This window comes from Moschus berezovskii, chromosome 4, assembly GCF_049115385.1.
Source record: "Moschus berezovskii isolate FMDL1 chromosome 4, NW_MosBer_1.0, whole genome shotgun sequence".
Lineage (NCBI taxonomy): Eukaryota > Metazoa > Chordata > Mammalia > Artiodactyla > Moschidae > Moschus > Moschus berezovskii.
This window is the reverse complement of record NC_142463.1, coordinates 122,888,970-123,033,148: the sequence shown is the minus strand read 5'-3', so window position 1 is coordinate 123,033,148 and position 144,179 is coordinate 122,888,970. Positions and strand designations below refer to the sequence as shown.

Genomic DNA, 144,179 nt, shown 5'->3' with positions numbered 1-144,179 from the left:
GGTTAGGAATTGACATTCAATGGCAATATTACAAAAATCAAGTGACCTATACAGAAGGGCACCTGTGGGCAAAAAAGGCCAGATTTTTATTTTTAAATGAAAAGAATTTTAGATCTGCTTCAGCACACGCTTGGTGGTATCTTTAATGTGCTTGACCTCAAGGATGATGATAAAATAATTTTGGCCTTGAAAATCTCTAAAGCAGGTGTTAACAACTGTCCTACAGAGAGTACAGAGAAACAGTAGTCCCATGAATTATCTATTGGTCTTTTCTATCAGCATTAAAGTGTGTTACAGTATTTCTCAATAAAACAAACAAACAAACAAACGAACCACTCTTTACCTCATATCTTCCTCCATACACCATTTTTCACTCTTTTACCACAGCCCCCTTTGAGTTGTCTGTTCTCACTGTCTCCTTTGTCTCCACTTTCCTCTTAAACACCCTTCAACATTGTTTTCTCTCTTTCCCTAATTGTAGAACCTGTCAAGGTGATCAGTAAGGCCCACACTGCTATGATTAAGTCTCAGTCTTCTAATGAGCTTGTGTTCCTGGACTCTGATCGTCACAAGTGCTTTTCAGCACTTTTGCTTTTCCCTCAATCCCCCTTGTTGACATAAATTATTCATAACCTTATTGAGAGTTGTGTTTTATTCTGAAGGAATTTTTAGGACTTCAATCCCAGGAGGTAGCATCTCAAGTAACCCTGATAGAACTGCTCTGAGGAGGCGAGTGGGGAGTCAGGTTGTCCAGAACTTCTGCAACAAAGTGTAGGTAGTCTGAACATCAAAAGATCATCATTAATTAAAAAAAACACACACAGATATCCCAAGTTAAGGAGTTTAGCGCTTTCCTACGTATGGGAAGATGAAAGAATCTAGGCTCACTGAAATCATTCCTTCGATATGCACCTCAGCTATCTGGGGTTGTATCCTACATTTTCACATCCTGAGTTTCCTCATGTTAGAGGGCTGCAATCACTAATGACTAATAAGGCAGAAAACATTCCATTTGTCATCCTTAAGTGAGACAGGAAGACAGGGCTGGAGTTGGTTATTTCCCTCCTCCAGTTCTCTATCTGCATCTTACTGAATTATGAGACATTGTTATTACTATCCCCAAAGAGTCATGTGTCTCAGGATCCACCCCCATGTGGTATTCTTCCACATAAAGTCTGGACTGGCTATGGGGCTTGTGTTGACTGATCAGACATCAACAGTCTGAAGCAAGCATAAGTGTGATAAGCATCTGTGCTTTGATACTGTCACTCTTGGAACCCAGTTGCCAAGGAAACAAATCTGTGCTATCCTGCTGGAGAAGTGATGTGCAGGAGAATCAAGGTATGGCAGCCCAAACCGACCTCCAGCTCTGTTACCAAGGCCATTGGTAAATAGTCAGCTCCCAGCCATCCTGTTGTCTTGAGGCAGAAAGGTTGATGTCCCCCCCTTACCCAATCCATGGTAAAGCAATTGGAGATTCATTCTGTATAGACCAAAACTCCAAGACGAAAACATCAGGACAACTGAGGGAGAAGAACGGACCTTGCCCAGACCACATATTTCTCATTCCCGAAGTCAGGAGACCTCCCTGACCACACATGCACAGAAAGGCTCACTGGAGATCAAAGAGAGAGGTGATGTCAGGGGATGCTCTACCCATATACCTGTTTGATAAAATCCATCTTGGCTAAGAGATGCATTCACACACATGGAAGAATCATGACATAAACCAAATATGGATTGTGATCCAGGCAAATCAAAAAGTTTGGCCAAAGGAAAACTGAAAGAAACGCTCCACATGAATGATTTAAACTGCCATGAGGGCACAACTCAGGGACTCTCCCTCTGAGTCTGCCCGTGTGTCTATCCGCACACACTGTACTCTTTTTCCTCTTAATAAATATCTGCTTCATTATTTCCCATCTTTTTAGAAATTCTTTTTTGCACAGTCAAAAGAATCACAGCCCTTGTCACTGATGACTGTTCTAGTGGCTAGGATCTGGTGTTTTCACTATTGTGACCTGATCTTAATCTCTGCCTGGGAACCGAAGCCCCACTCCAAGCCACTGCAGGCTGAGGTCACCCAAGATCAGTGTGACTGCACCTGCTTAAGTGTCTCTAAGCAAGACAATTAGACGTGCTGCCTAGGAACGGTGTCAGCATCATGGTGGTGCAAGACAGTTCTCCTTTATATCCTCCCTTTTAAACAACAAAATGGGCTTCCCTGGTAGCTCAGATGTTAAAGAATCTACCTGCGGTGGGGGAGGCACAGGTTTGATCCCTGGGTCAGAAAGATGGCCTGGAGAAGGGAATGGCAGAATACTGACTGAATTCCAGTATTCTTACCTGAGAATTCCATGGACAGAGAAGACTTGTGGGCTATAGTCTATAGGGTAGCAAAGAGTCAGACACAACTGAGAGATTAACACTTTTACTTTCAAACAATGAAATATCGCATCCATGAACATAAGGGCCTCTGTGGGTGTTATGGGATCTAGCACCATATTGCCAAGGAATCTGGGAGGAGTCGTGCCCACCTGTGCATTCAATAGTAGGCAGACAGATCTTGGTATGGGCTGTGGAACTGGGGAGACAGCAAACCTACCCAGACCTCTCTCAGTACAGCCAGGAAAAACCCTTAATTGTATTGCCCTGGGTAGATATTCATGCATGAGAGAGAATTTGCAAAAGTACAGTTTTCCCAAGAAGAGATTCCTGCACACTATTCTAGAAAAAAAATGTTTGGTTGCTGTGAAGGTTAGGGTAAGAGAAACTTTCCCAGTTCTCCCTCTCCTCACAAGGAAACACTCTGCATGGGGGAGTGGGTAGGGAATGTGTGTGGGAGTTGGGGGGAGGGAAAGCTTATCCAACCAGGAGGTGAATTCTCCCTGGGGAAAAAGGATAGCTGTGAATATGAGTGCCTGGCTAACCTAGCTGTGCAGGAAGTGGCTGGAGCAACCCATTTCTCTCCAGTAACACCCAGAGAACTGAGGTGGGACCTCCATGGCTGAGGTGAGGGAGGAGATTGGGAAAGAAGCAAAGAAGGGACTTCATTCCTTCTGACTGCACTCAGTAGGAAGTCTACCTAAGCCTCTGGGAGTAACGAACCCGGGAATCAGTCTATCACACCCACGGGGCACTGCCAAGGCCTCAAGTGTTAAACCCACACCTTCCCCAACTCTGTACCGATTACTGGTGTGCTGTGCTGTGCTTAGTCGCTCAGTCGTGTCTGACTCTTTGCAACCCCATGGACTGTAGCCTGCCAGGCTCCTCTGTCCATAGGGATTCTCCAGGCAAGAGTACTTGAGTGGGATGCCATGCCCTCCTCCAGGGGATCTTTCCAACCCAGGTATCGAACCCAGGTCTCCCACATGGCAGGTGGATTCTTTACTGTCTGAGCCACCAGGGAAGCCCTTACTGGTATGTACTTCCACACAAAGCATTTATAGAGAACTCCAGATAGACTGGGGGCATTCAGAAAACAAGCCACTATCTGCGGGCAAGGAGAAACCACAAACTTGAATTTAGTGCCATCTTCTGGAAAATAGCAGGGAGGTTTCCACTAGCCAGCCTAGTGACTGGTAAGAACCAGAGAAGACAAAAAAGTTTAAGAATTCTGCCACAAGAAGGAGCAAGAAGAATGGAGCAGGTGTACCAACACAAAGATTAAATTTCAGATAATAACACTCAAATAAAATCGGAAATGAAGGAGGAAACAACTAATAATACAGAGATATAAAACATCATAATTACTTGCGAACACACTGGATAACCTAGAAGATAGGCATAAATTCCTAGAACGTACCAGGACTGAATCAGAAGGAAATAAGAATCTTAATAGACCAATAATGAATATAGAGATTGAATAGGTACTCAAAACCCTCCCAACACAGAAAATCCCAAGATAAGCTTGATTCACTGGTGAATTCTACCAAATATTTAAAGAATTAATACCAATCCTTCTCAAACTCTTCCAAAAAATTGAAAAGGAAGAAATACTTCTGTTAGGTAGGTAGAATAGGGAAAAGGAGTCCAAAATGGCAGTGGCCAAAAGACAAGGAAGGGAAAAGCCCGCGAAAATAGAACAAAGGAAGGGCCGAGGACCGGAGTGAGGACCTCAGGTAAATCAAACAACACTCCTGGCTAGCCCAATTTACATAGGGCAGGCCCAGGAGGAAAAAAAAAAAAAAAAGCATATAAAAAGAGGAGCCAAAGCTTAGCTCGCTCTCTCTCCCTCGCGCTGGGCCGCTCTTCTCTTTGCATCTTTGGATTGACGTGCCCTCATGCCTTGAAGATGGATTTTCCTGCTATCTTCTAAATAAAATAGAGCTGTAACACTGATTTGTCTAAGGGCTATAACATGGTCCATTTGAGACCTGAGAGCTATAACACGGTCTGTCCAAGACCCGAGAGCTGTGACACGCCAAGGTGGCTTTAATGTCCGTCACTCCAAATCTTTGTTGTGACGAGACAAAGAACCGAAGAACATACACATGCATGACATCTATGGTGCTGTGACTCGAGTTTAACCTGGCTGAAACAACCTCTGCGCGGAAGAGGCCAAACACAGCAGGAGCCCAACTCAGAAAAGCTCCCATGGTAGAAGCGGAATGCAAAGAAAACCCAGCGCAGGGGAAGGCCTATCATGCTGGAAACCGGGACAGCGAAAAACGAACTCAGCCGAAAGCTCACGCGGCCCAGTCTCAGATTCCAGAAGACCTCTGGTTAAGGTAGGAGATCCTCGCTCCTTTGGCTGGAGGGACATATGCCTCACAAAGTCTTAATTCCTTTACAGTCTCTCATTTCTTGTTTCCTTGAACCCTCCGTGAACAGGCGGACGGCAGTGGGTGCAACTGAGGGTCTTTGGAGAGGCTACTCTTTGGTATGTCCCAAAGGCACTATCTGCTGGGCCCCAGTAGCTGTTACCCAAGCCGGTGGGGGTTTGGCTGTCCTTACTCTTTGTGCCAAGGATCAGACCAATGAAAACTGTGAGCACTGGTCAGATATTTAGCAAATTTCCTGATTGGCTATGAAGGGGATTCCTTGGCACGTTTTCCCCACTGCTTTTCCCTCCTGCCCTTCAGCTCTCTTTCCTGGGACTTAAGCCCAACCAAAACCCAGGATGCCTGACTTCAGGACCTAATGAAGCTCAGGCTCTGATATCTCATTGCTAAAATTCAGTGAGAGACAAAGCAATAGTAAAAGGTAGACTCGTTAAAAGTCAGAGAGAAGTGCCGCACTCTTACAGGATACAGGCCAAGCAATGTGGCCTGGCTAGGTTTTGTGAGCGGGGTGAATTCATATGCTAATAAGAGGAAGGATCATCCCAGCCATTGGGGAACCACTCCTCCCTCTTTTGACAGTGCCTTAGAGCTGTCCTATCACCTCTGGGTGTGTCTGCTGGCTTATAGATTGGGGATTAAGGTTTATCTGAATTTGACTTGTCATATTGGACTCAATTGATTTTAATCTGTTTATGTTATGCCCTTGTGCTACCCTCCTATTTCATGCTCTTTTACTCAGCCCCATCCAGGCCCACAGTGTTGCCTCTACAATCTTCTGGAGGCACAATCAGAAAATAGCTGGCCTTGGAAGGGAAATGCTGTATAATATCCAACCCCTTAGTCCTACCCATTATTGGTCATACTGGAGACCTTGGGGACGCCCAAACTCCAGTCCGGGGGTCCCAGGAGGTCATCACGCTTTGACCTGCCTAGGGATCTGGTCCTCGAACTGTTGTCATGCCTCAACCTAGGGGTCCCAGGAGGTCGTCACGCCTGGACCTGCCCAGGGACCCAATTCTCGGGAGGCCGTCACGCCTCGACCTGCCCGGGGATTCGATCTCCAGGAGGCTGTCATGCCTCAGCTTGCTTGGGGATCTGCACCCTGACCCGGGGACGCCTGGCTCTCAGGTTATGACATTACTAGGTAGGATGAGCTTACATCATGATCTCTACTTCCATCCACAGTGGACAAACCAGCAATGAGTTAAGATTACAACCCCTTAATTCTACCCAGCACTGGTCATACTGGAGACCTTGGGGACACCCAAATTCCAATCTGGGGGTCCCAGGAGGTCATCAAGCCTTGACGTGCCTAGGGATCTGGTCCTTGAACGGTTGTCACACCTCAACTTGCTCGGGGATCCGCCAGCCCCAGGGGTCCCAGGAGGTCGTCACTCCTCGACCTGCCCAGGGACTCAATTCTCGGGAGGCTGTCATGCCTCAACCTGCCAGGGGATTCGATCTCTAGGAGGCTGTCACACCTCAGCCTGCCTGGGGATCTGCACTCTGACCCGGGGATGCCTGGCTTTCAGGTTGCAACAGTTCTGGGTAGGATAAGCTTCAGAAAGACTCACCCCTAAGGAAGTCCACCCATGGAAATCGAAGGAGGCCTATTAGCTTTTTTTTGTTGTTGTTCCTTTTCCTTTTCTCCCTGTCATGACTGTCTTTCAAATGGGAAATAACCAATCCACCTCCTGGCAGACGCCCTTGAGATGCATCCTTGATAACTGGAAGCTGTTTGACCCTCTAGCTCTAAGGAAAAGTCGCTTGAAATTCTTTTGTGCCACTGTGTGGCCACAATATCCACTGGGGGATGAGGAACTCTGGCCTGAGGATGGGACTTTAAATTACAATACCATCCTGCAATTAGAATTATTCTGCAAAAGACAAGGGAAATGGACAGAGAACCCCTATGTCCAAATTTTCTTCCGACTAAGAGATATGAAGGAACTCTGTCTTAAGTATGGGATTGCTGTATGCCCTAAAAGTGAGCCCACTAGGCAAATGGTGTTAGGCACAGGCAACCAAGAAAAGGAACCCCCCCCGTGAAGGCTCACCTTCCACAGCTCCTGAGTTGCCTGATGCTCCTTCCTTGTATCCAAACTTGCCCCCATATCCGGGAGCACCCCCTCCACAAAATCCAGCTCGAGTATGTCCCTTAGTTGAAACTGGAGGAGAATTCGGACCAACCCAGGTCCATAGCCCTTCTCCCTCTTAGAACAAAGACAGATCAAACAAGACCTGGGAAGCTATACAGATGACCCAGGCAAATATATAGATACATTCCAACATATCACCTTGGCCTTTGACTTGACGTGGAAGGACATCATGGTCATATTTAGTCAAACTTTATCTGACCCTGAACATCTGCTGCTGCTGCTAAGTCACTTCAGTCGTGTCCGACTCTGTGTGACCCCATAGACGGAAGCCCACCAGGCTCCCCCGTCCCTGGGATTCTCCAGGCAAGAACACCGGAGCGGGCTGCCATTTTCTTCTCCAGTGTGTGAAAGTGAAGTCGCTCAGTCGTGTCCGACCCTTAGCGACCCCACGGATTGCAGCCTACCAGGGTCCTCCATCCATGGGATTTTCTAGGCAAGAGTACTGGAGTGGCTTGCCATTGCCTTCTCTGAACATACTAGGGTCTTAAAGGAAGCCCGGAGGTATGCAACAGGGCCTCACGTGTCCAGTGATAAATACCCAGTTGGGGAAACTGCAGTCCCCTCCTCCGATCCTAATTGGAATTATAATGCTCCTGAGCACATCTGGGAAAGGGATCATTTTCTAATCTGTGTGAAGGCAGGACTAAAAGCAGCCCAACAAAAAGTAATTAGCTATGCCCGGGTCTCAGCAGTAACTCAGGAGCCCAATGAGAACCCCATTGCCTTTCTGGAAAGGCTAAAAGAGGCCCTCCAAAAGTTTACCAATCTGGACTTGATGCTTACGAGGGACAGGTGATTTTAAAGACAAATTCCTGTCCCAATGTGCATCAGATATCAGAATTAAGTTACAACAGCTACAGCAGCAGGACCCTGCTGCCTCTTTAGATGAGATGATCCAGACAGCCACTGACACCTTTTATAACAGAGAACAGGAGAAGGAGGCCAAGGCCCAGGAGAAGGAGAGAAGGAAAGAGACAAGGCATGCCCAGATGCTGGCCGCCCTCCAGAGAAGCCCTATGACAAACCCCGAGTCCTTGAAGGACAAGGCACAAGACAAATGCTTAATCTGTAGACAGGCGGGACATTGGGCCAAAGAGTGTCCAAACCGTGACAAATCTCCTAAAACGGCTTGCCACAAGTGCCATCAACTGGGACATTAGGCGGCACTCTGCCCTCGGGACCCAAGAGCCTCAAGGTCAAGCGCCAAGCATACCCTCACGATGGTTCAAGAGGACTGAAGCAGCCCGCTCCAGCCAGCCTGCCTGTCACAGATAACCATCACCGGGCTGGAGCCAAGGGTGCAACCGGATGTGGCAGGTAGGTCCAAGAATTTCTTGGTTGACACGGAGGCTACCTACTCTGTCTTGATCTCCTACTCTGGAGCCTTCTCCTCCCAAACCTGTACCATTTTGGGTGCTACAGGAAAAGCAACTACTAAAAGATTCACCCCAGCCCTTCTTTGTTGCTGGGATGGACAAATATTTTCCAACCAGTTTCAGGTGGTCCCTGAGTGTCCTACTCCCTTACTGGGAAGAGACATACTCACTAAACTGGGGACCACCCTCGTGATGGGAAGCTTTTCAGCCTCTAGAGCCCTGCAGCTCCTGGTTACTACTGAAGTGCCTATTACACCTTCTCCAATAGAGAGGGACCAAAAACTATGGGAGGACAAAATTAACCCCCAGGTGTAGGACCAGGGGATTCCTGGACGAGCCCACCAAGCTGAACCAGTCATCATCGTCCTCTGAGATCCCACTCAGTTTCCTAACCGGAAACAATATCCCTTCAAAAGAGAGGCTCTGGAGGGACTACAGCCTTTAATAAATAAATTCCTTGCTTGTGGGCTACTGGTCCCCACCCATTCGCCATGTAACACCCCAATCCTCTCAGTAAAGAAAAAGGATGGAACCTGGCGAATGGTTCAAAATCTCTGGATCATAAATGAAGCTGTTGTTCCCCACCATCCCACAGTACCTAATCCCTATGTAATCTTGGGAGAAATCCCACCCATGCCAAGTGGTTTACAGTCTTGGATCTCAAAGATGCATTTTTTTGCATACCATTGGCTAAAGAATCCCAATATCTTTTTGCCTTTGAGTGGGAGGCCCCAGGAGAAAAACACCAACAGATGACTTGGACAGTATTACCTCAGGGGTTCAGAGATAGCCCCCACCTGTTTGGACAGGCCCTTAGCCGGGATCTCCTAGATCTGAACTTGGGACCTAATGGGAATATATTACAATATGTCGATGACCTACTAATCTGCTTTCCGGATGAGGAAAATTCCCAACAACATGCAATTCACGTTATAAACTTTGGTAGAAAGGGGATATAAAGTCTCCCGTGCTAAGGCACAGATGGTTGAGACAAAGGTCACTTACCTGGGAGTTCAGATTACACACGGGTCCAGGAGTCTGCCCTCTGATCGGGTACAAGGAATCCTCCAGTTGCCCTCCCCCACAATTCGAAAACAATTGGGAGCTTTCCTGGGGCTAACTGGGTATTGTAGAATCTGGATACCCAACTATGGTCTAATTGCCCAGCCCTTATACGAAAGCTTAAAGGGACGGGATGATTCAATCCCACTGATGTGGGGAACTCCTCAAAAGAAGGCAGAAGCTACACTAAAACAGGCCCTAACTCAGGCACTTGCCTTGAGGTTGCCAGACCCAGAACAAACATTCCAACTTTATGTCCATGAAAGAGAGGGAATAGCCTTGGGAGTGTTAACTCAAAGGTTGGGATCTGAGCCCCAACCTCTAGCTTACTTATCCAAGAGGCTCGATCCAACTGCCCGGGGCTGGCCCCCCTGCCTTCATAATCTTGCAGCTATTGCAATCATGATAGAAGATGCTTTAAGACTCTCCTTTGGAGGCAAACTAACTATTTTTACCAGCTACCAAGTAAAACAACTCCTAAATGGGAGAGGCCGTTTATGGATGTCTGATCAAAGAATCCTCAGATATCAAGTAATGCTGATGGAAAATCCAGGTCTCACTATATCCCCTTGTGAGGTTCTTAACCCAGCCACCGTCCTACCTACCCCCAAGGACTCTCTCCCCTTTCACTCTTGTCTAGAAACTTTGGACCACTGGACAAAACCCCGAGAGGGATTGTCGGAAGATCCTCTGACCAATCCTGAGGAAATCTGGTACACTGATGGAAGCAGCTTTGTCTTGGATGGAAAAAGAAGAGCCAGGTATGCAGTAGTCTCCAATTTTGAGACCATAGAGGCTAAGCTTCTACCACCAGTTACTTCAGCCCAATTAGCTGAGCTCATAGCCCTGACCCGAGCTTTAGAAAAGGAAAAGGAAAAAGAGTAGCCATTTACACTGACTCCAAGTATGCCTTTCTGGTGCTACATGGGCATGCTGCTATTTGGAAAGAAAGGGGCCACTTGACCACCCAAGGGTCCCCAATCAAATATGGTGATCAAATTCTTAGACTCTTGGAGGCAGTCCATCTGCCCACTGAGGTTTCAGTCTCTCACTGTAAAGGACACCAAAAAGGGAGCACAGAAGTGGTACGAGGGAACCAAGCAGTGGATCAGGCAGCTAAGAGAGCAGCATTACAGAACAATGACCTAATAAAGGTTGCCACCCTAGTTCCCCAGACTAATTTGCCAAATAGTCCCTCATATACTGAAGGTGAGACTCTTAAAGCTAAGAGTGAGGGCTTTAAAGAAGATCATATCGGTTGGTTCCAAAAGGAGGGACTCCTTTTTCTGCCTGGAAACCTCCAATGGAAGTTGGTTAACTCCTTACATGCCACCAGTCATTTAGGGGAAAAGGCCCTCCAAAGATTACTAGAAAGGTCCTTCAGAGGAACAGGCTTCCAAACAACTATAAGGCAAGTGGTCTCCTCTTGTTCCACTTGTCAATTAAACAACCCCCAAGGAGCTCAAAGACCCCAGCTGGCCCAGCCCGTCCAATGATGTGGGGCCTACCCAGGAGAGGACTGGCAGATGGACTTCACCCAGATGCCAGTTTCTCAAGGGTATAAATACCTATTAGTCACGATACATACATTCACAGGATGGATTGAAGGCTTTCCCACCCGGACTGAGAAGGCTGAAGAGGTGGTTAAAAAAAACTGCTCCATGAAATCATTCCAAGATTTGGTCTGCCCAGGTCATTACAAAGTGACAATGGGACATCATTTACTTCTAAGGTCACCCAAGGGGTCTCTAAAACATTGGGCATTACTTATTATCTCCATTGTGCCTGGAGGCCTCAATCTTCAGGAAAAGTAGAAAGAGCCAACCAATTCTTAAAATCAGCGATAGAAAAGATAACCCAGGAGACCTCCCTGGGATGGAAGGAGGCTCTACCAATAGCCCTCCTCCACACCCGTATTGCCCCTAAGGAACAGGTTTGTCTTAGTCCTTATGAGATGGTATATGGGAGACCTTTTGTTTATGTCAATGGCCTCTTTCTAGATCCAGAGGTTCAGACCCTCCAGTCTTATACCATGGCCATTGGGCAATTCCAACAGGATATACACTTGTAGGGTATTAACCAGGACCCAAAAGATTCTCAGGAGTCACCACTATATGCTCCAGGGACTCAAGTCCTAATTAAAGTCTGGAAAGATGGGTCGCCAAAGGCTCAACTCCAACCCACATGGAAGGGCCCCTACCCTGTAATACTTTCTACCCCCACAGCAGTCAAGGTACCAGTACATGACTCCTGGACCCACTACTCACGAGTCAAGCCGTGGAAGAAAACAGAAGAGGACACTCAATACACCTGTGAGCCCCTGGGAGGTCTCAGATACCTGTTCAGAACCACAAATGAGTGTCATTCTAATAAACACCCCCAAAATCTGGTTTCTGGGGATAAGATTTCTCTAGATAGCGTTAAAGAGCCAACACAGCTTGACAGAGACTGTACTTCAAAACAGACAGGAGATAGGTCTTCTGATCCCTGACAAGGAGGGACTTGAGCCATCCTGGCGATGAGAATTTGAAATTGGCTAATGCCCCTACTCCCTGGAGAAGGAAACGGTAACCCACTCCAGTATTCTTGCCTGGAGAATTCCATGGACAGAGAAGCCTGGTAGGCTACAGTCCATGGGGTCGCATAGAGTCGGACACGACTGAGCGACTGAACGGAATGCCCCTACTAGTCCTTGTTACACCATACTGATGCTGCTTATGATTGTTCCATACAGTATAAATTGTCTAACCTGTTTTGTCTCTGCCCAAGTCAACAAACTACAACATGCAGTGCCAGTTTAACAAAGATGTAAAACTACAGCCAACCACGGAAAATACCACTCACCCTTAGATGGACACCGCTATGAGGACTCTGAGGCCTGAGACTAGCAAGAGGGGGAGGCCTAATACCCCTCGCCATCCCAGTTCAGCAGGAAGTAGCCAGAAAGACCTCGACGGCCCTATTCCCAAAGAATTGGGCCTCCTATCTCTTGAGGGTGGAATGTTAGGTAGGTAGAATAGGGAAAAGGAGTCCAAAATGGCAGTGGCCAAAAGACAAGGAAGGGAAAAGCCCGCGAAAATAGAACAAAGGAAGGGCCGAGGACCGGAGTGAGGACCTCAGGTAAATCAAACAACACTCCTGGCTAGCCCAATTTACATAGGACAGGCCCAGGAGGAAAAAAAAAGAGCATATAAAAAGAGGAGCCAAAGCTAGCTTGCTCTCGCTGTCCCTCGCACTGGGCCACTCTTCTCTTCCCATCTTTGGACTGATGTGCCCTCATGCCTTGAAGATGGATTTTCCTGCTCTCTTCTAAATAAAATAGAGCTGTAACACTTCCACACTCATTTTATGAAACCAGAATTATCCTGCTACCAAAATCAGATAAGGACTCTATATGAAATATATAGATCAATACCCCAATGCAAAATTCTCAACAAAATATTAGCAAGCTGTACTCAATAGCACATTAAAAGGATTACATACCATGATCAAGTAGGATTTATCCCTGGAATGCAAGGATGATTCAGCATAGGCAAATCAATAAATGGGATACACTATGTTAATAGAATGAAAGGTAATAATATGATTATCTCAATAGACGGGGAAAAAGCATTTGACAAAATACATGATTTCATGAATAAAACTTTAAAAAAATTGGGTATAGCAGGAACGTATCTCAACATAATTAAAGCTATAAATAATAACCTCACAGCTAACAGTATACTCAAAAGTGAAAAATTGAAAGCTTTCCCTCTAAGATCAGGAGGAAGAGAAGGATGCCCATTCTCACCCCTCTTATTTAACATAGTACAGAAAGTCTTAACTAGAGCAATTAGGCAAGACAAAGATTTTAAGAGGCATGCAAATAAGAAAGGAAGAAGTAAAACTGTCTTTGTTTACAGAAGATGTGATTTATATGTAGAAAATCCTAAAGACTCAACCAAAAACTGTTGAAACTAATGAATAAATTCAGGAAAGTTGCAGGATATAAAATTAACATTCAGAAATCAGTTACATTTCTATACACTAACAACAAAATATCTGAAAAAGAAATGAAGTAAACTATCTCATTCACAATTGCATCAGAAATAAAATACTTAGAAATAAGTTTAATCAAGGAGCTGAAAGATCTGTACAATGAAAACTACATGGCTTAATGGAAGAAACTGAAGAAGACACAAACAAATGGAAAGATATCCTGTGTTCATGGATCAGAATAATTAATATTGCTAAAATGTCTATACTACCTAAAATCATCTATAGATTCAATGTAATCTCTATCAAAATTCCAGTCATTTTCACTGTAATAGAAATCACAATCCTAAGCTTTGTATGGAACCAAAAAGAACTAGACTAGCCAAACGATTCATGAGAAAGAAGAACAAAGCCAGAGATATCACACTTCTTCATCTCAAAGTATACTACAAAGCTATAGTGATTAAAAAAATATTGTCATGGCCTGAAAATAGGCACTTGATGAATGGAAAACAATAGAGAGCCCGGAAATAAACCCTCATATATAATCAACTAATAGGAGACAAAGGAGCCAAAAATATTTAATGGAGAAAGGACAGTCTCTTCAATAAATGATATTGGAAACCCTGGATAACTACATTCAGAACAATGAAACTGGATCCCGATCTTACACCACTAAAAAAAAAATTGACTCAAAATGAATTAAAGACAAACATAAAACCTGATACTATAAAACCCCTAGAGGAAAACATAAAGAAGAAACTCCTTGATGTTTGATTGGGTAATAATTTTGGGGATATGATACCAAAACCACAAGTGAAAAAATCAAATGGAACTACATCACACTGGAAAAATGGCACAACAAAAGAAAAAAAGAAAATGAAAATCAACCTACAGAACAGGACAATATATTTGCAAATAATATGTTGAGTAAAGTGTTAATATCCATGATATATAAAGAATTCATACAATCCAATAACAACAACAAAACCCCAATCTGATTAATAATGAGAGAAACAATAGACATTTTAGAATGTCTATTCTATTTATGTGTAGAAGAATATGTCTATTCTATTTGTATGTATAGAAGAATACATACAAATGGCCAACAGGTACTTGAAAAGGTGCTCAGTATCACTAATCATCGGAGAAATGTAAATCAAAACTTTTACAGAGATATCACCTTACACCAATTAGAATGGCTAGCATCAAAAAGACAAAAAATAACAAATGCTAGCAATGGCAGAGAAGGCAATGGCACCACACTCCAGTACTCTTGCCTGGAAAATCCCATGGACGGAGGAGCCTGGTAGGCTTCAGTCCATGGGGTCACGAAAAGTCAGACATGACTGAGCAACTTCACTTTCACTTTTCACTTTCATGCATTGCAGAAGGAAATGGCAACCCACTCCAGTGTTCTTGCCTGGAGAATCCCAGGGACAGGGGAGCTGGTGGGCTGCTGTCTATGGGGTGGCACAGAGTCGGACACGACTGAAGTGATTTAGCAGCAGCAGCAGCAAGTACGTGGAGAAAAGGCAATCTTTGTGCACTGTTGATAGGAATAAGGTTGGCTTGGCCATTATGGAAAACATTATGGAAGTTACTTTAAAAAATTAGAACTACCACAGGATCCAACAATTCTATTTCTGGAAATATATTTAAAGGACATGAAAATAAAGGAGTTAGAAGTACACCCATGTTTGTTGTTGTTCAGTCATTAAATCATGTCTAACTCTTTGTGACCTCATGGACTGTAGAACACAAAACTCCTTCGTCCACTATCTCCTGGAATTTGCTCAAATTTATGTCCACTGAGTCGGTGATGCTACCCAACCATCTCATCCTCTGCCACCCCCTTCTCCCTTTGTCTTCAGTCTTTCCCAGCATCAGGGTCTTTTCCAGTGAGTCAGCTCTTCACATCAGGTGGCCAAATTATTGGAGCTTTGGCTCCAGCAACAGTTCTTCCAGTCAATATTCACATTTAATTTCCTTTTGGATTGATAGGGTTGATCTCCTATCAGTCCAAGGGACCCTCAAGAATATTCTCCAACACCACAGTTCAAAAGCATCAATTCTTCAGCACTCAGCTTTCTTTATGGTCTATGTCTCACATCCATACATGACTACTGGAAAAACCATAGCTTTGGTGATTGTAGCATTATTCACAATAGCCAAGATAAGGAAACAACCTAGCTGTCCATTAATGAATAAATGGATATACATTCAATGGAATCTTATAGAGCCATGAGAAAGAAGAAAATAATCTTGCCATTTCCAACAACATGGACGGGTAAGTCAGACAGAGAAAGAAACACTGCATAATACTGCTTATGTGGAATTTTAAAAAGCCCAGCTTATAGAAATAGAGACTAAACTGATGGTTTGAAGGTTACCAGGGACTAGGAAGTAGGGGAAAAGGGGAGATGTTGGTCAAAGAGTATAAACTTCTTTATATGATGAATACATTCTGAAAATCTAATGTACAACATGACTATAGTTAATAATACTGTATTATAAGGTAAGGTGCAGTGGCTGTGCTTTGCTGGAGCAGCCGTGAAGAGATACCCCATGACCAAGGTAAGAGAAACCCAAATAAGATGGTAGGTATTGTGAGAGGGCGTCAGAGGGCAGACACACTGAAATTGTAATCTCAGAAAACGAGTCGATCTGATCACACGGACCACAGCCTTGTCTAACTGAATGAAACTAAGCTATGCCGTGTGGGGCCACCCAAGACGGGAGGGTCATGGTGGAGAGGTCTGACAGAATGTGGTCCACTGGAGAAGGAAATGGCAAACCACTTCACTATATTTGCCTTGAGAACCCCATGAACAGTATGAAAAGGAAAAATAATAGGATACTGAATGAGGAACTCCCCAGGTTGGTAGGTGCCCAATGTGCTACTGGAGATCAGTGGAGAAATAACTCCAGAAAGAACGAAAGGATGGAGCCAAAGCAAACACAATACCCAGTTGTGGATGTGACTGGTGATAGAAGAAAAGTCCAATGCTGCAAAGAGCAATATTGCATAGGAACCTGGAATGTTAGGTCCATGAATCAAGGCAAATTGGAAGTGGTCAAACAGGAGATGGCAAGAGTGAACATAGACATTCTAGGAATCAGTGAATTAAAATGGACTGGAATGGGTGAATTTAACTCAGATGACCATCATATCTACTACTGTGGGCAGGAAGCCCTTAGAAGAAATGGAGTAGCCATCATGGTCAACAAAAGAGTCCGAAATGCTGTACTTGGATGCAATCTCAAAAATGACAGAATGATCTCTACTCGTTTCCAAGGCAAACCATTCAGTATTACAGTAATCTAAGCCTACACCCCAACCAGTAACACTGCAGAAGCCAAAGTTGAATGGTTCTTTGAAGACCTACAAGACCTTTTAGAATTAACACCCAAAAAAGGTGCCCTTTTCATTATAGGGGACTGGAATGCAAAAGTAGGGAGTCAAGAAACACCTGGAGTGATGAAAATTTGGCCTTGGAGCACGGAATGAAGCAGGGCAAAGGCTAATAGAATTTTGCCAAGAGAACGCACTGGTCATAGCAAACACCCTCTTCCAACAACACAAGAGAAGACTCTACACATGGACATCCCCAGATGGTCAACACTGAAATCAGATTGATTACATTCTTTGCAGCCAAAGATGGAGAAGTTCTATACAGTTAGCAAAAACAAGACCAGGAGCTGACTGTGGCTCAGATCATGAACTCCTTATTGCCAAATTCAGACTTAAATTGAAGAAAGTAGGGAAAACCACTAGACCATTCAGATATGACCTAAATCAAATCCCTTATGATTATACAGTGGAAGTGAGAAATAGATTTAAGGGACTAGATCTGATAGATAGAGTGCCTGATGAACTCTGGACGGAGGTTCGTGACATTGTACAGGAGATAGGGACGAAGACCATCCCCATGGAAAAGAAATGCAAAAAAGCAAAATGGCTGTCTGAGGAGGCCTTACAAATAGCTGTGAAAAGAAGAGAAGCGAAAAGCAAAGGAGAAAAGGAAAGATATAAGCATCTGAAAGCAGAGTTCCAAAGAATGGCAAGGAGAGATAAGAAAGCCTTCCTCAGCGATCATTGCAAAGAAATAGAGGAAAACAACAGAATAGGAAAGACTAGAGATCTCAAGAAAATTAGAGATACCAAGAAAACATTTCATGCAAAGATGGGCTCGATAAAGGACAGAAATGGTATGGACCTAACAGAAGCAGAAGCTATTAAGAAGAGGTTGCAAGAATACACAGAAGAAGTGTACAAAAAAGATTTTCACGACCAAGATAATCACGATGGTGTGATCACTGACCTAGAGCCAGACATCTTGGAATGTGAGGTCAACTGGGCCTTAGAAAGCATCACTATGAACAAAGCTAGTGGAGGTGATGGAATTCCAGTTGAGCTATTTCAAATCTTGAAAGATGATGCTGTGAAAGTGCTGCACTCAATATGCCAGCAAATGTGGAAAACTCAGCAGTGGCACAGGACTGGAAATGGTCAGTCTTCATTCCAATCCCAAAGAAAGGCAATGCCAAAGAATGCTGAAACTACCGCACAATTGCACTCATCTCACATGCTAGTAAAGTCATGTTCAAAATTCTCCAAGCCAGGCTTCAGCAATATGTGAACCATGAACTTCAAGAAGTTCAAGCAGGTTTTAGAAAAGGCAGAGGCACCAGAGATCAAATTGCCAACATCTGCTGGATCATGGAGAAAGCAAGGGAGTTCCAGAAAAACATCTATTTCTGCTTCATTGACTATGCCAAAGCCTTTGACTGTGTGGATCACAAGAAAATGTGGAATATTCTGAAAGAGATGGGAATACAAGACCACCTGACTTGTCTCTTGAGAAACCTGTACGCAGGTCAGGAAGCAACAGTTAGAAATGGACATGGAACAACAGACTGATTCCAAATAGGAAAAGGAGTACGTCAAGGTTGTATATTGTCACCCTGCTTATTTAACTTATATGCAGAGTACATCATGAGGAACGCTGGGCTGGAAGAAGCACAAGCTGGAATCAAGATTGCTGGGAGAAATATCAATAACCTCAGATATGCAGATGACAGTACCCTTATGGCAGAAAGTGAAGAGGAACTCAAAAGCCTCTTGATGAAAGTGAAAGAGGAGAGTGAATAAGTTGGCTTGAAGCTCAACATTCAGAAAACTAAGATCATGGCATCTGGTCCCATCACTTCATGGGAAATAGATGGGGAAAGAGTGGAAACAGTGTCAGACTTATTTTTTGGGGCTCCAAATTCACTGTGGATGCTGATTGCAGCCATGAAATTAAAAGACGCTTACTCCTTGGAAGGAAAGTTATGACCAACCTAGACAGCATATTAAAAAGCAGAGACATTACTTTGTCAACAAAGGTCTGTCTAGTCAATGCTATGGTTTTTCCAGTGGTCATGTATGGATGTGAGAGTTGGACTGTGAAGAAAGCTGATCGCCGAAGAATTGATGCTTTTGAACTGTGGTGTTGGAGAAGACTCTTGAGATTCTCTTGGACTGCAAGGATATCCAACCAGTCCATTCTAAAGGAGATCAGTCCTAGGTGTTCATTGGAAGGACTGATGCTGAAGCTGAAGCTCCAATACTTTGGCCACCTCATGCGACGAGTTGACTCACTGGAAAAGACTCTGATGCTGGGAGGGATTGCGGGTAGGAGGAGAAGGGGACGACAGGGAATGAGATGGCTGGATGGCATCATCGTCTCAATGGAGGTGGGTTTGAGTGAACTCCGGGATTGGTGATGGACAGGGAGGCCTGGTGTGCTGTGATTAATGGGGTCGCAAAGAGTCGGACACGACTGAGCGACTGAACTGAACTTAACTGTATTATATGGTGGAAAGTTATTAAGAGAGTAGATCTCATGTGTTTTCACTGCAAAAATAATGGTAATTATGTGCCATAATGCAGATGATAGCTAACAGTATGGTGGTAATAATTTTGCAATATAGAAGTGTGTAACACAAACACACTGTATGCTTTAAACTTACACAATATTTTATGTTAATTATTCCTCAATAAACCTAAGGTAAAAAATCCAAAATGCTACCTACCAAGCCCCGTCCAAATTACTTCCCCTCAGAATCATAAGCAGAAAATGATTAAGTCACTAAGTTTTGATGTGCTTCAGTGTATAATAAACTCGACTAATTAGCAGCATTTGACAAAGTTGTTCGTGATTATATATATATTATATATATATTTGAATTATGGTAAAGTATGCATACTGTTCATGGGGTTTTTAAGGCAAGAATACTGAAGTGGTTTGCCATTCCCTTCTCCAGTGGACCACATTCTGTCAGACCTCTCCACCATGACCTTCCCTTCTTGGGTGGCCCCACACGGCATGGCTTAGTTTCATTGAATTAGACAAGGCTGCCGTCCATGTGATCAGATTAGCTAGTTGTCTGTGATTGTGGTTTCATTCTGCCTGCCCTCTTTCAGCACCTACCATATTACTTGGGTTTCTCTTACCTTGGACGTGGGGTATCTCTTCACAGCTGCTCCAGCAAAGCGCAGCTGCTGCTCCTTACCTCTGGCGTGGGGTAGCTCCTCTTGGCCTCTCCAGCGCCATCGCAGCTGCCACTCCTGATAATCACGATGGTGTGATCACTCACCTAGAGCAAGACATCCTGGAATGTGAAGTCAAGTGGGCCTTAGGAAGCATCACTACAAACAAAGCTAGTGGAGGTGATGGAATTCGAGCTGCGATATTTCAAATCCTAAAAGATGATGCTCTGAAAGTACTGCACTTAATATGCCAGCAAATTTGGAAAACTCAGCAGTGGCCACAGCACTGGAAAACATCAGTTTTCATTCCAATCCCAAAGAAAGGCAATGCCAAAGAATGCTCAAACTACCGCACAATTGCACTTATCTCACACGCTAGTAAAGTCATGCTCAAAATTCTCCAAGCCAGGCGACAGCAATACTTGATCCATGAACTTCCAGGTGTTCAAGCTGTTTTTAGAAAAGGCGGAGGAACCAGAGATCAAATTGCCAACATCTGCTGGATCATCAAAAAAGCAAGAGAGTTCCAGAAAAACATCTATTTCTGCTTCATTGACTATGCCAAAGCCTTTGCCTCTGTGGATCACAATAAACTGTGGAAAATTCTGAAAGAGATGGGAATACCGCACCACCTGACTTGCCTCTTGAGAAAGCTATATACAGGTCAGGAAACAACAGTTAGAAATGGACATGGAACAACAGACTGGTTCCAAATAGGAAAAGGAATACGTCAAGGCTGTATATTGTCACCCTGCTTATTTAACTTATATGCAAGGTACATCATGAGAAACGCTGGGCTGGAGGATGCACAAGCTGGAATCAAGATTGCTGGGAGAAATATCAATAACCTGAGATATATATACAGATGACACCACCCTTATGGCAGAAAGTGAAGAAGAACTAAAGAGTCTCTTGATGAAAGTGAAAGAGGAGATTGAAAAAGTTGGCTCAACATTCAGAAAACTATGATTCAGAAGATCATGGCATCCGGTCCCATCAGTTCATGTTAAAAAGATGGGGAAACAGTGAAAACAGTGGCTGACTTTATTTTGGGGGTCTCCAAAATCACTGCAGATGGTGATTGCAGCCATGAAATTAAAAGATGCTTGCTCCTTGAAAGGAAAGTTATGACCAACTTAGATAGCATATTAAAAAGCAGAGACATTACTTTGTCAACAAAGGTCTGTCTAGTCAATGCTATGGTTTTTCCAGTGGTCATGTATGGATGTGAGAGTTGGACTGTGAAGAAAGCTGATCGCTGAAGAATTGATGCTTTTGAACTGTGCTGTTGGAGAAGACTCTTGAGAGTCCCTTGTACTGCAAGGAGATTCAACCAGTATATCCTAAAAGAGATCAGTCCTGAGTGTTCATTGGAAGGACTGATGTTGGAGCTGAAACTCCAATACTTTGGCCACCTGATGCGAAGAGTTGACTCACTGTAAAAGACCCTGATGCTGGGAAAGATTGAGGGCAGGAGGAGAAGGGGATGACAGAGGATGAGATGGTTTGATGGTTTCACCGACTCAATGAACATGAGTTTGGGTAATCTCCAGGAGTTGGTGATGGACAGGGAGGCCTGGCGTGCTGTGGTTCATGGGGTCGCAGAGTTGGACACAACTGAGCCACTGAAGTGAATTGAAAGCATACATAACATAAATTTACCATTTTAAGTGTATAAATCAGGAACATTAAAAGCATTTACATGTAAAAGCATCATTTCCAGAACTTTTTCATCATTCCAAGCAAAAATTCTGTAGTCATTAAAACATAAATTCCCATTTCCATTTTCCCTATTTGCTGATAACTTTATATCTCTATTGCCTAGATAAGTAAGTAGAATCATATAATAAATTTTTCCTTTTGTTCCTGGTTTATTTACTTAGTGTAAAGTCTTCAAGTTTCATTTATATTGTAGCATGTATCAGAGTTTCCTTGCTTTTTAGGAATGAATAATATTTCATTCTATAGATATGCCAAATTTTGCTATCCATTCATCAGTTGATGGACATTTGGATTGTCTCTATCTTTAGGCTATTGTGAAAAATGATGGTATAAAAACTGGTACACAAGTATCTATTTAAGTTCTTGTATGTCTTTCTTTTGAATTCCCTTTTTTTCAGGACGTTTTTCTCTTATTTCACTAACTGCTTCTTCTCATATTTCATTGCTGTTTTTATCTGCCACACCTTTGAACAACTGCATGCCTCAGAACTCATTTCTCAGATAACTCTTTCTGTACTCCTTTTCTTATTCAGACTGGCCCCTGGCTTTAAATACCCACATTTAAGATGAGACCCACATTTATGTTCCAGCTTGAAACATAGCTGCAACTCACATTCAGTTGTCTACCAGAAATCCTTATTTGTTTGTTTAATAGGCATCTTAAAATAAATTAGTCCAAACTTAAAATCCTGATATTATTCTCAAGTTATTCTACAGTTCTCATTTTGTTGAGTAACAGTTCCAGTCGAACAGTTTTTCTGGCAAGTTATTCTTGATTCCTGTCTTTTTTCTTTTAATTCATTTGGAAATCCTGTAGCCATTATCTTCAAAATATATCCAGCATCATTGCTCCTCCACCTGAAGTAAACCCCAGCATCTGTTACCTAGGTTACAGCTGATAACCTCTTCGTGGGTTGTCAGGCTTCCACTTTTGTCCTCTACAGTCTGTTCTCAATGTGGCACCTAGAATATTTTAAAAAGGCCTCAGGCCTCTGTTTGAATGTCACCATCTGAGTGAGACCTTCCATGACAGCCACTTAGAAAACCACTACCTCCCCCTCTACTTCTCGCATCTTCTGTCTCTTGTAGTCTGCTTTATTTTCTTCATCATACTTATCTGACCACCTTTATAGTAACTATTTATTGTCTGCCTTCCCACTGGAATAGATGCACAGTCTCGGTCTATTTTCTTAATTGCTGCATTGCTGACAGCCAAAATAGTCCCTGGCAAGTAGTCTGCACTCAGTCAATCACTGTTGAATGGATTAAGACACCACGAGCAACTGTGCCTCGTGATACACACAGTAGAATGTAGATCTGAAAAGCATACCCTCAGCTAACAGGACAAGCTGATCTTTGGAAAGCAGTTACTTGTTGTACACCTATTAGATTGTTTGTCCTAAAGGTAGTAAATATCATTTCAGTATAGAGTAATTTTTCTTTTCCTGGCAGTTGTTAGGAGTAAAGCTATTTGTATTTTGTAGCCACTTCTGGCTTGTGATACATGATCCGGAATTTTGTTTTACCATTTGTGATGCAATGGTAGAGAGTAGGGAAAGCAGAGGGATGTCAAAGAATAACTGTAAAAATTAAAAATATATATTTGTATAAAATATGGAATGAATAAACATCAAAGAATTATTAAATTCATTAACAAGTGAATCAGTGGTAAAGTTAGGCGTCAAGAAATTTTAGGCATGTCATGACTTTTAGATGCAAACCTGGTTACCATCATTCTGAGCGATAAAACCATAACTTTGTGGTTAACTTTTCCGTAGTAGAGATATTGTTTACAATTCTAACTGATGAAAATCTACAAGTTATCTAACTTCAAAGAGTCTTCATCCCAATCAACAGTAAGCAGCAAGTCAAACAAAGGTACATCTGCTAGAGAATTAAATACTTTTTGGGTAGGCCTGTGAGACAAATTTCCAGCATGACACTGAAAGGGCACATAGTTCTCCTTCTGCCTTATTTCCAAATTTTGGCTAATTTTTCTTAACAAACAGACTCAATCTTAAAGTGATTTCTAATTATTAATTTAGAATTTTTCAAAAGAAGAGTTTCCAATTATAAAAAATAATATGACTTTATTTTTCAATTTGCAAATCAGAACATCCAATATGACAAGTTGGCAAAAGAGGGTAGATCAACAGGGAGACAGCTTATTTGAAATCAAGACTTTCATACAATTGTGAATGATGCTCAGTGTAAGGATATAGACTTTTTGAATCTAATCATTAGTTCCTTTAAAACAATTTCTTGGTTAGTAAGTTTGGAGAGACTTCCCTGGTGGTCCAGTGGCTAAGACTCCACGCTCCCAACATAAGGGGCCTGGGTTTAATTCCTGGTCAGGAAACCATATCCCACATGTTGAAACTAAAAATCCTGCATGCCACAATGAAGATCGAAGATCTCAAGTGCCATAACTTAGACCCGACTCCGCCGAATAAATAATAATATATAAATATTTTAAAAAGAAGTTTTTGGTTTGGGATGGGATGTGTGCAATGTTTGGGGATTCATATAAGCAGTGAAATTAATATGCTGAGGAATTAGTTCTGCTAGACCCCACAAGGGGTTGTGGATCTGTGGCTGGCTGTGGTCCTTCCTTGGATGAGATTGTAGGGCCTGAGGTTGCACTCCAGAGATTGGAACTGTGTTCTCAGTTCTATCAACAAGTGTGTAAGAAACTCCTGCAGCCAAAAGAAGATTGGGAAAGATGAGGCGAGAATTAGATGATCTCTCACAGTCTGTGAATCACAGTAGGTGTTGTTAGTCTCATTTTCCTGAAAGGAAAACATGACTTAGAAATGTGAAGTAACAGATGCATGCAGTTAATGACAGGATGATTTCTAAAGTCGGTTATTTTTACTTTCTTTTATTAAAAATGGTACAACACTGCTTTCATCTGGGTCACTTGGCAGAGCAGATGGTCCATGAATTCTCCCTGTCTCTGGCCCTTGTGTTGCCATGTTAGGCGTGTTTGTACATGTAAAGCTCTAATCTGGCCCAAGATAAGCACTCAGTGCATGCTGCATCTTACCTTCATTACCTCTTCTGCATGCCCTTTGCATGCACTTTGTATCTTATTTAATCCTTGCAACAAATCCTGTGAAATTGGCATTGCAGGTATTATTGCTGTCTTACAGATGAGGAAAACGGAGGGCCAGTCCCCACCGCATACAGACATCGTGTCTGCAAACTCCCACCTTTGCAGACACTTGTTTTCCCACATGCTGCTTCCCTGCTCCAAGCCCCAGTGGTTACGGCGCGCTGATGGCTCCCTCTGCTGTTCATTCTGGGTAGGGCAGACTCCGCACAAATACTGGATGTCCCAGTGAAGGGTCACAAGGCCCCAAATTATCCCCAGAAAGAGATACTGTGGTAAAATTCCAATAATAAGCTAGGAAACAAGGCCTCAAAGACTTCATATGCCCCACTTATTTGTAGAATCACTAGGAAAGTATGTGAAGATCTTGGAAATTCAGGTCTGGTTATTAGAAGTAATATGAATCTTTTTTGTACAATATACATCATATATATATCTCATATTTTAAAGAACCTGGGCTTTAGAATCAGGCACATTTAGAGTCTAATCCTAACTCTACTACTGATCACTTTTTTTGACCTTGGGGAAATTACCCCACACTTCTTCTTGTCTCACTTTCTCCTTCTTTAAAAGTAAATGAGCCAGTATTGCCAACTTCTCCCATAATGGCCATCCAATGGAAAAATAATTTCTTAATGATAGAGTACCTTAATGGAAAACTGTATTCAACTTATAACATTTAAGTTTCATTATTTTATATATCTATTCTGGAATTTTGCTTCTCTCATCTTTTTAGATACATATAAATTATGGAAATTAATGAGCTTGCCCTTAAACATAGATGCCTACTAAATTCCATAGCCACCACGAGTAAAGGCAACTCTGCTACAAAAGAGGAAAATTCTCCATTCCTGGTGTACAGACTCAAACCAAACCAACTAAAGATCAAAAAAAAAAACTTTCTTTACCTCTTTTTCACTTGCTTCCCACATATAGCTTAAGGCAGAGCTGGGTGATTAGGGAAAGCTTCCTGGTACAGGTGGAATTTGACACTGACTTGAGTGTTGAGTTAAATAAGTAGAAACAAGGGAAGAAATTAATGAATATACCTCAACCTATCCTTCAAACCCTGGGGATTTTCAAAGATCAAAAGCCAGTGGCCCCAAAGGGGAAAATTGTGCAAAAGAGACCCCAAGTGTGTTTCAAGAGACGCCTAGACAAAGAGGTTGTTTGGTATGATAATTACATTTATAATGCATGGAGACTTCAGAACATTTACAATCTGTTGAAAACTTAAAGGTACTTATCGTTAAGTAGCAAAAATAGCTAAGCAATGATGTCACAAATCTGTGACCCATTATTGTGTCCATTAGAATGACTGGATTATTTAAAGAAACAGGTGAAAGCCGGTAGGTTGTACTGGAGCTCAGTGTCTTTCAGCATAGAGAAGAGAACAGCTGGTGGATAAACAATTGCTATCTTCAATGGATGAGTGCAGCAGATTCCTACCAGCTGCATGATGCCATTTTTTTTTCTTCAGAGAGGGAGACTTTAAAAAAGGCCAGAGCTACAGAACAAAAACATGTCTTCTGAGGGTTCTGAGCATTTTGTGACAGGGCTTTCTTGGGTCATGGTTTGCAAGACTTTTTGGGGTGAGCTCCTAGCAGGATGCTGATTGCTAACACCCAGTGTTTAGCCTATGGGCTGTATACTCTGGGGCTGTGTGTTCACCATGAGCAATAACAGCAACAGTGTCGCAGGATCACAGCACACCTTGTTTATTGCACCTTGTAGGGAGATACTGTGTCTTTTTTTTTTTTTTTTACAAATTCAAGTTTTGTGGTAATCTTGCGTTGTTAGATGTTGGTTAGCAATTCTGTTATAGTAACTATACTAAATATTATATGTTGGGGTCTTTTGTGGACCAGGGACCTGGTGGTCTGGCTTGTTGGGGTCCTTTGTGGACCGAGGACCTGGTGGTCCGGGGACGATGATAAGAGTGAAAGAGAGAAAGAGGCTGATACTCCCTAGTTTACACAGAAAACCAATAAAGTCCTTGGCACAGGACTTGCGTCTCCCACGAAGGCACTGGGTGCCCTCTCGAGGGGGAGTGAAGGCACAGGGCGCCTTCTCAAGAGAGTCTTAGAAGCCTGGGCAGGAGAGTGGTCAAGACGAGTCTCTACGCTCTAAGGAATCAGCCGAGGAGAGAGAAAGAGAGAGAGAGAGAAGGAAAGAAAGAAAGAAAAAGAGAGACACGGGGACCCAAGCTCTGATGGAGCAAAGGTACTTTAATGATTTCTCTGTGAGTATATAAAGGCTGTAGTACATGAAATTTCTTTCAACAATGATAAAGATCAGAAAACCAAACGTACAGTAAGTGTTATCAAGGGAACCAGGGGTTAATAATGGTCACAAGGTCAGGAGACAATCCATATCTCAAGGAAAAGGGGAAAGAGACTAAGCAGTTTTGTTGTAAAGAGAATGTTTACTAGAGGAGATCCAAGCCTGTCTCTCACAATGACCCTGGTTTCTGGGAGAAGCTTGCTCACTCTACTTGAAAAGAAACAAAGGACTTATGAGAAACAGAACGTAGGAGTCCTCCTGTTAAACACTCCCTGACAATTATATAGCATTAATATATTAAATTAAATATTATATTAAATATATTAATATTATATTAAATATTAACTGAGGTATGAACTTTGTTGTTTTAGACATAATGCTATTGCACACTTAATAGACTACAGTATAGTAAAAATGTAACTTTAATATTCACTGAGAAACCAAAAAATCATGTGAATTGCCTTATTGTGGTGGTCTGGAACTTGAACTCAACATATCGGAAGTATGCCTTAGGAGATAACAGCGGCAGACTGTTTCTCCCTTCTTTATTTTTTCTTGAGGTTCTTTTGACTCTTTCATGGGACTGCTTTCTTCTGTGTAATAGAAATACAGGACTTCTCTGGTGGTCCAGTGTTTAAGACTCTGCACTTTCACTGAAGGGGTAGTGGGTTCTATCCCTGGTTGGGGAACTAAGCTTCCACGTATAGCCAAAAGAAAAAAAAAATCTTAAGAGCATAGAAAATAAAAGGAGTAAAATAATCAGGACAGTGTGAATACGGAGTATTTATTAATTTTGCTTTTTAATATACTTAATTTAATTTCAAGTTTATATAGTTTAAATTTTTTTTTAGGTTGTGACTACTTTTTATTTTTTTTTATTGGAGGCTAATTACTTTACAATATTATATTGGTTGGTTTTGCCATACATTAACATGAATCCGCCCTGGGTGTACATGTGTTCCCCTTCTTGAACCCCCCTCCCACCTCCCTCCTCCCCTTATCCTCCCTCTAGGCCATCCCAGTGCACCAGCCCTGAGCATCCTGTATCATGCGTCGAACCTGGACTGATGATTCATTTCACATATGATAATATTCATGTTTCAATGCCATTCTCCAAATCATCCCACCCTCACCCTCTCCCACAGAGTCCCAAAGACTGTTCTATACACCTGTGTCTCTTTTGGTGAGGGACACCATGACCAAGTGGGCTCTATCCCAGGAATGCAAGGATTCTTCAATATCCACAAATCAATCAATGTAATACACCACATTAACAAACTGAAAAATAAAAATCATATGATTATCTCAATAGATGCAGAGAAATCCTTTGACAAAATTCAACATCCATTTATTATAAAAACCCTCCAGAAGGTGGGAATAGAAGGAACATACCTCAACATAATAAAAGCTATATATGACAAACCCACAGCAAATATTATCCTCAATGGTGAAAAACTGAAAGCATTTCCCCTAAAGTCAGGAACAAGACAAGGGTGCCCACTCTCAACACTACTACTCAACATAGTTCTGGAAGTTTTGGCCACAGCAATCAGAGCAGAAAAAGACATAAAAGGAATCCAAATTGTAAAAGAAGAAGTAAAATTTCACTGTTTGCTGATGACATGATCCTCTACACAGAAAACCCTAAAGACTCTACCAGAAAACTACTAGAGCTAATCAATGAATACAGTAAAGTTGCAGGATATAAAATCAACACACAGAAGTCCCTTGCATTCCTATACACTAATAATGAGAAAATAGAAAGAGAAATTAAGGAAACTATTCCATTCACTTTTGCAACAAAAAGAATAAAATACTTAGGAATATATCTACCTAAAGAAACAAAAGACCTATATATAGAAAACTAGAAAACACTGGTGAAAGTAATCAAAGAGGACACTCATAGATGGAGAAATATACCGTGTTCATGGATTGGAAGAATAAATATTGTGAAAATGAGTATACTACCCAAAGTAGTTTATACATTCAATGCAACCCCTATCAAGCTACCAACGATATTTTTCACAGAGCTAGAACAAATAATCTCACAATTTGTATGGAAATATAAGAAACCTGGAATAGCCAAAGCAACCTTGAGGAAGAAGAATGGAACTGGGGTAATCAACCTGCTTGACTTCAGTCTCTACTACAAAGCCACAGTCATCAAGACAGTATGGCACTGGCACAAAGACAGAAATAGAGATCAATGGAACACAACAGAAAGCCCAGAGATAAATCCACGCACCTATGGACACCTTATCTTCTACAAAGGAGGCAAGAATATAGAATGGAGAAAAGACAATCTCTTTAACAAGTGGTGCTGGGAAAACTGGTTAGCCACTTGTAAAAGAATGAAACTAGAAAACTTCCTAACACCATACACCAAAATAAACTCAAAATGGATTAGAGAGCTAAATGTAAGACCAGAAACTATAAAACTCCTAGAGGAGAACATAGGCAAAACACTCTCCGACATAATTTCAAGTTTATATAGTTTAACTGTTAATGTCTGTGTTTAACAACTGCTTACCAAAATTCCTAAATATTTAACAACTGCCTCTTGTGAGCTGGTATGAACCAGCTCCAGCACATCATTAGGGGACAACTCAATCAGGTGCTGGACACTTATGAAAAATGGATTTTGGAGTTGCCCAATGTGAATTGGTTTGCTAGGAAAGGAAAAAATATAACTTATTTAGTGGTTCAAAATTTTTAAAAAGTAAATTATGCAATTTAATTCCATTAAAATTGTTAGGTTAGTGATAATTTAAAGATATTTCTTAAAATCTATCATTGTCTTCATAGCTCCTTTCTCCCTGCCCTCCACTCCAACAAGGCTTTCTGGATAGGTTTTTTGAAAAACAGCTTTATTGAGATATACTTTATACATCCTAAAATTCACCCATTTTAAGTATACAAGGAAATGGATTTTCATAGCTCCTTTGACTGACTATTGTCAGAAGCTTCCCTCATCTTTTTCTCTCCTCGGTGAGAAAGCTAAGCAGAATGCCTCATTTATTTTCTGTCTTAAAGGTTACAACTTTGAAGTTTTGTCAAATGCTTTCTCTGTTGAGATAGTCATGTGATTTCCATCCTTCCTTCTGTTAATCTGGTGTATCGTGTGATATCGACCAGTGTTGATTGATTTTGAGATCCTGAAACTTACTTGCATCCCTAGAATAAATCCCACCTGATAGTGGTGTGCAATCCTTTTTACATGTCATTGAATTTAGTTTGTTAAATTTTGTTGAGAATTTTGCATCTATATTCATCAGAAATATTGGCCTATAATTTTCATTTTTTCATCGTGTCTTTGTCTTGTTTTGGTATCAGGGTAATGGTGACCTTGTAGAATGAATTTAGGGGTGTTCTCTCCTCTTCAGTTTTGTAGAACAGTTTGAGAAGAATCGGTATTAGCCCTTCTTCATATGTTTGGTAGAATTCCCTGTGAAGCAATCTGGTGCTGCACTTTTGTTTACTGGGGGAATTTTGATGACTAAATCAATCTCATTATTAATGATCAGTCTATTCAAATTGTTTATTTCTTCCTGATTCAGTCTTGGCAGGTTGTATGTTTCTAGAAGTTTGTCCATTTCATCTAGGCTGTCCAATTCGTTGGTGTATAACTGTAGTATTTTTTTTTATGATTTAAAAAATCTCTGTGGTATCAGTTGCAATTTCTTCTCTTTTATTTTTTATGTTGGTTAGTTGAGTCCTCTCTCTTTTTTCCTTGATAAGTCTAGCAGAAGGCTTATTGATTTTATCTTTTCAAAAAAACAGCTTTTGGTTTTGTTTATCTTTCCTACTTTTTGTCTCTTTTATTTATTTCCTCTCTGATCAAAGGCAACAACTTTGAAAATTATTTTACTACATAATCTTATATATAACAGTAACTTTCTTTTGGGAGCAAACAATTAAACAAATATTTTCAGCAAAGTGGATTCCTCCCACATTAGCCTCAAGCTAAAGGAAAAGAGCCTTTGATGGTGTAATGCCAGACAGCAGTCAGCAGTGAAGCTGTGTTGTTCTTAGTCTTCATGGAAGTCACACTCCTAATATAACAGCTAATATTTACTGGGTTTCAGGCCCCACTCTGTACTACTATCCCTCCAAGACAACTCATAATAAGGAGGCTAACTAAAGCATGAGTATAAGACACGGAACTAAAATTCACTATGGAATTATTATATTAATGCCTTCATATACATTAAAATCAAGACAATTATTATTGAATTCTTTATTTTTAGATGAGGCAACCGAGGCTCAGAGAGAGTGAGTAACTTGTCTGAGGTCCTACAGCTGGTTAGTTGTTGCCTTGGCTTGCATTGACACTGTGCAGGATCCCATGTTGGTATATCAGATACCCTGTAAGCCCATGAGAGGCACTGTGGACAGGAGAAGCAAATCCCATTCACAATAAGTTTTAGTTCAGTAAGGACAAATTGATATTCCTTCTATGATGAAAGAGGTCTGATGTAATCAACTCACCACCAAGTGGTTGAATGGTCTCTTCAAGTGTCAAAGCTCAATGTTATGCGCACTGAACTTTCACCAGTGGCAGGACCCTTAGGGAGAAGTATCCTATGCTTGGGGGCCTCTTCATAGCACTTACTCCTGACACCATAGCCATCAGGGACTCATTGCACAAGTACAGGGGTGGCTGAGAAAAGCACCTGATCAAGGTAAGTAGACCTTTGCCAGGTTGTTAAGGGACTCTTCTCTTTTGGGCATCAATGTGAGAAGCATAGATTTACACACTGTGCTCATGCCAATAGACCCACCCACATGCTTTCCTGTGTCTCCAGCCTTTCAATTTTGCTTCATGGGATGGATTTGATGGATTTGATCGTTGTAACTACATAGGAGTCCAAGTAGAACTCATCTCTCCCTCCATTCAAGGTAAATAAGCAAGTGCACTGCTCACAGTTGTGTCCACTGGGAACATTTCCCTTCACTGCTGCCTTCCAGATCACTCACTTTCAGCTTTCACTAACAAGGAGGTCATCCATCTCTGTTCCAGCCCTGAGATTTTCTTCCTCCATCAACTAATTGTAGGCTTCCTTAACCTCCAAAGCAAAGTGAAGGAGAGACATTCGTGAATCAGAAATAGGTGACACTGGGATAATGGCTACTTATTCATGCAACTTATTTGTGCTCACCTTACCTGCTCACTCCAGATTAGCTCCATCATTCGATGGCTTGCTTCAGTTCTCTGTTACTTTTATGACTCAGTGGATTTGGTAATTACTGGCTGATTAAGGGCAGCTTTTGTAGCTTATCTAGGACATACTGTTCTCTTGGCAGAAAGTAGTAACTCAAGAGATCAAACAGCCTTACACGTGCATTTAGAATTCCTGGTTGGTCATGATGTGTTACATGCATAGACTTATATCATATTGTCACCTAGCCAAGCATGACAGTGGGATGTGGAAATATACTTTACTCATGAAGTGGTAGGGCAAGGGAGGTGCTGTATACTGCTCTTACAGGAAAAGGAGCAGATAATTGGGAGTTTAAATATCATCTATCAGATTCTTGAAACCTTCTTTGACTGCTCCTGCCCATCACAATCCCTTATTTAGTCTTTCTGTGACATCTATAGTCTATGCTATTCACAATTTTCTCCTTAGTTGTGTAGAGGTTTTGTTCTTGTTTGGTTTAGGCTTATTTTCCTTCCTGGTAAGCTTGAAAATAGTAACCAGGAGTCACATTTCCTTTAAATCTTTCAGTGCATGCTGAGAGCATCTTAGTTCCTTAATATAACTAACTAAGATGCTTTCACCCGTATATGATAAAATCATTAGCCACATGAGTTTTTGTCTGGTAGCTTGAGGGTCCTTGAAGATGCACTCAGAAGACATTTTCCTATTATCATTTTACATATATGAAAAGCTACTTTTTAAAAGGTGGTTCAGAATAGACCAAGTTCAGAAAAGAAAAAGAAGGCTCAACAAATATTTGTTATGTGTACATATTAATAGGTACAAATTCTGATCATCATAGAAAAATGATTGATTTGAACTCAATTTTCAAAAAATTATTTGGTGACTTGGATATCAGGGGCATATTATCTTATTCCCTCATAATATTAATATGGAAAGTTAGTTTATATTTAACCACTAGGTAGTATCATTGTCATGTAGTTAGACATAATATATTCAGATTCTCTATTTGCCAAAGCAGTGGAGTCAGTATTACCAGCCAACTGTTAAGGAAAAAAGACAACTAGTTCATTAAGCCAAATATTTCCAGTCATCGGATCTGGGTTATTTTTTCTTCTGTAAAGTATATTAATGCAAGAACCTAGTTTGTCCCTGTAGTTATTAGACCTCAGATTATGTCATCCTGTAAACAATCTGCTACTAAATGGTAGTCTCTTGTTGGCTTCTGTTTTAGCCAAGATCTCCAAGCTCGGGAGATCCTGAGTTGCTCTGTGCACCCGTCTAACCACAAGGAGAGCTTCATGGGAAATGAGAGGCCTCTCTGAGCATCAAAGAGGGGTTAGTGCTTTGCTTGCCCACTGATTCAGCATTGTTCTACATAAAACTGTAATTTCTAAGGCTCAGACTGACATATATCTAAGCCTTATGTAATCAGTAATTTTACAATCAGAAGGACATGGATTTGGCTCCTAACTTCACTACCACTTGTTAGGTGCATGACTTCAAGTTGTAGCTTTCTATTTGTAAAATGTGTGCAATACCAATTTTACTACCCAGGGCTGCTGAAGGCCTAAGTGTGAATTGATGTCTATTTGTCCATATCCACATTCATATTCATATCTACTAATAATACTGCCTCACCATGATAGACACTCAGGAATTATTAATGCACTTCCCTTTACTCCTCATATCAAACTTTTTTATAGACAGGTTAGTCTTCTCACTGATCCCAAATATGTTTTTCTCATTCTCACCTTCAAATGGTGATGAAATAGGAGCAAATGGAAAAATGAATGTCCATTTTTCCATCTTCACTTATCAAAAGTTTATTCTTCCTTTGTGATTCACTTAAAGCACAGCTCTCTATCTGTCACAGTTATCACATCTTAATATTTTATGGTCTTGTTTTATTCTCCACTTTGGAATGTGTATTTTGATTTCCTAAGGAAATGATCTTTGACTGTGTGGATCAGAATAGACTGTGGAAAATATTTAAAGAGATGGGAATACCAGACCATCTTACCTGTCTCCTGATAAACCTGTATGCAGATCAAGAAGCAACAGTTATAACCTTACGTAGAACAACTGACTGGTTCAAAATTGGGAAAAGTGTACATCAAGGCTGTATACTGTCACCCTGATTATTTAATTTCTGTGCAGAGTGCATTATGGGAAATGCCAGGCTGGCTAAATCACAAGCTGGAATCAAGATCGCTGATAGAAATATCAACAACCTCAGATATTCAGATGATATCACGCTAATTGCAGAAAGTGAAGAGGAACTAAAGAGCCTCTTTATGAGGATGAAAGAGGAGAATGAAAAAGGTGGCTTAAAACTCAACATTCAAAATCTAAGATCAAGGGATCTGGTCCCATGCCTTCATGGCAAATATAAGGGGAAAAAGTGAACTGACAGGTTTTCTTTTCTTGGACTCCAAAATCATTGCAGTGGTGACTACAGGCATGAAATTAAGATTCTTGCTCCTTGGAAGAAAACCTATGACAAATCTAGGCAGCATATGAACAAGCAGAGACATCACTTTGTCAACAAAGGTCCATCTAGTCAAGGCTATGGTTTTTCCAGTAGTCACGTATGGATGTGAGAGTTGCACCATAAAGAAGGCTGACTGCTGAAACATTGATGCCTTCAAATTGTGGTGCTGGAGAAGACTTTTGAGAGTTCCTTGGACTGCAAGGAGATCAAACCAGTCAATTCAAAGGAAATCAACCCTTAATATTCATTGGAAGGACTGACACTGAAGCTCTAATACCTCAGCCACCTGATGCCAAGAGCCAACTCATTGGAAAATACCTTGATGGTGGGAAAGAATGGAGGCTAAAGGAGAAGGTGGCAGCAGAGGATGATATGGTTAGATAGCATCACTGACTCAATGAACATGAATTTGAACAAACTTTGAGAGATAGTGAAGGACAGGCAATCCAGGTGTGCTGCAATTCATGGGGTTTCAAGCAGTTGGACATGACTTAGCAACTGAACAACAACAAGGAAAGGATCAATTCCTTAGGACCAGAGCTATGTCTGGATTTCAGGTGTTGTTGTTGTCCAGTTGCCCAGAAATATATGGTCAGCATAAACAAGACCTGGAGCTGACTGTGGCTCAAATCATCAGCTTCTCATAGCCAAATTCAGACTTAAACTAAAGAAAACCAGGAAAAACACTGGACCAGCCAGGTATGACTTAAATCAAATTCTGTATGAATTCACAGAAGAGGTAACAAATAAATTCAGAGGACTAGATCTAGTTAACAGTGTGCCTGAAGAACTATGGACAGAGGTTCGTAATATTGTACAGGAGGACATGGTGAACAAAACCATCCCAAAGAAAAAGAAAAGCAAGAAGACAAAGTGGTTATCTGAGGAGTCTTTCCAAATAGTGTACTTCAGGTGTATCCCCTAGTGATCTAGCATAGTGTTAGGCAAGGTGGAAGCCTCAAAACACTTACCTTTGGAATTTGAACTGACAAAAGGGCTAATGGTTCTTCAAGGGTGACACATGGAAGGAGCATTCACCAGTGATTTGAAATTTAGAAGATTGTGCCAAGAGTTCAGTTTAGTTATTCTGAATTTGAATTATTCTTTACCCTGGGCTTTGGTGAATTTTTTCAAGGACCTTGAAGGATATATTCATTGAAGCAAGTAATACTGATAAATAGTTTATAGAGAATAAAATATCTCTCAGAATTGCATAGAATAACGTAGATCATCCAGAAAAAATTTTGTCTCTTCTATAAAGTGTTTGTTTAAAGATTTTAGCTTGAATATTTGTTGTCAGAAGACACCCAGACAGCCTTTGACTATGTCTTTCTGGAATATTCCATCTTGACTAAATTTTAATCCCAAATTGTCTATTCTTTCAGCCAGAACCTCCATTATGCCTGAGGATATAGACGCTTAAGAAGTGGTACAAACCATTTCTCTTATTCGCCAAAACTAAACATAAAGAAGTATAATAAGGTTTTGCATCACTTGATATATTTTTTTGGTCATTGATTCTCACGTCCTTTCTCCCTCATCTCATCAGTTTTTCACCAATGAAACTCTGGTCATGATGATGAAATAAGATGATGTATTTCTTCAGGAACTTACAGTTAGGAGTATTTAAACTCCTTCTGTATATTCATATATTCACTTGATGAATATTCATATATTCACTCAATTTTACAGTTACCTGACTACAGGTATCTGTGCTTTCTAAATGGTGAGGGTAAATAAGAATGGTCTTATTTCTGGCTTTCAGAGAAAAGAAGCAGACAATTGAGCATATGGCATTCTCTGGATATACATCCAAACAAGTGAAAATGATAAAGTAATGAGGAAATTAAGCTATATAGAAATCATTCAGTTCAGTTCAGTTCAGTTCAGTTCAGTCGCTCAGTCGTGTCCGACTCTCCGCGACCCCATGAATCACAGCACGCCAGGCCTCCCTGTCCATCACCAACTCCCGGAGTACACTCAAACTCATGTCCACAGAGTCGGTGATGCCATCCAGCCATCTCATTCTCCGTCGTCCCCTTCTCCTCCCGCCCCCAACCTTTCCCAGAATCAGAGTCTTTTCCAGTGAGTCAACTCGTCTCATGAGGTGGCCAAAGTATTGGAGTTTCAGCTTTAGCATCAGTCCCTCCAATGAACATCCAGGATTGGTCTCCTTTAGAATGGACTGGTTGGATAGAAATCATTACAAACCTCTAAACCTAAAGAACAGCAATACAGTAATTATAACACATATCTGTGCTGTTCTTTGAGGTTTCCCAGGTGGCACTAGTGTTAAAGAACCTGCCTGACAGTGCAAGAGACATAAGAGATTGAGGTTTGATCCCTGGGTCAGGAAGATCCCTGCAGGAGGGCAGGGCAACCCACTCCAGTATTTTTGCCTGAAGAATCTCAAGGACAGAGGAGCTTCCTGGGCTGGAGTCCACAGAGTTGCAAAGAGCCAGACATGACTGAAGCAACTTAGCACAGCTCACATGCTGCTCTTTAACTCTCATTATTTCTCGTTCTCAAAACTTTTTCCTCAAAGTGTCTAAACTCCAAGAAATCTAATGTCTGGATAAATACTAACTGGTTTTACACTGAACTAATTTTATTGTTTTCTGTCACTAGATTTTAAAACTTTTGAAACTAATACACCTGGGGCAGATTCACGTCAATGTATGGCAAAACCAATACAATAATGTAAAGTAATTAGCCTCCAATTAAAATAAATAAATTAAAAAATAAAAAATAAATAAAAAACAATTATGATTCAAGTAAAATAAATCTTATTTATATATATATAATTGTTTCAAAAGAAGTGTTCTTTCCATGTCAGGCTCTGGTCTAATAGGTAGAGGTAGATATGGATCAATAGATATATATCCACAGATACATTATAATGTTGTTGTTCAGTCGCTCTGTTGTGTCCTACTCTTTGCGACTCCGTGGACTGCAGCACGCCAGGCTTCCCTGTTCTTCCCTATCTCCTGGAGTTTGCTTAAATTCATGTTCATTGAATTGATGATGCCATTCAACCATCTTGTCCTCTGTCACCCTCTTCTCCTCCTGCCCTCAATCTTTCCCAGCATTGGGGTCTTTTCCAATGAGTCAGCTCTTCGCATCAGGTGGCCAAAATATTGGAGCTTTGACTTCAGCATCAGTCCTTCCAATGAATATTCAGGGTTGATTTCCTTTGGGATTGACTGGTTTGATCTTCTTGCAGTCCATGAGACTCTCAAGGGTCTTTCCAGCACCACAATTTGAAAGCATCAATGCTTTGACACTCAGCCTTCTTTATGGTCCAACTCTCACATCTGTACATGATTACTGGAAAAACCATAGCTTTGACGATATGGACCTTTGTTGGCAAAGTGATGTCTCTGCTTGTTAATATGCTGCCTAGGTTTGTCATAACTTTTCAGCTGCAATCACTAACTCAGTGATTTTGGAGCCCAACAAAGGAAAACCTGTCACTGCTTCCACTTTTTCCCCTTCTATATGCCATGAAGGGATGGGACAAGATCCCATGATCTTAGCTTTTTGAATGCTGAATTTTAAGCCAGCTTTTTCATTGTCCTCTTTCACCCTCATCAAGAGGCTCTTTAGTTTCTGTTCACTTTCTGCCATTAAAGTAGTATCATCTGCATACCCGAGGTTGTTGATATTTTTTCCCAGCAGTCTTGAGTTCAGCTTGTTATTTGTCCTAGCCTGGCATTTTGCATGATGTACTATGCACAGAAGTTAAATAAGCAGGGTAACAGTACATAGCCTATTGTATTCATTTCCCGATTTTGAACCAGTCAGGTGTTACATGTAAGTTTTCTCAGGAGACAGATAAGGTGGTATGGTACTCCCGTCTCTTTAAGAGTTCCACAGTTTGGTGTGACCTACATAATTAAAGGCTTCGCATAGTCAATAAAACATAATTTTATTTTCTGGAACTCCTTTGCTTTCTCCATGATCCAACAAATGTTGGTAATTTGATCTCTGATTCCTCTGCCTCTTCAAAATCTAGCTTGTACATCTGGATGTTCTTTGTTCACATACTGCTGAAGCCTAGTCTGAAGGATTTTGAGCATAACCTTGCTAGCATGTGAAATGAATGCAAATTGTATGGTAGTTTGAACATTCTTTGGCATTGTCCTGTTTTGGTATTGGAATGAAAACTGATATTTTCCAGTCCTATGGCCACTGTTAAGTTTTCCAAATTTCCTGGCATATTGAGTGCAGCACTTTAATAACATCATCTTTCGGGATTTTAAATAGTTCAGCTGGAATTCCATCACCTCTACTAGCTTTGTTCATTGTGATGCTCCCTGAGGCCCACTTGACTCCACACTCCAGGATGAGTGACTCCACCCTCTAGGTGAGTGATCAGAACACCATCGTTATTCAGATCATTAAGACCTTTCTTGTATAGTTCTGTGTATTCTTGCCACTTCTTCTTAATCTCTTCTGCCTCTGTTAGGTCTTTACCATTTCTGTCCTTTATTGTGCCCATTTTATATGAGATATTCCACTGATATCTCCAATTTATGAAGAGATCTTTAGTCTTTCCCATTCAATTGTTTTTATCTATTTCTTTGCATTGTTCATTTAAGAAGGCCTTCTTATCACTCCTTGTTATTCTCTGGAACTCTGCTTTCAGTTGAGTACGTCTTTCCCTTTCTCATTGGCATTTGGCTTCTCTTCTTTCCTCAGCCATTTATTAAGTCTCCTCAGATAAACACTTTGTCTTCTTCCATTTCTTTTTCTTGGGATCGTTTTGGTTACTGCCTCCTGTATAATGTTACAAACTTCTGTCCATAATTCTCCAGGCACTCTGTCTACAGATATAATCCCTTAATCTATTCTTCACCTCCACTGTATAATCATCAGTTCAGTTCAGTTCAGTTCAGTCACTCAGTCGTGTCTGACTCTCCGCGACCCCATGAATCACAGCACGCCAGGCCTCCCTGTCCATCACCAACTCCCGGAGTTCACTCAAACTCATGTCCACAGAATCGGTGATGCCATCCAGCCATCTCATTCTCGGTCGTCCTCTTCTCCTCCCACCCCCAACCTTTCCCAGCATCAGAGTCTTTTCCAGTATAATCATAAGGGATCTGATTTAAGTTCTACCTGAATGACCTAGTGGTTTTCCCTACCTTCTTCAATTTAAGCTTTTTTTTTCTTTAATTAAACTAAAGGGACTTCTCTGGTGGCTCAGAGTGCAAAGAATCCCCCTGCAATGCAGGAGACCTAGGTTTGATACCTGGGTCAGGAAGATTCCCTGGAGTAAGGAATGGTTACCCACTCCAGTATTTTTGCCTGGAGAATTCCTGGTGGGCTACAGTCCAAGCGGTCACAGAGAGTCAGTCACAACTGAATGACTAACACTTTCAATAAGGAGCTCATGATTCGAGCCACTGTCAGTTCAGGTCTCGTTTCTACTGACTGCATCAGTTCAGTCGCTCAGTCAAGTCCGATAATCAGATTAATTAGTTTTCTGTGATTGTGGTTTTCATTCTGTCTGCCCTCTGAAGGATACGGATAAGAGGCTTGTGGAAGCTTCCTGATGGAAGAGACTGACTGTGGGGAAAACTGGGTCTTGTTTTGATGGGCAGGGCCATGCTTGGTTATCTTTAATCCAATTTTCTGTTGATGGGCAAGGCTGCATTCCCTCCCTGTTGTTTGACCTGAGACCAAACTTTCATGGAGGCAATGAAGATAACAGTACCCGACCATATAGAGCTTCCCTAACTTTGGCTGCAAAGAACATAATCATCCTGATTTCAGTATTGACCATCTAGTGATGTCCTGTTTTGAGTTGTTGGAAAAAGGTGTTTGCTATGACCAGTGTGTTTTCTTGACAAAACTCTGTCAACCTTTCCCTGCTTCATTTTGTACTCCAAGCCAAACTTGCCTGTTAACCTGGGTATCTCTTGACCTCCTACTTTTGCATTCCAATCTCATATGACAAAAAGGATGTCTTTTTGGTGTTAGTTCTTGGCTGTGTTGTAGTTCTTCATAGAAACAGTCAACTTCAGTTTCTTTGACTCTGTGGTTGGCACATAGACTTGGATTCCTGTGATATTGAATGCTTTGCCTTGGAAAGATACCAGAGATTATTCTGCTGTTTTTGAGATTGCAGCAAAGTACTACATTTTGGTGGAGATGGAAATGGCAACCCACTCCAATATTCTTGCCTTGAAAATCCTGTGGACAGTGGAGCCTGGTGGGCTATGGTTCATGGGATTGCAAGAGTTGGACGCAACTTAAGAACTAAGCAGCAACTGCATTATGAACTCTTGTTGACCATGAAGGCTACTCCATTTCTTCTAAGGGATTCCTGCCTACAGTGGTAGATATAATGGTCATCTGAGTTAAATTCATCCATTCTCATCCATTTTGATTCACCGATTCCTAAGATGTCAATGTTCAGTCTTGCCATCTCCTGTTTGACCATGTCCAATTTACCTTGATTTAGGACCTAACATTTCAGGTTCCTATGCCATATCGTTCTTTACAGCACTGGACTTTACTTTCACCACCAGACACATCAACAACCGAGTGTCATTCTTGCTTTGGTCCAGTCTTGCCATTCTTACTGGAGCTATTGGTAATTGCTCTCTGCTCTTTCCCAGTAGCATATTGGATATCTTCCAACCTGGACATTTCATCTTCTCCATGTCATATCTTTTTGCTTTTTCATACCATCCATGGAGATCTCCAGATAAGAATACTGGAGTGGGTTGCCATTTCATTCTCCAGTGGACCATGTTTTGTCAGAACTCTTTATATGACCCATCTGTTTTGGCTGGCCCTGCACGGCAAGGTCATAGCTTCACTGAGTTTTGCAAGTCTTCGCCATGACAAAGTTGCAATCTATGAAGGGGACATTATATACAAACCCGTATTGTGTGCTTAGTCACTCAGTTGTGTCTTTTTGACACAACACTATGGACTATAGCCCACCAGGCTTCTCTCTCCATGGGATTCTCCAGGCAAGAATACTGGAGTGAGTTGCAATGCCCTTCTCCAGGGGATCTTCCCAACTTAAGGACTGAACCCAGGTCTCCTGCACTGCAGGTGGATTCTTTGCTGTCTGAGGCACCAGGGAAGTTTTTATTTTATTTGAAACACCAGGGAAGTTTTTATTTGTATCTCATTAATATTTAGTGTGGAAAAGTTAGAAATGGACGTGGAACAACAGACTGGTTCCAAATAGGAAAAGGACTACATCGAGGGTGTATATTGTCACCCTGCCTATTTAACTTATATGCAGAGTACATCATGAGGAATGCTGGGCTGGAAGAAGCACAAGCTGGAATCAAGGTTGCCGGGAGAAATATCAATAACCTCAGATATGCAGATGACACCACCCTTATGGCAGAAAGTGAAGAGGAACTCAAAAGCCTCTTGATGAAAGTGAAAGAGGAGAGTGAAAAGGTTGGCTTGAAGCTCAACATTCAGGAAAGTAAGGTCATGGCATCTGGTCCCATCACTTCATGGGAACTAGATGGGCAAACAGTGGAAACAGTGTCAGACTTTATTTTTGGGGTTCCAAAATCACTGCGGATGCTGATTGCAGCCACGAAATTAAAAGACCCTTACTCCTTGGAAGGAAAGTTATGACCAACCTACATAGCGTATGACCAACCTATATAGTATATTAAAAGCAGAGACATTACTTTGCCAACCAAGGTCCATCTAGTCAAGGCTATGGTTTTTCCAGTGGTCATGTATGGATGTGAGAGTTGGACTGTGAAGAAAGCTGATCGCGGAAGAATTGATGCTTTTGAACTGTGGTGTTGGAGAAGACTCTTGAGAGTCCCTTATACTGCAAGGAGATCCAACCAGTCCATTCTAAAGGAGATCAATCCTGGGTGTTCACTGGAAGGACTGATGCTAAAGCTGAAACTCCAATACTTTGGCCACCTCATGCGAAGAGTTGACTCACTGGAAAAAACTCTGATGCTGGGAGGGATTGGGGGCAGGAGGAGAAGGGGATGACAGAGAATGAGATGACTGGATGGCATCACTGACTCGATGGACATGAGTTTGAGTGAAGTCCGGGAGTTGGTGATGGTCAGGGAGGCCTGGTGTGCTGTGATTCATGGGGTCCCAAAGAGTCGGACATGACTGAGTGACTGAACTGAACTGACATCTTTAGCTGTATATTTATATACTAATATATGTACATACATTAGCTTGAGAGTCGGACACGACTGAGCGACTGAACTGAACTGAACTGAACTGAGAGTACATCATGAGGAATGCTGGGCTGGAAGAAGCACAAGCTGGAATCAAGATTGCTGGGAGAAATATCAATAACCTCAGATATGCAGATGACACCATCCTTATGGCAGAAAGTGAAGAGGAACTCAAAAGCCTCTTGATGAAAGTGAAAGAGGAGAGTGAAAAGGTTGGCTTGAAGCTCAACATTCAGAAAACAAAGATCATGGCATCTGGTCCCATCACTTCATGGGAAATAGATGGAAAAACAGTGGAAACAGTGTCAGACTTTATTTTTTTGGGCTCCAAAATCACTGCAGATGCTGATTGCAGCCATGAAATTAAAAGACGCTTACTCCTTGGAAGGAAAGTTATGACCAACCTTGATAATATATTAAAAAGCAGAGACATTACTTTGCCAACCAAGGTCCGTCTAGTCAAGGCTATGGTGTTTCCCGTGGTCATGTATGGATGTGAGAGTTGGACTGTGAAGAAAGCTGATCGCGGAAGAATTGATGCTTTTGAACTGTGGTGTTGGAGAAGACTCTTGAGAGTCCCTTATACTGCAAGGAGATCCAACCAGTCCATTCTAAAGGAGATCAATCCTGGATGTTCATTGGAGGGACTGATGCTAAAGCTGAAACTGCAATACTTTGGCCACCTCATGCGACGAGTTGACTCACTGGAAAAGACTCTGATGCTGGGAAAGGTTGGGGGCGGGAGGAGAAGGGGACGACGGAGAATGAGATGGCTGGATGGCATCACCGACTCTGTGGACATGAGTTTGAGTGAAATCCGGGAGTTGGTGATGGACAGGGAGGCCTGGCGTGCTGTGTGTGGTTCATGGGGTTGCGGAGAGTCGGACACGACTGAGCAACTGAACTGAACTGAACTGAAACATACTATTAACATGTTCCCATTGTGCAGAGAAATTCATCACTTTGTAGGTTTGTCTGCCCAGAGTCTTGGTTTTTCTTTATAACCCAAAGAGAAACATACTAGCAGAATGTTTAAAAACGTGAGTTTTGTGCTCAGGCAACTCTGATTCTAAAGCTGACTCTGCTCCTTACTAAAAGCCTCAATTTTCCTATCAGTAACAAAATGGAGATAGTAATACTTGTCTATTGAATTGTTGAGAAGACAATGACATATTCATGTGAAGTGTCTAGCGCAGGGTCTGGCATCTCAGTCATTATTAACATTATTGTAACATATCTGTTTCTTTTCTTTTAGGTAATTTGTTCTATTATTTTGTGGTTTATTTTCCATTTGTCTCATTTGTTCTTTTTTTCCTGACTTTTCTGACAATTTTTGCCACATAAGCAAAATTTAAAAAAATAACATTTTACCTCTTCTATTACATTTTGGCTAAATAGCTTTGCATTATTGTCTTAATGATTATAGTTGAGGTTATGATATACGTTCTTGGCTTCCTACAGTTTACCTTAAATTGGTATATTTCACTTTCCAAACAATGCAAGTGTTTAAGCCATTTATTTCCCTCTCTCATTTTGTGTTGTTGTCGTCGTATATCTTTCTTCTACTCATGTTGTAAATACCGTCTCTGAGTCCCAGGAGGATGAAGATTATGGTTTGAAAATCATTGTTTCACATATCTCCATTCTAATAATAATAGTAATTTGTCAAGTTGTTAAGACCATTAAAATAAAATTATTCCAGTTGGTTTGCAAAGTTAAGTCTACCTTCGCTGTCTTGAGAACCTTGTAGATGTAATCATTCAAGTTTTAAATCTGTAAACTCCATCATTCTTGGTTTCAGGACCAAAACTCACCAAGGAGTGAGGTTTCTTATTAGCCTCATTCAGATGCCAGCTGATGTGTTCTAGTCTAAATCTTGCTTGTACTAAGACCTGATGCACTTCGTTGTGTGCCTTTGGAATCTGTAACCGATAGAATTTGCATTTGTTCACTCTCATCTCTCTTCCCTCAAATTAACCTCTCTCCTCAGGTGGTTCTAGCCATAAAGACTAGGTATCCGCCTCAGTTTACTGACTAGCACATTATTCACCTACTGTTAGGAATGAACACTGTGTTTGACTTCAAACTACCTAGTCAGAGACTTAATATCTGGCTTAAATTTTGTCAGATGGCATCTCTGGGGAAAATTACTTGTTAGCTCTATAACCCAACTAGTGGCTGTGATTCTTTTTATTTTTTAATCTTTTGTGTTCTATATTTACTAGCAAAGTAACTTTAAAGTACAAAAATAGCAAATAATAATATATAGGGCTTTTTCTTTTGCTCTTATTTAACTTGCAAATAAATTGGATTCTTTTAAAAATAAACATGTTGATACTTATGACATTCCTATGACAGTGCTCTCACCAGTGTGACTTTGAATTTCATTTGACACTAGAATTCACTTCTTTGAAAAGATAATCCTCCAACTGGGGTAATTATTTTTCTTTGTACTCTTTGTCCTGGTCAGTTCTGGCTTCTCTTCTTTATCTTCACTTTATCTTCATATAGCTGAAGTTTTAGCAGTTTTCAAACCAGAGCCTTAGAAGTGAAGATTAACCGAACGTTATGTAGAATAGTAGTTCTCAAAGTCTAGTCCCCTTGACCCTTGCAGGTCCCTGAGATTCTATGAAAGTCTATGGGGAGAAACTTCATAATTATATCAAATTTATTTGTCTTTTTCACTGTACTGACATTTGCACTGTTGGGACAAAAGTAATGATGAGTAAAAGGGGGTACCTCAGGAAAAAATCAAAGCAGTGGCACCAAACCATACTTGCAGCCATTGCATTCTTCCTTGCCACACACTTACAGTTAAAAAAGAGGCCAGTTTCACCTAACAATGTCCCTGATGAATTATGAATTTTATTAAATCTCGACCCTTGAGTGTTTGTAACATTTCATGTAATAGTATGGGAAATACTTAAAGCATTTCTGATGCATTAAAATACGATGATTATCTCTGGGGAAGTAAAAATATCCAATTGTTTAAGTTGTGAGCTGAACAACTGACGTTTCTCATGAAACATCATTTTTATTTGAAAGAATAATTGAGATTTAAACTTAGTTTTTTTTGACTTGGGTATTTGGCAGACATTTTCTAAAAAGAAAAAAATGGATGAAGCAAGCCCATCTCTTAAAGGAAAGCAACTGACAGCATTTGCTGTTAATAAAATTAGAGCATTCAAACAAAGATATGAAAATTGGAAAATTTGTATTTGCAACTATAAGCTTAAGAGCTTCCTAACACTTAAAGTCTTTTCTGATGAGAAATGTGATTCTTTGATATTGTATAATAATATAATGTCAACATTTGGAAAATCTGCACAATGCAAGAAACCAATATTTTTGAAATAACCAATGTATAACACTACAAGATAAGAATGATTAAAAGATGTGTCCAGAGTGCAAGACAGACCAAAAGATTTTAATGTAATAAGACTACATACAGTTCACTGAGGTAGTTTCAGATTTTACACTGCAAAAAATCTATAAGAAGCTACCACTTGTAGAGTTTTGCTTTGATATCTAGGAGGAATAGCCTCAGTTATCTGGAAAGCCTAGTAAAAGATGCTTTCTTTTCCCAACTGTATCTGAATTGAGCTGTATTTCCTTCATAAACTACAATGAAAATAACATATTAGAACAGATTGAATACAGAAACAGGTATTAGAATCCAGCTGTCTTCTGTCAAGCCAGACGTTGAAAAACTTTGCAAAGTGAAAAATTAATGCCACTCTTCACTCTAAAATTTCTTTCTTCTGAGAAAGATAGTTATTTTTCATTAAATATATCTATGTTAACAGGCATTGGGTTTACTATTGTCATTCTCAAATAAACAGGTAAATATTTCTTAAATATCTCAGTTTCAATTTCTAATGAGGTAAATATCAATAGGTGTAACACATAAAGAATTCTTTTAGAGTCTTCAATGGTTTTAAGGACATAAAGGGTGCTGAGAATCACTAACATTATTTAGAAGAAGAGTAGAAATATTGTTTTTTTACTAGATGGCTAATGGCTCAGATTTTCACATCATTCTAGATTATATACACAACTTACATTTTCCTTATGCAAAAAATGGCTAAAGAATAATGTGTTTTGTAAAAGTATTGCTCACTAGGGATAGCCTGTTAAGAATATGTTTAAATATTAATAACAAATAACTACACAACAAGACAACTCCAGGATAGGAAAAAAAGTAATCTCCTAAATTTATAAAAGTTAAATAGACATAGAACACTCATTACCAGATTCCCAAGGGCTGAAACTTGGGCTGAAATGATTATAAAGAAAGAAATCCTAGGATGGAATGCCTTTAGTATATAAACAAGCCACTATTCTCACCTAAAAGAAATCTCAGATAAGAATACTTTCACTGATCATAATTGTTGCAGAAATTGAGAATGAATTAAATAGTTTCTCACATCCTCTAGGGTATTGAATCAGTTTGAATTTGTCAAACTGTTCACAACTGAAATGTAAAACTCTGGATTTCAAGTTATAGATTTATTAAAGTGAGTAGCAGCTATAACTGGAGCTTGAAGAGCCCCTTTTCCAGAGGTCCAGATGCCTTTGTCAATGTCCTTCCTGGTCATTGAGTGGTAAGTATAGATGTCAGGAAGCTTTTGTTCCTCCTTCAGTACTGTGAAACCATAAAATATTAACACATTTATAATACAAAATTTAACGTCTATACTTTAGAAGACAAGACATTCTTCATTATATGTGGATGACATTCAGTAAGGTAGTAGGATACAGGGTTAAGATATAGAAATATGTTACATTTTTTTACACTAACCATGAAATATCAGAAGGGGAAAGTAAAAAAAAATCTCTTTGAAAATTGCATCCAAAAGAAAAATACTACTTAGGGATAAACTTAATCAAGGAGTTGAAAGACTTGAGAACTATGAAACACTGACAAAGGAAGTTGAATATGATTCAAAGAAATGGAAAGATATCCCACGCTCTTGAATTGAGCAATTAATGTCATTAAAATGGCTATTCTACCCAAAGCAATTTATAGATTTAATTCGATCATTATCGATTTACCCATGACGCTTTCACAGAACTTGAAGAAATAATCCTAAAATTTACATGGAACAACAAAAGATCCATAATTGTCAAAGCGAATATGAGGGTAAAGAATAAGCTTGGAGGCATAATCCTCCCAGACTTCAGTCAATACTACAAAGCTGCAATAATCCAAACACTGGTTTTGGAACAGAAACAGATACATAGATCAAAGGAACGGAATAAAGAGCCAAGAAATAAACCCACACAACTTCAGTCAATTAATCTTCTGTAAAGAAGGCAAGAATATAAAATAAGAAAAGACAGTCTCTTTAGCAAATAGTGTTGGGAAAATTGAACACCTCCATGGAAATCAATGAAGTTAGAACCCTCCCTCATGCCATACACAAAAACTCAAAATGGGTTAAAGTCTTCAATATGACATGATACCACATTCCTAGAAGAGAACATAGGCAAAATTTTCTCTGACATAAATTGCACTAATGATTCCATAAGACAATAGAAATAAAAGAAAAAATAAACAAATGAGACCTAATCAAACTTATAAGCTTTTGCAAAGCAAAGGAAACCATAAATAAAATGAAAATACAATCCACAGAATGGGAAAAAGTATTTGCAAACAATGCTACTAACAAGGGATTAATTTCCAAAATATACAAACAGCTCATAAACTCAAAAATAAAAAAGTAAACAACTTAATCAGAAATGGGCAAAAGATCTAAAGAGACATTTCTCCAAAGAAGACATACAGAAGGTCAATAGGCACATGAAAAGATGCTCAACATCAATAATTATTAAAGAATTACAAATGTAAACTACAATGAGGTATCACCTCAGACCAGTCAGAATAGGCATCCTCAAAAAGTCTACAAATAATAAATATTGGTGAGAGTATGGAGAAAACGGAGCCCTCCTACATTCTTAGTAGGAATGTAAATTAGTGTAGCCACTATGGAAAATAGCATGGAGTTCCTTAAAAAACTAAAAATAGAACTACCAATGACCCAGTAATCCCACTCCTGGGCATATATTTGGAGAAATCTATAATTCAAAAAGACACACGCACCCACAGTGTTCACTGCAACATTGTTTACAAAAGCCAAGACATGGAAGCTACCTAAATGTTCACTGACAGATGAATGAATAAAGAAAATGTGGTACATATTACACAATGGAATATTACTCAGCCATTAAAAGGATGAACTAACTCCATTTGCTGAAACATAGAAGGACATAGATTGGAGAAGGAAATGGCAACCCACTCCAGTGTTCTTGCCTTGAGAATCCCAGGGATGGGGGAACCTGGTGGACTGCCATCTATGGGGTTGCACAGAGTCGGACATGACTGAAACAACTTAGCAGCAGCAGTAGCAGCAGAAGCAGCAGAAGGACCTAGAGATTGTCATATTGAGTGAAATAAATCAGACAGAGAAAGACAAATATCATATGCTATTACTTATATTTAAAATCTTTAAAAAAAAACATACAAATTAACTTATTTACAAGATTGTTGCCGTTCAGCTGCTCGGTCATGTGATTCTTTGCGACACCATGGACTGCAGCTTCCTTGTCCTTCAGTATCTCCCAGAATTTGCTCAGATACATGTTCATTGAATTGATGATGCTATCTAACCATCTCATCCCCTGCTCCCTCTTCTCCTTCAGCCTTCAATCTTTTCCAGCATCAGGATCTTTTCCAATGAGTCGACTTTTCCATCAGATGGCCATAGTATTGGAGCTTCAGCTTCAGTATCGGTCCTTCCAATGAATATTCAGGATTGATATTCTTTAGGATTGACTGGTTTGATCTTGGGGTCCAAGGGGTTCTCAAGAGTCTTCTCCAACCTCACAGTTCAAAAGCATCAGTTCTTCAATGCTCAGTCTTCTTTATGGTTCAACTCTCATATCCATACATGATTACTGGAAAAACCGTAGCTTTGACTATATGGAACTTTGTCAGCAAAGTAATGTCTCTGCTTTTCAATATGTTGTCTAGGTTGGTCATCTCATTTATTCCCAGGAGCAAGTGTCTTTTTAATTTCATGGCTGCAGTCACCATCTTCAGTGATTTTGGAGCCCACAAAATAAAGTCTCTCACTGTTTCCAGTGTTTTCCCATCTATTTGCCATGAAATGATGGGACTGGATGCTATGATCTTAGTTTTTTGAATGTTGAATTTTAGGCCAGCTTTTTCACTCTCCTCTTTCACTTCACAAAAGGCTCTTTAGTTCCTCTTCACTTTCTGCATATGAGTGCTGTCATCTGCATATCTGAAGTTATTCATATTTATCCCGGAAATCTTGATTACAGCTTGTGCTTCATTCAGCCCAGTATTTTACATGGTATACTCTGCATAGAAGTTAAATAAGCAGACAATATACAGCCTTAATGTACTCCTTTCCTAATTTTGAAACAGTCCGTTGTTCCATGTCTGGTTCTAACTGTTGCCTCTTGACCTGCATACAGGTTTCTCAGGAGACAGGTAAGGTGGTATGGTTTTCCCATCTCTTTGAGAATTTTCCACAGTTTGTTGTGATCCACACAGTCAAAGCCTTTAGTGTAGTCAATGAAGCAGTAGTAGAAGCTTTTCTGGAATTCCCTGTTTTCTCTATGATCCAACAAATGTTGACAATTTGATCTCTGGTTCCTCTGCCTTTTCTAAATCCAGCTTGAACAACTGTAAGTTCTCAGTTCACACACTGTTAAGGTCTAGCTTGGAGAAATTTGAATATTACTTTGATATCATGTAACATGAGTGTAACTGTGTGGTAGTTTGAACATTCTTTGGCACTGCCTTTCTTTGGGATTGGAATGAAAACTGACCTTTTCCAGTCCTGTGGCCACTACTGAGTTCTAAAAATTTGTTATCATATTGAGTGCATCATTTTCCGAGCATCATCTTTTAGGATTTGAAATAGCTCAACTGGAATTCCATCACCTCCACTAACTTTGTTTGTAGTGATGCTTCCTAAGACCCACGTGACTTCCCATTCCACGATGTCTGGCTCTAGGTGAGTGATCACACCATCGTGCTTATCTGGGTCATGAAGATCTTTTTGTGTACTTCTTCTGTGTTTTCTTGCATATCTTCTGCTTCTGTTAAGTCCATACCATTTCCGTCCTTTGTTATGCCCACTTTTGCATGAAATATTCCCTTGGTATCTCTAAATTTCTTGAAGAGATCTCTAGTCTTTACTATTCTATTTTTTCCCTCTATTTCATTGCAGTGATCACTGAGGAAGGCTTTCTTATCTCTCCTTGCTATTCTTTGGAACTCTGCATTCAAATGGGTATATCTTTCCTTTTCTCCTTTGCCTTTTGCTTCTCTTCTTTTCTCAGCTATTTGTAAGGCCTCCTCAGACAACTCTTTTGCCTTTTTACATTTCTTCTTCTTGGGGATGGTCTTGATCCCTGCCTCCTCTTCAGTGTTACGAACCTCCATCCATAGTTCTTCAGACACTCTGTCTATCAGATCTAATTTCTTGAATCTGTTTGGCACTTCCACTGTATTATTATAAGGGATTTGATTTAGGTCATAACTGAATGGTGTAGAGGTTTTCCATACTTTCTTCAATTTAAGTCTGAATTTGGCAATAAGGAGTTCATGATCGGAGCCACAGTCAGCTCCCAGTCTTGTTTTTGCTAACTGCATAGAGCTTCTCCATTTTTGGCTGCAAAGAATATAATCAATCTGATTTCGATGTCTACCATCTGGTGATGTCCATGTGTAGAGCCTTCTCTTGTGCTGTTGGAAGAGGGTGATTTTTATGAACAGAAAATGACCATGCATTCTCTTGGCAAAACTGTTGGCCTTTGCCTTGCTCATTTTGTACTCCAAGGCAAAATTTGCTTGCTACTCTCAGTATCTCCTGACTTGCTACTTTTGCATTCCAAACCCATATGATGAAAAAGACTTCTTTTTTGGTATTAGTCTAGAAGGTCTTGTAGGTCTTCATAGAACCATTCAACTTCAGCTTCTTTGGCATTAGTAGTTGGGACATGGACTTGGATTACTCTGATACTGAATGGTTAGTTTGGAAATGAATAGAGATCATTCTGTCATTTATGCGATTACACCCAAGTACTGCATTTTGGACTCTTTTGTTGATTATGAGGGCTACTCCATTTCTTCTAAGGCATTCTTGTCCACAGTAGTAGATATAATGGTCTTCTGAATTAAATTTGTCCATTCCAGTCCATTTTAGTTCACTGATCCTTAAAATGTCAATGCTTACTCTTACCATCTCCTGTTTGACCACTTCCAACTTACCTTGATTCATGGACCTAACATTCCAGTTTCCTATGCAATATTGTTCTTTGCAGCATTGGACCTTACTTCCACCACCAGATACATCCACAACTGGGTATTGTTTTCGCTTTGGCTCAGTCTATTCTTCTTTCTGGAGCTATTTCTCCACTCTTCTCCAGTAGCATTTTGGTCACCTACTGGCCTGGGTTCATCTTTCAGTGTCATATCTTTTTGCCTTTTCATACTATCCATTGGGTTCTCAAAGCAAGAATACTGAAATGGTTTGATATTACCTCCTCCAGTGGACCGCATTTTGTCAGAATTCTCCACCATGACCCGTCTGTCTTGGTGACCTTACAAGGTATGGAAACTTTAGAGGAAGAGAGGAATATAGTTGATGAGTACTCATACTTAACCTTTGAAAAAATGAAAACTGGTTAAGAATTTATTGCAATCCTGTTATAAGAAAGCAGTGTTTTCAAGATTTTGTAAATAGGAAGCTTTTTTATTTTTGTCTTTGTGAACTCCATAAAAAATCACAACTCCTAAGTTTCATTTACTGCAAACATTTTTGGAGAGATCTGTCCAGTTTTCAGCGACTTTCTTAACTGTCCCCTCTTAATTTATGGTAGGTGTGTGGCTCCCAGCAGTTGTTTGTGTATGAAATAGTAACTCTGCCCTTAGCCTTTGGTTGCTTGATTTTGGTGTAAGAGTTTGACTCAGGTTGACCTAGTCCGTTCACTGGAAATTTAGAGCAAGAGTTGAAGAACACCTTCCTCTCATGGACCTGTTAACTCAAGCTGGGTAGCTATGGACAGTCAGTCATATTCTGCATTGCAGGCTGTGAGCAGAGAAGAGAATGGTGGAGTGGAGAGAGCAGAGAGTCAGTGGTCAGAGCAGAGACCTAGGAGAGAGAGGTTCCTGTTAGAGTTATGAGCAATTTTCTGGTTTCTGGAGCTAGTTCTTCTTGAAGTCAGGCTGTGTGTCTGTCCTATGTTGGGTAGTTCTTCACATTTATGAAAATGTCCTCTTTTTGCTTAATTTAACAATGTATTATAAAGGACCTGAAGAATGGGGCATTCATGAGTGGCTTAACTGTACAATAAACCTTAAATTAGTTCTTATTCCAAAGGTTTCAATATTAACCTAGTATAAACTATTACGGTTCTTCTGATGTTGGTATGGCTACATCACTATGTGCTGTGTGACAAGTTTTCTTTCTTTCTTTCTCTTTTTTAAAAATTTTGCTTTTCTCTCTTTACCACAGAAACTTTGCTTAGCCTTCATTTAGACGTTTGTCACTTTTGTTGTTCAGTTGTGCAGTCGCGGACTGCAGCACTCCTGGTTTCCCTGTCCATCACCATCTCCTGGAGCTTGCTCAAACTCATGTCCATCGAGTCAGTGGTGCCATCCAACTGTGGCATCCAATCTCATCCTGTGGCATCCCCTTCTCCTCCTGCCTTCAATCTTTCCCAGCAACAGGGTCTTTTCCAATGAGTCAGTTCTTCGCATCAGGTGGCCAAGTATTGGAGCTTCAGCTTCAGCATCAGTCCTTCCAATGAATATTCAGGACTGATTTCCTATCACTTACATATTACATTCTCTTCAGTTGTTCTGAGACAATTAAAAACCTGTTCCTTTTGGCACCAATGCAGTCATGAACACAAACAAATTTGGTCACTGGTCATCCAGATCATCCCAAATATGCTTATATTAATTTTTTAAAAAATAACTTGCAAATTCTTTTGGAGAAACACTGTACATTCTTTGAGAGAAGCACTGACTAATGGACTGTGTGGCAAAAACATCTTTTAATATGTCCTCAGGCAAGGACTGTCCTCAGCATTGCTTTTTGATCACAATAAAACCAGGTCATGACAACAAGCAAGGCCAGAGGTATCAATGCTCTTGGCCTCTAGACCCTGGCTCCTAACTTGACTTCTGTGCCTTTGACTTTGTCCTTAATAGAGGTCCTCTTTGCACAAAGTCACATTGTTCTCTGCAGTCCTCCTATACATCACCCCCCAACCTGAGGTGCAGAAGCCTGGTGTTGAATACTACAGCACCATTATCACCTGGCAGATCTCCAGAAGTTACCCATGGTGAGCTAGTCAAGTCCAGGCAGGAAGGCTCAGCCCAAGTACCACTGGATTGGTTTCCATCTCCTGACTTTAGTTCATTCATACAAAAAGTGAGGCCAATAATACTTATTAGGCACAAATAGACATTCGTTGGAATTTATGTAGCTTATTTACTTAAATAAAATCCATGTAATCAGCTGTCACCAGTAAGGATTTTATTGGACATACCCACAGGGATATTTGCTTTTCTGTGTATTGCTTTAGTCATGCTGTTGTGTTGGGTCATCCACTGGGACTCCCTTAGAGGTCTGCCTTTGCATTGAACTGAACAAAATAGAAAAGGCAGAAGTTCATAATCTGGAGAATGAGTTTATAATGTTTCATCATCTCAGAAAATTCTAAATCTGCTCTCTCTTGTTCCAGTTTTTGTCAGTATGTTTTGTTGCTACTCATCTGTGCTAGATTTGCCTTGAAAGATCAAATTAGATGACAGTAACAGGGTGCATTTTCATCATCTTAATTTTCAAATACAGCTACAAATGACACCTTGTAATCTTGTAAAACTGACTCTGTGAAATCCTGCCAACCAGTTGAAGTGGTGTGCTCATTTTAGCAATGGAAACAAGTTTCCAGAAAGACTGCTACAACAATGCTTCTACCACCTACCTGCTGCCTCCTTATTTTTCTCTTTCCAACTCTTTCCAATTTGGAACAAATTCAGCAGTTTCACAATTCATGCACATCCCTATTTTGTGAAAAGAAGGAAAAAAAGGTTTTATCCAAATTAGTTGAATGTGACAATTCATATTCAACATGCCTACAGAGATAGTTTCTCAGATAATTTGAATCAAATATTTATACTCTGGCTTATTTATTATTTATACTTTTGTTTTCAACTTCAAAAAGGTTTGTATGTTTAGTTGAACTTGGGGCTGTCCATCTTTGTCAAAAAGACTCTAGATAGCTATATTTTATGAAGTTTTATTTTATTTTTTTAATGGATGGGTAAAGAACAAACAAAATCAGACTGCTAGAAAGCTAAGGTCAAAAATAACTGAGGGAATTCTGAAGACTGCCCAGATGAGATGGCACAAAAGGCAAATATAGAGGTGGGCTTGGGGCTATAAATAATGGCCAAGGAATAAATAAAGTAGTAAAGACTGGTAAGCAGGAAATAAATGGGCAAATGGGGGTGGAGCTATTGGAGTGACAGCCTAGTGAGCTGGCCCACTTAGAGACGAATAGGAAGTCCCCTCTTCTTTAGGGCTTGTATCACAGGTACAGTAGGGCCCCAACTTCCTTGAAAAGCCCTGAGTTGTTAAGGGAGGAGGCTGTGGCTAAGCTCCCATGACTCGTCTTGCAGTTCATACCCTCCCATTGTCCTAAATGATACAATGGATTGCATTCTGTGGAAATTCAGTACTTCTTGTGTCAAGTGTCTAGATCACCTCCCCAAGTTTTCAAAGCTGGCATACAGAAAGGCAATGCAGGATGTAGCAGAGTTAATGGGTAATGGAGTAAATCCATGTGGAAGCAGAGGTTAGAATTTCCACAGCACTGGGAAGAATCCAGGTGTATTTTACTACAATAAGGGACTTGTCTGTTTAAGGAGGGGAGCCAGATAACATTTCCAGTTCAGATGTTCTTTCTTGATTCCAGATGCTATAGATAGGAGACCTTGAATTACTTGTGTACTGAAGTGGCTTAAAGGGTGTCTGAGCAATGACGGATTATGAAGGTGATGGCAAAATTAGAGTAAAGGCAAGTCCTAGTTGAAGTGCAGTAACTGGCTAAGAGCAAACTGGTCAACATGAAAATGACCTTTGGATATACCATCAACGTGTTTTCCAGTCTTTAGTCATTTTAGTTGCTTAAGGTCTTCATTTTATAATTCATTTTAACTATTTTATAATTAATTAATAGTTTTTAGTCAATTATTTTTATAAATCCCGATATGTTGAAAGAAACTAAATTCCAACCATTGATGGGTTACTGAAATAAATTATGTAAGTTGGCCACAAAGTAGGCTTGTTCCAATTTCTGCAGAAAAATTTATATTTATATACATCAAAAAGAATGAGAAAGACTAGATATTAAATTGCTCACAATAGTTGCCTCACTTCATTCAGGTCTCTGCTGCGATGTTCTTCCTCAGAGAGTCCTTCCCAGACTCTATTTAACAAAGCTTTAATTTTCTTCCTGATTCTTTTTCCTCCTTGGCATTATGCTTATTTATCTGTTTAGTACCTGTCTTCCCCTAGACTATGTAGCTCCACACTACAAAGGGATTTTGTTTTCCTTGTTTTCTTTCTCCTGTTTTCTGTCCTAGTGCTTAGGAGAGTGCCTGGAACTCTGAAATGTTTGTTGTAATGATGATGGAAGACGAATGAATGAACTTGCATAAATGGAAAATGCTGCTAGCATAGTGTTAGAGCAATGGTGCTTCCTTTAGGTTCAGAGTAGGACCAGGCTTCAGCTGGCTTTGTTTACTAATTAAATAAGATGCTTAAGCCAGCCAATGGAAGGATTTTCTGAAAATATAAGGACTTATTCATGCTTTGAATTGTGTCCAGCTTGGGCACCAAGCTATGAGCCACCCACTGTGATATTTACTTGAACTCCAATCATTTAGGAAAAGTGAGGCTTGTGATTCCCTGTCCTCGAGGTGTCACTACAGGAGTGTGTCTGTCTTACGGTGTACAGTACAAGGCACCTGGTGCCCCCCACCTCCTCCAGTACTGGAGTCACTTATTTATTAATTGTCTGGGATTTCCTTCTAGGCTTGGAAACAGTGACAGCGCAGCTGAGTGGTTCAAACCACAGGGTTTACTTTGGGTGTTCCTGTTTCTTAATCCTTACCGCCTAAGGCTAGCCAGCTGTATGTATCTGTTTCATTGTTTCAAACATGAAGGGGTATTAATGTTTCTTGGAATCTAAAAAACATTATATGAAGTAATTAGTTCATGTTTCAAATTGTTTCACATTTATTAGTATCATTTTTTTTGAAATAGACTCCTTCAAAGAGTCAGAGAAGACTGCATGTGAAAAATACAAAGCTTATAACTTGTCTTCTTACTCATTTATTCCTCTCAGGAATGGGCATGCCCTGTGGGACTTACTTATTCAGAAGTGTTTGTTGAGCTTTCTCTGGATACAGTTCCCTGTTGGGTATTATCTGAGATGAGAAAGAAGGTAGAAGCTTTTTCATGCCCTACAGGAGGATCCATTTGTTTGAAGGGGTCTCTGGAGTAGGCAGCAACATTCTTAACAATGCATATTTCTGATAATGTATTTGTTCGTGGCTTACTAATGGATCTGATAGATCACGAATCCTGAAAGGAAAGATTCTGGAGTTCATATCTAATACTGACTCTTCAAATACCTTGGGTAACCCCCTCAGCCTATAGTGTCTGAGATCTCAGGAGAACCAAAGACAGAAGAAAGTTCCTTAGCTGGTCTTTGCATTCACATGTTATTGCCATCATGCCCAAATGCCTTTACAATAGTAAATGTGGTTGAAGATTTAATCCACATCCTCGTTTCCAATAAAACTTTTGTGGTTAGGATCAGTTCGACAATTTTTTTTTCGTTTTTTAACTTCCATAAAACAACTTACCAAAATTAACATTGTTAATAGACATTTTCAGTGTGGTAAAAAACTATAAGTGATCCCTAGTTTTAGCTTCATGTTACTATTAACAGTAGTTAGATCCCCTTCATAGGTCACAACCTTTTTGTGGCAAAGGGCTTTGCATAACTCAATGAGGCTATGAGTCGTCATGCAGGGCCACTCAAGACAGATGGGTCATAGTGAAGAGTTCTGATGAACAGTGGTCCATTGGAGAAGGAAATGGCAACCCACTCCAGTATTCTTGCCTGGAGAACCCCATGGACAGTATGAAAAGACAAAAATATATGACAGCAAAAGATGAGCTCCCCATGTCAGAACGTGTCCGATATGCTACTGGGGGAAGAACAGAGGGCAGTTACCAATAGCTCCAGTAAGAATGAAGTGGCTGGGCCAAAGTGGAAACAGCACTCAGTTGTGAATATGTCTGGTGGTGAAAGTAAAGTTCAGTGCTATAAAGAACAGTATTGCATAGGAACAGCATTGCATAGGAATGTTAGATCCATGAATCAAGGTAAGTGGATGTGGTCAAGCAGGAGATGACAAGACTGAACATCAACATCTTAGGAATCAGTGAACTAAAATATACAGGAATGGGAGAATTTAATTCAGACGACCATTATATCTACTAATGTGGGCAAGAATCCCTTAGAAGAAATGGAATAGCTGTCATAGTCAACAAAAGAGTCTGAAATGCAGTATTTGGGTGCAGTCTCAAAAACGACAGAATAGTCTTGATTTGCTTTCATGGCAAACCTTCAACATCACAGTAATCCACGACTATGCCCTAACTACTAATGCCAAAGAAGTTGTAGTGGACCGGTTCTACGAAGAGCTACATCACCTTCCAGTACTAAACAACAACAACAAAAAGATGTCCTTTTCATCATAGGGGACTGGATGCAAAAGTAGGAAGTTAAGAGATATTGGAAGAACAGGCAAGTTTGGCCTTGGAGTAAAAAATTAAGTGGAGGAAAGGCTAAAAAGCAGGGCAAGAGAATTTCATCAAGAGAATATTCTGGTCATAGCAAACACCCCTTTCCAAAAACACAAGAGACGAGTCTACACATAGACATTACCAAATGGTCAATATCAAAATCAGATTGATTATATTCTTTGCAGCTGAAGATGGAGAAGTGCTATACAGTCAGTGAAAACAAGATCTGGAGTTGACTGTGGCTCAGAGCCTGAGTTCCTTATTGCCAAATACAGGCTTAAATTGAAGAAAATAGGGAAAACCACTGTGCCATTCATGTATGACCTAAATCAAATCCCTAATGATTATGCAGTGGAGGTGACAAATAGATTCAAGGGATTATATCTGGTAGACAGAGTGTCTGAAGGACTGTGGAGGCAAGTTTAAGAAGACCTTCTTAAGTGAACCATGCAAAGAAATAGAGGAAAACAATTAGAATGGGACATCGGAATGGGAAAAGCTAGAGATTTCTTTAAGAAAATTGCAGATATCAAGGACATATTTCTTTTAAGGATGGGCACAATAAAGGACAAAAAAGGTAAGGACTTAACAGAAGCAGAAGATATTAGGAGGAGTTGGCAAGAATACACAGGACAACTATACAGGAAAGGTCTTAATAACCATGATGGTGTGGTTGCTCATCTAGAGCCAGACATCCTGGAGTGTAAAGTTTAGTGGGCCTTAGGGGCTTCCCTGGTGGCTCAGAGGTTAAAGCGTCTGCCTCCAATGCGGGAGACCCGGGTTCGATCCCTGGGTCGGGAAGATCCCCGGGAGAAGGAAATGGTAACCCACTCCAGTATTCTTGCCTGGAGAATCCCATGGATGGAGAAGTCTGGTAGGCTACAGTCCACAGGGTCGCAAAGAGTCGGACACGACTGAGCGACTGAACAGAACAGAACAGAGGGAATATTACTACAAACAAAGCTAGAGGAGGAGATGGAATTCCAGTTGAGCTATTTACAACCCTAAAAGATGATCCTGTTAAAGTGCTGCACTCAATATTTCAGCAAATTTGGAAAATTCTGCAGTGGCCACAGGACTGGAGAAGGTCAATTTTCATTCCAATCACAATGAAGAGCAATGCAAAAAAACATTCAAACTACTACACATGCACTCATTTCACATACTACCAAGGTTATGATCAAATCCTTTAAGTTGGACTTCAGCAGTAGTGAACTGAATACTTCCAGGTGTTCAAGTTGGGTTTTGATGGAGCAGAGGAACTGGAGTGATCTCTTTTGCCAATATTTGTTGGATCATGGAGAAAACAAGGGAATTCCAGGAAGACATCTACTTCTGCTTCATTTACTCTAAAGCATTTGACTGTGTGGATCATAAACTGTGGAAAATTCTTAAAGAGATGGGAATACCAGACCACCTTATCTGTCTCCTGAGAAACCTGTATGCAGGTCAAGAAGCAACAGTTAGAACTGGACATCTATCTGGTTCAATATTGGGAAATGAGAATGGCAAGGCTGTTTATTGTCACCCTGCTTATTTAACTTCTGTGTGGAGTATATCACGCAAAATGAAGGCAGGGCTGGGTGAATCACAAACTGGAATCAGGATTACCAGAAGTATCAACAAACTGAGATATGCAGATGATACAGAAGGTGAAGAGGAACTGAAGACCCTCTTGATGATGGTGGAGGAGAGTGAAAAAGCTGACTTGAATCTCAGCATTCAAAAAACTAAATTCATGGCATCTGGTCCCATCACTTCATGGCAAATAGAAAGGGAAAAAGTGGAAACAGTGATGGATTTTATTTTCTTGGGCTACCAAATCATTGCAGATGGTTACTGCAGCCCTGAAATAGAAAGGTGCTTGCTTTTTGGAAGGAAAGCTTTGACAGACCTAGACAGCATATTCAAAAGAAGAGACATCATTTTACTGACAAAAGTGCACATAGTCAAAAATATGGTTTTTCCAGTAGTTATGTATGGATGTGAGAGCTGGACCATAAAGAAGGCTGAGCACTGAAGAACTGATTGGTCGTGCTCCAGAATATTTTGAAAGTCTCTTTGATTGCAAGGACATCAAACTAGTCAATCCTAAACGAAATGAACCTGGAAGAAATGAACATCGACATCCTAAAGGAAATCCTAAAGGAGATGAACACTGAAAAGACTGTTTCTGAAGCTGAAGCTCTAGTACTTTGGCCACTTGATGTGAAGAGCCAACTCATCGGAAAAGCCCCTGAGGCTGGGAAAGAATGACAGCAAAAGAAGAAGGGGAGGACAAAGGAAGAGATGGTTAGATAGCATCACTGACTCAATTCAGTTCAGCTCAGTCACTCAGTCGTGTCCGACTCTTTGTGACCCCATGAATCACAGCACGCCAGGCCTTCCTGTCCATCACCAACTCCTGGAGTTCACTCAAGCTCATGTCCACAGAGTCGGTGATGCCATCCAGCCATCTCATTCTCTGTCGTCCCCGTCTCCTCCCGCCCCCAACCCTTCCCAGCATCAGAGTCTTTCTCAGTGAGTCAACTCGTCGCATGAGGTGGCCAAAGTATTGGAGTTTCAGCTTTAGCATCAGTCCTTTCAATGAACACCCAGGATTGATTTCCTTTAGAATGGACTGGTTGGATCTCCTTGCAGTCCAAGGGACTCTCAAGAGTCTTCTCCAGCACCACAGTTCAAAAGTATCAATTCTTCGGCGATCAGCTTTCTTCACAGTCCAACTCTCACATCCATACATGACCATGGGAAAAACCATAGCCTTGACTAGACGGACCTTGGTTGGCAAAGTAATGTCTCTGCTTTTTAATATGCTATCTAGATTGGTCATAACTTTCCTTCCAAGGAGTAAACGTCTTTTAATTTCATGGCTGCAATCAGCATCTGCAGTGATTTTGGAGCCCCAAAAAATAAAGTCTGACACTGTTTCCACTGCTTTTCCATCTATTTCCCATGAAGTGATGGGACCAGATGCCATGATCTTAGTTTTCTGAATGTTGAGCTTCAAGCCGACCTTTTCACTCTCCTCTTTCACTTTCATCAAGAGGTTTTTTAGTTCCTCTTCACTTTCTGCCATAAGGGTGGTGTCATCTGCATATCTGAGGTTATTGATATTTCTCCCAGCAATCTTGATTCCAGCTTGTGCTTCTTCCAGCCCAGCGTTTCTCATGATGTACTCTGCATATAAGTTAAATAAACAGGGTGACAATATACAACCTTGACGTACTCCTTTTCTATTTGGAACCAGTCTGTTGTTCCATGTACAGTTCTTTTTTTTTTTTTTCCCCATGTACAGTTCTAACTGTTGCTTCTTGACCTGCATACAGGTTTCTCAAGAGGCAGGTCAGGTGGTCTGGTATTCCCATCTCTTTCAGAATTTTCCACAGTTTATTGTGATCCACACAGTCAAAGGCTTTGGCATAGTCAATGAAGCAGAAATAGATGTTTTTCTGGAACTCTCTTACTTTCTCCATGATCCAGTGGATGTTGGCAATTTGATCTCTGGTTCCTCTGCCTTTTCTAAAACCTGCTTGAACATCTGGAAGTTCACAGTCCACATATTGCTGAAGCCTGGCTTCAAGTCTTTTTCATTATAGGGGACTGGAATGCAAAAGTAGGAAGTCAAGAAACACCTGGAGTGACAGGCAAATTTGGCCTTGGACCACGAAATGAAGCAGGGCAAAGGCTAATAGAATTTTACCGAGAACGCACTGGTCATAGCAAACACCATCTTCCAACAACACAAGAGAAGACTCTACACATGGACATCACCAGATGGTCAACACCGAAATCAGATTGATTATATTCTTTGCAGCCAAAGATGGAGGAGCTCTATACAGTTAGCAAAAACAAGACCGGGAGCTGACTGTGGCTCAGATCATGAACTCCTTATTGCCAAATTCAGACTTAAATTGAAGAAAGTAAGGAAAACCACTAGACCATCCAGATATGACCTAAATCAAATCCCTTATGATTATACAGTGGAAGTGAGGAATAGATTTAAGGGACTAGATCTGATAGATAGAGTGCCTGATGAACTCTGGACGGAGGTTCGTGACATTGTACAGGAGACAGGGACCAAGACCATCCCCATGGAAAAGAAATGCAAAAAAGCAAAATGGCTGTCTGAGGAGGCCTTACAAATAGCTGTGAAAAGAAGAGAAGTGAAAAGCAAAGGAGAAAAGGAAAGATATAAGCATCTGAAAACAGAGTTCCAAAGAATAGCAAGGAGAGATAAGAAAGCCTTCCTCAGTGATCAATGCAAAGAAATAGAGGAAAACAACAGAATAGGAAAAACAAAAGATCTCTTCAAGAAAATTAGAGATATCAAGGGAACATTTCATGCAAAGATGGGCTGGATAAAGGACAGAAATGGTATGGACCTGACAGAAGCAGAAGATATTAAGAAGAGGTGGCAAGAATACACAGAAGAACTATACAAAAAAGATCTTCATGACCAAGATAATCACGATGGTGTGATCACTCACCTGGAACCAGACATCTTGGAATGTGAAGTCAAGTGGGCCTTAGAGAGCATCATTACGAACAAAGCTAGTGGAGGTGACGGAATTCCAATTGAGCTATTTCAAATCCTGAAAGATGATGCTGTGAAAGTGCTGCACTCCATGTGCCAGCAAATTTGGAAAACTCAGCAGTGGCCACAGGACTGGAAAAGGTCAGTCTTCATTCCAATCCCAAAGAAAGGGAATGCCAAAGAATGCTCAAACTACCGCACAGTTGCACTCATCTCACATGCTAGTCAAGTCATGCTCAAAATTCAAAATTCTCCGTCACTGACTCAGTGGAGCTGAATTGGAGCAAACTTCAAGAGATAGTGAAGGACAGGGAAGCATGCTGAAGTCCTGGGGGTAGTAAAGAGACAGACATGACTTAGTGACTGAACAACAAGAAGAAAAGAATTATATCTATTGGGAAGCTCTTGGATTCAGGAAAGTATGTTTGTTATTTCTCTAGATAGTAGAGAGTATGAGGTATGAAGTATGAAGAGTTGAAGAGGTTGAAAGTATTTTCATTGAGATTTTCCAGGCTTGGCTTGGATAAACTTTAAGGCACGTTGCATGAGTTTCTCTTGTCCATGTTATCTCAAAAACCTTGTGTGTGTCAAAGATCAATACCTAACTTGCACTTCTGAACTTCTAAGGAGGATAGGAATGCAGCAGAAACTTATAGTAATCACAATAACATCTGACGTGTATGATTGCTAGAATACACAACTTGTGCTTTATTCATTTTATCGTCATGACTCATATGTGGGGTAGAAACTATTACTCACCATGCCACCAATGAGGACGTGGGTACTTAGTTGGGTGAGACAATTTGTCCTGTATTGTATTGTAGTAGGAATTAGGACTGGGGTTTTAATTTGAGTCAGTTTGACTTTGGAACCTGAGGCTTTCAGTCACTATGTGTGTGTCTAGACACCTCTAGCTGGTTATACTTTTGGGAATTAAATGTACAAGAAGAGTTAAGGATGATGTCATTAAAACTTTACTCAGTGGGGGTGTGAGAGATGCTGCAGTTGAATGCTATTTATAATATATCATAATCTGTATGGTTTTTTGCTATATGTTTAAATATTAATATATCATTTTTTTAGATTTAAAAAATCAATAAGGCATACATATGATGGGATATTATTCAACCATAAAAAGAAGAAAATGTTGCCATTTACAACAGCATGAATGGATCTCAAGGACATTATTCAAAGTGAAAGTCATAGAGAGAAAGACAAATGCTATATGATCTCACTCATATGAGGAATTTAAGAAGAGGTGAGGGGTGAAGGGAATAGGTGGAAATGATCAAAAGGTAGATATCTCCTTTAAAAAATATATCCTAGTACACAAGTGACTTTAGTTAATAACATTGTGTTGTATATTGAAAGTTGCTAAGAAAGTAGATCTTAAAAGTTCAACGGAAACCTAACAATTTGGAAGGGAGACATAAGAATGCAGTATCTATTAAGTTCTCTGTCCTTAATTTCATGTGTGTGTATTAAATTTTAATTCAACAAAAGTATATTAAAAACTCATACAGTGAAGCAGCTGTCAGACATAGAGGTAGTATATCATGAGGAATAAGGTTTAATTCTAATATCAAGGAATTAAGTGTGGTCTAAAGGAGCTAAGACAAGTATAAAAATAGTTATGTTACATGGAATATATAAGCGCTAATAATTGATGTATTTCCTGAACTCAAAATTGACATTGATTCAAACCACATGTCAATCTAAGACAGACTATTTAAAATAAAGAAATACTAGAAATTCCTGGATAGATTATTGCCACTGACAAAGTGGTTCAAACCAATGCAATGGGAGGTTAGGAAGTGGGAGGTTCAGTTCAGTTCAGTCACTCAGTCGTGTCCGACTCTCTGCGACCCTATGAATCACAGCATGCCAGGCCTCCCTGTCCATCACCAACTCCCGGAGTTCACTCAAACTCATGTCCACAGAGTCGGTGATGCCATCCAGCCATCTCATTCTCTGTCGACCCCTTCTCCTCCCGCCCCCAATCCTTCCCAGCATCAGAGTCTTTTCCAGTGAGTCAACTCGCCACATGAGGTGGCCAAAGTATTGGAGTTTCAGCTTTAGCATCAGTCCTTCCAATGAACACCCAGGATTGATCTCCTTTAGAATGGACTGGTTGGATGTCCTTGCAGTCCAAGGGACTCTCAAGAGTCTTCTCCAACACCACAGTTCAAAAGCATCAATTCTTCGGTGATCAGCTTTCTTCACAGTCCAACTCTCACATCCATACATGACCACGGGAAAAACCATAGCCTTGACTAGACGGACCTTGGTTGGCAAAGTAATGTCTCTGCTTTTCAATATACTATCAAGGTTGGTCATAACTTTCCTTCCAAGGAGTAAACGCCTTTTAATTTCATGGCTGCAATCAGCATCCGCAGTGATTTTGGAGCCCCCAAAAATAAAGTCTGACACTGTTTCCACTGTTTTTCCATCTATTTCCCATGAAGTGATGGGACCAGATGCCATGATCTTTGTTTTCTGAATGTTGAGCTTCAAGCCAACCTTTTCACTTACTTCTTTCACTTTCAGCAAGAGGCTTTTGAGTTCCTCTTCACTTTCTGCCGTAAGGGTGGTGTCATCTGCATATCTGAGGTTATTGATATTTCTCCCAGCAATCTTGATTCCAGCTTGTGCTTCTTCCAGCCCAGCGTTTCTCATGATGTACTCTGCATATAAGTTACATAAGCAAGGTGACAATATACAGCCTTGACGTACTCCTTTTCCTATTTGGAACCAGTCTGTTGTTCCATGTCCAGTTCTAACTGTTGCTTCCTGACCTGCATACAGGTTTCTCAAGAGGCAGGTCAGGTGGTCTGGTATTCCCATCTCTTTCAGAATGTTCCACAGTTTATTGTGATCCACACAGTCAAAGGCTTTGGCATAGTCAATGAAGCAAAAATAGATACTTTTATGGAACTCTTGCTTTCTCCATGATCCAGCGGATGTTGGCAATTTGATCTCTGGTGCCTCTGCCTTTTCTAAAACCTGGGAGTTCACGGTTCACATATTGCTGAAGCCTGGCTTGGAGAATTTTGAGCATGACTTTACTAGCGTGTGAAATGAGTGCAATTGTGTGGTAGTTTGAGCATTCTTTGGCATTGCCTTTCTTTGGGATTAGAATGAAAACTGACCTTTTTCAGTCCTGTGGCCACTGCTGAGTTTTCCAAATTTGCTGGCATATGGAGTGCAGCACTTTCACAACATCATCTTTTAAGATTTGAAATAGCTCAACTGGAATTCCATCACCTCCACTAGCTTTGTTCGTAGTGATGCTCTCTAAGGCCCACTTGACTTCACATTCCAAGATGTCTGGCTCTAGGTCAGTGATCACGTTATCGTGACTATCCTGGTCGTGAAGATCTTTTTTGTACAGTTCTTCTGTGTATTCTTGCCACCTCTTCTTAATAGCTTCTGCTTCTGTCAGGTCCATACCATTTCTGTCCTTTATCGAGCCCATCTTTGCATGAAATGTTCCCTTGATATCTCTAATTTTCTTGAAGAGATCTCTTGTTTTTCCTATTCTGTTGTTTTCCTCTATTTCTTTGCATTGATCACTGAGGAAGGCTTTCTTATCTCTCCTTGCTATTCTTTGGAACTCTGTTTTCAGATGCTTATATCTTTCCTTTTCTCCTTTGCTTTTCGCTTCTCTTCTTTTCACAGCTATTTGTAAGGCTTCCTCAGACAGCCATTTTGCTTTTTTGCATTTCTTTTCCATGGGAATGGTCTTGGTTCCTGTGGGAGGTAGGAGAAGGCAAAAAAAAGAAAAAAATCAGTAGGCTCAATTTGCTAAATACAATTTTCTGATGTTTCAAAGGGAGGATTTTCCAACTCCTTCACAATCTTTGAAGATGGGTGTCTTCCTCTTCCTGGACTCATGCATCATGCAGGTATGCTGTTGACAATCCTGTTCTGAATCCCTCAGGTTGGGTTGCTTGTGAACCAACTGACTGTGTTGTAGGAGCCACTGTCTTCCTTCTTTGCTGGAAGGTTCTCTTTGTTCTCCTCCAAGGTGTCCTCTCAACAGGAGCAGGGATTGATATTTTCAAGAAGCATTTTTACAAGGTTGAGAACCACTTCCCTAGAACTGGGGAAGGACTTAAAAATATGCAACACATGTCCTTGTTTATCCAAGACAATCTTTGCTTTGCCTTTTTTTCTTGGTATTATGTATGGCTAACAAAACTGACTCATCAGTATATGGACACTCGACTGAAGGTTCATATTTGTTGTTCAGTCACTGAGTTGTGTTCAGCTCTTTGTGAACCCATGGATTGCAGCATGCCAGGCTTCCCTGTCCTTCACCATCTCCCAAAGTTTGCTCAAAATCATGTCCACCGGTGATGCTGTTCAACCATCTCAGCCTCTGTCATTTCCTTTTCCTTCTGCCCTCTTTCAGTCTTTCCCAGCATCAGGGTCTTTTACAATGAGTTGGCTCTTCACATCAGGTGGTCAAATATTGAAGCTTCAGCTTCCTGCATCCATCCTTCCAATGAATATTCAGGGTTGATTTCCTTTAAGACTGATTGGTTGGATCTCTTTGCAGTCCAAGGGACTCTCAAGAGTATTCTTCAGCAGCACAGTTTGGAAACATCAATGCTTTGGTGTTCAGCCTTCTTTATGGTCCAATCGTTATATGACTACTGGAAAAACCATAGCTTTAACTATACGGACCTTTATTGGTGCTTTGACTATATTGACCTTTATTGGCAAAGTGATGTCTAGTATATCAAAATTTCCTATGGAGTAAAGCTGATAGGGAAACTAATATAGTTTGAAAAAATACCACAGGAGATTCTAGTAAACCTCCAGTTGAGAAACTCCACTTTAATAGAAAATTACCATTTCAAAGACATTACAGGATATTCTTATAAGAACTGTACATCTTATTAAAAAGAAATCTGACTAATAAATAATTTAAAATGTACTTTTTTGTTTCTTTCCTATGTGAATTTAATAACTTGAGTTTGACTAGAGAAACTAGACCAACCTTAGGTCCTCGGGGCATTATTAGATACATCCTGCTTTCAATCAGAACTGCTCCTAGACACTACGGACAGACAGTGAATGGGACTCACCTGGGGACAGAGAGATACTGACACCCAAGAGCCAACACAGTATTGTGCTTTCTTTCACACTTCTGTCCTAATCTAATCTGACCCAACTTGAAACTTGGGAATATTCTATACATAAACCTAAGTACTTCATGGTACAGGGTAGCTCATGGTAAGCTGGTTATTTTAGTATTAGTTCATGGAAAAAAAATTAAGTAGACATCCAAAGCCAAGTGGGGCACAGTCTTAAAATTTGCCAGTGAGGATATTTTACAAGGAATATGAGAAGATTTTTCTTTTGTGCTGCTGGTCCTGCAGATGGAACAAACTCCTTTTATCTTCTCCATGCATTTGGATGTTCTTTTCTAAAACAGTGGTCTCATTAATGAATTGTTCTGGGGTATGAAAACACTTCTGCCAAATTCTCATTAATCACAGTGGAATCTAGCAGAAATGAGTTTAAGCAGATAAATCCTCATCAGTTTTCAATTTTATGTTGGCTGAAGTTACAAAATATGACAAGATCACAGAAAACACTGACAGAAGTATAAGGTATACTCTATGTAGGCATGACCAGAAGTATTTTGAAACTTTGAGATCAGCAGAGAATTTTCGACTAAAATGATGTCCATGTCTCAATCATAAGAACCTGTGAATATATTTACTTAAAAGACAAAAGGACTTTGTAGGTGAGATTGAGTTAAGGATGTGGATATGGAAAGAGTATCCTGGATTATCCAGGTGGGCTCAGTTTGATCACATGGGTCCTTATAAGAAGGATTACAGTCAGAGAGAGATGTGAGAAAGGAAGAAAAGATCTTAGAGGAAAGAAATATTTTGCTGCTGGCTGTGGTAGAAAGGGTTATGAATCAAGGCATGTAAGAGGTCTCCAGGAACTGACAATGGTAAGGAACAGATTCTCCCTTAGAATCTCCAGAAGGAATAAAGTCCTCTGATACCTTGATTTTATCCAAGTGAAACTAGTTTTGAACTTCTGAATTCCAAAACTGTAAGATATTCATTTTCTATTATTTCCACTGGTAGGACAATGACTCATTGTTTTTAGCCCATTCTCATTAAACACAAAACACAATACATAGCATGTTTTTTTTAATCTTTTCTATTTTTGCTTTTTCATAATTTCATACTAACTCCCTAATTCTTCTTGGGTTAAAGAAGTAAGGATCAGGAAAACAGCTCCTAAAGGAGATGGTACTTTAGCCAAGTTTCGAGGGATGAATAGAGCTTATGAGGCAGTCAAAAGGAAAAGAGTTTTCCAAACAGCCTCTACAAAGATGTGGAGTCAAGGTGAACATGATATATTCAGGGAATTGTTTTAATGGAAATAAACTGCGATGAGTTTTAGAAATGAGAGTATGAGGTGCCTGTGGAGCTGTCAAGAAGGCAGATATAAACATGAAATTGTAGCTCAAGAGAGAAGGCTACACTGGAAGATAAAGATTTGGAAGTCACCAGGTTGCAGGTGAAGATTAAAACTGAATGATATCCTCTGTGGAGGGAGTGTAGAAAGGAGTCAACAAGAGAACTTTGGAATATCAATCTTTAGGAGATGAATGCTGCTAAGTCACTTCAGTCGTGTCCAACTCTGTGTGACCCCATAGATGGAAGCCCACCAGGCTCCCCCGTCCCTGGGATTCTCCAGGCAAGAACACTGGAGTGGGTTGCCATTTCCTTCTCCAACGTGTGAAAGTGAAAAGTGAAAGTGAGGTCCCTCAGTCGTGTCCGACCCTTAGCGACCCCACGGACTGCAGCCTACCAGGCTCCTCCATCCATGGGATTTTCTAGGCAATAGTACTGGAGTGGCTTGCCATTGCCTTCTCCGTTAGGAGATGAATACATGTGAGAAAAAGGCTCACTCGTCCAGGAGGTTGCATCTGAGTACACCCAGTTCTTGTAGGACTTATCCTATTAAAAATCAATTCTTTAATTAGCGTATGGAGAAAGGAACATGGAAACTTACATTACCATATGTAAAATAGATAGCCAACAGGAATTTGCTATATGTCTCAGGAAACTCAAATAGGGACTCTGTATCAACCTAGAGGATGGGATGGGGTGGGAGATGGGAAGGAGGTACAAAAGGGAGGGGATATATGTATACCTATGGCTGATTCATGTTGGGGTTTGACAGAAAATAGAAAATTCTGTAAAGCAATTATCCTTCAATAAAAAATAAATATAATTTAAAAAGTACTAAAACATAAATAAATAAGTCATGGGAATGTAATGCACAGAATGGTGATTGTAGTTAATAATATTGTATGACATATTGGAAAATTGCTAAGGGAGTAGATTTTAAAGGTCTTTAATTTTCACAAGAAAAAAAAGAAAAGAAAATTTCTGTAACTGTGTGGTGATAGATGTTAACTAGACTTATTGCGGTGAACATGTCACAATGTATATAAGTATTAAATCATTATGTTGTACATCTGAAAGTAATATAATGTCATATGTCAATTATGCCTCAATTTAAAAATAAAATGCAACTTAAAAAAAAATAAAATGGAAATGCAAACTAAAAGGGAAAAAAGAAATATAAAATTCAAGGCTGGTTAAAAAAGAATCCTCAGTGCTTCTGGTTTAGACTCATTGCTTGTTTAATGAAATAAAAAATCTTGAATTAAAAATCAATGAAGTTAATAAACATGTTCAAGTTGAAAAAAATTAATTCATTATTTAGGATTCATCTGAAAACAGCTTGTTCCTGAAGCACATGTACTATTACAAAATAAATTAGCACTCATGAATCAAGACTCATCTGACTACACCATGTCCTCAAAACATGCTATTTATAAAAGTAGTCAACATTCATAAGTTGCTTTTTTATAACTTATCTTTAAATATGTGTGTTGTTGAGTGAGGATTGCATAAACACATGTTTTATACAGTAAAGGAAGAAAAAATTCAAAAGTAAGCTACTTACTATGAAACAATTCTAGATTAAAAAAAAACAACTCAGTAATTTTTGTGAAATTTTCAGAACTGCTTAGAAGACTGTGGGAGAACAGACAAATTAAAATCCTGCAAATCTTACCAGTGCAGTGTGGTGGGGGAACTGTGTGATGAAACGTACATACAGAGACAGGGTTCAGATGGAAAGGTCCAAGATTCCACCTTTAGCTAAGCCTCTGTCTTTTCCCTGCAAAGATGTTGTTCATTTGTTTATTCAAAAGGTTCAGTTCAGTTCAGTTCAGTCGCTCAGTCGTGTCAGACTCTTTGCGACCCCATGAATCACAGCACGCCAGGCCTCCCTGTCCATCACCAACTCCCAGAGTTCACTCAAACTCATGTCCATCGAGTCAGTGATGCTATCCAGTCATCTCATTCTCTGTCGTCCCCTTCTCCTCCTGCCCCCAATCCTTCCCAGCATCAGAGTCTTTTCCAGTGAGTCAGCTCGTCCCATGAGGTGGCCAGATATTGGAGTTTCAGCTTCAGCATCAGCCCTTCCAATGAACACCCAGGACTGATCTCCCTTAGAATGGACTGGTTGGATCTCCTTGCAGTACAAGGGACTCTCTCATACAAAAGGTAGATTATTACTAAAAAAGACCCCACTCTTGATCCTCCTACTGTGTGAACAAGCCATATAATAAGTTAAAAACTCATTGTAATTTGCTCTATTAAACTGAGCTATCTAAAGTATTACACATATTACTTTAACATGACCTTTACTGACCAGTGGGATGATTATAACGTCCAGGAGAGGAAAGTAGCTAAGAAAGGATAAAGGAAAACCTACAAAACTAGAGTTAAGGCTTTGTATTTATTTATTTTTATTATTTGTTTATTTATATTTTTGGCTGCTTTGGGGCATTGTTGCAGCCCCTGGGATCTTTCCTTGAGGCACCCTGGCTCTTTGTTGTGACATGTAGGTTTCTCCCTGGTTGTGATGTTTTGGCTCCAGAGTGCACAGGCTCAGAAGTTGCAGTGTGTGAGCTTACTTGCTTCAGGACATGTGGGATTTTAACTCCCCAACCAGGGATAGAAATCTCATTCCCTGCATTGGAAGTTGGATTTTTAACCACTGGACTATCAGGGAAGTCCCAAGGTGTTTTATTTTTAAAATTAAGGCACAGAGTTTAGTCACATAGCTTAAAAAAATCAACTACCTTATTATATTTTTTCTTTCTTCCTAACATCTTTCTTTTTTTAAAAAAACTTTTAAACTTTTGTATTGGAGTATCGCCAATTTACAATGTTTTGATAGTTTCAGGTGAACAGCACAGAGACTCAGCCATGCATATACATGTATCCATTCTCCCCCAAACACTCTCACATCCTGGCTGCCACATAACATTGAGTAGAGTTCCATGTGTTATATGATAGGTCCTTGTTGGTTCATATTTTAAATATACCAGTGTGTACATGTCCATTCCAAACTCCCTGTCTTTTCTCCCCCATCCTTCCTCCAGCAGACATAAGCTCGTTCTCAAAGTCTGTGAGTCTGTTTTGTAAGTAAGTTCATTTGTATCATTTCTTTTTAGATTTCACATATAAGGGATCGCATATATCTCTCCTTCACTGTCTGACTTACTTAACTCAGTATGGTCCATCCATGTCACTGCAAATGGTATTATTTCATTCTTTTTAACGGATGAGTAATAGTCCATTATATATATGTACCACATCTTCTTTATCCATTCCTCTGTTAATGGACATTTAGGTTGCTTCCATATCTCGGCTATTGTAAACAGTACAATGAACATTGGGGTACATGTACCCTTTTAGATCATGTTTTTCTCTGGATATATGCTGAGGAGTGGGATTGCAAGTTCATATGGTAACTCTATTGTTTTTTCTGCTGTACAACAAAGTGAATTAGCTATATATATACATATCTCCACTTTTTCGGATTTCCTTCCCATTTAGGTCACCACAAATCACTGAATAGAGTTCCATGTGCTATACAGTGTCTATGGCCATACCACCCTGGATGTGCCCGATCTCAATGTTCTTGGAAGCTAAGTAGGATCGGGCCTGGTTAGTACTTGGATGAGAGACACCGTGAGAAAACCAGGTGTGGTATTTTGGGACTTCCCTGATAGCTCAGTTGGTAAAGAATCTGCCTGCAATGCAGGAGATCCTAGTTCAATTCCTGGCTCAGGAAGATCTGCTGGAGAAGGGATAGGCTACCCAATCCAGTATTCTTGGGCTTCTCTTGTGGCTAAGCTGGTAAAGAATCACCTGCAATGTGGGAGACCTGGGTTCAATCCATGGGTTGGGAAAATTCCCCTGGAGAAGGGAAAGGTTACCTGCTCCAGTATTCTGGCCTGGAGAATTCCATGGACTGTATAGCCCATGGGGTTGCAAAGAGTCAGACAGGAGTGAGCAACTTTCACTATGATACAGTAGGTGCTATACAGTAGGTTTTCACCAGTTACTTATCTGATACATAGTCTTGCATATATGTCAGTCCCAGTCTCCTGATTCTTCCCATGCCCCATTTCCCCCTTGGTGTCCATATATTTGTTCTCCCTGTGTTTCTATTTCTGCTTTGTAAATAGGTTCATGGGCTTCCCCAATGGCTCAGTAGTAAAGAATTCACCTGCAATGCAAGAGCCACAAGAGACATGGGTTCAAGCCCTGGATCAAGAAGATCTCCTGGAGGAGTGCATGGCAACTCACTCCAGTATTCTTGCCTGGAGAATGCTATGGACAGAGGAGCCTGGCTGGACACAGTACATAGGGTCATAAAGAGTCAGCACAACTAAAGTTACTTGGCACACATGCATACAAAGAGGTTCATATGCACCATCTTTCTAGATTCCATATATTTGTGTTTGTATACAATATGTATTTTTCTCTTTTTGACTTGTTCACTCCAGGTCCATTCACATCTCTGCAAATGGCACAGTTTTGTTCCTTTGTATGGTTGAGCAATATTCCGTTGTAAAGATGTATTACCACATCTTTATCCATTCCTCTCTTAGTGGACATTTAGGCTGCTTCCGTGTCCTGGCTATTGTAAATAGTGCTGCAATGAACATTGAGGTGCATGTATTTTTGGAATTATGGTTTTCTCTGAGTATATTCCCTGGAGTGGGATTGCTAAGTCAAATGGTAGTTCTCATTTTAGTTTTTTAAGGAACCTCCATACTGTTGTCCATAGTGGTTATATCAGTTTATATTCACACCAACAGTATAAGCAGGTTACCCTTTCTCCACACCATCTCCAGCATATATTATTTGTAAATTTTTTGATGATGGCCATTTTGACAGGTGTGAGATGATTATTTTTACTGTTCAGTCTCTAAGTTGTGTCCAGTTCTTTGTGATCCCATGGGCTGCAGCACACTAAACTCCTCTGTCCAGTATCTCCCATAGTTTGCTCAGATCTATGTCCATTGAGTCACTGATGCTATCTAACCATCTCATCCTCTGCTGTTCCCTTTTCCTTTTGCCTTCAATCTTTCTCATCATTGTGGTCTTTTCCAATGAGTCACTCTTCACTGCAGGTGATCAAAGTATTGAAGCTTCAGCTTCAGTATCAGTCCTTCCAATGAATATTCAGGGTTGATTTCCTTTAGGATTGATTGGTTTGATCTCCTTGAAGACCAAGGGACTCTCAAGAGCCTTCTCCACCACCCACAATTTGAAAGCATTAACTCCTTGGTGCTCATCCTTCTTTATGGTCCAACTCTAGCATCTGTATATGACTACTGGAAAAATCATAGCTTTGACTATATGGACCTTTGTCATCAAAGTGATGTCTCTTGTGCTGTGTACTATGATCAGTCGCTTCAGTCATGTCCTACTTTTTGTGACCCTATGGACTGCAGCCTGCCAGGCTCCTTTGTCTACGGGATTCTCCAGACAAGAATACTGGAGTGGGTTGCCATGCCCTTCTCCAAGGTATCTTCCTGATCCAGGGATCCAAACTGCATCTCCCGTGACTTATGCATTGCAGGCAGAGCCACCTGGGAAGTTTAATTTTGATTTGCATTTCTCTAATAATTAGTGATGTTGAGCAACTTTTCATGTGCATCATGGCCATCTGTATGTTTTCTTGAGGAAATGTCTATTTAGGTGTTCTATCCATTTTTAAAATTGGGTTATTTATTATTTTGATATTGAGTTGAGTAAGTGGTTTGTGGTTTGTATATTTTGTATATTTAATACCTTGTCAACTGTTTCACTTGCAAATATTTTCTCCATTCTGAGGCTTGTCTTTTTGTTTTGTTTATGGTTTCCTGTTCTGTGCAAAATCTTTTAAGTTTAATTAAATCCCGTGTATTTATTTTTGTTTTTATTTTCATTACTCTAGGTGGTAGGTCAAAAAAGTTCTTACAATTTATGTCAAAGAGTGTTCTGCCTACATTTTCCTGTAAGAGTTTTATAATGTGCAGTCTTGCCTTTAGGTCTTTTATCCATTATGAGTTTATTCTTGGTATGGTGTTACAGAGTGTTCTAGTTTCATATTTTACACGTAGCTCTCCAGTGTTTCCAGTACCACTTATTGAAGAGCCTGTCATTTCTCCTTGGGTATTCTTCCACCTTTTGTCATAGAGAAGGTGACCATAAATGAGTGGATTTATACTTGGGCTTTCTATCCTTTTCTATTGACATATATTTCTGGTTTTGTGCCAGTAACATACTGACTTGATTACTGTAGCTTTATAGTACTGTCTGAAATCAGGGAGCCTGAATCCTCTAGCTTCACTTTTCTTTCTCAAAGTTGCTTTGGCTATTCAGGGTCTTTTGTATTTCCATGCAAATTGTAAAATTTTTTGCTCTAGTTCTGTGAAAAATGTCATTGGTAATTTGATAGAGATTGTATTGATTTAATACAATCTCTGACCAGGAGCTGACTGTGGCTCAGATCATGAACTCCTTATTGCCAAATTTGGACTTAAATCGAAGAAAGTAGGGAAAACCACTGGACTATTCAGATATGACCTAAATCAAATCCCTTATGGTTATACAGTGGAAGTGAAAAATAGATTTAAGGGACTAGATCTGATAGATAGAGTGCCTGATGAACTTTGGACGGAGGTTCGTGACACTGTACAGGAGACAGGGACGAAGACCATCCCCATGGAAAAGAAATGCCAAAAAGCAAAATGGCTGTCTGAGGAGGCCTTACAAATAGCTGTGAAAAGAAGAGAAGCAAAAAGCAAAGGAGAAAAGGAAAGATATAAGCATCTGAATGCAGAGTTCCAAAGAATAGCAAGGAGAGATAAAAAAGCCTTTCTCAGTGATCAATGCAAAGAAATAGAGGAAAACAACAGAATAAGAAAGACAGGAGATCTCTTCAAGAAAATTAGAGATACCAAGGGAACATTTCATGCAAAGATGGGCTCGATAAAGGACAGAAATGGTATGGACCGAACAGAAGCAGAAGATATTAAGAAGAGGTGGCAAGAATACACAGAAGAACTGTACAAAAAAGATCTTCACGACCAAGATAACCACGATGGTGTGATCACTCACCTAGCGCCAGACATCTTGGAATGTGAAGTCAAGTGGGCCTTAGAGAGCATCACTACAAACAAAGCTAGCAGAGGTGATGGAATTCCGGTTAGCTATTTCAAATCCTGAAAGATGATGCTGTGAAAGTGCTGCACTCAATATGCCAGCAAATTTGGAAAACTCAACAGTGGCCACAGGACTGGAAAAGGTCAGTCTTCATTCCAATCCCAAAGAAAGGCAATGCCAAAGAATGCTCAAACTACCACACAATTGCACTCATCTCACACGCTAGTAAAGTCATGCTCAAAATTCTCCAAGCCAGGCTTCAGCAATACGTGAACCCTGAACTTCAGATGTTAAAGCAGGTTTTAGAAAAGGCAGAGGAACCAGAGATCAAATTGCCAACATCTGCTGGATCATGGAGAAAGCAAGAGAGTTCCAGAAAAACATCTATTTCTGCTTCATTGACTATGCCAAAGCCTTTGACTGTGTAGATCACAAGAAACTGTGAAAATTCTGAAAGAGATGGGATTACTAGACCACCTGACCTGCCTCTTGAGAAACCTGTATGCAGGTCAGGAAGCAACAGTCAGAACTGGACGTCGAACAACAGACTGGTTCCAAATAGGAAAAGGTGTATGTCAATGTTGTATATTGTCACCTTGCTTATTTTATTTATATGCAGAGTCCAGCATGAGCAACGCTGGGCTGGAAGAAGCACAAGCTGGAATCAAGATTGCCGGGAGAAATATCAATAACCTCAGATATGCAGATGACACCACCCTTATAGCAGAACGTGAAGAGGAACTCAAAAGCCTCTTGATGAAAGTGAAACAGGAAGCTCAACATTCAGAAAACAAAGATCGTAGCATCTGGTCCTATCACTTCATGGGAAATAGATGGGAAACAGTGGAGACAGTGTCAGACTTTATTTTTGGGGGCTCCAAAATCACTGCAGATGCTGATTGCAGCCATGAAATTAAAAGACACTTACTCCCTGGGAGGAAGGTTATGACCAACCTGGATAGTGTATTAAAAAACAGAGACATAACTTTGCCAACAAAGGTCCTGTCCTGTCAAGGCTATGGTTTTTCCCGTGGTCTTGTAAGGATGTGAGAGTTGGACTGTGAAGAAAGCTGATCGCTGAAGAATTGATGCTTTTGAACTGTGGTGCTGGAGAAGACTCTTGAGAGTCCCTTGGACTGCAAGGAGATCGGACCAGTCCATTCTAAAGGAGATCAATCCTGGGTGTTCATTGGAAGGGCTGATGCTAAAGCTGAAACTGCAATACTTTGGCCACCTCATGCGACAAGTTGACTCACTGGAAAAGACTCTGATGTTGGGAAGGATTGGGGGCAGGAGGAGAAGGGGACGACAGAAAATGAGATGGCTGGATGGCATCACCGACTCGATGGACATGAGTTTGAGTGAACTCTGGGAGTTGGTGATGGACAGGGAGGCCTGGCGTGCTGTGATTCATGGGGTCGCAGAGTCGGACACGACTGAGCGACTGAACTGAACTGATGACCTTACTTATGACTACAGCCACACAGCTGCTAAATACCCATGCCTCACCCCACTTAATTTTCATACTCCTATTCCATGGTAGTTTGGATTTTAAGAAGCAGACAGGAAAAGTACCATTTCGCCAAAAAACAGAGGCTGAGTCCTGGGAGGATTTCACATAGTCGGGAGGAGGAGAAACTCTTTTGGAGCAGAGAACTCTTCTGGCATCCCCAAAATGACATCTGTGAGGAAGTCGCCTACGTAACACATGGCGAGGGCTGCTCTGAAGGCTGAGCCAAAGGAGCAGGTCAACCAACTAGTAGCTGTATTTGGTACTTAGGTATCAGTATAGCCTTCATCTTAATATAATATATATAATTATATAATCCTTATATAATTGCTTATTAACTGAAAGTTAGAGTAATTTATAAAAATGTATGTAATACACTGCACTTTTTTTCTTTAGCTGTTTCTTTAAAATAAAAAGATTGTTTGAAAATGTACTCAGAAAACATTTTTAGTTTCTGAGAAACTAAAGTCTAAAATACTTTTCCTTTTGATTTTTATTTCCTATGTTGTAAACATAAAAATAAAAACTTCAGCTTTAATTATGAATGAAAATGTGATGTAATTTACTTGGAAGAAAGAAAAGAATAACACTGAAAATACAATGATAAAGTAGTATTTTATTTATAAATTTCTATAAGGATAATTGAGCTTTGGGAAACTAATTTGGGTATACTTTATGTTGCAAAGCATTGTTAGGGCTTACATAGAATTCCTTTTAATGATAAGCTTTCCCTAGACATTCATATTACTTGTAGAAGCAAAATGTATACCTATTTTTAAGAAATAAACCTATTTTTAAGAAATAAATCTATTTTTAAAGTATATCTAGATAATATTTTATATAACAGTTATGGGCTTCCCTGGTGACTCAAACGGTAAAGCGTCTGCCTACAGTGCAGGAGACCTGGGTTCGATCCCTGGGTTGGGAAGATCTCCTAGAGACTGAAATGGCAACCCACTCCAGTACACTTGCCTGGAAAATTCCTTGGACAAGAGCCTGGTAGGCTACAGTCCATGGGGTTGCAAAGAGTCGGACACGACTGAGCGACTTCACGTTCATTTTATGGTAATACTAAGTAACATTATACATGTGTTACTGGCTTAAACATAATGATCCAAGATGAGTAGAAACTATTACATGCTTTTTCTCCTCAATGTTTACTCATTTATTTCCATTTACGGTGATGAATATATCTGAAGTATGCTAAGCCAGCAGTTAGTAATGCAAGGCCAGCGGGTGCCATATTTATCCAAGAGAGTGTTAAGGATGAATGATTGTCCTGACTAGTAATCTGAGTCCTCAGGGGCTTGATCATATGCTCTGTCTGGGTCAGGATGGCTCTTCAGGCTCCAGCCCACTTCCCTGGCCCCTGCAAGCAGTACTGGTATGGTGTGCATGGGCCAAAAAGAACCTGCATGGCCAGTTCTGGATCTGAGAGAAACAGGAATAGCAGGTTGGGCTTCACACCCATTGGGGTGGCAATCTCACCCATGTACTCAATATGATCCACTTGGATGGTGTGGCGGGGTGTCTTCACATACCTGAAACAAGTGGGAAGACAGAGCTTTGCATCATCTGAAAGCTACCAGTTTACTTCCATTCACCTCAGATGGGGAAAAAACTGAGAGCTAGAAAGCCAAGTGACAAACCCTGCTCCCTTCAGCCACTAAATGGCAAAGTGTTCACAGAACCCAACTTTCCATGCTCTTGTCCATTCATTTTTGACTGTTAAAGGAGACTGAACTGCAGGTTGGTTTTAACAGTGATCCCTACGTTCTAAGAAATGTATTTTGTAAATGAAGGATTGTAATCCAGTTAAGTACTTCCCTGTGGGTTGTGTGGGTGGGATAGAAAACTCTTAACTTCTAGACCCTCTGTGCATGCTGTCAATTGGGGGGTGGATAGTCAACCAGTCACTAAGAACTTGGCCACAGGTGCTTGGTGGCTGCAATGGGGTAGGGATGCAGTGGTTGTAGTTGCTTCAGGGATCAGCACTGTGGGGAAATGGCAGCTGTCTGTCTGACTCTGCCTTGATCCATATGCTTCAACATGATGAACATCCAAGGACTGAAAAACACTAAAGGCCCTACTTATATTATGGGCTTGATTTTCATTATGATAGTTTTATTTCTCACATACAGCAATAAAGAGTCTTGAGGAAGGAGTGATGTTTTCTAACATGCATAAATGTGTTTTATAGAATATCTGTGGTCCTGTGCACACCTGTACAACAGGGGGCAGGGTATGGTGTGTTTCCTGATGCAAAAACACACAAAATGCCATCTTAGAGATGTGTGAGAGCTGGCACCTCTTCCGCGTGATCTGAACCTTTGTTCCATGATATGGGACCTTTACAACAACATGAAGTTTATAGCCTTCACATCTGAGAACAGAATTATTTTAGGTACTCTTACACATGAAGAAACTACAAGGTTACCATTTTGCATCACTCTCCATTGTCATATTGGGAATGCTTAGCAATGTACCTTCCCATAATATGCATGAAATAGATTTTTAATGAATTAACTAGAGACATTTCACTTCTTATTACAAGTATTGATGAGAATGGTACTTGAATACTTCAACTAATGGTTTTCATTGTGTTACAACTTTTGTAAAACTGAGTATAAATTGGAGTGGGTTACTGAGAATGAATTTTGGACATACATATAAACATATTACAATTTTTAAAATCCTAAAATGATGTGGTGAGGTAATTAAAATATTAACTTGTATATTTTCTGTCTGTGTTACTCATCTCTACCATTCTATCAAAGTAGTTGAGCCTTTTATAGTTCCTTGCTTCAGACATTTTTTGTTATATGTCAAAGAAATAGCTTCCCTGTAATTTCTACTTCTAACTTGTTTGCTTAAATTCTAGGCTCAGGGAGAAGATGACATATCTTTGAAGGCAACAAGATGGGAGAGGGAGAGATTTCATGTAGTGTGTGATATAGAAGAGTGGTGTGAAAGCGTTTGGGAGCCCAAGGCAAGATTTCAGAGGGGATAACTGTGTTGAATTCCTGGGGAGTTTAGACTTTGAGCCCATCTTAACTGGAGACCCATCCTCAGGAAAGATCTCTTCATCCTAATTATGGCAGAAAAGTCAAAAGTTTCCAGATTTCAAGAGTGCACTTTAGATCTGGAAAATGAGGATTCCAGTAAGGAATGCAATATGAAAATCAGAGAATATTCCCATATTTGGGGGGATTACATAAATTTCCTGGATTCTGGTAAGATCATAGAAGAAACAACCAGTAAAGACTGAGTTAAAGAGTGAAATTCAGATTTAATATGATTTAAAGAGAGTAAGTATGATTAATTTTTGTATAACTCAGAGGACTAAGATTCATATCTGGTTTTATGCTGCATAATTACTTAGGATATGGAGAAAAAACCCACATAATTGAGATGAAGCATGGATTTTGAGCCTGGATTAGGGATTCCATGATCCCTATGCTGGTTCCAAACTAGTTGTTACTATTTACTTACTGTTTTTCCATTGCCCTTTCCTTCTGGGCAATATCTGCCAACACGTTCTCCACCAAGAGTAGTTGATTTTGTCCTAGAAGAGACAGTTCAGAGTCTGTCAGGATTCCAAATATTGAAAGGAGATGGCTAGTGGCAAGAAGAAACTGAAGACTAATTTTCCCTGAAATATGAGGAATTTATCCAATCTTTATTGACATACCTTTGACACTCGTTTAGCCCAGCGAGACTGGAGTTCTGCAATAGGTAGGATGATGCCAAGTGGCTGGATAAGGCCAATGACAGCCAGTGTTGACTTCTCCAGGTCATGAGGGAACATGAATTTATACAGGGACACTTTGTTATTGGTGACATTGATCAAATTATTAGGGAAAGGGAAGAAAAATCTGTATCCTGTGGCAAAGATGACATCAATAGTCTCCTCTGTGCTGCCATCATCAAAACTGGCGTCTGTCTCTGTGCACTCCTCCACATTGGGTTTCACTTGGACTCTTCCAGAAATTATGTGGTTTGGCAGGTCATCACTGATAGCTGGATGCTGACTTAAAAATCTGTATAAAACCCCCCAAATCCCAAGTAATCAAATATATAAAAACAAAGAAATACATATGAGAAGGGGTTGAAGTCAGCTTGCATTTTCCCCCAAATCTGTGCATATCCAATTTTTGCCTCTAACAGAAGAGAGGGGTAATTTTGTACTAAGTGTTTTAGTAGTCACTTCAGTGCTCCCTTTTTTGTAGATATGTTTAATTTTGAAAATGTATGTAATCTTGCATTCTGTGCTATAATAATCTCTTACTGCTAAAAATTATTTTGAACTATTTAGAATTGAGGAAGAAAATGATATATTATTATGCATTCACGTTTGAAAAACATAGTCATTAATCATCATTAGCCTTCCTTCTACCTCACTTCCTACCAAATTGCTACCAGTTCAGTTCAGTTGCTCAGTCGTGTCCGACTCTTTGCGACCCCATGAACTGCAGCATGCCAGTCCACTCTGTCCATCACCAACTCCCGGAGTTTACCCAAACTCATATCCATTGAGTTGGTGATGCCATCTAACCATCTCATCCTCTGTCGTCCCCTTCTCCTCCTGCCCTCAATCTTTCCCAGCATCAGGGTCTTTTCAAATGAGTCAGCTCTTCTCATCAGGTGGCCAAAGTATTGGAGTTTCAGCTTCAACATCAGTCCTTCCAATGAACACCCAGGACTGATCTCCTTTAGGATGGACTGGTTGGATCTCCTTGCAGTCCAAGGGACTCTCAAGAGTCTTCTCCAACACCACAGTAAAACTCCCTAACACCATACAAAAAAGTAAACTCAAAATGGATTAAAGGTCTAAATGTAAGACCAGAAACTATAAAACTCCTAGAGGAGAACATAGGCAAAACACTCTCTGAAATAAATCACAGTAGGATCCTCCATGACTCACCTCCCAGAATATTGGAAATAAAAGCAAAAATAAACAAATGGGACCTAATTAAAATTAAAAGCTTCTGCACAGCAAAGGAAATCATAAACAAGGTGAAAAGACAGCCTTCAGAATGGGAGAAAACAATAGCATATGAAACAACAGACAAAGAATTAATCTCCAAAATATACAGGCAGCTCCTGCGGCTCAATTCCAGAAAAATAAATGACCCAATCAAAAACTGGGCCAAAGAACTAAACAGACATTTCTCCAAAGAAGACATACAGATGCCTAACAAACACATGAAAAATTGCTCAACATCCCTCATCATCAGAGAAATGCAAATCAAAACCACAATGAGGTACCATTTCACACCAGTCAGAATGGCTGCTATCCAAAGTCTACAAGCAATAAATGCTGGAGAGGATGTGGAGAAAAGGGAACCCTCTTACGCTGTTGGTGGGAATGCAAACTAGTACAGCCACTATGGAGAACAGTGTGAAGATTCCTTTAAAAAATGGAAATAGAACTGCCGTACGATCCAGTAATCGCACTCCTGGGCATACACACCGAGGAAACCAGAATTGAAAGAGACACATGTACTCCAATGTTCATTGCAGCACTGTTTATAATAGGGAGGACATGGAAGCAACCTAGATTTCCATCTGCAGACGAATGGATAAGAAAGCTTTGGTACATATACACCATGGAGTATTACTCAGCCATTAAAAAGAATGCATTTGAACCAGTTCTAATGAGGTGGATGAAACTGGAGCCTATTATACAGAGTGAAGTAAGCCAGAAAGAAAAACACCAATACAATATACTAATGCATATACATGGAATTTAGAAAGATGCAAATGATAACCCTGTATACGAGACAGCAAAAGAGACACAGATGTATAGAACAGTCTTTGGACTCTGTGGGAGAGGTGAGGGTGGGATGATCTGGGAGAATGGCATTGAAACATATGTATTATCATATGTGAAACGAATCACCAGTCCAGGTTTGTCGCCTGATACAGGATGCTCGGGGCTGGTGAACGGGGATGACCTGGAGGGAGGATAAGGGGAGGAGGGAGGTGGGAGGAGGGTTCAAGAAGGGGAACACATGTGCACCCGAGGCGGATTCATGTCAATGTATGGCAAAACCAACCAAATATTGGAAAGTAATTAGCCTCCAATTAAAAAAAAAAGCACCAATTCTTCAGCGCTCAGCTTTCTTCACAGTCCAACTCTCATATCCATACATGACCACTGGAAAAACCATAGCCTTGACTAGACAGACCTTTGCTGACAAAGTAATGTCTCTGTTTTTTACTATGCTATCTAGGTTGGTAATAACTTTCCTTCCAAGGAGTAAGTGTCTTTTAATTTCATGGCTGCAATCACCATCTGCAGTGATTTTAGAGTCCCCCAAAATAAAGTCAGCCACTTTCCACTGTTTCCCCATCTATTTGCCATGAAGTGATGGGACCGAATGCCATGATCTTAGTTTTCTGAATGTTGAGCTTTAAGCCAACTTTTTCACTCTCCTCTTTCACTTTCATCAAGAGACTCTTTAGTTCTCCACTTTTTGCCATAAGAGTGGTATCATCTGCATATCTGCGGTTATTGATATTTCTCCTGGCAATCTTGATTCCCTCTTGTTCTTCATCCAGCCCAGTGTTTCTCATTATGTACTCTGCATATAAGTTAAATAAGCAGAGTGTGGAAAACTTAAATAAACAAACTGGAAAATTCTGAAAGAGATTGGAATACCAGACCACCTGACCTGCCTCTTGAGAAACCTGTATGCAGGTCAGAAAGCAACTGTTAGAACTGGACATGGAACAAGAGACTGGTTCCAAATAGGAAAAGGAGTTCGTCAAGGCTGTATATTGTCACACTGCTTATTTAAATTGCTTTCATTTGGAGGGAAAATCAATACCCATGTTAGATTTATAATACATTTGTGATAAATACATTTCTTATAAAAAAGGCTCCTGACACAAGTTCAGTTCAGTTCAGTTCAGTTCAGTCGCTCAGTCGTGTTCGACTCTCCGCGACCCCATGAATCACAGAACGCCAGGCCTCCCTGTCCATCACCAACTCCCGGAGCTCACTCAAACTCATGTCCACAGAGTCGGTGATGCCATCCAGTCATCTCATTCTCGGTCGTCCCCTTCTTCTCCCGCCCCCAACCTTTCCCATCATCAGAGTCTTTTCCAGTGAGTCAACTTGTCGCATGAGGTGGCCAAAGTATTGCAGTTTCAGCTTCAGCATCAGTCCAGGTACTCATTCAAATATTTGTTAATGACTAAACTGGTGTCTTAAATAATTTTACCTCGAGGTTTTGAATCCATGCTCAAGAGAGGAGTAAGGACAAAGGCATCGATTTATATTGGCAGAGTGTAAGTCTTTTTCTAGGCAAACATTAGTCCATTCAGTAGTCTTCCCTTTACTATTCTTGGAAAAAATTGGGCCACATGACCTAACAATCATCTGTTGCAGGGAAGAAGGAGCAACTTCATAAATAACCAGGAAGGTCAGATACAGACGAATCTGAACTGAAAATGAAATAGAAGGAAAGGAGTGAACAAAAATATAGGTATAGAAAAGCCAAGTATATATATAGAAAAATGTGTGGAGTTAAGCTTGGCTTAAGCAACTTGAATGGAAAGAGTGGAGAATAAAAACTCAGAGCCACTGAGTTTGAACTTAATCTGAGGGTAAAGGGAGAGTTCTATAAGTATATAAATGAAATTAGACTCTGATCTTCAGGTACCAGATTGAAAATAAATTCTAAATTGATAAAAGACTTAAGAATAGAGAAGGAAAAAACTAAGAATCATGCAGGTAAATCTTGGAGAGATCTTTTACAATCCTGGAGCAGAGGAAACCTTCCTAGCCAGCTTTAAAACTCAGAAATTATAACAGCAAAAATGGGCATATGCAAGTATAGAAAATTTAAGATTCTGGAACTTTTAAAAACCATCAGCACAAGGAACTCTACACAATCCTCTGTGGTGATTTAAATGGGAGAAGAAATCCCAAAAAGAAGGGATTGATGTATACGTATGGGCTTCCCTGGTGGCTCAGTGGTAAAGAATCCTCCTGCAATGCAGAGAGGTGAGGTCCATCACTGAGTCAAAGATCCCCTGGAGAAGGAAATGGCAACCCACTCCAGTATTCTTGCCTGGAAAATTTGATGAACAGAGGAGCCTGGAGGGCTTTGATCCATGGGGCTTCAAAAGTTGAACACAACTTAGTGACTAAACAAGCACAACAATGTACAAACATAACTGATTCACTTTGCAGTACAGTAGAAGTTAATACAACATTGGAAAACAACAATACTCCAATAAAAATCAATAAAAAAGAAAAACTATCATAGGAAAGTGATATGATTAGAATAACAATAACAAATAATGAAAAATAGATTTATCTTTAAAATAAATATGGAAATGTAACAATTAAGAGGAATATTTGGCTTTTAGTTTTTATTATGATCAGATGGATTAATTTTCTAAAGTGCAGTTTCAGCTGTTTCACTCATCTGCTTTTTCATTCCACTTCCCTTGATTTTATTGAGACAGTTTGCCACATTTATTAGAATTTCTCATTCTAATTCTAAGGATCTTTTTATAAAAAAACCTTTATTTAGATTTTTGGGGACTATATTACATAGTCCTGAATAGTTCGTCTTTATCTTGTTGTTCAATCGCTAAGTCATGTCTGACTCTTGGCAATTCCATGGACTGCAGCATATCAGACTCCCCTGTCTTTCACTATGTCCTGAAGTTTGCTTAGATTCAAGTCCACTGAGTCAGTGATGCTATTTAACCATCTCATCTTCTGCTGTCCCCTTGTCCTTTGGCCTTCAATCTTTCCCAGTGTCAGGATCTTTTCCAATAAGTAGGCTGTTTGCATCCGGAGAAGGCAATGGCAAGCCACTCCAGTACTCTTGCCTAGAAAATCCCATGGATGGAGGAGCCTGGTAGGCTGCAGTCTGTGGGGTCGCTAAGGGTCGGACACAACTGAGGGACCTCACTTTCACTTTTCACTTTCACACATTGGAGAAGGAAATGGCAACCCACTCCAGTGTTCTTGCCTGGAGAATCCCAAGGACGGGGGAGCCTGGTGGGCTTCCGTCTATGGGATCGCACAGAGTCGGACACGACTGAAGTGACTTAGCAGCAGCAGCAGCAGGCTGTTTGCATCAGGAGGCCAAAGTACTGGAGCTTCAACTTCAGCATCAGTCCTTCCAATGATTGTTTGGGGTTGATTTCTTTTAGGATTGACTGGTTTGAGCTCCTTGCAGTCCAAAGGACTCTTGAGAGTCTTTTTCAGCACCACAATTCAAAAGCATCAATTCTTCAGCAGTCAGCTTTCTTTATGGTCCAACTCTCACATCTATATATGACTACTAGAAAAACCATACCTTTGACTATACATACCTTTGTTGGCAAAGTGATGTCTTTGCTTTTCAACATGCTGTCAAGGTTTTTTTATATCTTTTGTTCCAAGAAGCAAGCATTTTTTAAATTTCATGGCTTCTGTCACCATCTCCAGTGATTTTGGAGCCCAAAAAAATAAAATCTGTCACTGTTTCTACTTTTTTTTTTTCATTTTTTTCCTCCCTTTTTCAATTCCATGAAGTGATGGGACTAGATGTCATGATCTTAGTTTTTTAATGTAAGCCAGCTTTTTCACTCTCCTCTTTCATATTCATCAAGAGGCTTTTTTTGTGGTGGTATCACAATGAATAATTCTCACAAGCACACAGGATTATGAGCGAAAGCACAGGGAGAGTTTGAGGAAGAGACACTCTGGGAGAAAACACTGAGCACATATTTATTGGTAACTTACGTTGTAAACTTTAACTAAGAGTAGTAAAGCAAGGCAAAGACCAGAAGTCTGGGATTAAGAAGACTACCTCCTTGAGGTCTAGGGGAAATCACATGAGAGCTATAAAGAAAGGTCTTTGAAGATAAGGGGGTTTGTTCTTCACATAGGACAGCATGTTGCTAATGCTGATGTGTCAACCAGAACATCTGACTTAAGGGCAGGGGGAAGAGCAAGCAAAGAAGAGAGAATGAGCAAGATTAAGCTCCAGGAGACTTTTCTGAGAAAGCAGTAAAACATCGCACCCACACTTCTTAGTTCCTCTTTACTTTCTTCAACTAGAGTGGTATCATCTGCCTATCAGATTGTTGATATTTTTCCTGGCAACCTTAATTCCAGCTTGTGATTCATCCAACCTGGCATTTCTCATGATGTACTCTGCATATAAGTTAAATAAGCAGGGTGACAATATACAACCTTGACGAACTCTTTTCCAAATTTTGAACTGGCCCATTGTTCCATATTCAGTTCTAACTGTTGCTTCTTGACCTTATTATAGATTTCTCAGGAGACAGGTAAGGTGGTCTGGTATTCCCATCTCTTTAAAAATTTTCCATAGTTTGTTGTGATACAAACAGTCAAAGGCTTTATTGCAGTCAATAAAGCAGAAGTAGATGTTTTTCAGGAATTTCCTTGCTTTGTCTGTGATCCAAAATTGTTGGCAATTTGATCTCTTGTTCCTCTGCCTTTTCTAAACCCAACTTGTAAATCTGGAAGTTCTCAGTTAATGTACTGCTGAAGCCTAGCTTGAAGGATTTTGAGCGTAACTTTGCTAGCGTGGGGAATGAACACAATTGCATGATAGTTTGAACAGTTTTTGCCATTGCCCTTCTTTGAAATTGGAATGAAAACAGACCTTTTCTTGTCCTATGGCCACTGCTAAGTTTTCCAAATTTGCTGACATATTGAGTGCAGCACTTTAATAGCATCATCCTTTAGAATTTTAAATAGCTTAGCTGGAATTAAATCGCCTCCTCTAGCTTTGTTTATAGTAATACTTCCTAAGGCCCACTTGACTTCACACTCCAGGATGTCTGACTCTAGGTGAGTAACCATACCATTGTGATTATCTGAGTCATTAAGACTTTTTTTTGTACAGTTCTTCTGTGTATTCCTTCCACCTCTTCTTAATCTCTTCTGCTTCTGTTAGGTCCTTACCATTTCTGTTTTTTATTGTGGCCCTCTTTGCATGAAATGTGTCTTTGATATATTCAGTTTTCTTGAAGGGATCTCTAGTCTTTCCTGTTCTATCTTTTCCCTCCATTTCTTTGCAGTGCTCATTTATGGAGGCCTTCTTATCTCTCCTTGGTATTCTCTGGAACTCTGGATTCAGTTGGGTATGTCTTTCCCTTTGTCCCTTGCCTTTCACCTCTCTTTCCTCAGCTATTTGTAATGCTTCCTCAGATAATGACTTTGCCTTCTTTCATTATTCCCCCCCCCCTTTGGGATGGTTTTGGTTACTGCCTCCTGTAAAATGTTATGAACCTCTGTCCATAGTTCTTCAGGATTATGTTTCCCAGATCTAATTCCTTGAATCTATTTTTCACCTCCACTATATAATCATAAGGGATTTGGCCTAGTCGTACCTTGGCCTAGTGATTTTCCCTACTTTCTTCAACTTAAATCTGAATTTTGCAATAAGGAGCTCATGATTTGAGCAAGTCAGCTCCAGGACTTGTTTTTACTGGCTGTATAAAGTTTCTCCATATTCAGCTGCAAAGAATATAATCAATCTAATTTTGGTATTGACCATCTGGTGATGTCCATGTGTAGAGTCATCTCTTGTGTTGTTGGAAGAGGGTGTTTGCTATGACCAGTGTGTTTACTTGACAAAACTCTAGTAGCCATTGCCCTGCTTTATTTTGTAGTCCAATGTCAAACTTGTCTTGTCTCCAGGTATCTCTTGACTTTCCACTTTTGCATCCAATCCCCCATGATGAAAAGGACATCTGTTTTTCATGTTAGTTGTAGAAGATATTGTAAATCTTCATAGAACCAGTCAACTTCAGCTTCTTCAGTATTAGTGGGTGGGGCATAGACTTGGATTACTATGATGTTGCATGGTTTGCCTTGAAAACAGATGATTTTGTCATTTTTGAGATTGTACCCAAGTACCACATTTCAGACTTTTTTGTTGACTATGAGGGCTACTCCATTTCTTTTAAAGGATTCTTGCACTCAGTAGTAGATCTAATGGTCATTTGAATTAAAATTTCCCATCCCATCCATTTTAATTCACTGATTACTAAGATGTCAATGTTCACTCTTGCCATCCTAATCTATTTGGATTTAATTGTAAATAGATTGCTCACTATCTTTTCCCTCTTTTTGATTTTCTTCCACATTGAAGCATGTTCTCTCATTTATTTGTTGAGGATAATTTTCAAAAAAATTTCTTCCTTATTACAGATGATTCAGATCGTGTCAAGATTTAGGATTCTTAGGTATAAAGACATCTTTCCTCAGAATCTGTAGATTGTATTTCACTGTATTCTACATTCCAGGGTTGCAAATGTAGAATATTATGAAAACCTATTTTTCCTTTGTAGATAACTTTCTGATTGGACGTATAATCATGGAATTCACTTGATACTGTGTATGTGTGTGCTTTCAATAATCCTTCCTGGATTCAGTGGTCTTTTTTAAAATATGAAAAGTTTCCATGATTTATTTAAATTCTTGTCTCCTCCACCTCACTTCTCTTAAACTCTCCAGTTTTAATTTTTGCCTTAATGTATTTGCTGTCATCTTTAGTTCAGAAATGATATTTTTAAGTTTAAAAGAATATTTTGTGCCACACTTGAATCTCCTTAAAATCTCTTTACATTTTTATACAAATTGACTTTTCTTTCTTTTTCTATTTATATAGGCCTGTGTTCTGATTTTCTGATTCTGATTCCTCTTCTTCTCTTTGGATGTTGTCTTCATTATATGGGATGGTATTTTTCTTTATCATATTATAGGAACTAAGGTCTGGTTATTGGAGTACCCCTTGTTGCAGCTATTCTTCAGGTGGTAAAAAACGAAAGAGGACCACCTCTATGGGCCCAACATGTAGAAACAAATAATCAGGCTTTCTCTTGTTGAGGTACCTGGAGAAAACCTTTTTGTCCTCCATTCTGGGAAATTTCTTGACTTCAGGAAGACTTGATCTACTTCATTCATCTTTTTCTTACCCTCATCAATGGAAGGGCCAGGCATTCTTTCTGAAGGACTGATTCTGACTTCCACCAAAGAGTTCCACATCAAGTTTTTCCCAGGATCTGATGAAATCTTGGTGATTTCTGAAACTTGTCTCCAGGCACTTGCCTGGTTCATGGGGGAAAGCTGAAATCCTTGACTTAATCCTTTGCATAGAGCTCAAATCCTTGACTAACTTTTATTGCCCTTAGGCTCCAGCACCTGTTGGGTCCAGTAAACAAAGGTATATATAGCTGGGACTAGAGGGAAAGAGTCATGTCCACACTCTGTTTGCAGAATCTTCCTGTCTGATTTCTCCTTGTAATCAAAGACTTCTAAAGAGACTTCAACTGTTATGAAATAGTGAACCTAGTAGAACTATTCACTCAGATTGTTCCTGATTTATATCTCTAGCTCAGACTTCTTCTCTGAGTTCCAGTCCCACATAGTTAACCTCCTGCTTGTTATTTATCTCCATTTGACTGTCTCAGAGGCATCTCAAATTTAATATAGCAAATCTTAGTTTTCACTTCCAAACATGTTTCTTCTCTAGTCTGCTTTCCATTCCAATTGTAGTAAATGGCACAATTGTCAATCCAATTATTCAAGTGGAAGACCTGAGAGTTTTTGATTCTTCCCTTTCTTACATTGCCTCTCTATATTCAATCCAACAGCAAACTTCATAAGTTTTGTTTTCAAAGTACATCATAAAACTATCCACTTTACTTCCTCTCTACCTAAGAGGGCTTCCTTGGTGGCTCAGATGGTAAAGAATCTGTCTGCAATGCAGGAGACCTGAGTTCAACCCTGGATTGGGAAGATCCCCTGGAGAAGGGGATGGCTACCCCACTCCAGTATTTTTTGCCTGGAGAATTCCATAGACAGAAGCCTGGTGGGCTACAGTCTATGGCATTGCAAAAAGTCAGACACAACTGAGCAAATAACATTTTACTTCACTGTTTCAATTTTAGGAATCCAAGCCAATTGATCACTCTCCGAAGTTACTCCTTTTTCTCTTGATTCCACGTATAACTCCTAGGCTTTCCAGTTTCTGTGTAGAAGTTTAAGTGATCCTTTTAAAATGTGCACCAAATCATGACCCTCCTATGCTTAAAATACTTCCTTCTCACTGTTCTTAGAATAATTTCAAAACATGGCCTGAAAATATATGGTCTGGTTCCTGCCTTCTTCTCTAGCTTCCTCTCACACCACTCATTTCTCACTGATTTTATTCTGATCACACTGGTTTCCTTTCTGCTCCTCAATTTGTACCAAACCCTTACCTAGTTTAGTAATTTTGTATTTTTATATTCTTCTGTTTGAATCATCTCTTGGTCACTCTTTCTTATACTTTAAGTCTTAGGTTAAACCTTACCTTTCAGGAATGCCTTCTTGATCATTCCACTACCTGCCTGCATCCATCTGTTACTCTTCATCAAATGATCTTTCATATTTCTCATAACATTCTGTACTTTTTTTTTTAAATTGGAGGCTAATTATTTTACAATATTATATTGGTTGGTTTTGCCATATATTGAGATGAATCCGCCCCAGATGTACATGAGTTCCCCTTCCTGAGCCCCCCTCCCACCTCCCTCCTCCCTTTATCCTCCCTCTGGGTCATCCCCACACACCAGCCCCGAGCATCCTGTAACATGCATCGACCCTGAACTGGAGATTCGTTTCACATATGACAACATACATATTTCAATGCCATTCTCCCAAATCATCCCACCTTCACCCTCTCCCACAGAGTCCCAAAGACTGTTCTATACATCTGTGTCTCTTTTGCTGTCTGGTATACAGGGTTATCCTTTGCATCTTTCTAAATTCCATATATATGCGTTAGTATACTGTATTATTGTTTTTCTTTCTGGCTTACTTCACTCTGTATAATAGGCTCTAGTTTCATCCACCTCATTAGAACTGATTCAAATACATTCTTTTTAATGGCTGAATAATACTCCATTGTGTATATGTACCAAAGCTTTCTTATCCATTCATCTGTTGGTGGGAATGCAAACTAGTACAGCCACTATGGAGAACAGTGTGGAGATTCCTCAAAAACCTGGAAATAGAACTGCCATATTATCCAGCAATTACACTCCTGGGCATACACACCGAGGAAACCAGAATTGAAAGAGACACATGTACTCCAATGATCATCACAGTACTGTTTATAATAGCCAGGACATTCTGTACTTTTTTAACCATCCATTTTCCTCAAGTAGAACACAATTTTGTTCTGCTTCCACAACTTAGTAGATGTTCATTAAATATTTTTAATGAATGAATTAATACTCACCATATTCTTTTGTCTTATTTGCTAAAATATTTCACAAAAGATGTTTTTTTTCCAGAATTGCTTTTAGAGATAACTTATGATAAATAAGTAGTCAAACAGGCCTTAGGAAGCATTACTACAAACAAAGCTAGTAGAGGTGATGGAATTCCAACTGACCTATTTCAAATCCTAAAAGATACTATTAAAGTGTTGCACTCAATATGCTAACAAATTTGGAAAACTCAGCAGTGGACACAGGATAAGAAAAGGTCATTTTCACTCCAATCCCAAAGAAAGGCAATGCAAAAGAAAGTTCAAACTACTGTACAATTACATTCATTTTACATGCTAGCAAGATTATGTTCAAAACCCTTCAAGCTAGGCTTCAGCAGTAAGTCATCCGAGAACTTTCAGATGTACAAGTTGGATTTAAAAAAGGCAGAGGAACCAGAAAGCAAATTGCCACCATCTACTGAATCATAGAAAAAGCAAGGGAATTAAAAAAAGTCTACTTTTGCTTCACTGACTACCCTAAAGCCTTTGACTATGTATGACAGCAAACTGTGGAAATTTCTTAAAGAGATGGGAATACCAGGTCACATTACCTGCCTCTTAGGAAACCTGTATGCAGAACAAGAAGCCCCAGTTAGAACCAGTGGACATGAGACAATGAATTGGTTCAAAATCGGGAAAGGAGTACGTCAAGGTTGTATATTGTCACCCTGCTTATTTAATTTATATGCAGAGTACATCATGAGAAATGCCAGGTTGGATGACTCACAAGCTGGAATCAAGATTGCCAGGAGAAATATTAACAACCTCAGATATTCAGACAATACCATTTTAATAGCAGAAAGCAAAGAGGAGCTAAAAAGTCTCTTGATGAACGTGAAAGAGGAGAGTGAAAAAGCTGGCTAAAATTCAACATTCAAAAAACTAAGATCATGACATCTGATCCCACCACTTCATGGCAAATAGATGGGGAAAATATGGTAACAGTGATAGATTTTATTTTCTTGGGCCCTAAAATCACTGCAGACAGTGACTGCCATCACGAAATTAAAAGATGCTTGCTCCTTGGAAGAAAGATTATGAAAAACCAAGACAGTGTATTAAAAAGCAGAGACATCACTTTGCTGACAAAGTTCCATAGAGTCAAAGATATGGTTTTTCCAGTAGTCTGTGCGGATGTGAGAGTTGGACCATAGAGAAGGCCCAACATCAAAGAATTGATGCTTTCAAACTGTGGTGCTGGAGAAGACTCTGGAGAGTCCTTTTTATTGCAAGGAGATCAAACCAGTGAGTCATAAAGGAAATCAGTCCTGAATATTCATTGGAAGGACTGATGCTGAAAATGAAGTTCCAATACTTTGACCACCTGATGCGAACAGCTGACTCATTGGAAAAGACCCTGATGCTGGGAAAGATTGAAGGTCAAATGAGAAGGGGATGGCAAAGGATGACATAGTTAGATAGCATCACTGACTCAGTGAACATGAATCTAAGCAAACACCAGGAGATAGTGAAGGACAGGGAAGCCTGGTATGCTGCAGCTCATGGGGTTGCAAAGAGTCAGACAGACTTAGTAATTGAACAATAGCAACAAAGTTGCTTTTTTGGTTGATACTTCAATTTTTACTGTTAAATCTCATTTTCTTTAGTGTATACTCTCTCTTTTCTTAGCTTAGTATTGTTTCCCCCTTCTCTCTGTTGCCTTTTCACCAGAAGCTGCAGTCTCCATGGGATAGAACTGGAGCCATAAGGGTACTCATGCTGAAGAAAGGTATCTCCCCTTCCATTTGGTCTTTCCTGACATTTGCACCCCAACCTCAGTAAAACTATCTACTTCTTACTTCGAGCTTCACCTGACAACTGACATTTCTACCCTACCCTGACATCTGTCATAGCACCAATCACACTTCCTTGCTCTAACCTATTTTCAAGTCCATCTCTCTCTTCTAAACTTAAAGCCTGGTTGAGGGGAGGGAAAATGTATTGATTATCTTTGTGTTTGGCACTTAACAGTTGAATATGAAATGATTGCTGAATAAGAGTGAATAAATGACATCAGGAAACAAACTCAATTTTTATGTGCAATAATACATATGTGCTATAATATTTGCTTATATTAATAAATGCATGAGATTAATTTACTACAATCAATGATAACTGCCAAAAGTTGAATTATATTTAAGGCAAATTCACTTTTACCCATACACACAATCATACAAATTAAGACACTTTGGTTATTACCCGTGCTGAGGCTGTAGGCCATAGTGTGCATGATTGAATCTGAAGTTCAGTCTCTTCTCAAATTGGTTATTTGCCATTGCTGCAGTTACTATTTTCAGGAAAAAAGTATTGAACTGAGTGAAGGGCGAACTATCCATGGGATACCCATTTTCCCAAACACAGTGTAAAATCCATGCTCCTCGTTGAGTACTAAGGAATACCTGAGGGAGACAGAAAGCAAGCCAGAGAAGGTGAGAGAATTTTTTCCATCAAGATTCTTTTTATTCATATACTACTCATTACCCAGTTTTTGAATCTTGGCTGCTAAGAATTAAGAAGCAAAGTACTTTTTAGCAGTCACCATTCAGTACTTTACCAGAGTTGTCTACTGATTTTCAGAAAAATTCAGCTCTATGATACTAAATTTCTATGTGAAAAACAGAAAATTTCATTCATTATTCTCTATGTTTCTGAGTTACTATTTAAAAAATTCTTTGGGTATTGATATAGCTGTGCTTCATTTGTAAATAAGAGTGAGTGAATTATCATACTACTACATAATTATACAATATTGTTTACATCAAAACAAAAATGTACATTAAAAACTTTAGTCAAATTATTCAAGACTAGTGTCCTGCTCAGTGGAATGTAACTAGACTTGCTTTTAGATCTTTCTGTAATTTATTTGTAAGCCTTTCTACATTCTGATGCAATTAGAAAATATGTTGAATTATTTGTTTGATTTTTGGTGCTTTTGCAGTCTTGAGGTGATCATCATGAATCTCAATTCTTGTTGATCAAATCTGTGAAGTATAAGATAAATTAGATGGATGCTAGTGTCCAAGCATCTACCTCGTGGAAAATGCTTATTTAATAATTTTTAACTATACCCTTAGCAAGGCTTCCTTGTTGCTCAGTCAGTAAAGAATCCAGCTGCAATGAAGGAGACTGCCTGCAATGCCAGAGACATGGGTCCAGAGGATCCCCTGGAGGAGGAAATGGCAACCCACTTCAGTATCCTTGCCTGGAGGATCCCACGGACAGAGGCGCCTGGTTGGCTACAGTCCACGGGGCCGCAAAGAGTCGGACATAATTTAGCCACTAGATAACAATAAAATTGTATCTACAGTGATGCAGGAAGATGGGAGGAATTAACAAATTCTATTTTAAACATATAATAGAAAGCAGGTTATCCATGAATTTGATTTACGATTGATCATTCAGTGTTCTTTCTTCTATTGACAAATCAATAATAATCTGAGTTTAGAAGAAAATGAGATTAATTTTGAATTCAAGATTATTAAACTTTAATTAATGTAAGTCCAGTCTTCTAGGATATTCACATATCTTGACTATGTTTACATATTGAACTTTATTATCCTTTAGCTTAAGTTTTAGAAGAAAGTATTACTAAGCTACTTACTAAGGGTATGGTAGTAGTGGTTTAGTCGCTAAATCATGTCCGATTCTTGCGACCACATGGACTGTAGTTCCCCAGTTTTCTCTGTCCATGAAATTTTTCCAGGCCAGTATACTATAGTGGGCTGCCATATCCTTTTCCAGGGGATCTTCCCAATCCAGGGATTGAGCCTGCATCTCTTTCACCTCCTGCACTGGCAGGTGGATTATCACTGCACCACCTGGGAATGAAGTGAAGTGAAGTGAAAGTCACTCAGTCGTGTCCAACTCTTTGCGACCCCATGGAATTCTCTAGGACAGAATACTGGAGTGGGTAGCCATTCCCTTCTCCAGGTAATACTCCTAGTTAAAGAGCATCGTAAGTTTACCATGTTCGTTGATATTCCTTTTTCTTGTTTTTTAGTTCACCCACCAAAAGCTACTGATACCAGATGGACTCCCGGTTTCTAATCCTTAACACTGTTTGAAATCTATTTCAGGACCCAGGTGCCACTATGGTAGTGAGAAAAGTCAGGTTAGGAGGGAGGTGGAAGGGGGTTCAGGATGGGGAACACATCTACACCCATGGCTGATTCTTGTCAATGTATGGCAAAAACCACTACAACATTGTAAAGTAATTAGCCTCCAATTAAAATTAATTAATTAATTAAAAAAGATAATAGAGAAAATGGGAAAAAAAAGAAAAGCTAGATTAATTAACATTTTGTTTTATTTATGCCAATGTTTTACTTCATTGACTCATTTAATGGTAAGTTGTTTACATGTTTTAAACTGTGAACATGAAGTATTTATTTCACATTTATCATCTGCTTCCATGAATTTAAACATCTTGAGGCTGGAGATCATGGATTTCATTTTCTTATTTTTGTTCCTCATAAACCAAACATGTGTTCTGGATGACACCCATATATGCACAGGTTTTTATTAGTGAAAGCTGTGGTTTTCTAACAAACAGATCTGTTTTGCGACATGATTGAGTTCCACTGCAATATCCACTCCAGAATTCCCAATGCCAACTACTCTAATTCTCTTTACTTAAAAGTCCTCAGGGCTTTTTATACTTCCGACTATAGAAATAAGAACCTTCAAACTTCTCAATGCCTGTGGTGGAAAAATGCTTATTATATTGAGTACTTTTCATATTGCTAATTAAGTACAGAGAAGAAGTTTTGTGTTTTACGTATTTTGAAAGAGCAATATTCTGAGTTTGGGTCAGTAGACTGAATATTATCTTTTGCCTTAAAATTTTAATTTTATATTTCAAAGATCTCAAGGAAAGAGGGAGCTAAGTCAGAATCAGTACCTGTGGATACTCAACAAAGACTAGTAACTTTGTAATATAGTAAATAGTAGACCTGCCTTCAGTTCAGTTCAATTCAGTCACTCAGTCACGTCCGACTCTTTGCGACCCCATGAATCACAGCACGCCAGGCCTCCCTGTCCATCACCAACTCCCGGAGTTCACTCAGACTCATGTCCATCGAGTCGGTGATGCCATCCAGCCATCTCATTCTCTGTTGTCCCCTTCTCCTCCCGCCCCTAATCCTTCCCAGCATCAAAGTCTTTTCCAGTGAGTCAACTCGTCGCATGAGATCTGCCTTAGACCTGCCCAAAATGAAAGTTTCACAAAAATTTCATTATGATACAATTTTATTCATTCTTGCATTATCCCATGCAGTCTTAGGCAAAATGATGAAGCAGGAAATTGGTTGTTTTTGTTATTGTTTTGTTTTATTACTGAAGAAATATAAGGCCTTTCTCCATCAATTTGACATTTTCTCTGACTTCCAAGTGTCAAATGCCCTCCTACCATTCCTTGCTTTGCTGAAGGCTTCATAACAGTACCTCTCTGCCTGCCAGTCTCAGAGACTGTCACACTCTGAACACATTTAGCCTCTCTACTGAAACCTATCCAAATATGCATACTCCATGTGTCTCTCAGGAAGCAAGAGAATAAAAATGGAGATGAAAATATGTGACAGTAAATAAGCCATAGATTATATCATATTCATGTCATGATTTTCACAATATATTGCATTTTAATATTCAGAAGTTCAAGAACTTTCATTTTGCAAGCAATTGTATTGGTGTGTAGACACAGAAAGTTGTTATTTGTCATACATAACTCAGCTAGTCAGTTATATCATTAAAATTCAAGTTTAACTTTTTGAGTTTCCACCAAAGACTCTTCTATTTTCAATTTTCCTCAGCCTCTCAATAGTTTCTAACGATGTATTTTATGGCATCGTAGAAGGGCACTGATAAATCAAATATTTCTTGTTTGACTTTTGATAGCAATTAATTAAAGGTAGGGAAAACGGAGTAAGATTTAAGTGAGAGAGTTTAGTTAGTAGTGGGGATATTTCTATTTTTAGTAATAGTCTCCTTTAAAACAGGAACCGTTTACCACCAAGAATTAGAACAGAGCAATAAGTACTAGTTTATTTTTATTAACCAGTGAAAATCCATGATAAATGAATGCTACTTTTGGATCTTACACCATACTATCTTTTATATTGCAGGGAAGCAAATTTCTACTTTTCTTGTTTGCTTGTCATTTTTCTCTTAATTTTATTAATTCCAATTTTTTGTGGAAGGAGATTAGATCAAATGAACAAACATGAGACTAAAACCATTTCAGTTCAGTTCAGTCACTCAGGCACGTCCGACACTTTGTGACTCCATGAATCGCATCATGCCAAGCCTCCCTGTCCGTGACCAACTCCCGGAGTTTACCCAAACTCATGTCCATCGAGTCGGCGATGCCATCCAGCCATCTCATCCTCTGTCATCCCCTTCTCCTCCTGCCCCCAATCCCTCCCAGCATCAGGGTCTTTTCTAATGAGTCAACTCTTCACATGAGGTGGCCAAAGTATTGGAGTTTCAGCTTCAGCATCAGTCCTTCCAATGAACACCCAGGACTGATCTCCTTTAGGATGGACTGGTTGGATCTCCTTGCAGTCCAAGGGACCCTCAAGAGTCTTCTCCCACACCACAGTTCAAAAGCATCAGTACTTCAGCGCTCAACTTTCTTCACAGTCCAACTCTCACATCCATACAAATGGGCAAATTTTTATTTATTGTAAGCTATAGGAGACTATAGTAAATAAAAAAATAGAAATTGTTGTCTTTACTTACTTTTGCTTTTCAAGGGACTAAATTGTCCTGTTAACATAAATATTGGACAGAACAACTATACAATTTTACAGTAATATAAACAACTATACAATTTTTTAGCAAAAAATTTTATGTTCTATCATTTTGCTAGTAACTTATTTGGCAAATATTTAATATTTTTTTACCAAGCAGATTCTTATGATATACCTGAGAAGGACTGAAGTGGTAAGTAGGGGTCTGTGTGATGTCCACTGCAGATAAAAATCCCATCAAAGATAAAACTCTTCTGTTTTCCATTAACCTCCACAATAACATCCCATTGTCCACTGAAGGAAAAATCTTGGTGTTTCCTCACACTTTGCACTTTGGTCTGAGAACAAGGGCACAAATCATATACAATCACTTTCATCAGGTTTAATTCCCTCCTTCACAAACCCCATAACCTGAACAGCACAACTCATCTGAGGCATTTATACTCATTTAGTTCCCACTGCTGGGTATTCCCATCATGAGTTTGCTGTGCGTGCATGCTTTGATCTGAATGTTGTGCCTCTCAAAATCCATTTGTTGAAATCCTAATCCCTAAAGGTGTTGGTGAAGACTCTTGAGAGTCCCTTGGGCTGCAATGAGATCTAACTAGTCCATCCTAGAGGAGATCAGTCCTGGGTGTTCATTGGAGGGACTGATGCTGAAGCTGAAACTCCAATACTTTGGCCACCTCATGGGAAGAGTTGACTCATTGGAAAAGTCCCTGATGCTGGGAGGGATTGAGGGCAGGAGGAGAAGGGGACGACAGAGGATGAGATGGCTGTATGGCATCACCGACTCGATGGACATGAGTTTGGGTAAACTCCGGGAGTTGGTGATGGACAGGGAGGCCTGGCATGCTGCGATTCATAGGGTCGCAAAGAGTTGGACACCACTGAACGACTGAACTGAACTGAAAGGTGTTGATATTAGTAGATGAAGACTTTCAGAGGTGATCATTTCAGAGGTGAAGCCCTCATGAATGGAATTTCTATTGTTATAAAAGAGATCCTACAGAGCTCCCTAGCCCCTTCCCCAATGTGAGGACTGAGAGAGAAGGCACAGGCTATGAACCAGGATAAGATCCCCCACTCAACCATACTGCAATCTTGATCTTAGATTTCCAGAATCCAGAACTGTGAGAAATAAATGACTGTTGTTTATAAGCTACCCTATCTATGGTATTTTGTAGCTAGAATGGACTGAGGCAGTGGATTTTCTAGCTTTATGAAAATTTCAATATAACCTAATTTTCCATAGAAATAGTTGAGACTTAACTATGAAAAAACATGGAAGGGACTGAAGCCACAGAAATAGCATCCTTTTTCCAGGAAGAATTCCAGATGAAAGAAAACAGCATCCCTTGTGGTTTTTCTACTACAACATAGGTCTGCCCAGTTTCCCTGGGATTGATTTCGAGTTCTAGAGAGAAATTAATGCTCTACCATGACTATAGTGATGGATTTTTATGTGTTGAGGGTGGTAATTACAAATATATTGGGTAACTACATGGACATGAAAATATCTTCTTTATGTTGTTTACACGATCCTGGTTCAATATCAGTTCAGTTCAGTTCAGTCACTCAGTCGTGTCCGACTCTTTGCGACCCCATGAATCACAGCATGCCAGGCTTCCCTGTCCATCACCAACTCCCGGATTTCACTCAAACTCATGTCCATCGAGTCGGTGATGCCATCCAGCCATCTCATTCTCTGTCGTCCCCATCTCCTCCCACCCCTTGGCTCAATTGCTACTGATATTATGTAAGTCCTTAAACATTTTCTTTTAAAGTTCATTTTTATTTATTTATTTATTGGAGGCTACTTACTTTACAATATTATATTGGTTGGTTTTGCCATACATTGACATGAATCCGAATTTAAAGCTAAGAGAAGACTCTTACCACACCACATCAAAGTATTATTAAAATGGGCAAAACTCTCCAACCTCACATTCAAGTGTAATCTTCAAAACATTAATAATAGTGTTGGTTTTCTAGGGTGGAAGCTCACTAATGACTTTTTTCCTCATACTAGAGGATGCCAAGTATAAATTTTGTGTGTACAAATGAGCATGTCTGAACCCACCCACCCACAATGCAATATTTCATTTGTATTGTACCTTAAAACAAATGTATTTCAGGAGGCCAAAGTGTTTAAATACATCCTGAAGTAGTCCATGAGTTTGGAGTTGCGCATATAATTAGGAAAATATTCAGGTATGGAGAAGTCATTGAAGCACATTTTCTCTTTGGAATCGTTGATGGTCACAGATTTGTAGATACTAGGCATTTTCTCTGAGATATTTTTCTACAGCAAAAACAAAAACCATCCCTCTCTTAATAAAATAAACTCTTAAAAACATCAAAATTAAAATAAAACATTTTAAAGCAGGAAATAATCGATATAATAATGTGGTAATTTGCCTTTTATTTTCACAATGAATATTTTCCTTCTCATACTCCTATATTAGCTAGAAAAAAATTATAGTGAATGAAAAATAAGGCTCACCACTGAATTCTCAATAGAAATAATTGAAGTCAAAAGCTGCTAAGTCACTTCAGTCGTGTCCAACTCTGTGTGATCCCATAGACGGAAGCCCACCAGGCTCCCCCTTCCCTGGGATTCTCCAGGCAAGAACACTGGAGTGGGTTGCCATTTCCTTCTCCAATGTGTGAAAGTGAAAAGTGAAAGTGAAGTTGCTCAGTCGTGTCCGACCCTTAGCTACCCCACGGACTGCAGCCTACCAGGCTCCTCCATCCATGGGATTTTCTAGGCAAGAGTACTGGAGTGGCTTGCCATTGCCTTCTCCATATAAAGCTGCTACCATAAAATTTTTGACCTGGAAATTATATAAATGGGTTGTGTAAAACTGGATCAATCTAGCAAAAATTTAGTCAAGATGTAATTCAGTTAATTCTGTCTTCACTTAAAGATATTAGTATAACCATTTTAAAGTGCATTACTCTTTCTGAGTACCGCTTATTTGTTGAGTTCATATTTTCTTTCATCAACTTTCTTTCATATAAAAATCCCACTGAAATTTCTTTGACAGTGTTTTCTTTCATATCTCAAGAATCAAGAAAAAAAAAAGAACTGATATGAAGTCAAAAGCAATGGAATAATATATTTAAAATGATAAAACAAAAAAAATTTTTTTACATAGATTTCTATATCTATACCCAGTGAAAATAGAATTCAAAAATAAAAATAAAATTAATACATATTGAGACAAACAAAAGCTGAGGGTCTTTGTTGCCAGCAATCCAACATCAATATAAATATGAAGGAAGGTACCAAACCTGAATGGGAACAAACCAGGATGGGGGTGTGCAAATACAGGAAGGATGACAAACACTGGAAATAATAAATATGTGGTAACATAAAGTCTATTTACTATTAAAGAATAACAACAGCAGAAATAATGTTTCATTGGGTTTATAGCATTTTTCAGAAGTAAAATATATAAAAACACAAAATATGGGAAGGGAAAATAGAAAAATCTTTATTTTATTCGGAAAGTGAGTGCAAATAAGTACATGAGTACAAGTTGAGTTCAGTTCAGTTCAGTTGCTCAGTCATGTCCGACTATTTGTGACCCCATGAACTGCAGAACAACAGGCCTCCCTGTCCATCACCAACTCCTGGAGCTCACCCAAACCCATGTCTATCAAGTCGGTGATGCCATCCAACCATCTCATCCTCTGTTGTTCCCTTCTCCTCCTGCCCTCAATCTTTCCCAGCATAAGGATCTTTTCAAATGAGTCAGCTCTTCACATCAGGCGGCCAAATTATTGGAGTTTCAGCTTTAGCTCAGTCCTTCCAATGAACGCCCAGGACTGATCTCCTTTAGAATGGACTGGTTGGATCTCCTTGCAGTCCAAGCGACTCTCAAGAGTCTTCTTCAACACCACCATTCAAAAGTATCAATTCTTCAGCTATCAGCTTTCTTCACAGTCCAACTCTCACATCCATACTTGACCACTGGAAAAACCATAGCCTTGACTAGATGGACCTTGGTTGGCAAAGTAATGTCTCTGCTTTTTAACATGCTATCTAGGTTGGTCATAACTTTCCTTCTAAGGAGTAAGCGTCTTTTAATTTCATGGCTGCAATCAACATCTGCAGTGATTTTGGAGCCCCCAAAAATAAAGTCTGACACTGTTTCCACTGTTTCTCCATCTATTTCCCATGAAGTGATGGACCAGATGCCATGATGTTAGTTTTCTGAATGTTGAGCTTTAAACCAACTTTTTCCACTCTCCTCTTTCACTTTCATCAAGAGGACACAAATAGATGGGGAAATATATCATGTTAATGGATCAGAAGAATCAACATAGTAAAAATGAGTATACTACCCAAAGTAATCTATAGATTCAATGCAATCCCTATCAAGCTACCAACGGTATTTTTCACAGAACCTGAAGAAATAATTTCACAATTTGTATGGAATTACAAAAAACCTCGCATAGCCAAAGCAATCTAGAAAGAAGAAAGGAACTGGAGGAATCAACCTGCATGATTTCAGGCTATACTACAAAGCTACAGTCATCAAGACAGTATGGTACTTTCATAAAGACAGAAACATAGATCAATGGAACAAAATAGAAAGCCCAGAGATAAATCCACGCACCTATGGACACCTTATCTTTGACAAAGGAGGCAAGAATATACAATGGAGAAAAGACAATCTCTTTAACATGTGGTGCTGGCAAAGCTGGTCAACCACTTGTAAAAGAATGAAACTAGAACACTTTCTAACACGATACACAAAAATAAACTCAAATGGATTAAAGATCTAGACCTAAGACCAGAAAGTATTAAACTCCTAAAGGAAAACATAAACAAAACCCTCTCCGACATAAATCACAGCAGGATCCTCCATGACCCACCTCCCAGAATATTGGAAATGAAAGCAAAATAAACAAATGGGACTTAACTAAAATTAAAAGCTTCTGCACAGCAAAGGAAACTATAAGCAAGGTTAAAAGACAGCCTTCAGAATGAGAGAAAATAATAGCAAATGAAGCAACAAAGAATTAATCTCAAAAATATATAAGCAATTCCTACAGCTCAATTCCAGAAAAATAAATGACCCAATCAAAAAATAGGCCAAAGAACTAAGCAGACATTTCTCCAAAAAGACATACAGATGAGTAACAAACACATGAAAAGATGCTCAACATCACTCATCATCAGAGAAATGCAAATCAAAACCACAATGAGGTACCATTTCACACCAGTCAGAATGGCTGCTACCCAAAGTCTACAAGCAATAAGTGCTGGAGAGGGTGTAGAGAAAAGGGAACCCTCTTACACTGTTGGTGAGAATGCAAACTAGTACAGCCACTATGGAGAACAGTGTGGAGATTCCATAAAAAATGGAAATAGAACTGCCATATGACGCAGAAATCCCACTGCTGGGCATACATACTGAGGAAACCAGAATTGAAAGAGACACGTGTACCCCAATGTTCATCACAGCACTGTTTATAATAGCCAGGACATGGAAACAACCTAGATGTCCATCTGTAGATGAATGTATAAGAAAGCTGTGGTACATATACATAATGGAGTATTACTCAGCCATTAAAAAGAATACATTCGAATCAGTTCTAATGAGGTAGATGAAGCTGGAGCCTATTATACAGAGTGAAGTAAGCCAGAAAGAAAAACACCAATACAGTATACTAACGCATATATAAGATAAAGACTTTTAAGATCTACTCTTTTAACTTTCAAATATACAACACAGTATTATTAACCATAATCACCGTGCTGTACACTACATCTATAGGACTTTATTTTATAACTGGAAGTTTCTACCTTTTCATCCTCTTCATTCATTTCACTCACCTCCCACCCTCTGCTTCTAGCTACCACCAACCTGTTCTCTGTATGCTTAAAAAAAAAAAAAGATTCCATATATAACAGATCACACAGTATTTAATTTTCTTCCTGTGACTTTTTTCACTTAATATAATATCCTCAAGATCCAGTATATTTGATTCAGTTATGTTTCACTTATCCTTTTAAAAGGACATCTGTAGTTTGAATAATGCATTCGTTGAATACCTGTACCATAGTCACCTGTAATGTGATGTGAAAGTCTCTTCAGTGACACCTAGACAATTTTTCTCCCTGCTAACTTTCCCTCTGATTGTTTACTTGAATATAATATGCAAAGCTCAAATTTACAGAGGTGCCAGATCGTTATATTAATTAAATATTTTAAGGTGATGGTAATATGAAGAGGAAAATTTTCAGAATCATATAAAACAGTTTTATAACTTGAATAGAGTTTGTGTGTTAAATTCGCGTCTGCCTGCATCTCCCTAGATTCCTTACTCTCTGAGCCACCTAGGGAGCCCTGAATAGAGTTTACATAATATAAAAAAGGGTTTCTCTGGTGGTTCATATGATAAAGAATCTGTCTGCAATGCAGAAGACCCAGGTTCTATCCCTGGGTGGGGAAGATTTCCCAGAGGAGGGAATGGCGACCCATTCTAGTACTCTTGCTTGGAGAATCCCATGAACAGAGTATCCTGATGGGTTACAGTCTATGAAATCACAAAGAATTGGACATGACTGAGCGACAAACACTAAGTCACTAAGTTATTAATATAAAAACAGCATATTTTATGGAATAGAATCAGATATTTTATTTTAAAATCAGTGCAAAATATCTTTATTTCTTCCCATTTTGTACAAGGCTCAGTGTTTTGTCCTTGAAAGATATTTGTTTAGAGAAAACATTGTGTGTATGTGTGTATGTTAAATAACTTGTTTAATCAAGTCACATACAGTCTGTGGGGAACAGAAAATTGAAGCAGAAAGCACATTAAGAGATCAGAAGAAAGTTACCAGGTTACAGACCCAATGCAGCCAATAAATATATAAATAATCAAATAAATTTTAAAAAGGGAATAAAGGTGAGAAGTGAGGAGGTTAACACTAGGTGGAGAAGAGGATCAAAATAAGACAGAAATCAAGTCTCAGATTACAGTGACCTGGACTTAAAACAGACTCCACTTGGTGGTGTCACCTACAAGCTATTGAACTTACAGAATCTTGACAGGATCAGATTTTTCTGAGGAACAGTTTATGAAGCAGAACAGAATTTTATGGTCCCTTAACCCCACCCCATTTCCTCAGTTAGCCTTTATGAATAAATTTCGGCCAACAAATATTTAATCAGAGTAATGAGAAAACGCAGAAGCAAAGGAACATCAAAGAAGATCACATAATAGTAGTTTGGTCATTAAGCACAGTCGAGAACCTTTAGTCCCTTCTCAAGGACTATTGATTATATCCTGAGATGTATCCCATGAGCTGTCTTACAGATACTGAAGCCCCTACAAGGTGGAAAGGGGTGGAAAAAGTTTACTACATGATGACCAGATTGTAGCCTTGACATAAGCTGCCTCAAGGAAATGGGAACAAACTGTCCCTTGGGACTGAAGGTTAACTGTACTTAAAACAATCAAGACGAAACTGATCAGACCACCGATGACCCATTTCAAAATGACTGTTAGAGCTGACTGTGCTGTTTCTGCATAAAGCCCCTCCATCCACTTATGAAAGCTCTTTCCCACTATTTATTTAGTGGGGGTGGGGGAGTTGGCCTTTGGATAGAAATCTGCCTTCCCCACCTCCAGTTGCTGACATCCAAAATAAAATAAACTTTCCTTTTCACCAACTTGGCTTCTTTATTGGCCTTTGAGTGGCAAACTGCCAAAGCCACTTGTTTCTAGGATTCTCCCTGTTTCCCCCCTACCTGGCACTGGCTTCTGACCTATGTTTTTCCTTGGTGGAATGAAAATGTACACCTGTATCCCTGGTGAGTCCCAGGACTGAATGAGTCCACCAGTGGGCACTCAAGCAAATGTCCCTTTTGAGTACCGCATACTATTTGGGTATTTTGCCAACTGGAAGGAACATGTGGCTGATGCTGAGGATCATTTTGCAGGCAATGATTGCTACTTGGGTATTTACCAATTAGGTCTTATCTCTGTCTACCCTAGAGGGTCTTTTGTGAGCACTGAGTGTCACTTGGGCATTTTGCTAATTGGTTCTGCCATGTGTTTACCATTGATGAACGTGTTGGAGAAATGTTTGTTTGGGACTCTGCATCTGTCATCCTCTCAAAGGATTTGGGACAGATTTGTGTTTCAGTGTGTGAATGTGTATTCCATTTATGTGATTGATATTCTTGTTGCCTTTTGTAACTTGTGAAATTCAGGTTCAATTCATTAAGAAAAAATTATTTATCATACTATAACTAAAGAGAAAGAAAAATTAACCAACGTATGGCAACAGTATTTTTAAGACTCTAGAAAAAAATTGTTTAAGATGAAACTTTTTGAAATTCTAAAACTGGTTCTTTTTGCACATGCAATGAAAGCTTCCTTAATAAAATACTTTTCCCCCCTCAATTTTTGACCTGGAGAGACCAAAAATATGCTTAGGAGAAAACTTGAAGTTAACTCTACTATGTCCTTGAGACACAAACATAGTTCATATTACTTGGGGCATCAGACTTGGGTTAATAAGTAAAAGCCAAGGGGAAGAAAAGGAGAAAAGAAAAAAAGTCATTTAAAAATGTAAATTTTAATAAACTGATAAGTTTACTTGCAATGTCTAATGCATTCCAATTCCAAAGAAGTGTAGTGCCAAACTACCATACAGTTATGCTCATTTTCCATGCTAGTAAGGTTAAGCTCAAAATCCTTCAAGCTAGGCTTCAGCAGTATGTGAACTGAGAACTTCCAAATGTGACAAGCTAGGTTTAGAAAAGGCAGAGGAATCAAAGATGGCAATAATCATTGGATCATAGAGAAGCAAACAAATTCCAGAAAAAATATCTATTTCTGCTTCATTGACTACACTAAAGCCTTTGACTGTGTGTATCACAACAAACTAGAAAATTCTTGAAGAGATGGCAATACCAAAACATCTTGGTTTAATAAAGTTGTTAAATTTCTTGTATATGTTATAAATGCATGCTTTACAAATTTTCTATAATTCTTCATATGTTTAACCAAAAGTCATCTCTGCATTGTCAAACATGGTGTCTAATGTCTTGTTTTGCTGGGTTTACTAAATCTTTCTCTGAAAAAAGGGAAGCTAGAGGTTGAAGAATGGCTTTGGAAAGAAAGAAAGAAAGACTATTATTTAACCTTTATTGATTCTAAGTGAAGAACTGTGATTTGGAAATTTATTTAATTAATTATTTAAATAAAATTATTAATTATTTAATAACTTAAGCCTCTACCGAAAGTATTGTTGTTGTTTAGCCACTAAATTATTTCTGACACTGTGTGATCCCATGGATGCTAGGTTCCTCTCTCCATGGGCTTTCCCAGGCAAGAATACCAGAGTGGGTTGCCATTTCCTTCTCCAGGGGTCTTCCTGGAATCAGACCTGCATCTCCTGCATTGGCAGGTGGATTGTTCTACTGCTGAGCCACCAGGGAAGCCCACTCTTATATATAGAAAACTGTAAATACTTCACCAGAAACTCTTAGAGCTAATAAATGAATTTGGTAAAGTTGTAGATTCAAAATCAACACACGAAAACTAGACAGCTTCATGAAAAGAAATTAGAACACTTCCTAATACTACACACAAAAATAAACTCAAAATGGATTAAAGATCTAAATGAAAGGCCAGAAACTATAAAATGCTTAAAGAAAAGCAAAGGCAGAAAACTCTGACATAAATTACAGCAAACCTCTTTGACCCACTTCCTAGAGTAATTAAAAACAAAAATAAAAATGGAACCTAATTAAACTTAAAAGCTTTTTCATAGTAAACTCTAAGCAAAATGAAAAGGCACCTCTCAGAATTGAAGAAAATAATTGGAAACAAAGCAACTGACAAAGGATTACTCTCCAAAAGAGATAAGCAGCTCATGCAGCTCTACATCAGAGAGACAACCCACTCAAACAATTGGCAGAATACCTAAACAGACACTTCCTCAAAGAAGACGGACAGATGGCCAACAAGCACATGCTCAATACTGATCATTTTTAAAGAAATTCACATCAAAACTGCAGTGAGGTATCACCTCACATTGGTCAGAATGGTCATCATTGAAAAATCTATAAACAATAAATGCTGCAGAGGATGTGGAGAAAAGGGAATCCTTTTGCACTTTTGGTGGAAATGTAAATTGATATAGCCACTATGGAGAACATCATGGAGGTTTGTTTTAAAGCTAGGAGCAAACCTAACATATGACACACCAACCCCACTACAAGGCATATATCCTAAGAAAACCATAATTCAGACACATGTACCTTGATGTTCATTGCAGCATTATTTACAATAGCCAAGAAATGGAAACAACCTAGATGTTTATCAAGAGATGAACAGATGAAGAAATTGTGGTACTACTCAGGAGTTGTGGTATTACTCAGCCATAAAAAGGAACAAAATTGAGTCTGTTGTAGTGAGGTGGATGAACCTTGAGGCTGTCATACAGAGTGAAGTAAATCAGAAGAGAAAAATATCACATATGAACACACACACGCACACATATATGGAATTTAGAGAAATTGTACTGATGAACCTATTTCCAGGACAGGGATAGATCCTAGACATAGAGAATGAACTTGTGGACATAGAAGGGTAAGGAGAGAGTGGGATGGATTGAGAGCAGTATTGACATATATATATATATATATATACACACTACCATGTTTAAATAGATAGCTGAATAGCACAGGAAGTTCAGCTCAGTGCTCTGTGATGTCCCAGAGAGGTGGGATGTCAGGGTGGGAGAGAGGCTCAAGAGACAGTGTATTTATATATTCTTATATTTGATTCATGTTAATGTAACAGCTAGAGAGGGAAATTGCAACCCACTGCAGTATTCTTGCCTGGCGAATCCCTTGGGCAAGGAGCCTGGTGGCTACAGTCCATTGGGTCACAGAGATTGGACATGACTGAGTGACTAACACAACATTATCGAGCAATCATTATCCAATAAAAAATTAATTAAAAAATCAACACACAAAATCGGTTTCATTTCTATATACTAAAAACAAACTATATGAAAAGAAATTAAGAAAAAAAAATCTAATTTACAATAGCATCAACAAGAATAAAACTGAAGAATAAACTTAGCCATGGAAATGAAATATCTGTACACTAAAACCCACAAAACTTTGAGGACAGAAATCGAAGACACACATAATGGAAAGATATCCTACGTTCATGAGCAGGACAAAATATTATCAAAATCATGATACCTAAAACAACCTACAAATTCAATGCAATATTTATCAAATTCCAATGGCACGTTTTAGAGAAATGGAAATACCACCCTGAAATTTGTATGGAATCACAAAGAAGCTAAAGCAATCTCAAGTTAGAAGAACAAAACAGGAGAAATCATACTCCCTGATGTAAAAATATATTATAAAACTCTCATAATGGGAACAGTATGGTACGGTATAAAAACTTACACATATACCAACTGGAACAGAAGATATAGTACAGAAATAACCTCAAGTATATATAGTCAACTAATCCTTTTGACAGAAACACCAAGAATACACGATGGGGAAAGGATAATCTTTTCAGTAAATGTTACTGGGAAAAATGGATAACCCCATGCAAAAGGCTGAAAGTGGACTGTAGTCCTATGTCACATGCAAAAATCAACTCAAGTGTGTTAAAGACTGAAATGTGAGATCTGAAACCATTAAAGTCCTAGAAGAAAACATAGGGAATAAGTTCCTTGACATCGGTATTGGCAATTATGGTTTGCATATGACACAAAATACATAGGCAGTAAAAGCAAAAGTAAAAGGTAGCACTATATAAAACTAAAATTTTTCTATGCAGAAAATGACACAATCAACAAAATTAAGAGACAACTTAATTGAATGTGAGAAAGTATTTGCAAACCAAATTTTCAGTGGGTGATAATGTCCAAAATATACCTGGAAATCACACAGCTTAACAGAAAAAGATTATTTAAAAATGGGCAAAGGGCTTAATTAGAAATTTTCCCAAAGAAGTCATAAACGCCCAACAGGTGCATGAAGAGATGTTCGATAACACTAAACAATAGAGAAAGCAAGCATAAAATAAGGTATCACTTTACACATATTAAGATGCCAATTAAAACAAGTCAAAAGATAGGTATTAGTGAAGATATGGAGAAAAAATGGAGTCCTTGTACACTGTTGAGTGAAATTGCCAACATCCATTGGATCATAGAAAAAGCAAGAGAATTCCAGAAAAACATCTACTTCTGCTTCATTGACCACACTAAAGCATTTGACTGTGTGGGTCACAACGAACTGTGGAAAATTGTTTAAACGTGGTGAGCACCAGACAACCTTATCTGCCTCCTGAGAAACCTGTATGCAGGTCAAGAAGCAACAGTTAGAACCAGACATGGAACAACTGACTGGTTCCAAATTCAGAAAGGAGTATATTAAGGCTATATATTGCCACCCTGTTTATTTAACTTATATGCAGAGTTCAGTTCAGTTCAGTCACTCAGTTGGGTCCGACTCTCTGCGACCCCATGAATCACAGCACGCCAGGCCTCCCTGTCCATCACCAACTCCTGGAGTTCACTCAAACTCATGTCCATTGAGTCGGTGATGCCATCCAGCCATCTCATTCTCTGTGGTCCCCTTCTCCACCTGCCCCCAACCCCTCCCAGCATCAGAATCTTTTCCAGTGAGTCAACTTGTCGCATGAGGTGGCTAAAGTATTAGAGTTTCAGCTTTAGCATCAGTCCTTCCAATGAACACCCAGGATTGATCTCCTTTAGAATGGACTGGTTCGATCTCCTTGCAGTCCAAGGGACTCTCAAGAGTTGGAGAAGTCCAACACCACAGTTCAAAAGCATCAATTCTTCAGCGTGTAGCTTTCTTCACAGTCCAACTCTCACATCCATACATGGACCACGGGAAAAACCATAGCCTTGACTATACGGACCTTTGTTGGCAAAGTAATGTCTCTGCCGTTGAATATGCTATCCAGGTTGGTCGTAACTTTCCTTCCAAGGAGTAAGCGCCTTTTAATTTCATGGCTGCAATCGGCATCCGCAGTGATTTTGGAGCCCCCCAAAACAAAGTCTGACACTGTTTCCACTGTTCCCCCATCTATTTCCCATGAAATGATGGGACCAGATGCCATGATCTTCGTTTTCTGAATGTTGAGCTTCAAGCCAACATTTTCACTCTCATCTTTCACTTTCATCAAGAGGCTTTTGAGTTCCTCTTCACTTTCTGCCATAAGCGTGGTGTCATCTGCATATCTGAGGTTATTGATATTCCTCCCGGCAATCTTGATTCCAGCTTGTGCTTCTTCCAGCCCAGCGTTCCTCATGCTGTACTCTGCATATAAGTTAAATAAGCAGGGTGACAATATACAACCCTGACGTACTCCTTTTCCTATTTGGAACCAGTCTGTTGTTCCATGTCCAGTTCTAACTGTTGCTTTCTGACCTGCATACAGGTTTCTCAAGAGGCAGGTCAGGTGGTCTGGTATTCCCATCTCTTTCAGAATGTTCCACAGTTTATTGTGATCCACACAGTCAAAGCCTTTGGCATAGTCAATGAAGCAGAAATAGATGTTTTTCTGGAACTCTCCTGCTTTCTCCATGATCCAGCGGATGTTGGCAATTTGATCTCTGGTGCCTCTGCCTTTTCTAAAACCTGCTGGAACATCTGGAAGTTCATGGTTCACATATTGCTGAAGCCTGGCTTGGAGAATTTTGAGCATGATTTTACTAGCGTGTGAGATGAGTGCAACTGTGCGGTAGTTGGAGCATTCTTTGGCATTGCCTTTCTTTGGGATTGGAATGAAGACTGACCTCTTCCAGTCCTGTGGCCACTGCTGAGTTTTCCAAATTTGCTGGCATATTGAGGGCAGCACTTTCACAACATCATCTTTCAGGATTTGAAAAAGCTCAACTGGAATTCCATCACCTCCACTAGCTTTGTTCATAGTGATGCTCTCTAAGGCCCACTTGACTTCACATTCCAAGATGTCTGGCTCTAGGTGAGTGATCACACCATCGTGATTATCTTGGTCGTGAAGATCTTTTTTGTACAGTTTTTCTGTGTATTCTTGCCACCTCTTCTTAATATCTTCTGCTTCTGTTAGGTCCATACCATTTCTGTTCTTTATCGAGCCCATCTTTGCATGAAATGTTCCCTTGGTATCTCCAATTTTCTTGAAGAGATCTCTTGTTCTTCCCATTCTGTTGTTTTCCTGTATTTCTCTGCATTGATCGCTGAGGAAGGCTTTCTTATCTCTCCTTGTTATTCTTCGGAGCTCTGCATTTAGATGCTTATATCTTATATATATGCCGAATACATCATGTGAAATTCCAGATGGATGAAGCACAAGCTGGAATCAAGATAACCAGGAGAAATATCAATAACCTCAGATATGCAAATGACAGAACTCATATGGCAGAAAGTAAAGAGGAACTGAAAAACCTTTGATGAAATTGAGAGAGGAGAGTGAACAAGTGGCTTAAAACCCAACATTCAAAAAACTAAGATTATGGCATCTGGTCCCATCAGTTCATGGCAAATAGGTAGGGAAACAATGGAAACAGTGAGAGACTTTATTTTCTTCTACTCCAAAATCACTTCAGATGGTGACTGCAGCCATGAGATTAAAAGATACTTTCTCCTTGTAAGAAAAGCTATGACAAACCTAGACAGCATATTAAAAATCAGAGACATTACTTTGCTGGCAAAGGTCCATATAGTCAAAACTATGATTTTTCCAGTAGTCATGTACAGATATGGGAATTGGACTGTAAAGAAAGCTGAAAGAGAAGTCTCTCAGTCATATCTGACTTTTTGCGACCCCATGGACTAAAGCCTACAAGGCTCCTCCGTCCATGGGATTTTCCAGGCAAGAATACTGGAGTGTGTTGCCATTTCCTTCTCCAGGAGATCTTCCCAAGAAAACTGAGTGCCCAACAATTCGTACTTTCAAACTGTGGTGCTGGAGAAGACTCTTGAGAGTCCCTTGGACTGCAAGGAGTTCAAACCAGTCAATCGTAAGAGAAATTAACCCTGAATATTCATTGGAAGGACTGATGTTGAAGGTGAAGCTGTGATACTTTGGCCACCTGATGCAAAGAGCCATCTCACTGGAAAAGACTGATGCTGGGCAAGATTGAAGGCAGGAAGAGAAGGGGACGACAGAGAATGAGATGGCTGGATGGCATCAGCAACCCAATGGACATGAATTTGAGCAAGGTCCGGGAGACGGTGAAGGACAGGGAAACCTGGCGTTCTGCAGTCCATGGGGACACAAAAAGTTGGACATGACTGAGCAACTGAACAACAATAACAGCCACTTATGGAAATAGTATGTTGGTTTCGCAAAATTAATTAAAATTTGAACTATGGTATAGTCTAGCAATCCCTCTTGTGGGAATATTTTCAAAGGAAATGATAGCAGGAGATATTTGCAGTCCCAAATTCAATGCAGTGTTAATCTCAAGATATGGAAGCAATATAAGTGTCCATCAGAGGATAAAGGGGAAAAGAAAATGTGGTAGATATACATAATGGAGTTTTATTCAGTTTTTATTTTATTTTATTTTTTTTTACAAATAGAAATGAATTTAATAGAAATTAACCAAAATTAAATACAATTATATATATGCGTATGGACATATTGCAAGTCTCATTCATAGGCAGGTGGGTTCTTTACCACTGAATCACTGGGGTTTTGTCCCCCATTAATGACTAATCATAGACCTCTGGGGTCTCCTTCCACCACCTCCAACATTAGGGAACTCACTTCCTTGAAGGCATCTCGCATCTCCTGGACACCAATCATCCCAGCTGTTTCTGCAAACAATTTGGGGGTCATCAGCTCCACAAAGTCGCCGAAATCTACACGGCCACCCACTGGGGACAGAAGAGGCGGGTCTGGTGAGGCTTCATACCCCCTCAACCTGCCATTCCCTCACTTTGCCCTTTGACTCTGTTCAAGAAATAGATCTGCTCCAATCTCTCTGCCTTCTAAGACCTCCCTCTTTGAGCCAACTCAAGCCCTCTTGTTCTTCTCATTTGAACAGGAGTGGGACGTACAGGGGAAGTAACTGTTTTTTTTTTTTCTTTTTTTTTTCTGTTTTTTTTTTGAGCATCTGAATCTTTATTTTATTTTTTTTTAAATGAGGCTTTTAATTAATGTTTGACAGAGCTGATTCAAGTTGAACAGACTAAATTTCTTTAAACAAACTTACTTATACTCCAGAGTCCTTTAAAAACTTAATAGCATTTATACATTGAAGGTATTTGATTTTCTTGTAACTAGCACTTCAAATGCAACAAGCATTTGAAGCAACAAGCATTTGACCCAACAAGTAAAACTTTCTACAGTTCATAACTTTTATAAATAAAATAAATTAAATGTACAGTGAATAAGTTCTCTGAAATATTTCAATATTTCTGCAGGTTTAGTAACATCATAAAATACATTTCAACTAAAATTCACAAATCTAAAAACCTGTTAGGCATTTTTAGGCGTTTTAAGTTGGAAATGAAGATCAATGTTACATCGTAATATGCCAATTACAAATTGTACTTCAAATAGCAAATACTACAGTTTGTCCCAAACTTTAAAAACTATTCATGAACTCAACACTGAACTATTGATGGCTATGAGAATTGTTTCCTAGCCTTTTTGAAAATTTCAACCCATTTACGTTTAAGGTAATTATTGATAAGTACGATCCCGTAGCCATTTCCTTTATTGCTTTGGGTTCAAGTTTATACACTCTTTCTGTGTTTCCTGTCTATAGAAGATCCTTTAGCATTTGTTGGAGAGCTGGTTTGGTGATGCTGAATTCCCTCAGCTTTTGCTTGTCTGTAAAGCTTTTGATTTCTCCTTCATATTTGAATGAGATCCTTGCTGGGTATAGTAATCTGGGCTGTAGAGTATTTTCTTTCATCACTTTAAGTATGTCTTGCCACTCCCTTCTGGCCTGAAGAGTTTCTGTTGAAAGATCAGCTGTTATCCTTATGGGAATCCCCTTATGTGTTATTTGCTTCTTTTCCCTTGCTGCTTTTAATATTTGTTCTCTGTGTTTGATCTTTGTTAATTTGATTAATATGTGTCTTGGAGTATTTTGCCTTGGGTTTATCCTGTTGGGGACTCTCTGGGTTTCTTGGACTTGGGTGATTATTTCTTTCCCTATTTTAGGGAAGTTTTCAACTATTATCTCCTCAAGTATTCTCTCATGGTCTTTCTTTTTGTCTTCTTCTTCTGGGACTCCTATGATTCGAATGTTGGAGCGTTTAACATTGTCCCAGAGGTCTCTAATATTGTCCTAATTTCTTTTAATTCGTTTTTCTTTTTTCCTCTCTGTTTCATTTATTTCTACAATTCTATCTTCTAGTTCGCTTATCCTGTCTTCTGCCTCTGTTATTCTACTGTTTGTTCCCTCCAGAGTGTTTCTGATCTCATCTATTGCATTATTCATTGTATACTGACTCTTTTTTATTTCTTCTAAGTCCTTATTAAATCTTTCTTCCATCTTCTCAATCCTTTTCTCCAGGTTATTTATCTGTAACTCCATTTTGCTTTCAAGATTTTGAATCATTTTCACCATCAAAATTTGAAATTCTTTATCAGGTAAATTCCCTATATCTTCTTCTTTTGTTTGTGTTGGTGGGCAATTATCTTGTTCCTTTACTTGCTGGGTATTTCTCTGCCTCTTCATCTTGCTTATATTGCTTTGCTTGGGGTGGCCTTTCCCTCTTCTTGCAGTTTGTGGAGTTCTCTTTATTATGTAGTTTCTTCGCTGTGTGTGGGGTTGGACGGGTGACTTGTCCGGGTTCCCTGGTTAGGGAAGCATGTGTCGGTGTTCTGGTGGGTGGAGCTGGATTTCTTCTCTCTCCTTTAGAAGACAATGAGCTGCTTTTCTGGGAGCCTGATGTCCTCTGCCAGTATTCAGAAGTTGTTTTGTGGACTTTACTCCACGTTCAAATGTTCTTTTGATGAATTTGTGGGGGAGAAAGTGGTCTCGCCATTTTATCCCTCTGCCATATTGTTCCTTCCTCCCCAGAACACTGGATTCTTATATCCCACTTGGTCGTGGAGTATCTCTTCCCATCTGCTCCACCAAGGTGCAGCCGCTGTACCTTACCTTGGACGAGGGGTATCTCCTCAAGGCCGCCCCTCCTGCTTTGAATGTGGATCAGCTCCTCTCGGCCCTCTGGTGCCCAAGCAGCCACCGCCTCCTGGACATGGTACAGCTCCTCTCGGCCACCGCCCTAACCCTGGGCGCGGGGTAGCTTCTCTCAGCCACGATTCTACACGTGGTCGGTTGCGCCGGAGTCGGGCGTCTCTCGCATCTGCGCCGCCGGAGCCGGGCGTCTCTCGCGTCTGCGCCGCCGGAGCCGGGCGTCTCTCGCGTCTGCGCCCTTTATTCAGTTTTTGAAGTATTTCCTGCCTTCTCAGTGTAATAGATGAAACTGGAGGACCTTATGCTAAGTGAAGTAAGCTGAATGTGGAAAGGTAAATATTGCGTGGTTTTACCTATGTTTGAAATTTTGTAAAGTTTAACTCTTAGAAACAGCGTCTGGTGGGAAAATGGGAGATGATGGGCAAAGGGAAGAGACAATCAGTTATACAAAGAAAAAGTTCTGGATACCTAATGTACAGTACGGTGGCTATAGTTGATAATACAATATTGCATTCTTGATATTTGCCAAACTGTGATATTTTAAGTGTTCTCACCACACACACACACACACACACACACAGAAGGTGACTAGGAGGTAATTAATATATTACTTAGCTTGGTTGTGGTAATCATTTCACTATGTGTGTGTATATTAAAACATAGCATTGTACACTTTACATTTACAGTTTTTTTTTAATTTTTCAATCACAGCTCAGTAAAGCTAGGGGGAAATCTGCTTTACAGAATATCAAGACTCAGCTCAGACATAGCCTGTGACGAGTTATTGACCCAGATACTAAAATAGTTCATCTCTCTGATTAAATGTAAGAGGCTGTTTAAATATTGAAAATATTTGCGTTTCTCTTCTTCTCCTTTGTATTTTCCTCAGTGATTTTTTTTCCCCCAGAAGTTTGTATGTTTACAAGAGAATTTGTTCATGTATTCTTCTTCTATTTTGGCCATGCAGATCTTATTTCCCTGACCACTGGAAGTGAGAAATCCTAACCACTAGAAAACCAGTGAATTCCTATTCATAGATTTTTGATAGTATGATTAGAAAACAAAATTATGTATATTTCCTGACTTCTATTAGTCCCTCTTTTTCTCTCCTTGGAACACTCGGTATCCTGAAAGTACCGTTAATAATCCATGAAATAATCTGTTACTTAGACTCTATAGAATGAGACCTTAGTGAAAAGATATTTTATTGTTAACTTTTTTAAACATTGAAGAGATACTTTTTCTTAGCCTGTGTTTTACATACAAAACAAAGAATTTGCCAATCATATAAAAGGAGGCTAGGAGAACTTGGTAACTTAGACAGTTCTCATATTATAGAAATTCAGTATACTTTTCCAGAGCAAGCTTTATTTATTTATTTTTTGGAGGGAATGGTTCTTTATTTCAAAAAGACATTTATCAATTTTCAGTATCAAAACAGTTATACTATTGTTTTTTTTCTCCTATTTGGTCCCCAAAGAGACCGCACCAAAGGAGAGAACATTTTAAGCCAATTAAGCTGCAGGATGCACACTTAACTAACAGACCTCACTGAAACCTCATCAAAAAAGGGGGATTGGGTAGGGAAAGAAAGTTAAAAGTTCAGCACACTGCTAGCCCACAGACTGCAGAGAGCTCTCACAGGCAGAGGGGTGACCAGTGTGCCTCAACCCCAAAGAAGCAAAGTTCCAAAATAATATAAAATTTAAAAAGTTTTGTACATAGCTTTTCAAGATTTCTCCAGCACTAACCGATACAAAGCACAATGAGATGGCACTTTTAGAGACAGCAGCTTCAGATCCAGAAAAGGGTGATGAGATGAGTTTCATCAATCAGTGGCAAAACATAATTTTCTTTCCTTTCTTTCAAGGAAGCAGGAGAGCAATTAAGTGGTCACTTGAACATAAGGGGCACATGATCTGTTCTGTGAGCAGTTGGAAACAGGGTCGATCTGGGACAAGGATTTGGTCTCAGAGGTTTCACCATCTTAATTGTTTGGTTACTTCTGATGAAAAAAGAAAAAAAAAAAAAGAGTTGTCCAAAGATACCGTAAAGCTGGAAACCTGAACAGCACTTTTTTTTTTTTGGCTAACTCCTCCTGGAATCATCTTTCTGGTTTGGCAGGTACTTTTTACAGAGCAATGAGGTTTCCCCAAATGGAGCCTTTCTCTGGGCTGCTAGGCTCTCAGTAAGGCAGGCCCAAACCTTTTCCCTTTCTCTCTGGAGAAGGCAATATGCATTAAGCCGAAACATTACCTTCCAAAAGTGAGAAAGGAATTAGACTGCTGCTTCAGAACTACGGAATTATCTAGAATGTTTTTTACAAACGGTTGTTACATCAACAACAAAAAAGGTAATTACGAAATGTGTACATCACAACATGCTTTTAAAGACACTTTGCATTGTGCTCACATTCCCTTAAACGTTGTTCCCAAAGGTGCTCAGCCTCTAGCCCAACTGGAATCTCTGGGGAGAGGCAGAGACAGTTTGGCGAAAAGGACACAGGAGTTGGGGCAGGGGGAGGTGGCGAAAGGAGAAAGCAGCCTTCAAGTTAAAGATCAGCCCTCAGTTTAAAGGTCAGCTTCGGGCAGGCTGGCCGCAGCGGAGTCGGGGTGAGAGGGAGGAGCAGTGGCAGGGCGGGGCTGGGGTGCTCTACATCTCATTCAGGTCAAGCAGAGTCTGGTCCAGCATCCTTTGTGTACAGAGGTGCTCCTCTTTGGTACATTTCAGTTTATCTTCCAAATCATCAATTGTCTTTTCCAGCTTGGCTACCGATCTCTCAGCAAACTCAGCACGGGTCTCTGCCTCCTTGAGTTTATCGGTAAGGATCTTTCTCTCTTTGTCTTCTGTTTGAGAGTACTTTTCTTCACTCAGACACTTCAGGTTCTGGTCCATCAGTCTGATTTGCTCATCCATCTCTCGGCAACGGGACTCTGCCAGCTCAGCTCGCTCCTCTGTGCGTTCCAAGTCTCCCTCAATAATCACCAACTTACGAGCCACCTCTTCATACTTCCTGTCCGCCTCTTCTGCAATGTGCTTAGCTTCTTTGAGTTGGATTTCCTGGAGTTCCATTTTTTCTTCATCTTTTAAGGCTCAGTTTTCAATAACCTTCATACCTCTCTCTCTCTCATCAGCGGCTTTCTCAGCTTCCTCCAGTTTCTGTAGGGCAGTGGCCAGGCGCTCTTGAGCTCGGTCCAGCTCCTCTTCAACCAGCTGGATCCTACGGTTCAAGGAGGCCACCTCAGCTTCAGCCTGTTCTTGGGCCCGTCTTTCTCCCTCCACTTCCCGCTGGAGGCGCTCGGCCCTCTCCTCTGCATCATCGGCCTGCTGCTGCAGAACCTGGATCTTGAGCTTCACCGCCTCGATGGTGGTGATCCTGGCCATGGTCCCCACCCAGCTCCCGCTTGCCTTTGCGTTCCTGCCTCCTCCTCCCAGAGCAAGCTTTAATATACACCATTTCATTTAAAATTTTGAGGTTGAATTTCAATCAAGTTGTTTCTCTGGCCCTTTGGACTTCTGAAATGTCCAATTTCCCCATAATACTCGTGTACAAGTAATTTTGGAATTATTAGACAATTCACAGCAGTGGTCTAGCCTGAATTAAGGGTTAAACACTTGCACTTGCCCAGGGTCTCAATTAGTGTGTGTCACTGTGAGCCTGTAATTTAATTAAACAGTAATGATGGATTATCCTTTAATAATGACTAAAGTGAGAACAAAGAGAAGAAGGATTACACAGATACTTTTAAGCCATAATGACGCAGCGTATGGAGCCTGGCCACAGGTAAGCATGCAAGTCCTCAGGGGCTTGATCCGTTCTCTCTGAGTCAGGATGTCTCCTCTGGCCCCAGCCCACTTTCCTGGCCCTTGAACAAGTTGGGTTTCACACCCATTTCAGAGGCAATTTGACCCATGTAATCCACATACTATATTCTGAGTGTATTATGGGGATTGTTCAGAAATCTGAAACCAGAAAGTGGAAAAAATCAGAACCTCCATCTCACCGAGCACAACTTCCTGTGAACATTGGTTAATGATTTCTCCAAAAAGTGAGAGATAAAACGAGTTTTCTTGCTTTCATTGATCATAGTCTCAGTGGTTCTAACAAAATATTCATGTAGTGTGTTTTTCCCCATCAAATCCTTCCAAGTCTCTTGGATAGTAATGGATGGGTTTCAGAAAAGATTTTGTCTTAGTAATACATTCTTTTCCTCAATTCTGTGCTTGGGCCGTGAATTTAATTCTCAATTAGGTGATAATCTTATTTTGGTGAATTGGTGATGAGGAATATGATATATGAATTGTACAGGCCAGTTATTTAGCTATATGTGACATTAATTTGATTTTAAATACTGCTGAAATGCAATTTTTAACCCCTTTTTTTAAACCAATTTACTGGATAACTGATGTTCTTAGGTAAAGACTTCTAGACAGTATGTCATGACTTTCACATTGTAGATTCTCAATAGATATTTGCTGAATAGAAATTGAGTATATCCCCAACCTCAATGGTTGAGAATAATTTTCTATTAAGAAGATTTGGTGCAACCCACAAACTTCTGACTTCACATTATATTTAATTGAGTCTGTAATGAATTTCTCATTTTGCACATTGTTTTTATCTTTTCAACACATTAAAAGAATGAAATAATCATTCATTTAATCATACATTTTCAAATGCTTTACATCGCTAAGGCCATGAAAGTGAAAGTGTTAGTCATGTCTGACTCTTTGTGACCCCATGGTCTGTAATCCACCAGGCTCCTCTGTCCATGGAATTCTCAGGCAAAAATACTGGAGTGGGTTGCCATTTCCTTCTCTAGGGGATCTTCTTGACTCAGGAATCTAATCAGGATCTCCTGCATTGCAGGCTGATTCTTTACCAGCTGAGCCATGAGGGAAGCCCCTCTAAGGCTATAGTATGACATAAATTTATAATTATATGCTATATTTAGTGTTCCATAAATTTTAAACAAGATTCCTTAAAAAGTTGGACCATTCTCTATTATATTCCATTCCTTAAATATCCCATAATGATATTTATGCTTGGTTAAGAGGACATTAAAAAGTTGATAATTTGAAATCTTATCTAGGAAAATAGACTCAGATTCTATCATGAGAAAAATATAAAGAATACTTGAAAGGCATACAGCTTCATGTAAACATTTTCAATTGAACTTTATCAAGAAGCAAGTTTCTTACTCTTTTTCAATTTTTTTTTCTCTTTTTTCTTATGTGAGCCATCATGTCACTCACTGCAGGTAATTTGTTCAATCCTAGGAAAGAAATTTCAAATGTGGACATGATTTTCTTATTGAAAAGATGTGGCTTCAGGAAGAGTGTGTAATATGAGGGTCCCTCTGTTAGAGAACATTGTGGGTGAGATAGCATAGGAGTGGGGGAGATGGATTCAGGAGTTGCTCTGGAATGCCCTCCATTCACTGTTCTATCAGGTGCACGTGCCTTACATATGCAAAAATATGTCTTTAATGAGTTCACATCTTGACTAACAGACCTCAAAGTCTTCAAAGAAGGATGGACTAAAGGGGGTTGCATCCAATGACAAGACACAAGTTGAGTGTGTGTAGTCCCATTACCAGAGTATTCACTTTGGCTCTCCTTTAATACTGAGTTGCAGTTATTCATTTATGTTATCATTAGTTTTCTAGTACATATTATAGCTACTAGTTGTGACTCAGTGTCTCCTGATTGTTTTTTTTTGGATGGAGATTTCTTCTTATTTTCCATCTTAACTCTTGGAAAACACTTTCCCATAATTCTTTACTTCTTTGATGAATGACATCCTTCATTTTGAGAAACAGAGTGTTCCAGTAACATATGGGAAATTTTCAAAGGAGTAAAATTATTACAATGTGATTGACATAATTTCATTAAGGTAAGTTTGAATCTGTCTTCCTCTATTCTCAGTTTTAGAATTAATGATATAATAAAGAATAATAACAAAGAATTACAACAATGGCTAATTTTCATGCATTCAATTTTTTAAATGCCCACAAAATTCATATATTTAATTGTTAATTCTTATCACTCCGCAAAGTATATGCAAGTACCACCATTTTTATAAGTGAAGGAATTGTGGTCAAGTAATATGTGACAATCATGCAGTCAGCATGTGAAAAAACTGGTTTTAATCCCAAATTCGTTGGATTCAAAGCTAGTGCTCTTTTAATTGTGCTGTGGTCATATTCCAATTACTCTATGACTCTGCCATAATTTTCATAATTCACAGTTCATAAGTCTATGGCCCTGTTTGTCCTTTTAATATTTTGAACTTGAGAGACAGGCAAACAATGCTCCCTTCAACTTAGGTTCATTTCAGAAAGATCCTAGTCAGATTGAGAATTAGGATAATTGTTATTTTCCAGGTGTATTTTTCAGTAGAAGGTTGAGATCTTCTTTCTACTGCCCTCATTTCCCTTACTATGTACCTTCTTATGTACTCTAAAGAATTATTTGTCAAAAAGTTGTCAGTTGATGATATCTTAAGGTAATGGATTTTTTATCTTCATTTTCATACAGCAATCCTAAAGATTAAATAGCTATCAAACAATGAAGTAAAAAAATCCTAAGTGGCAGAATTTTACATTCTGTAGTTTAACAATATGCTTTGTAGCAGAAGACATCTGCCATGCCTCAGAATGGCATGCCTCAGAATGTTATTTGAATGCCTTTCTTTTCTAAATATGCAAAAGGTCAAGACATACCCTTGAATACACATACAGCCCATTGGCTCTGGGATTCTGATGCGGGAATATTGGCTCCCAATGGCCAGAGGAAGTCAGTGAAAGCTAGTGTTTGTTTCTCTAGCTGATGAGGGAAGACAAATTTAAACACTGAGTGCTGGTTATCCAGAACTGTTGAGTTTTCCAAAAAGTGGAAAGAATAAGTGTATGCTGTGGAAAGGTAGAAATATTAAACTCCTCTTCTGTACCATCCTCAAAGTTGGCCAATGTCTCGGTGAACTTTCTAACATTTGCTTTATCATCACTGAAAGTAGCTTGATGGCTCAGAAATCTGAAAAATAAAAATTAATCCAGGAAAATTATTGTAAGTCTTTTTTGAAAGGAGTAAAATACTATTTTTATTGGCAGATAGTTGATTTACACTGTTGTGTTAGTTTCTGATGTACCGAAAAGTAAATCAGTTATACATATATCCACTTTCTTTGTATTCTTTTCTCATATAAGTCATTTCTGAGTTCAGTAGAGTTCCCTTTGCTATACAGTATACCTTATTAGCTATTCTGAGAGAGATGGGAATACCAGACCACCTGACCTGTCTCTTGAGAAACTTGTATGCAGCTCAGGAAGCAACAGTTAGAACTGGACATGGAACAACAGACTGGTTCCAGATAGGAAAAGAAGTACGTCAAGGTTGTATATTGTCACCCTGCTTATTTAACTTATATGCAGAGTACATCATGAGGAATGCTGGGCTGGAATAAGCACAAACTGGAGTCAAGATTGCCAGGAAAAATCAGTAACCTCAGATATGCAGATGACACTACCCTTATGGCAGAAAGTGAAGAGGAACTCAAAAGCCTCTTGATGAAAGTGAAAGATGAGAGTGAAAAGGTTGGCTTGAAGCTCAACATTCAGAAAACAAAGATCATGGCATCTGGTCCCATCACTTCATGGGAAATAGATGGAAAAACAGTGGAAACAGTGTCAGACTTTATTTTTTTGGGCTCCAAAATCACTGCAGATGCTGATTGCAGCTATGAAATTAAAAGACACTTAGTCCTTGGAAGGAAAGTTATGACCAACCTAGATAGCATATCAAAAAGCAGACACATTACTTTGCCACCAAGGTCCATCTAGTCAAGGCTATGGATTTTCCAGTGGTCATGTATGGATGTGAGAGTTGGACTGTGAAGAAAGCTGATCGCCGAAGAATTGATACTTTTGAACTGTGGTGTTGGAGAAGACTCTTGAGAGTCCCTTGGACTGCAAGGAGATCCAACCAGTACATTCTAAAGGAGATCAATCCTGGGTGTTCACTGGAAGGACTGATGCTAAAGCCTGAAACTGCAATACTTTGGCCACCTCATGCGACGAGTTGACTCACTGGAAAAGACTCTGATGCTGGGAAGGATTAGGGGCAGGAGGAGAAGGGGACGACAGAGAATGAGATGGCTGGATGGCATCACCGATTCGATGGACATGAGTTTGAGTGAACTCCGGGAGTTGGTGATGGGCAGGGAGGCCTGGTGTGCTGTGATTCATGGGGTGGCAAAGAGTCGGACACGACTGAGCGACTGAACTGAACTGAACTGAATAGAGTCCTTTAAGTCCCTTAATCTATTTTCATTCTTTTTTCGTTTTGCCCCCCTGATTGGATGAATTCCACTACCGTGCCTTCAAGTTCACTGAGACTTTCTTCCACCTGATATAGTCTGCTGTTGAATTTTTTTAGTGCAGTTATTCTTCATTTCTGTGATTTCTGTTTGGTACTTATAATTTCTGTCTGTTTGTTGGATTTTTCACTGTGTTCATGCATTGATCTCCTGACCTTGATGAACATCTTTATGACCATTATTTTGAACATTCTATCACATAAATCTCTTACTTCCATTTCATTAAGATCTGTTTGTGGAGTTTTAACTTGTTCTTTTGTTTGGGACATATCTTTTCTCATTTTCCTTGACTCTCTGTGTTAGTTTCTTCATATTATTTAAAAAGGCTACCTCTCTGTCTTGAAAAAGTAGTATTGTGTAGTAAATGAAAGTTATTGTTCCACCTGGATCAAGCTCTTAGTAGTGTCTTAAACTCCTGTGATTATTCAAGCTGACATGTTTGTTCTTAGTAGCTCTCTGTAGTTGAGGGTGTACCAAAATCTTTCAGAGTCTCATAAAGGAGATTTTGAGATTCAGGTTGTTAGGAAGCCAGCCACTCAGGCAAAAGCTAGCAAAATATGTACACTTAGAAGAGAAACTGAAACAGTTTCCAGTGAGAAACTGAGATAGTCTTTTGCAAGTTACCTCTCTGCCCCACAAAACCTGGGGCACCAAAAGTATATAAAAAATCTTTCCAAGGAGATATTGGGTACTTGGAGTGGACTTGGAGGGGAGAAGTTAGAGGTGGTATCTGCTCTCTCTGGGAAGTATCTGAGAAGGATTGCAGTTAGCCTCTAGAGTTGTGCTAAATTAGAGGGTTTACCCCCAGGAAGTTGCTTTTAATGTCTTCCAATAAGCCATTTTCAGGGACATACTGGGATTTGTTCCCTTGTTCCTCTGCACTGGGCCCTGGATAGATAGCCCTGGAGAGTCATTGTGAAGTCACTAGAAACTTTCTTTGGTTTCTATAGTCTTGGGGGTCTCATGAAAGAGAACTATGTAGGTGTTTTGGGATTCATTGTCCTAGGTGAGAATCTTAGAATTTGCAGTGCTGGTGGGAGTCCAAATCCTTTACTCTTCATGGAGAAGGTGGGAACTGGGAATTCTATTCTAGTTGAATGATAGTTGGCAAGGTCCGTCTAATCAAGGCTATGGTTTTTCCCGTGGTCATGTATGGATGGGAGAGTTGGACTGTGAAGAAGGCTGATCGCCGAAGAATTGATGCTTTTGAACTGTGGTGCTGGAGAAGACTCTTGAGAGTCCTTTGGACTGCAAGGAGATCCAACCAGTCCATTCTAAAGGAGATCAATCCTGGGTGTTCACTGGAAGGACTGATGCTAAAGCCTGAAACTCCAATACTTTGGCCACCTCATGCGACGAGTTGACTCACTGGAAAAGAGTCTGATGCTGGGAGGGATTGGGAGTGGGAGGAGACGGGGACAACAGAGAATGAGGTGGCTGGATGGCATCACTGACTTGATGAACATGAGTTTGAGTGAACTCCGGGAGTTGGTGAGGGACAGTGTGGCCTGGCGTGCTGTGATTCATGGGGTCGCAAAGAGTCAGACACGACTGAGTGACTGAACTGAATGAACTGAATGATACTATGCTAGGGGAGGGAGCATGTCTTAGCTTTCCCTATGCATCTCTGCATGAGTAAGTTGGAGAATGTGCTTCTGACTTCTTTCTTTAAAAAGTTATTAATTTATTTTTGGAGGCACTGGGTCTTGGTTGTTTTGCACAGGCTTTCTCTAGTTGCAGCAAATGGGGGCTACTCTTTATTGCAGTGCATGGGCTTCTAAATGCTGTGGCTTCTCTTGTTGTGGAGCACAGGCTCTAGGTGAATGGGCTTCAGTACTTGCAGCACACAAGCTCAGTATTTGCAGCATGTAGGGCTTACAAGGATGCACGGGCTTCAGCAGTTATGGCAGTCTCAGTAGTTGTGGTTCATGGGCCCTCGAGTGCACAGGCTTCTGTAGTTGTGCCACGCTGGCTCAGTAGTTGTGGTGCATGGGTTTATTGCCCTGTGGCATGTGGAATCTTCACAGATCAGGGACTGAACCCGTGTCTCCTGTTTTGGCAGGAGAATTCTTATCCACTGAGCCACTGGGGAAGCCCCTTCAGAATTCTTCAATTAAATTTCAATGAACAGTAAATTCTCAAACTTTGGGGGGAAAAGACAGCTTTATTTGCAGTCTTGAATTATAGTTTTGCTGGATATAAAATTTTTAATTTTAAAGTTGTTTTCCCTCAGCATTTTAAATTATTTTCACTTTCTTTTTCTGTTGATTAAAAAACTTGTTAATATGCAATTCTTGTTCCCTTGATGATAACAGTAATCATGTCTGGATTGCTATTTTCCTCTGTATCAATAGATTTTAGATTTTCTCTTTAGCATTATGTAATTTCATTAAAATATCTTTGACTTAGAATTTGTTTTATGCTTAGTCTGATCAAAAATTCTTCAGGCAAGTCTACAGGAGACCCAGGTTCAATCCCTGGGACAGGAAGATCCCTTGGAGAAGGGAATGGCTACCTACTCCAGTATACTTGCCTGGAGAATTCCATGGATAGAGGAGCCTGTTGGGCTACAGTCCTCGGGATCACAAAGAGTCTGATGACTGAGCCACTAACACTACACTACTACTATCCTGAACTTCAGGAATATTTTTTACCATCTGAGCCACCAGGAGAGCCATTAGTCATATATTCAATTTTCTCATACTAGTCATATGTATCCTAATTTTTCTTTAATAATTCTATCATTTTATTGTTCAGATGGCAAGTTGGATAATTCCTTGAATATATCTTCTATTTCTCTGTTTCCTCCATCAACTATGTTTAGTCTATTTCTAGGATTATTTATATTTTTAGAAATTCTCTATTTTTTCTACAGCCTTTTTTATGAATTATATCAATTCTTCTGTCTCCTTAATAATTTTATATATTTTTATATTTCAACTCATTTATGTATTTTTATATGCTATTGTTTTGAGGTTGCTCCATTGTCTTCCATTTGAAATTGTCTTATCTCAAATATTTCAGGGAACAATTATTTTTGGGTGTGTTGATACTGTATTGTCATGGATAATTTCTATTTATGTCATTTGAAATTTCTGATCTCACCTTGAGTGGAGATTATTTTTCTTCTGGGAATTCCATAAAACTGGATATAAGAGTAATTCCACAATTACTTTTGCAGTATACTCTAGCTATATTATAGTCTATCAGTTTCTTGTTTTGAGAAATTCTCATACACAGTGTAAATAAGGTGTATTTGTATATACATTAATATGTGATTTTATAAAAATTCAGTGCCATGAAATAATGTGTGTTGTCTCATCACATGGACAGCATTTGAGTTACCTACTTCAGTGATCACTTCTAAGCTGTTGTACATAAGGCCAGACTGATTTCTTAGAGATCACAGACAATTCAGACTCTGGGGAAAATGAGGTAATTATCTCTTATGAAGGTTCTTACAACACTTTTTGTTAGAAAATCGTAGGCTTTCTTGTCTGCAGTTCAGTTCACTTCAGTCGCTCAGTTGTGTCCGACTCCAAGACCCCATGAATCACAGCACACCAGTCCTCCCTGTCCATCACCAACTTCCGGAGTTCACGCAAACTCATGTCCACAGAGTCGGTGATGCCATCCAGCCATCTCATTCTCTGTGGTCCCCTTCTCCTCCTGCCCCCAACCTTTCCTAGCATCAGAGTCTTTTCCAGTGAGTCAACTCGTCGCATGAGGTGGCCAAAGTATTGCAGTTACAGTTTTAGCATCAGTCCTTCCAACGAACACCCAAGATTGATCTCCTTTAGAATGGACTGGTTCGATCTCCCTGCAGTCCAAGGGACTCTCAAGAGTCTTCTCCAACACCACAGTTCAAAAGCATCAATTCTTCGGCAATCAGCTTTCTTCACAGTCCAACTCTCACATCCATACATGACTACGGGAAAAACCATAGCCTTGACTAGATGGACCTTGGTTAGCAAAGTAATGTGTCTGCTTTTTAATATACTATCAAGGTTGGTCATAACTTTCCTTCCAAGGAGTAAGCGTCTTTTAATTTCATGGCTGCAATCAGCATCTGCAGTGATTTTGGAGCCCCCCAAAATAAAGTCTGACACTGTTTCCACTGTTTTTCCATCTATTTCCCATGAAGTGATGGGACCAGATGCCATGATCTTTGTTTTCTGAATGTTGAGCTTCAAGCCAACCTTTTCATTCTCCTCTTTCACTTTCATCCTCCTCTTTCACTTTCATCAAGAGGCTTTTGAGTTCCTCTTCACATTCTGCCATAAGGGTGGTGTCATCTGCATATCTGAGGTTATTGATATTTCTCCTGGCAATCTTTATTCCAGCTTGTGCTTCTTCCAACCCAGCGTTCCTCATGATGTACTCTGCATATAAGTTAAATAAGATAAAGCCTTGACGTACTCCTTTTCCTATTTGGAACCAGTCTGTTGTTCCATGACCAGTTCTAACTGTTGCTTCCTGAGCTGCATACAAGTTTCTCAAGAGGCAGGTCAGGTGGTCTGGTATTCCCATCTCTTTCAGAATGTTCCACAGGTTATTGTGATCCACACAGTCAAAGGCTTTGGCATAGTCAATGAAGCAGAAATAGATGTTTTTCTGAAACTCTCTTGCTTTCTCCATGATCCAGCGGATGTTGTCAATTTGATCTCTGGTGCCTCTGCCTTTTCTAAAACCTGCTTGAACATCTGGGAGTTCACGGTTTACATACTGCTGAAGCCTGACTTGGAGAATTTTGAGCATGACTTTACTAGCGTGTGAGATGAGTGCAATTGTGCGGTAGTTTGAGCATTCTTTGGCATTGCCTTTCTTTGGGATTGGAATGAAGACTGACCTCTTCCAGTCCTGTGGCCACTGCTGAGTTTTCCAAATCTGCTGGCATATTGAGTGCAGCACTTTCACAGCATCATCTTTCAAGACTTGAAATAGCTCAACTGGAATTCCATCACCTCCACTAGCTTTGTTCGTAGTGATGCTTTCTAAGGCCCACTTGACTTCACATTCCAAGATGTCTGGCTCTAGGTCAGTGATCACATTATTGTGACTATCTTGGTCGTGAAGATCTTTTTTGTACAGTTCTTCTGTGTATTCCTGCCACGTCTTCTTAATATCTTCTGCTTCTGTTAGGTCCATACCATTTCTGTTCTTTATCGAGCCCATCTTTGCATGAAATGTTCCCTTGGAATCTCTAATTTTCTTGAAGAGGTCTCTTGTTTTTCCTATTCTGTTGTTTTCCTCTATTTCTTTGCATTGATCACTGAGGAAGGCTTTCTTATCTCTCCTTGCTATTCTTTGGAACTCTGCATTCAGATGCTTATATCTTTCCTTTTCTCCTTTGCTTTTCGCCTCTCTTCTTTTTACAGCTATTTGTAAGGCCTCCTCAGACAGCCATTTCGCTCTTTTGCATTTCTTTTCCATGGGGATGGTCTTGGTCCCTGTCTCCTGTACAATGTCACGAACCTCTGTCCAGAGTTCATCAGGCACTCTATCTATCAGATCTAGTCCCTTAAATCTATTTCTCACTTCCACTGTATAACCATAAGGGATTTGATTGAGGTCATATCTGAATGGTCTAGTGGTTTTCCCTACTTTCTTCAATTTAAGTCTGAACTTCGCAATAAGGAGTTCATGATCTGAGCCACAGTCAGCTCCTGGTCTTGTTTTTGCTAACTGTATACAGCTTCTCCATCTCTGGTTGCAAAGAATATAATCAATCTGATTTCGGTGTTGACCATCTGGTGATGTCCATGTGTAGAGTCTTCTCTTGTGTTGTTGGAAGAGGGTGTTTGCTATGACCAGTGCATTCTCTTGACAAAACTCTATTAGCCTTTGCCCTGCTTCATTCCGTGCTCCAAGGCCAAATTTGCCAGTTACTCCAGGTGTTTCTTGACTTCCTACTTTTGCATTCCAGTCCCCTAGAATGAAAAGGACATCTTTTTTGGGTGTTAGTTCTAAAAGGTCTTGTAGGTCTTCATAGAACCGATTAACTTCAGCTTCTTCAGCATTACTGGTTGGGGCATAGGCCTGGATTACTGTAATATTGAATGGTTTGCCTTGGAAACGAACAGAAATCATCCTGTCATTTTTAAGATTGCATCCAAGTAGTGCATTTCGGACTCTTTTGTTGACCATGATGGCTACTCCATTTCTTCTAAGGGATTCCTGCCCACAGTAGTAGATATAATGGTCATCCGAGTTAAATTCACCCATTCCAGTCCATTTTAATTCACTGATTCCTAGAATGTCTATGTTCACTCTTGCCATCTCCTGTTTGACCACTTCCAATTTGCCTTGATTCATGGACCTAACATTCCAGGTTCCTATGCAATATTGCTCTTTATAGCACCGGACCTTGTTTCTATCATTGGTCACATCCACAACTGGGTATTGGTTTTGCTTTTGCTCCATCCCTTTATTCCTTCTAGAGTTATTTCTCCACTGAGTTCCAGTAGCATACTGGGCACCTACCGACCTGGGGAATTCCTCATTCAGTATCCTATCATTTTGCCCTTTGTTGCTGTTCATGGGGTTCTCAAGACAAGTATACTGAAGTGGTTTGCCATTCCCTTCTCCAGGGGACCACATTCGGCTGTGGTCCATGTGATCAGATCAGCTAGTTTCCTGTGATTATGATTTCAGTTTGTCTGCCCTCTGGTGCCCCCTAGCAATACCTACCGTCTTATTTGGGTTTCTCTTACCTTGGTCGTGGAAAATCTCTTCACAGCCGCTCCAGCAAAGTGCAGCCGCTGTACCTTACCTTGGACGAGTAGAGACGCCGGCCCGGGCGCAACGAACCACGCAAAGAGGTGCGGCCGTGAGGAGCTACCCCACGCCTGAGGCCAGGGCCGGCGGCCGAGAGGAGCTACCCCACGTCCAACAGGCAGTGGCTGCGCGGGCGCAGGAGGGCCGAGAGGAGCTACTCCGCGTTCAAGGTCAGGAGGGGCGGCCTTGAGGAGATACAGTAGAAGTGGCAAATAGATTCAAGGGATTAGATTTGATAGACAGAGTGCCTGAAGAACTATGGACAGAGGTTCATAACATTGTATAGGAGGCGGTGATCAAAACCATCCCCAAGAAGAAGAAATGCAAAAAGGCAAAATGGTTGTCTGAGGAGGCCTTACAAATAGCTGAGAAAAGAAGAGAAGTGAAAGGCAAAGGAGAAAAGGAAAGATATACCCATCTGACTGCAGTGTTCCAAAGAATAGCAAGGAGAGATAAGAAAGACTTCTTAAGTAAACAACACAAAGAAATAGAGGGAAACAATAAAAGGGAAAGACTAGAGATCTCTTCAAGAAAAGTAGAGATACCAAGGGAATATTTCATGCAAAGATAGGCACAATAAAAGACAGAAATGGTATGGACCTAACAAATGCTGAAGATATTAAGAAGAGGTGGCAAGAATACACAAAAGAACTATACAAAAAAGATCTTCATGACCCAGATAACCACAATGGTGGGATCACTCACCTAGAGCCAGACATCCTGGAGTGGGAAGTCAAGTGGACCTTATCAAGCATCAATACAAACAAAACTGGTGGAGGTGATGGAATTCCAGTTGAGCTCTTTCAAATCCTAAAAGATGATGCTGTGAAAGTGCTGTACTCAATATGCCAGAAAATTTGGAAAACTCAGCAGTGGCCACAGGATAGGAAAGGGCCAGTTTTCATTCCAACCTCAAAGAAAGGCAATGCCAAAGAATGTTCAAACTACTGAACAATTGCCCTCATCTCACACACTAACAAAGTAATGCTCAAAATTCTTCAAGTTAGGCTTCAATGGTACATGAACCGTGAACATCTAGACCTGTGTTTAGAAAAGCCAGAGGAACCAGAGATCAAATTGCCAACATCTATTGGATCATAGAAAAAGCAAGAGAGTTCCAGAAAAATATCTACTTCAATTTCATTGACTATCCTAAACCCTTTGACTGTGTGGATCACAACAAACTGTGAAAAATTCTTAAAGAGATGGGAATACCTGATCACCTTACCTGCCTCCTGAGAAACCTGTATGCAGGTTCAAGAAGCAACAGTTAGAACTGAGCATGGAACAGAGAACTGGTTCCAAATTGGGAAAGGAGTACGTCAACTGTATGTTGTCACTCTACTTAGTACAGTGTACGTCATGCAAAATGCTGGGCTGGATGAAGCACAAGCTGGAATCAAGATTGCCAGGAGAAATATCAATAACCTCAGATATTCAGATTAAACCGCCCTGATGTCAGAAAGCAAAGAGGAACTAAAGAGCCTTTTGATGAAAGTGAAAGAGGAGAGTGAAAAAACTGGCTTAAAACTCAACATTCAGAAAACTAAGGTCATGGCATCTGGTCCCATCACTTTATGGCAAATAGATGGAGAAATAGTGGAAACAGTGACAGACTTTATATTCTTGGGTTCCAAAATCACCACAGATGGTGACTGCAACCATAAAATTAAAAGACATTTGCTCTTTGGAAGAAAAACTATGACAAACGTAGACAGCATATTAAAAAGGAAAGACATTACTTTGTCAGCAAAAGTCTATATAGTCAATGCTATGGTTGTTTCAGTAGTCATATATGGATGTGAGAGTTGGACCATAATGAAAACTGAGCACCAAAGAACCGATGCTTTTGAACTGTGGTGTTGTGGAAGACTCTTGAGAGTCTCTTGGACAGCAAGAAAATCAAACCAGTCAATCTTAAAGGAAATCAACCCTGAATTGGAATGAAACTGAAGCTCCAATACTTTGGTAACCTGATGCAAAGAGCTGACTCTTTAGAAAAGACCCTGATGCTGGGAAAGATTGAAGGCAGGAGGAGAAAGGGATGACAGAAGACGAGATAGTTGGATGGCATCACCGACTCGATGGACACGAGTTTGAGCAAGCTTTGGCAGATGGTGAAGGCTTACCAGCCTTGTGTGCTGCAGTCCATGGGGTTGCAAAGAGTAGGATACGACTGAATCTCTGAACAGCAAAATACCTCAAGACTGAGAATCGAGCTCTAATCAGCAATATTTAGAGGCTAAGTGGGAAAATATTCAGGAGAAAAATTAGACAGAAAACAGAGTGAAATTACTCCCTCTAGGGAAATGTGTTTTTAAAAACCTGATTTTTCACATCATTGGATCTCTTTGAGAATGCAGTACAATTCTGGACAAAAAATCCATTCAATTTGTCAACTTTTATTGGTAACAGTGGTTAGAGCAATTTGGGGGGAAAATGTCCATTATGTAGTGATGGTGGAGATGAAGAGTGAGCAAACACACGATTTTCCTTCAAGGATCCAGACTCTGAAAGAAAGAAAGACTGACTGAACACTATCCATAGGGGGAAAGAAGGAATGGGATTCAAATCACTGGTGTAATTGCTAATAAAAGTAACAACTGTTATACTGGTAGTTGAAGGATAAGTGAGTGCTGTAGTCCTTGCATTCCTAGTTCCCAGATATGAAAAAGTGTCATTACACATATAGAAGCATAAGTCTGTTCAGACTTACCTCATATCTCCACAGCCCTCCAATGTCATTGCTTCCTTCAAAACAGATGGGTTCCAGTACCCTCTCCAGACAGACTTTGATGGAGACTAATCCACTGACCTCAGCACCAATCACCGCAATTCTTTTCCTGGCATCATTTCTTGTATCAGGAAATATATTAGTATAAAATCAGACTTTACTGCTATGTAATTTTTCCTATCATGAAAGATTAGCTTTTTCTAATATTAGTAGTTTGCATTTAAGGAATATTCAACTCAAAGCTATTATGATTTTGAAAGGCACAAGTGACAGAAAAATCTTAGTTCTCATGGGCTTTCTTATTTTCAATTTTAAAGGTGTTTTTTTTTTTTTTTTAAGTTTTGAAGAGGGATGATATGGGGAGAGGAGTACGTCAAGGCTGTGTATTGTCACCTTGCTTATTTAACTTATATGCAGAGTATATCATGAGGAACCCTGGGCTGGAAGAAGCACAAGCTGGAATCAAGATTGCTGGGAGAAATATCAATAACCTCAGATATGCAGATGACACTACCCTTATGGTAGAAAGTGAAGAGGAATTCAAAAGCCTCTTGATGAAAGTGAAAGAAGTAAGTGAAAAGGTTGGCTTGAAGCTCAACATTCAGAAAACAAAGATCATGGCATCTGGTCCCATCACTTCACGGGAAATAGATGGAAAAACAGTGGAAACAGTGTCAGACTTTATTTTTTGGGGGGCTCCAAAATCACTGCGGTTGCTGATTGCAGCCATGAAATTAAAAGACACTTACTCCTTGGAAGGAAGGTTATGACCAACCTTGATAGTATATTAAAAAGCAGAGACATTACTTTGCCAACCAAGGTCCGTCTAGTCAAGGCTATGGTTTTTCCCGTGGTCACGTATGGATGTGAGAGTTGGACTGTGAAGAAAGCTGATCGCCAAAGAATTGATGCTTTTGAACTGTGGTGTTGGAGAAGACTCTTGAGAGTCCCTTGGACTGCAAGGAGATCCAACCAGTCCATTCTAAAGGAGATCAATCCTGGGTGTTCATTGGAGGGACTGATGGTGAAGCTGAAACTGCAATACTTTGGCCACCTCATGCGACGAGTTGACTCACTGGAAAAGACTCTGATGCTGGGAAAGGTTGGGGGCAGGAGGAGAAGGGGACGACAGAGAATGAGATGGCTGGATGGCATCACCGACTCTATGGACATGAGTTTGAGTGAAGTCCGGGAGTTGGTGATGGACAGGGAGGCTTGGCGTGCTGTGGTTCATTCTCTGGGGTCGCGGAGAGTCGGATACGACTGAGCGACTGAACTGAACTGAACTGAACTGAACTGATATGGGGAGGGAGGGTGGGAGGAGGGTTCAAGATGGGGAACACATGTACACCCGGGGCGGATTCATGTCAATGCATGGCAAAACCAATACAATATTGTAAAGTAATTAGCCTCCAATTAAAATAAATAAATTTAAATTAAAAAAATAAAACATGAAATGTAGAATAGGCACTGAAAAAAATTTTTTTTAAGTTTTGAATCCTAACATTTTTCTAGCATTTGACTTCACATTTGTCCATTTATTTTCTGGTAGTTTCCTTCTACCTAATTCATTAACACACACACACACAAACACACACTCTGAAAAACCTCTTCATACACAGATTTTGCCCAAACTGACTTTTTTCTTTCCTTTATGATTTATTACAATATTGAATATAGTTTTCTGTGCTATATAATAGGATCTTTTTGTTTATTCATCATAGATACAATAGTTTGCAGCTGTGAGTCCCAAACTCCCAGTTCATACCCTTTCTACCACACCTGCACTTTGACAATCACAAGTCTGTTCTCTATGTCTTGCGAGTCTGTTTCTGCTCTCATAGATAAGTTGATTTGTATCATACTTTAGATTCCATATACATTATATCGTATGACATTTGTCTTTCTTTTTCTGACTTACTTTGGTTAGTATGCTAGTGTCTACATCCATCCATGCAGCTGCAAATGGCATTATTTCATTCTATTTTATGGCTCAGTAATATTCCATTGTATAAATATACCACATCTTCTTTACCATTTATCTGTTAGTGGACTTTTAGGTTACTCCAGTGTCTTATCTATTTATATATTGCTGCTACAAACATAGGGGTGCATATATCTTTTAATATTATATTCCAAAATGACTTTAAATTATTTTCAGTACTACTATCTGCTTGTAGAAGCACTTATGTTGAGTACTTTTGCATAGTTTACTTTATTTATGCAAGAGAATCTCTACTTTTGCCTCATGATAGGGTTTGAAGGGAAAGAAATATCCAACAAATTTAATCATATAAGTATTGTTCATTACACATTTCTTGAGCAGAGAGTGAACTACATAAAGATAAGGGATCTTTAGAAAAGTAGTCCAGTGGCCTTCGCCCCAGAGGTAAATATTCTGACATTCATTTATTGAGTGAATAAATGTACTTACTACATACCAGACACGACTTTAATGGGGCAGATACAACAGTGAACGAATCAGACACAGTTCTTTGAAAACATTCTCTTGAGGTAGAGACCAAACAAATGAGCAAATAAGTAGTAAGCCAGATGATGATACAGTCTATGGAGAAAACTGAAGGAGGGTAGAGTCTAAAGGGAATAGAGGAGCCATGGGTATTATTTTATGCAATATTGTCAGAGAAGAAATCATGGATTACATTTCAGCAGGAAGTGAGGAACCAAAACAGATGAATGTCTGAAAGAGAATTGCAAGCAGAGAGTCTGAGGTGGGCACTTATTGAATGTTTTTGAAGAAAAGTAATGGAAACTTTATGACTATATCAAAATGATATAAAGGGTATAGTGAGGCTGGACAGGGAGTATTAGGCACCAGTATCAGAGGTGGTATCAGTATCAGAGGTCAGATTAGACAGGGTATTTTTTCAAAGGATGGAGCAAAGAAATTATTTGGTATTCAGAAAAGCCACTTACCTGTAAGTGCTTCTGAGGATACTGCTTCTCTTCCCATCCTCTCTACTCAACATTGTATTTTATCCTCTATCATTTAACTGAACCATAAGTTATAGAGTTTTCTTAAGGGATGTGTCCTTAACATACGATGTGATTTTATCCCTGTATCTTTGCTCTTTTCTCTGAACTGAAAGAGAAACTGAATGGTATTCTGTACCTCACTTTATAAGTTTTTATTATATTGGATTAGTGTATGAGTGTTCAGTCACTCAGTCGTGTCCAACTCTTTGTGACCCCTTGGACTGGAGCTTGTCAGGCTTCTCTGGCCATGGAATTTTCCAAGCAAGAATAATAGAATAGGTGGCCATTTCCTTCTCCAGGGGTTGTTCTCGACCCAGGAATCGAACCCTCACTTCTTGCATCTCCTGCATTAGCAGACAGATTCATTAATACTGCATTACCTGAGAAGCTCTAAATAGTGAATTAGAGCATCTATTAAAATATGACTGTTTTTCAATCTTCACAATACTAATAGCTCCAGAAAGAATGAAGCAGATATTATAAAACAGAAATGATGCTCAGTTGTGGCTGTGTCTGGTGGTGAAATTAAAGTCTGATGCTTTAAAGAGCAATATTGCATAGAAACCTGGAATGTTAGGTCCATGGATTGAGGTATGTTGGGTATCGTCAAGCAGGAGATGACAAGATTGAACATTAATATCTTAGGAATCAGTGAACTAAAATGGGTGGGAACTGACAAATTTAATTCAGATGACCATTATATCTACTACTGTGGACAAGAGTCCCTTAGAAGAAATGGAGTAGCCCTTATAGTCAACAAGAGAGACTGAAATGCAGTGCTGGGTGCCTCAAAATTGGCAGAATGATTTTGGTTCATTTCCAAGGTAAATCATTCAACATCACAGTAATACAAGTCTCTGTCCCAACCACTGATTCTTAAAAAGCTGAAATTGACTGCTTCTATAAAGATCTATAGCACCTTCTGGACCTAACCCACACACACACACACACACACACAAAATGTCCTTTTCATTATAGAGGATTGGAATACAAAGCAGGAAGTCAAGAGATATCTGGGATAATAGACAAGTTTGGCTTTGGAGTACAAAATGAAGCAGGAAAAGCTAAAGAGTTTTGTCATGAGAACAGACTGGTCATAGAAAACATCCCTTTCAAACAATCCAAGAGATGATTCTACATGCTGGACATCACCAGATGGCAAACACTGAAATCAGAGTGATTATGTTCTTTGCAGCCAAAGATGGAGAAATTCTATACTGTTATCAAAAAACAAGACCTAGAGCTGACTGTGGCTCAGATCATGAGCTTCTTATTGCCGCCCCCCCCCCCCGCCGCCAAAATAAAGTCTGCTACTGTTTCCCCATCTATTTGCCATCAAGTGATGGGACCGGATGCCGTGATCTTAGTTTTCTGAATGTTGAGCTTTAAGCCAACTTTTTCACTCTCCTCTTTCACTTTCACTAAAGAGGCTCTTTAGTTCCTCTTTGCTTTAAGCCATAAAAGTGGTGCTATCTGTATATCTGAGGTTATTGATATTTCTCCTGCCAATTTTGATTCCAGCCTGTGCTTCATCTTGCTTGGAACTCTCTTGCTTTTAGGATGATGCAGTGAATATTGGCAATTTGATCTCTGTTCCCTCTGCCTTTTCTAAATACAGCTTGAACATCTGGAATTTCATGGTTCATGTATTGTTGAAGCCTGGCTTGGAGAATTTTGAGCATTACTTTGCTAGTGTGTGAGATGAGTGAAATTGTGAGGTAGTTTGAGCATTCTTTGGCATTGCCTTTCTTAGGGATTGGAATGAAAACTGAACTTTTCCAGTCCTGTGGCCACTGCTGAGTTTTCCAAATTTTCTGGCATATTGAGTACAGCGCTTTCACAGCATCATCTTTTAGGATTTGAAATAACTCAACTGGAATTCCATCACCTCCACCAGTTTTGTTCATATTGATGCTTGTTAAGACCCACTTGACTTTGCATTCCAGGATGTCTGGTTCTAGGTGAGTGATCACACCATTGTGGTTATCTGGGTCATGGAGATCTTTTTTGTATAGCTCTTCTGTGTATTCTTGCCACCTCTTCTTAATATCTTCTGCTTGGTCCATACCACTTCTGTCCTTTATTTTGCCCATCTTTTCATGAAATGTTCCCTTGGTATCTCCAATTTTCTTGAAGAGATCTCTAGTCTTTCCTATTCTATTCTTTTCCTCTATTTCTTTACATTGATCACTGAGATTTAAAATGTTCTTTGAACAGGGCTGTTCAAAATGTTCCAATTCTTGGCTTTTCTGGGAAAGCATTTTATCTAATGATGGTAGCTTTGTACTTCTCTTCTTTGAAGTTAGGTGTGGCAACATGATGTACTTTGACCCATAATATGTGAATGGTCATGATATATGTCACTTTCAAAAGGAGACTAAAAAGTGAGTGCACAATTAACCATGTTTGTTTTTTCCTGTATCAAAAATTTTGGAAAAGTGAATGGAGATGAAGCTTCTGCCTGCATCCTTGATTGACTATGATATGTGGAACACTCTTATGAAACTGCCACAAGAACAAATAAACGTTTGTGATTCTGAGTGATGATGTTTAGGGGCTGTTTGAACCACAAAAAAACTGACCTTGTTCTTAATGATAGAGAAACTGATACCTTGAAGTGGGACACTACTAAAAAATTTAGAAAAAGGAATGAAGAGAACCCAAAATCTGGGGACTTTCACGGTTGAAAGAACCAACTGATATTTAACCCAATAATTAAAATACAAAAGTGAGAAGAACTTTGGATGACAAATGTTGATTAAAACTCAGTCTGTGATCAACAACAAATTAAAGGTGTGGCTGCTGCTGCTGCTAAATCTAGTCAGTCATGTCCGACTCTGTGCGACCCCATAGACGGCAGCCCACCAGGCTCCTTTGTCCCTGGGATTCTCCAGGCAAGAACTCTGGAGTGGGTTGCCATTTCCTTCTCCAGGGCATGAAAGTGAAAAGTGAAAGTGAAGTCGCTCAGTCGTGTCCAACTCCTCGTGACCCCCTGGACTGTAGCCCACCAGGCTCCTCAGTCCATGGGATTTCCCAGGCAAGAGTACTGGAGTGGGTTGTCGTTGCCGTCTCCAAAGGTGCGGCCATCCCATCTATATTATAGCCTTTGTGTGGTTAAGGTGTCAAGGCCCAGTCAGGGCACTGGTTCCTAGTAAATGCATTCAGCTGAGCAAAAATCTCAGGGTGTTGCTCTCCTGTTGATATCTGCATGGCTAAGGAAATTGCAGTTCACTCAACTCAGGGATGGGGAAGAGAAGGAGAGAAACAGAGGAGGTAGGAGTATGTATGCGTATAGGAAAAGGAAGAAGCGTAGCTGGGAAAAGGTAAAGAAATACAGTAGTAGAAAAATGTGTAAAGGGAAAGCTGTGATCATGGACACTGACACTTGGAGCTGACTGGAATTAAACAGATGGGAAGCTAAGTTCTTGAGAGAGTTGTACTGTCAGAAGAACCATTTGCCTAGACTAAAATAGACAATAACTATTTGAGACTGAAAGTGATCTTTGGACACCAAACATCAGTGGTTGTAGGCTGTCGACAAGAAAAGCTGCTTAGTCAGAAAGAAGGGCAGAGTACCTAAAGCCCATTTCAGGTAGGACCTTAGAGCATAGCTGAATAAGCAGAAGCTTCCAGAGCATGGAGCGAGGGGCACAGAACACCAGAGTTCCAGAACGTGTAATCAAGACCAAATCAGAAACATTACCCGCCCCAGGGGTATTTCAGGATTACAAAAGTGTGGTCAGAAATAAATGGCATACACTCAGTACCCCTTATTAAGGCTGGGAGTTAAGCACAAGTTTAGTCTTCTTTCATCTCCATCCCAACATGTCTTGACATAATTTGAGATTTTCAGATCCAGGTTTCCATTGTTATTTTTAAAAACCAGCGTTATTATTTAATTATTTTTCCAAAAGATAACACTGACATTTTTATTCAGTGTTGTATTAAAAATTGAAAATAATTACTAGACACTTCTATGTTTAGTTGACTTCAGAGAATAAATCTAGTCTTATGAGTTCTCTGTTTTGAAACTCTTAATTTTCTTTAATTCTTTCAGTAATTTGTTTAAGAAAAGTGAGGGGACTGTGACTAGGCTGCTGTATTATTCCAGGCACAACATTTAGCTCTTAAGACTTCCTGAGTATTTCACCTCCACATCCAGTAGTGACTCAGTGTGCAGCCATAGGCAAGTTTAACATATCTGTTTCATTTCTGGATGATGAAAGGATATTAAATATTTCTGATCTCTGATGGATTTTGTATTATACAAAGTTTTATCTGATATTAAAAATTATCATTTACATACAACCATTTTTTTTTTCTGAAATAGACACCATCAAAGATCAAGGATAAGTTTATAAAAAGGAAAAAATTTCAAAACTACTTTCCATTTGCCCTGAATCCTTCCAGCATCTTTGGAGTCAATGGACCTTTATCATTCAGGTCTAAATATTTATTGTATTGAGCTTCCACTGATATGAGTTCTGTGGTAGCTGTTTTGTGTAAAGTTGAAAAAGTTGGAGGATCTGTTTCCACTCATGGGCACAAGCAGTACACAGGGAAGTTTGAAGGATAAATGCCTACATTAAGGGCGGGGGAGGGAAAGTCTCAAATAAACAACCAAATTTTGTACCTCAAGGAATAGAAAAA

General features: G+C 39.7%; 2 pseudogenes; both read right to left on the bottom strand.

Moving 5' to 3' along the window:
* Positions 1–47,358: 47,358 nt before the first annotated feature.
* Positions 47,359–139,522, bottom strand: LOC129540463 (flavin-containing monooxygenase 5-like; annotated as a pseudogene).
* On the bottom strand, positions 120,288–122,058 carry LOC129541429 (uncharacterized; annotated as a pseudogene).
* Positions 139,523–144,179: the final 4,657 nt, after the last annotated feature.